Source organism: Lepus europaeus, chromosome 17, assembly GCF_033115175.1.
Source record: "Lepus europaeus isolate LE1 chromosome 17, mLepTim1.pri, whole genome shotgun sequence".
In the NCBI taxonomy this organism is placed as follows: Eukaryota; Metazoa; Chordata; class Mammalia; order Lagomorpha; family Leporidae; genus Lepus; species Lepus europaeus.
Window position 1 is genome coordinate 59832008 of NC_084843.1, and position 120973 is coordinate 59952980.

At 57.2% G+C, this 120973-nt stretch overlaps 2 protein-coding genes across 5 annotated transcripts in view; one reads left to right on the forward strand and one right to left on the reverse strand.

Moving 5' to 3' along the window:
- Nucleotides 1-32544: 32544 nt before the first annotated feature.
- Nucleotides 32545-105449, forward strand: ADAMTS14 (ADAM metallopeptidase with thrombospondin type 1 motif 14). Of its 4 annotated transcripts, none has more exons than XM_062214742.1 (22): nt 32545-32647; nt 34169-34590; nt 58665-58824; nt 63241-63431; nt 79139-79222; nt 79838-79994; nt 81476-81581; nt 83082-83225; nt 84393-84525; nt 85012-85125; nt 87415-87563; nt 89263-89438; nt 91428-91561; nt 91817-91940; nt 92852-92932; nt 94640-94803; nt 96119-96287; nt 96723-96855; nt 98548-98755; nt 101182-101311; nt 101703-101813; nt 103523-105449. In XM_062214742.1, exons 1-22 carry the CDS (start codon nt 32566-32568, stop codon nt 103993-103995), a joined length of 3645 nt encoding a protein of 1214 aa, XP_062070726.1. In that variant the 5' UTR covers nt 32545-32565; the 3' UTR covers nt 103996-105449. The 4 variants fall into 4 exon arrangements, with proteins under 4 accessions (XP_062070726.1, XP_062070727.1, XP_062070728.1 ...); XM_062214743.1 differs by having other exon boundaries at nt 103526-105449; XM_062214744.1 differs by having other exon boundaries at nt 92855-92932.
- An 8709-nt stretch (nt 105450-114158) lies between these two features.
- TBATA (thymus, brain and testes associated) overlaps nt 114159-120973 on the reverse strand; it is a 10920-nt gene continuing 4105 nt past the window's right edge. The window contains exons 4-9 of the mRNA XM_062214707.1: nt 120913-120973; nt 119619-119789; nt 117762-117843; nt 116887-117034; nt 115375-115427; nt 114159-114404 (exon numbers count right to left, since the gene is read on the reverse strand). The exon at nt 120913-120973 is cut by the window's right edge and continues 19 nt beyond it. Coding sequence (XP_062070691.1) covers nt 114319-114404; nt 115375-115427; nt 116887-117034; nt 117762-117843; nt 119619-119789; nt 120913-120973 — 601 coding nt within the window. The 3' untranslated portion in view covers nt 114159-114318. The remainder of the gene's footprint in view (nt 114405-115374; nt 115428-116886; nt 117035-117761; nt 117844-119618; nt 119790-120912) is intronic.

The window sequence follows — 120973 nt, forward strand, 5'->3', positions numbered from 1 at the left end:
CCAGTGTACTTGAGGACATGTTTTTACTAATGTCTGGCTGCAGGGTTCCATGCGCAGATGGTCTTCTGGTGTCTTAATGACCACGACAGTCGTGTTAAAATCTCCCTGAAGGAAGGCGGGTTGTTCGGTTTCCCCCTGCAATTGCAGTTCTTGCAATTTTTGCTGTATGTTTGTTGAGGCTGCCTAACTCAGCAGGTTAAACACTGTTTTCTCTTCCTGGGAATTGAACTCTCTCATTATGTCGTGACCCGTTTTATTCTCAATAATAACTGTTGAGAAAATGTCTGTGTTCTCCAATGTTAATAGAGTCCCTCCAGTTTTCCTTTTCTACTGACATTTTTATTTGTGGCAAAATATAGATATAAAACTGACCATTTTCACCATGTTCATGTTCATCATTAGATTTTGATCACACTCTCTATGGAGCGCCTCCTCTCTCTTACTTCCAAATTCTGTGTTTTCAGGTTTTGTGGGTCTCTGTTAAACATCATTGGATTTTGTTTTGTCCTCCAGCCAGAGTACTTTCTGTATATCTATGACTTGGTCCGTTTATACGTATTGTGATGGCTGTTCTCTTAGAGCTCGCTTCTGTCATCAGATCTGTGTTCTCATCTTTCTGCCTGTTTTGTGTCCTCTCCCCCTCCTTCCTGCCTTCTCTTAGATTGAGCAAACTTTTAAAAATACTACATTCTTTTCTTTCTCCTGGCCTGTTTTGTTTCTGATAGTTACCCATAAGAATGGTAACATGTGTTCTTTTTTTTTTTTTTAAAGAACAACAGAGAGAGGGAAAGGGAGAGAGAAAGGGAGAGGGAGAGGGAGAGAGAGAGAGAGAGAGAGGCAGAGAGAGAGAGAGAGAGAGAGGGAGGTCTTTCATCTGCTGGTTCACTCCCCAAATTCCTGCAACAGGGAAGACTGGGCTGAAGCCAGGAGCCAGGAACTCCATCCAGGTCTCTCACACAGGTGGCAGGGCCCAAGTAGTTGGACCATCTTCTGCTGCCCTCCCAGACACATTAGCAGGGAGCTGCATTGGAAGTGGAGTAGCTGGGACTTGAGCCGGCGCTGTGATGTGGGATGCTTGTGGCAAAGGTGGCGCCTTAACCTGCTGCATCGCAGCACTGGCCCTGTGATGTGTTCTGAGCAAAGTGTGGGGTTGTTCACTCCTGCTCGCATTCCTAGGCACACAGACACCTTACAGTGCTGTCGACCAAAATCACCTCTTCTCATTCTGAGTTATTTTTTGTCTAGTATTTTACTTCTATCTTATTTTTCCTCCGCTAAATTAGTAATTTGTATTTTACTTGGTATAATCAATTTGTTTATTTATCTGTGTTTACCAGTTTCTTTGCTTATTATTTCTTCATTTGAGAATCATTTTCCTTTTTATTTGAACTATTTTTTTTTTCATTTTATTTGAAAGGCAGAGAGACAAAGATTTTCCATTTTCTGATCACTCCCTAAAGAGACAGGGAGGCAGGACCTCAACCCGGGTCTCCCATATGGGTGGCAGGGACCTGACCACCTGAGCCATCACCTGCGGATTCCCAGGGTGCACATGGGCAGCGAGCTGGAATTGGGGGTGGAGCCGGCAGTCAGAGGGAGGGGCTCTGGGCGACCAGTGTGACAGCCCTGGCTGTGGCTGGACAGCTCTGGGTGGCATGTGTGGCAGCACAGGCTACTGCTGGAGAGCCCTGGGCGACACACGTGGTGGTGTGGGCTGCAGCATTGCCACCACAGCATCCAGGCCGGCCTTCCACACACCACTGAGCCCCTGCCCCTTCTAAGTAGTGGAAACCTAATGAACGTAGAGTCAGCATCAGCTGGAGATATCCAGCATGGCTGCAGGATGTGTCCGCAGTTAATTATAATAAAATGACCATGGCCGGTCTTCCCATGCCTGTCATACACCTGACACCGTGATACTGCTGAGATTTCTGAAAATGAGTGGTACTCAAGCCCCACCCACTTTTGAATATTCAACTTAGCCACGCCCCCAAACATCAGCCCATACCTCCTGATGGTATAAAAGGATGGCCCCACCCTAGATGAGGGGATTTTCTTTGTTTAGGGTTTTTTCCCTTTGGTAGTGCTTTTTTTCGTTATTTGAGGTCCTTTTGTATTTAGACTTTCTGTTCCTTCTCGGGAGCTTGCCTGCACTTTTCCTTTGCTTTGAATGGATCCTGTTTCCCTGCACATCTTTACGCTTCCACTTTGCGTTCTTTCATGCGTGGAGGGGAGAGCCTGGAATAAACCCAGCTGGGAACCCCGCTGCCCACAGCACAGGCGCTCTGATGTGGGGTGCAGGCATCCCAGCCAGGGGCCCAATCGCCAGGCCAACCACCTGCCCTCAGTTAGTTTGAATCATAGTTTCAGCGTGGGGACTCAGATGTTCTGTTAGCTGTGACCACAGCGCGGCTTCTGGCTCCGCTGCTGCTGCTGTTTAGTGGCCCTCCCCTCCCCTCCCCTCCCCTCCCCTTTTTATTTATTTATTTTACTTGAAAGTCACAGTTACACAGAGAGAGAGGTCTTCATCCGCTGGTTCACTCCCCAATTGGCTGCAATGGGCAGAGCTGTGCCAATCCGAAGCCAGGAGCCAGGAGCTTCCTCCGAGTCTTCCCACGTGGTTGTATGGGCCCAAGGACTTGGGCTATCTTCTACTGCTTTCCCAGGCCATAGCAGAGAGCTAGATCAGAAGTGGAGCAGCCGGGTCTTGAACTGGCGCCCATATGGGATGCCGGCACTTCAGGCCAGGGCGTTAACCCACTGTGCCACAGTGCTGGCCCCCCAGTTCACTAATTCTTACTTCAGATGTGAGTAACCTGCTGTTAATTCGTTCTCTGAGTTTTCAGGTTATATAGTACATTTGTCAAGATGTGAAAATCAAAAGAATTATCCCAAGTGTTACAGTGAATTATTGTTCTCTGCCCCTCCTACCACCTGCTCCACGTCAGCCTACCTCCACTGCTTTTACTTTTTTAGTTTCTTTGGTGTCCTCCTCCCAGACTTTGTTCACACAAATAGAAGCATGAACAGTTTCTTGCTCTCTCTCTTCCCCACAAAAAGGAAGCACATGGTCCATATTCTTCTGCGCTTTGATTTCGTTATTAAATCCCATAGTTTGGAGCTCATTCCCTGTCAGCCCAGAGAGCGGTGCCCCCTCTTGTAAACTGCTGGGGAGTGTTTTGGTGTGTGGGTGAGCTGTCATGGCTGAGCCGGCCTCCCACCGAGGGACACCTGGCTTGCTTATCTTCTTCTGTTGTTGTAATGCCACAATGAATGAACTTGTCCGTACCTCATCTGGACACAGGCAGGTGTATCTGCAGAACACATTCCCAGGAACTGGGTTTCCAGGTCAGAATCTTGTGCATTTTCCGTTGTGTGTTTAAAGTTGCTATAAATCGCCTCCCTGTGGCTGGCACCAATTTCCATTCTTTTCAGTGTTAATGAATGGCCTGTGCTCTCTCAGCCTCACCTATGGAGTGTGTGGTCAAATGTCTAGATTTTCTTAAATTTTTTTGTTTAGTTGAAGGGAGGGAGGGGGGCAGAGAGAGAGATTGAGATTTTCCATCACAAGTTCACTCCTCAGACGCCCAGAACAGCCAGGGCTGGGTCCGTGAGGCAGGAAACTCCATCTGGGTCTCCCATGTGGGTGCAGGAGCCCAGGCACGTGGGCCACCTTCTGCTGCTTCCCAGGCGCATCAGCGGGAAGCCGAATTGCAGGTGGAGCTGGGACTGGATCTGTGGCCTTCTGGTCTGGGCTGTGGCGTGCAGAGCGGCTGCCTAATTAGCCGCACCACAACACCGACCCAAACTTCTAGACTTTTGTTAAGTTTTACTTACAACGATGACTTTTTTTTTAATTTGTGACCTCTGTTTCCATTCTGTTTCAGATTTCATGATTGTGTCTTCTATTCCTTTAAATGCTAAAAAAAACTAAAGTCATTCAAACATGCTCACTTTGGATTTTATGTGTAATGAATTCACTCGTGTTTCAGCAGCCGAATCTCCCATTGGTGACTCGTGTTTCCCCGAGTGTTTGCTTGTCCTTTTCGATGGTGAGCTCACTCCTGGCCACCTTTTACAACCACGGGAGTCCCAGGGGGCCCACACTGAGAGCATTCTCACAAAGTGGGTTTGTATTTACTTCTGTAAGGCACCTCCCGGTCCTACCACCCCTGACCTATTTATGTTTATTTTTCGGCTTGGCGTGTGGTATAATTAGGACCTCAGATGTATGGGAAGGGAGGTCTGCGGCTGTGACGGTTAGGAGACGCCACCCTCCCCAGCCATTTAAGACTGAGACAGGCACGTGTCCTCCTTGGCTTCCTTTCCTGCCAAAGACACGCGCTGAGAGCCCGTGCTCTCATTGACACCATTAGCCCTTTGCGCGTCTGTTTAGGCTTCTTGTGGGGTGGGCTCAGCCGCAGTTCCCCTGCCTCCAGTTCCACCGGAACGTGTTGGCCGCGCTGCACATGCGGTCACTGGACGGTGAGTGAGGCTGCGGTGTTCCCGGCTGGGTGTGTGTCCCAGGCCCTCCCTGGCAGCTTGGCCTGCTTCCCCCTCTACTCCTGGCTTCTCTGAACTTTTGACTCCTGAGTTTCCTTTTTAAGGGCTTCATCTATCCTTTTGGATACATGTCATTATGCTGAACCTGGCCTTCCTCTGTGTTTGGAACGAGGGAGCTTTTAGGGTAGCTGTTCAACAGTATTTGATCAATCTATTTGTCTTTTAAAAAAAGATTTATTTATTTGTTTGAAAGAGCTAGCGAGGAAGAGGAGGAGGAGAAGGAGACAGAGAGAGAGAGAGAGAGAGAGAGAGAGAGTCTTCCAGCCAGTGGTTCACTCCACAAATGGCCTCAGTAGCCAGAGCTGAGTCAGGCAGGAGTGAGGAGCTTTATCCAGGTCTCCCACATGGGTGCAGGGGCCCAAGCACTTGGGTCATCTTCCACCTGCTTCCTCAGGCCATAGCAGAGAGCTGGATTGGAAGAAGAGCAGCCGGGACTCACACAAGCGCCCATGTGGGATGCCAGCACTGCAGGCAGTGGCTTAACCCACTGCTCCACAGTGCCAGCAACTGTTCTTTCTTTCCACAAATATTTACGGACTGCCTACTATGTGCTAGATGATTCTATTCTTTCAATTTTACATCAAAAGACTCAAAGGACTCTGGTTGATATAGCAACCATCAGTTAATTCACAGTATTAAGTGAAGGGAAAATAGTTTCCCATTTTAACTTAGCCATCCAAGCTCCTGGTGGACATTGGCTATGAATAGTTTTCTGCAGGAAACTAATTCATACGAACAATGTTTCCACATCAGATTGACTCAACTCAGGCGGCATGAAGAGGGCATTGGTACCACCCCCGATTTGTGGGTCACTCTACCACATTCATCTCTGCTGGCTAATACGATGGGAATTGAGGGGCCCAGCCTGTGGCAGTGAGTTATGCCACCGCCTGTGACACTGGTGTCCTGTGCCACAGCACCACTTCAAGTCCCGGCTGCTCCCTGCTAATGCACCTGGGGAAGCAGCAGAAGATGGCCCAAGTACCTGGCCCCTGCTACCCTCTGTCTCTCTCTCTCTGTAACTCTCTCTAGCAAATAAATAAAATTAATCTTTTTAAAAAGCAGCCCAGGAGACTGGAATGCAAATGTGCATCTCATGGGGAGGAGTAGAAGGAACACTTCCTGCTGCTGTGACTCAATGTTGTCTGCTCTCTGCCAACATTTCTGTGTTGGGAGTCTCACCCCTAATGTGATGGTGTTTGCAGTGGAATCTTTGGGAGGTAATAAGGCCATGAGGGTGGCGTCCTTAGCAGCGGGATTCGTGCTGCATCAGATAGGCCCCGAGAGCGATGGCCCTCCTTCCACCGTGTTAGGACTCCAGGAGCAGACCGCCGTTTGCAGCCAGAAGGGGGCCCTCTCGTGGCCCTGACCACACTGGCCCTCCGTCTCAGACTGCAGTTTCCAGAACTGTGAGTCCTCGTAAGTCACCTGTCTGTGATGTGTTTGACAGAGCAGCCTGAACACACGAGGAGGCTTGGAGGCTTGCGTTTGGTTCGTGCTCAGTCCCTGGGAAGAGTGAGGGTTGCTGGGAGGGCATCTTCCGGCGGGAGCCTCCTGGAACGCGGCTGGTCCTTGCAGGGGCTGGAAGACTCGGCCTCCACCTCTCCCTGTCCTTTCTCCATTTCTCCTGTGGACTTCAGAGCATTTCAGCTGCTCTTTTTTCTCTCTAACTTATTCTTTTTTTAAAAAAAAGATTTATTTATTTATTTGCAAGTCAGAGTTATACAGAGAGAGAAGGAGAGGCAGAGAGAAAGAGAAGTCTTCCATCCGCTGGTTCACTCCCCAGATGGCCACAACAGCTGCGCCAATCTGAAGCCAGGAGCCAGGAGCTTCTTCCAGTTCCCCCTCATGGGTACGGGGGTCCAAGGACAGGGGCCATCCTCCACTGCTTTCCCAGGCCATAGCAGAGAGCTGGATAGGGAGTGGAGCAGCTGGGACTTGAACCAGCGCCCATATGGGATGCCGGCACTGCAGGTGGTGGCTTTACCTGCTATGCTATAGCGCCAGCCCCTCTAATTCATTCTTCACCAACACTGGATCCGATCCTCAGCCCACCCATTTACCTCTTGGTCCCTTCATAGCTGCTTAATAATGGCAGCCCTCAAAGGACTTCAGTAGACAGCTCTCAAAGAAAAATGTGAAAAAATGCTCTGCATCACTGGCCATCAGGGAAATGCAAATGAAAACCACAGTGAGCTGTCACCTCACCCCTGTCAGAATGGCTAAGACCCAAGAGAAAGAGTTACAGATGCTGGCGAGGATGTGGAGAAGGGGGACACTTACACAGTGTTCGAGGGGAATGTAAGTTAGTGCAGCCACTGTGGAAGACAGTGTGATTTCCTAACCAACTAGAAATAGACTGTGATCCAGCAATCCCACTGCTGGGTCTGCACCCAGAGGACTCGAACACCACGGAACCCAAGAGATCCCTGCACCACCACGTAGACAGCAGCACGGTTAGCTCTGTCCACAAGAGCCAGATCGGGAGTCAAGCAAGGTATCCGTCGTTAGAGGAGTGGATAGAGAAAACGTGGTCTATATACACCGTGGCGAATTACTCAGCTTTAAAAAAGAGTGAAATTCTACCATTGGCAGCAAAGACAGAAAGAAAAATGGCAGCCCCCGCCTTCCCGTTTGGCTTCCACAACTCACCCTCTTGTTTCTGTGGGAGAGCGGACTCCACAGCGTACACAAAGTTTCACATACATTATTCCATCTGTGCCTAACAATGTTATGACACAGGCAGGACGTTGTTCTGGTTTTCTTTTTTTTAAATAAAAGTCCCCCCTGGGAGCCAGCAGGAAGTACTTTCCTGATGTTAGAAAGCCAGCGAGTGGCCGAGCGGGGACCAAGCCCAGGCTGCCTGCTTGAGGCCAGTGCCCTCCCCGGAGCCCGGCCCACTCTGCTGCTTAATGCTTTCAAGAGCAAGTTCAGCCTTGCTGCCTCCCCCAGGAGCTCCTGACTTTCTGTGCCTGCTGGAGAACAGGAGGTCTGGGACTCCCCTGCGAGAGCTGGTACCGCCTGGGCCCGTCAGCTTAATGCCTTGGGGCTGCCCAGCCAGCCACACCTGGCCACGGCCTGGGTGTTTTTTCATGGCTTGCCTGTGACCAAGGCTTGTGAAAATATACATGCCTCCCTGAGTGCAAACCTGAATGGAAAGAAAAAAAAAAAAGAAGAAATTCTGAGTAAGAGTCTGACTAACGGCTCCTTGGAAGAACTTGACCGCTCGCAGCGCCTGAGGCTTTTCCATCTGCCTCTCAGCTAGAAACCCCCGAGCTCCCTGCACTTGCCGGGCACAGCGTGCCGTGTGCGTGCTCGTCTGGCTCGCTGCTCACTGGTGGTCTTCAGTGAGCACCTGCCACGTGCCAGGTACCGATGACTACAGAGAAGGCTGTGACGACGCCTAAGACAAGCTTGTGTCCTTGCAGGAGGCTACAACCATAGACGTTTCAGCACCATGATGGAGCTCAGAGTTTTGGGAACCAGTCTGCCTGGCCAGAACCCCTGCTCTACCTTACAACTAAAAACCTTCCTTGGATGAGTATCTAACCTCTGGAAGCCTTGGTGTCCTCAGCTGTAAACTAAGACTAATAATTGCACCATCAGCAACACCAGTAACTCAGTGTTGCCGTGGAGACTAAATGAACCAGTGTGTAAAAGGGCTTGGCGTTAGAGCCAGGATTTAAATAAAATCAGGTCGTGGGGCGGGCATTGTGGTCCAGTGGGTTAGGCTGGCACTTGGGAGGCCCACAATCCAGACCAGAGTGCCTGGGACTGAGTCCCACCTCTGCTTCTGATTCAGCTTCCCAGAGGTAGCAGGTGATGGCTGAAATATTTGGGTTTCTGCCACCCATATGGGAGACCCAAATGGAGTTCGTGGCTCTTAGCTTTGGATTGGCCTAGTTCTGGTGGGCATTTGGGGAGTGGACCAGCACATGGAAGATGTCTCCCTCTGTTGCCTTGCCTTTCAAATTGAAAAAACAAAAAGGCCATTAGCATAATATCTAATGATGACTTAGAATGTGCGGTTCAATAATGCAGAGGTACAGTGGTCCAGGGTAGGGAGCAGTGATTTTGAGCTGGGGTCCCCCGAATACTATGTTCTTGAAAGATGGATAGATTAGGTGTCGGCGCCTGTAGTGCCAGCATCCCATGTGGGCGCTGGTTCGAGTCCTGGCTGCTTCACTCCCGATTCAGCTCTCTGCTATAGCTTGGGAAAGCGGAGGAAGATGGCCCAAGTGCTTGGGCTCCTGCATCCACATGGGAGACCTGGAAGAAGCTCCTGGCTCCTGGCTTTGGATCGGCACAGCTCCAGTCATTGCAGCCAACTGGGGAGTGAACCAGTGGATGGAAGACCTTTCTCTGTCACTCCCTCTGTCTCTGCCTCTCTGTAGTTCTGCCTTTCAAATAAATAAATAAATAAATATTAAAAAGAAAAAGAAAAGAAAAGATGGGTAGGTGGAAGCGACTGTTGGGTTTTCAGACTGAAGCACTGGAGCAATGGCACAGAGGCCAAGAAGGGCTGCACACCTGCAGGAAACAGCGGAGCTCATGGATAGCACTGGTGTGTAGGTAGAATAATAATAATTGTAATTACAGCTCACTCATGCACCTTTTATAGTTCTTTATAATTATCATGAATGTTTAATGTCCCAACAACCCAGGGAATCTCCTCCTAAAATCTTGAAACTCACCAGCCAAGGATCCCATCCAGGGAAAAGCCCCACACTGGGGAGAAATGGCTGGGGTAGACTCTGAGCTGAACAGGACAGTGGGGGGCCCTGCAAAGAGAAGGTGCAGCGGAAGTCGGGGCGGGGAACCGAGGAAGCCGCCTCAGACTCCTCAGTCTGAAAACCCAGCAGTTGCTTCCACCTACCCATCTTTTCTTTTCTTTTTTTTTTTCTTTTTGACAGGCAGAGTGGATAGTGAGAGAGAGAGAGAGACAGAGAGAAAGGTCTTCCTTTTTGCCCTTTTTGCCGTTGGTTCACCCTCCAATGGCCGCTGCGGCCAGCGCATCTCGCTGATCCGAAGCCAGGAGCCCGGTGCTTCTCCTGGTCTCCCACGCGGGTGCAGGGCCCAAGGACTTGGGCCATCCTCCACTGCCTTTCCGGGCCATAGCAGAGAGCTGGCTTGGAAGAGGGGCAACCGGGATAGAATCCGGCGCCCCACCCGGGACTAGAACCCAGTGTGCCGGCGCCGCAAGGAGGAGGATTAGCCTGTTAAGCCACGGCGCCGGCCTTCTTTTTCTTTTTAAGATTTATTTATTTATTTATTTATTTGAAAGGCAGAACTACAGAGAGGCAGAGACAGAGGGAGTGACAGAGAAAGGTCTTCCATCCACTGGTTTACTCCCCAGTTGGCTGCAATGGCTGGAGCTGTGCCGATCCAAAGCCAGGAGCCAGGAGCTTCTTCCAGGTCTCCCATGTGGGTGCAGGAGCCCAAGCACTTGGGCCATCTTCCTCCACTTTCCCAAGCTATAGCAGAGAGCTGGATCGGGAGTGGAGCAGCTGGGACTCGAACCAGCGCCCACATGGGATGCTAGCACTACAGGCGCCGGCCCCTAATCTACCCATCTTTCAAGAACATAGTATTCGGGGGACTCCAGCTCAAAATCACAGCCGAGGAGGGAGCCCTGGAGTCGTGACTCTCGGCTGAGAAACCCTTGCCCATTTTCCCCGTGGAGGAATACAGGAAAGCCCATCTCACGTAAACAGGGGTACCAGGAAGGACTGCAGAGAAGAGAGCCAGCACCGTTCAGGTTTTCTTACAAGAGAGAGACTACGGAGCATCAGAACAGCTCGTCAGACCATGAGGGTCTCTAGGGAGATGCCAACAAGACCAATGAGAACTTTAACAATGTTTCCTTAAAATATTTGGAAACCAGATAGGGAGCGAGAGAGAGAAAATAGATCTTCAAAGGTTCAGTCCTCACATGGCCACAACTGACAGGGCTGGGCCAGGCCAAAGCCAGGAGCCAGGAATTCCATCAGTTGTGTGTCAGGAGCCCAAGTACTTGGGCCATCATCTGCCTCCGAGGTGCATTAGCTGGGAGCTAGATAGAAAGAGGAATAGGCAGGACTTGAACCAGTTGCATGTGGTATGCAGGCTTCCCAAGCATTGCTTTAACCGGCCGAACCACAATGCCTGGCCCTAACTTACCATCTCAAAATGAAGTAAAGTGGCTTTTTAAAATGACAGAATCTGTGAAACCACAGTGTAAGCCATGATTGTAAAAATTAAGAAATTAGATAATTAGGTAAAAAGAAAATCTGAATGAAGTTTGCATATTATTTAGTAAAGGAAAACATTTCTAAAAATCAAAAACCATTTCAGAAATGAAAATGCTTAGAGTGAATAATTAATGTAAATAATGTTAACAGAAATGAAAGATGAAAAAATAGGCAAATTTAAAAAAAAATAATAACTAGAGAATAGGAAAAAAGATATGAAAGTGATAGATACAGAAAATAGAGAAGATCCAACCCATGTATAAATGAGGTGTTCAAGAAGAAAACGAAAGCAACGGGGCAGAATACACGCAGTCGTAGTGAAAAAGCACTTTCTCCTCTGATGAAACAAGTAGACAACAATAACATCAGTAAGACGCGAAAGATTTTTTTTTTTTTTTTGACAGGCAGAGTGGACAGTGAGAGAGAGAGAGAAACAGAGAGAAAGGTCTTCCTTTGCCGTTGGTTCACCCTCCAATGGCCGCCGCGGTAGCGCGCTGCGGCCGGCGCACCGCGCTGATCCGATGGCAGGAGCCAGGTGCTTATCCTGGTCTCCCATGGGGTGCAGAGCCCAAACACTTGGGCCATCCTCCACTGCACTCCCTGGCCACAGCAGAGAGCTGGCCTGGAAGAGGGGCAACCGGGACAGGATCGGTGCCCCGACCGGGACTAGAACCCCGTGTGCCGGCGCCGGAGGATTAGCCTGTTGAGCCACGGCGCCGGCTGCGAAAGATTTTAACAACACAATTAGAAATTGACCCAAGTGATATACATAGGGCGTTTCACCCACTTGTCAAAGAAATACACCTTCCTTTTCAAGCAGACACTGAGCAGTTCTCTAAATTGGCCATGTACCAAGGCACAAATTCAGTGCCCAAAATGTTAATGGGTTAAAAAGTGTCAGAGAATATTCCATTACTCCATGGATTAAGCAAGAAATAAATAAGAAGAATCAAAAGCAAAATATTAAAATATTTTGAAATTATTAGTATGATTCAAAGTAACTCCCAAAGTGAAGAAAAAGTCAGAAAATAACTTTGCCTGAATGATAAATACATAACATACCACACTACGTGGGTGCAACTAGTGTCATGCTTAGAGGTAAATTTATCGTCTTAAATGCACATAGCAAAGGAGGAGGATTTAATATTGTGGGAGGCCAGACTACGCCAGCCCAAAATACGCCTCTTTAAGCATAAGGATTATTTTAAGCTGATTATTTTGAGAAACTACAGACACAGGAGAAGCTCTAAAAACAGAACAGAAATTATCCTCTTGTAAGAGAAGTGTGAGTCTATAAAAGACTCCACTTGTTCAAGTGTCTGCTGCTCAGCCCCAGGATGAATGACGTCAGAGAAGGTGCTGACTTAACCCTGCAGAACGCAGCCCCCCTGCCGCACTGCTCCGTCCCAGGTCACCGCTCTCACTGGCTTTCTCCACAGCCTGCCTTCTTTGTTTCAGTTGAAGATGATAGTCAGGCCGGGACTCGAGCCACCTCTTTGAGAGTTAGTAATGTCTCCTGGATAGCTCATGTATGCATGAGGTATACATGCTATTAAACTTCTGTTTGTTATCCTCTTGCCAACCTGTCTTTTGTTTTGAGGATCTGCCCCAACTAAGAACTATGAAGGGTAGGGAGAAAATTGTGTTTCCTCTCTTTAATATCTATATAAATCAGCATATCCATCTAAGTATGTAAAAAAGGAAAAACAGATTGAATCCAAACAGTGGAGGAACGAAGTAACAGAAAAAGCAGAATTTAATGAAACAGAAAGCAAATATGCTATGAAGAAAATCAGCAACACCACAGTTGGTTTTTAAAAATAACAAATAAAACATTAACCCTTTGTAAGATATAAATGGAGAGGAGGCACAAATTAGCAATACCAAAAAATGAAAAAGGAGACATTACTACAGAGCCTATATTCATTAAAAAAAACCATGATGAGCAACTTTATGCCAAGAAATTTGACAATTTAGATAAATTAATACATTTCCTTAAAACAATAGCTTATCAAAACTAACATGGAAACATTTAAAAATTAGAATAAGCCTATAGCTAGGAAATAAGTGATTTTTTTGTTTTTTAAATTGAGATTTGCATACCATAAAATTCACTCCTCTAAAATGTAAAATTCTGTGGCATTCAGCACATCCACAAAAATTTTACTTGAAAGGCAGATTCAGAGAGAGAGAGAGAGAGAGAGAGATCTTCCATCTGCGGGTTCGCTCTCCAAATGCCCACAGCAGCCAGAGCCAGGCCAAGCTGAAGCCAGGGGCCTGGAACTCCATCCAGGTCTCCTATGTGGGTCACAGGGATGCAGGTAGTTGGGTCATTTTCCACTGCTTTCCCCAGCATGTTCGCAGAGAGCTGGATCAGAAGTGGAGGAGCCAGGACTCGAACTGGCGCCCATATGGGATGCTGGCACTGCAGGTGGAGGCTTAATGTACAGCGCCAGCTCCAACAGTTACATTGTAAAATGGTATTGAGAGCATCTACTGGGGGCAGACACTGTGTTAAACACCCAGTGTGCATTATCTCATTTAATCTTGAAGCCTACATAAGGTCCCATAGCTGGGATTTGAGCTCTGATTGGCTGCATCCAGAACCCTTGTCCTTAACCACGTAGAGCAGTTGGGGTGATGAGCCTGGAGAAGCAGTTCTTGCCTGAGCACTCCGTGGCCCTGTTACCCCTTCTGCAGCGGAGGGAAGTGAGACAGGTTGTATAGCCCCCAGGAAGCAGAGCTGGGGCGGACACAGCCTGTGTGTGGCCCTGGAGCTCCCTGGGAGCAGGACTCTCATGAAGCGAACGAGGTGCTGCTGGCCAGGGAACGGGAGAGCCGGTGTCCAGACCACTCCCGGTGTCCACTTCTCGTCCTGTCCATATCCAGGGCTGCAGTGAGGGTCAAAGCTGGGGCCCATGGAGATGCCCTAGGAACTGGCAGGCCCCGGTGTGCAAACACTGGCAGGGGTGTGGCTGTGTGTGTGTGGGGGTCCTCACTGCTGTCCAGCGCAGCCGCGCAGCAGAGGGAGGAGGTCAGCCCTGGGTGCCCAGACTCAAGGCTAGACCCTCAGGTAGAGGGAGGCAGGCCTTCCCAAGCCAGAACGGGTGCGCATCCCGCCGCGGCAGTTTGAGGACACTCGGGTCTCTGCTGTACCGCAGACGGACCCGAGACTGTACATCAGCCTGTTCTTGGCGGATGCTTGTGCTGTGTCTCGGGATTACGTTACACATCTAACTTCATACAGCACAGTATTCACTGGCTCTTTTGCAAAAAGGCTTAACCATGCTCCTGACATTTTACCACAAGGTTTTGGGAATGGTTTTAGAATCTTCTTTTTCACGCTGCATATATAAACCAAATTAGCTTGTTTGTTGCAATGATCCTCGTTACGCACTCTGATCATGACTGTCAGATTTGCGAACTATCAGGAGTAAATTAACCACAACTATTAAAAGAAAAAAGCTGTCCTATCACAAGAATGACACCCTTTTGTAGAGGCTCTTTCTCCAGGAGGAAAGGGTGGGAGCTGCGGCGCGTGCGCACTGGGGTGGGAACCCAGCTGCTGGAGCATGCGCATTGTGTGTGTGTGGGGGGAAGGGAGCAGCTGCTAAAGCATGCGCACTGGGGAGGGGCGAGCAGCTGCTGGAGCATGCGCACTGAGAACGGGGGGGGGGTCTGTCGGGTCCTTGGCTGGCTCCCGTGTGGTGTGTCCGTGGAGCGAGTGTGTTATTTTACCCTCCGCTTCTCAGTCTAAAAGGGAGGTTTTCAGTCCTTTTATGTTTGAATGTTGTCTAGAGATGCCCCGAAATTTTTAAAAAGTCAACTCTGAACACTTGATGTGGGTTACTAGGTGCTGGTAGGCGTGGGAGGGATACAGGTTTTAGGATAAAAATAAGGAAAGCTGGGTGTGGGTCATTACTTGTCAGAAAAAGAAATGTGAGTAAATGTCATTTTAAGTGTACAGGCAGCGGCGTTTGTTTTGGTCTGGGATAGTTGGAAAACTTTTTTTTTTTTTTTTTTGAGTATAGACAGATTTATTGTTAAAAGTAAATAGCAAATATACCTTAAAATCGTTCTTTGGAGACACGTGTGACGGCGCCTGGAGGAGATCGGAGGTGGGCAGTGAGGGGCAGAGGTATCTGCCTGTGGCTGGGCTCCAGGTGGGGCTGGGGTGGTGAGTGTGGCCTCCTTAGGCGGGTAAGTGTGGGGCTCCCTGTGCATGGTGTTCAGCTGTCTGCTTGCCTGCCAGGCCATGACTGCCCCCTGTAATTCCCGAGCAGCCAGGAAAGTTTGGTTAAGTGGTTAGGTGCAGCCATGGGGGCCAGAGGGGAAGGGGAGCGAGGCACTGATAGAGAGGGGAGATTGCGGGGTGAGGGTGGGGGCCGTGGCCCCTGGGACGGCTTTGTTCGCTCATCAGCTTTCCCAAGGTGCTGGCAGAACTTAGGGTGGGGAGAAGGTAGTCTTTGGTCATGGCGGTTAGGGCATGGGGGGAAGCGTCACTCCTCTGGGTTGGAAGAGTTAGGGACGTCCCGGGAACACAGGGTGTCTTCCTCTACGAAGGAGGTTCAGAGCAGTCACCCACATTGCAGGGACACTCCTGCACCCCTGCCTTCCCGTCCAGAGATGCGAGCTCACCACAGGTACCTTCGTGGCTCCTTGCGACTCCAGGCCAGGCGTCTGGGTGGCGCTGTGGGGGCTGTCGCTGCTTCCGTGTCTTGGTCTCTATGGCTTTTCCTTCCTCCTGACCTGTGCTCATCCAGACCTCTCCCCCGCTGCCCTGCAGGCTTCACCTCTGTGCCCACTCCCCTGTACAAGCCCCACTCTGCCAAGTGCGTGTGAAGCTATGTGGACAGTGGCACGTGTTGTGGGCCATGAAGTTGGCGGCCGTGGAACGTGGGCCAGCACAGCTGCTCTCGTGCCGGCCCGTGGCATGGGGCTGTGGCCAGCCTTACCCAGCCATCATGGTGGATGCCAGCAGTCTCATCCTTGGCCACTTTCTCAGGAGACCTGGATCCCGGGGCTCACCAGGGGGTGAGTACCAGGGGCAGGTGCTGTGAGACGCTCTGCGGCAGGCGGTTTTCACATTGGGTGTGGGTGCCACAGGGACATAGGAACCTGTGTGTGTCCACTGGGAAGGAACCCATGTGTATCCACCGGGAAGGAACCCGAGTGGTGGAGGCTTATCATGTTCACACCCTCCCTGGTCATCCATGAGCTGGACACAACCATGTGAGCATGTGCCGGGGTGGACGGGGGCAGCAGCAGGAGGAGGGCAATCAGGGGGTACAGACAGGGGGCGCTAGGGAGTGGGAGAGATGGGTCTCTCCCCTCTGGTCTCCTTCCCTCCTCTCAACCTGTGTGCATGCTTAGCACCCCTGTCTCAGCCATACCCAGCCCCCTGTCCAACACCTCCACCTGCTGGGGGAACGTGCCTGGGGTTGGCTCCTTGGCGGCCGCAGGGCGAGTGTGGGATGCAGAGCAGCTGAGAATGGTGTTGAATATTCTGGAAAAATCTCAGCTGTTGTCACCTCGTATATTCTGTGTCCCTTATTCTATTTTTTCTGCTTACTTTTATTTTTTTTATTTTTTTATTTTTTGACAGGCAGAGTGGACAGTAGAGGGAGGCAGAGAGAAAGGTCTTCCTTTTTGCCGTTGGTTCACCCTCCAATGGCCGCCGCGGTAGGTGCGCTGCGGCTGGCGCACCGCGCTGATCCGATGGCAGGAGCCAGGTGCTTCTCCTGGTCTCCCATGGGGTGCAGGGCCCAAGAACTTGGGCCATCCTCCACTGCACTCCCTGGCCACAGCAGAGAGCTGGCCTGGAAGAGGGGCAACCGGGACAGGATCGGTGCCCCGACCGGGGCTAGAACCCGGTGTGCCGGCGCCGCAAGGCGGAGGATTAGCCTGTTAAGCCACAGCACCGGCTTTTTCTGCTTACTTTTAAAAAGGTTTATTTATTTATTTGAAAGGCAGAGCTGCAGAGAGACGGAGACACAGAGAGAAAGGTCCTTCACCTGCTGGCTCACTTCCCAAGTGGCTACAACGGCTGGAGCTGGGCCAGTCTGAAGCCAGAGGTTCTGAAGTCAGGAGCTTCTTCTGGTCTCCCACGTGGGTGCAGGGGCCCAAGCACCTGGGCCATCCTTCGCTGCTTTCCCAGGCCATTAGCTGGGAGCTGGATCAGAAACGGAGCAGCAGGACCCAAATCAGCGCCCGTTATGGGATGCTGGTGTCGCAGGCAGTGGCTTCACTGTGGCCCCTGAATCAGTCATTTCAACGTGCTTTCCATGTAAGGCCGGAGCAGGAAGGCAGAACAATAGAAAAGCTGGTGGGTTCACATCAGGTACTTTGAGGTTCGTTTTTGAGGATTAAGTAACGTAAGGATGCAAGGCAGAGGATACTGCACTGCCAGGCTGATGAGGGCTGGCCTGTTGGGGGAGTTGAGGAATGCTATTTCTCGTGATTTCTGGTGTTGGGGGCTCTTTGATGATATGGAACTTTGGCGTGAGTGACTCCATTTTGATGTCTGGTCTGGTCTCCTGCAGGAGCTGCCTACAAAACAGTGGCCCCCTGTAAATGTCTCGCCCCCTGCCTCCCAGGCACTCAAACTTTACGTAGTTGATGATTAGCTTAGGTCATTTGCAGTGGTGGCGGAGAGAGAGAGAGAGAGAGAGAGAGAGAGAGAGAGAGATGACAGCGATTTCAGCTGCTCTCTTGGTCCTGGGGCTGGGGCGTGTGGACCCGTTTGGAAAATTCAATGAGGTCATTGCTTCCAAATGGGAGGAGGTGTCCTCTTGCCCCGTCGGGGTAGGTTCTGGGAAGTGACAGCGCAAGGTGCTGGTTTTGGGTCTTGTAATGTGCAATCTGGAGTCTGATCTGCTCCCTCCAGATTTGGGCCTCACTGTACTGTCATTGTCCCTGCACTTTGCTCTCTCCGTACCCTTGTCTTCTGCGGCTGGCTCCCTGTCGTGCTCCACCCAAGGCCTCCACTCGCCTGCCCTGCTCCTGGGGAGTCATCTGGTGCCTGAGTCAGGGGCCCTGGGGAGGAACTTCTGTCCTGGTTCCCACCCCACCACCTCGCAGCTTCCCAGCGCGGACTTGGCCAACTGACCCGGAGATCCTGCCCAGAACCATCCCCCGGGGTCTGCAGGGCTGTGGATGTGGGGCGGCTGGAGGACCGGCTGGGCTCAGCTGCTTGGGGTTATAAAAAGCACAGCAGTGCCTGTGGTGGGTGGTGACTCACGGTGGCCACGTGGGCTGTTACAGTCAGCTGCTGGGTGAGAAGATGGCTGTTGAGTCCCACTTACTTCCCGAGGCTTGACCTCGCAGGCCCATGACACCCTGTCTTACATCCTGCTCTGGCTGCAGGGCCATTTCTGCCCGGAGCACAGGACTTCCTCTGCACCTAGTGTCCCTCCTGAGCGCGGGCTCTGGGCCAGCCCCGCCATGGCTCTGTGGCAGGCCTCGCGCTCAGAGGGAGCTTTCCGCAGCTCACAGCGTGGCGAGAACCAACAACCTGCCTGTTTGCAGACCCCACCGGGGCACAGGGAGGGTGGATTTTGGTGTCTGATGAGCTGACTCCCATCCCAGCTGTGCCACTTACTAGCTGTGTGACCTTGAACTGGTTATTTAACTTCCCCAAACTTCAGTCTGTCTTGTCTGTACAGTGGGGAACCATACCTACTGGGCGTGGATTGCTTGAATAAAAACGGCAAAATTGATTTTACCTGATGGTGTGTCCCTGGGAAAGATGTTCTCCCTGTACCAGGGGCACGGCCAGCCCTTCTAGTAGCCAGCGTGGCCCACGCTTGGCTCCACCAGTGTGTCACTCTGCCTGTTACCGTGTGGTGGGATGGGGTCTCTCCCTGGGGGCCTTTCTGCTTAAGCCTCGACCATGGTGGGGACAGTCCTCCCAGGAGCACTGACCGGGCGGGCCGGGTATTCTGTGCCGGTACTGTCCCGCCTCCCAGAGCCTGGCTAGGAGGTCCCCACACTAGAGCCAGTGTAGGCAGTGTACCCTGACCTGACCCCTAGTCCACATGCACTTCATGACCATTCAGAGTCTTAGAGGAATCCTTTGTCCCCCTGGAGAGCTTGTTCGCCCAGCCTGGAGAGCTGGGGGAGGGTTCACATCTCAGCACGTCCAGTGCAACACACATTTAGTGGACATTGGCTCTGGGCTGAGTATAAGGGCAGGAGGGACCCGTCTGAGAGAAAGCATAGGGAACCTTTGATGAGAAGTGTCAGGGGTCTCCTGGCGCTGTGCCAGGCTTCCGGAACCGTCCAGAATTCCCTCGTGCACTCGTCCATTGATTCCCCAGGTGCTCATGGAGCCCTGCTGTGTGCTGCACAGGAAGCAAAGGAGACCTTCTGGCTGCCATTGTCAGCCTGCGAGTAATAGCACTGGCAGCGCCAGAGCAGCTTGTGGCCAAGGAACGGACGCGGGGCAGAAGCGGGAGCACCGAGTGCTTGCTGGTGGGAGACAGCAGCTGCGTCTGTGCCCACCACAGTTTGAGGGAGGAAGGGGCCACCGAGCAAAGGCATTCTCCTAGCTGGCCAGGTGGACGCGGGAGGCGGGGCTGGGGGTAGGGGAAGGAGTCCCAGGCTGGGCGAGGCCTGGGGGCTGAGTCATGGCGCCTCAGGGCTCTGAGGCCGCAGAGGCTAGTTCATCTGCCCACTCACGGCTGTGGTGCAGGGTGTGGAGGGGCTGCCAAGAGCAGCCAGCTGGTTGGCCACGGCCCCCTGACTCCCAGCGAATGGTGGACGTCATACTCCACACCATCATTGCCGCTTGGTGCGTCATGGGCAGGTGGACGTCCAAGGCATCTGAACTGGACTGGTGGGTAGAGAGTGGGAGCAGACTCTCTGCTGGGGTCTGAGTGGCATGTTCTCCAGTGCCAGTCATACAGCAGGTGCTCAATCAATGTCCACGGCTAGCGAGTAAAGGCGTCTGTCCCTTTTTTTTTAGTTTAATTTTTTTTTATTTGACAGGTAGAGTTATAGACAGTGAGAGAGAGACAGAGAGAGAAAGGTCTTCCTTCCGTTGGTTCACTCCCCAAATGGCTGCCACGGACAGCGCTGTGCCGATCCGAAGCCAGGAGCCAGATGCTTCTTCCTGGTCTCTCCCACGTGGGTGCAGGGGCCCAAGCACCTGGGCCCTCCTCCACTTCCCTCCCAGGCCACAGCAGAGAGCTGGACTGGAAGAGGAGCAACCGGGACTAGAACCCGGTGCCCATATAGGATGCCAGCGCCGCAGGCAGAGGATTAACCAAGTGAGCCATGGTGCCGGCTCCCAAGGCATCTGTCGCTTTAGAGGACACACAGATGGCAGCTTTCGACTTCCGACCATCTGAGGTCAGGCTTGTGAAAGCGAGTCCCCAGGGCTGCACGTGGCTGTCGCTGCCTCCCCCAGTGTGGAAGAGGGCAGGTGCCCACCTGGCCGGCCTGTGTTTGGTGGGGTCCTCCCAGCCACTGAGGCCTGAGAGGGGGCAGCGCTGGCACCGCAGCCCTCCCTGGGCCCTGGGTCTTACTGAGCCTCTGGGCGTGGGCCAGGCTGCTGTCCTCAAGCTCTTCCCAGCAGGGCGTGCATATTCCTGTGCTCGTTTTCTACAGGGGGTCACGGCCCAGGGCGCCTCTTGGTGCAAAACTGGCTTGGACAGACAGGAAACTACCCCCGAGGTGCTATTTCAGGGCTGCTTCCCCACTGCCCTGAAAATATGCAGCACAGAATATTCTAGTTCTAGTTCTTCCAAAGCCAGGCTTCGGCACAGCCATTTCCTATGGATTGGTGAAATGTAGCATGCATCAAATTATGTGTTGTTATATTTTATGTTGATATATAACTTACATGTGTACACCTAATGATAGAATATGCTTTATATTCAATTACTAATATATTACTATATGGTAGTATATGATTTTATATATTACATAATGAAATGAATAGCATTATATAAATACTAAAATAGAAATTACATATACAGCTGGAAAATGAAGACATGGACTTTAATACATATTTGCTGTCTTTTAAGAAGGCAGGACACTGTTATAGGCACACTTCCTACTCTTTGTTTTTTTTAAAGATTTATTATTTTGAAAGAGTTACAGAGAGAGAGAGAGAGAGAGACAAAGAGAGAATTTGCTGATTCACTCCCCAAATGGCTGTAATGGCCGGGGCTGGCCCAGGCTGAAGCCTGGAGCTAGGAGCTTCTTCTGGGTCTCCCACAGCGGTGGCAGGGGCCCAAACACTTGGGCCTTCTTCCACTGCTCTCCCCAGGCCATTAGCAGGGAGCTGGATAGGAAGTGGAGCAGCTGGGACTTGATCTGGTATCCATATGGGATGCTGGCATCACAGACAGCAGCTTTACCCACTACGCCACAGTGCCGGCCCCTCTCACTTTTTAAAAAAAAATATATATTATATTTATTTGAAAGAGTTACAGAGAGAGGTAGAGCCAGAGAGAGAGTGTGTTCTTCCATTCTGCTGGTTCACTCCCCAAATGGCCACAACAATCAGAGCTGAGCCAATCCAAAGCCAGGAGCCAGGAGCTTCTTCTGGGTCTCCCATGTGGGTACAGGGGCCCAAGGACTTGGGCCATCTTCTACTGCTTTCCCAGGCCATAGCAGAGAACTGGATTGGAAGAGGAGCAGTTGGGACTCGAACCGGTGCCCATATGGGATGTCGACGCTTCAGGCTGGGGCTTTAACCCATTATTCCACAGTGCTAGCCCCAATCCTCCCACTCTGTCTTAACAGCTTCACCCCTGTTAGCTCTCAGCATAGCCACCCACAGCTCTGGTTGACTGCAGTGCCTCAGTGCAAGTGAGGTTTAACATTTTATTTACTTATGCATTCATTTTCATTTTATTGGGGGGGGGAGAGAGAGAGAGAGAGATTTTCCATCTGCTGGTTCACTCCCCAAATGCCTGCAACAGCCTTGGCTGGGCCAGGTGGGAAACTAGGAGCCTGGAGCTCCATCCATGGCTCCCACATGGGTGTCAGGGGCCCAAGTACTCCCAGGGTGTGGCCTCCCAGGGTCCGAGAGCAGGTAGCTGGGTTGGAAGGGAGCAGGTGGACCCAGACCAGGGACTGTAGCCTGGATGCTGGCATCCTGAGTGGCGAGGCATCTGCTATGCCAAAGTCTGCCCTGAGAAGAGGTTTTACATCTCACAAGCTTTCCAAATCTCCACACCACTCTTGCCCTCAAGGAACCCTCTAGTGACTGCTGAGAGCTCCCCAAATGGGCCAGGGCTCCGAATGGGGTCTTTCAGGCTCTGGCCGCACACCCCCTGCAGCCCCTTGGCCCCTGGCCTCCTTTTGGTTTCTTCCACGAGCCCCATGGCTCTCCGTGCTGAGACGTCTCCTTCCTATCAGCTGTCCCCTGACCATCCTCAGGTCTCTGCTGCAATACACTTCCTCCAGGAAGCATTTCTCATCCAGCACTGTGTCCTGTCCCCGCATGTCACCCCACCCTGGAATAGCCGTCCCCTCCCATGAAGTGGCTGCCCTGGCCACCTGTGCAGCTGTGATGTCCAGCACAGAGCTGGAGAGGAGTTGTGTCCAGGTGTTGTCACATGTGGAACCCTGTTGCTGTGGATTTGTCTGAGAGGAGGAGCGTGGTGGGGGCAAGAGGCGTGGAGTCACCACACAAACCCTGGGAGTCAGGTGAAAGCAGGCCAGAGGCGAGCAGCCCGCAGACTCCTTTATTTCAGTTGGTACAGATGCTTAAATAACCAAGGCAGCCAATCCGGTCAAGGGGCGGTTTAATCCCTAACCAATCACAGCCTGTTGCCAGGCAGGCTCTGTTGCCAGGTGGTTTCCAAAGCCATCCAATCACAGCCTGTTGCCAGGCAGGCTCTGTTGCCAGGTGGTTTCCCAGGGGGTTTCCGTAGCCACTCCTGAGTAACTGACACTTGCTTGCCAGCGGCCATCTTGGTATGGCCTTCTCATTCCACCACAGAACCTGACTTGGAAGGTGAGACAGGAAGTGTCCTGGGCTGGAGGGCCCTGAGTGTGTAGAGCCAAGGAAAGCTCGGCCAGCCCAGCGTTCCTTGGGGAGGCTGGAATCACCCTTGGCTTCCCTCCCCGTAACTGTTCCCTCCGTTTCCTCCCCTCCCATGGGAGCCCAGCTCGGTTCATCTTCCCGTGGGCAGCCTCATGCTTCCTGAGAGGGATCTCACCCCTCGTCAGATGGGCTGACCCTGACACGTAAGAGTGAACTTTCCTTCCAGGGCCCTCTGCAGGTTCACCTTGTCCTTGGAAAGAGGCACAGGAGTATGGGAAATTCTATAGGACAGATGTCCTGGTTTATCTAGCCAAAACACCAACCAAAACCAAACAAGCAAGCAAAAACCCTGGGGTAATAAATGGGAAAGGGTGCTTTAGATCAGGGGCTGGAAAATGTTTTCTGTAGAGGCCACGTGGCCAATACTTTGGGCTTTGCAGCCGTGCTGTCTCCACAGCATGACGCGAACCACAGCACACATAAACAGTGGAGGTGGCTGGGTTCCCGTGCAGTTCCCTTACACAGCAGGCAGGGGCTGGGGCTGGCTCCAGGGGGAGTTCACCCACTGCGCGAGACACAGCATCCCCATGCCCTGTGTAGACTTGGTTTGGATCCTGATTCAAAATGAGACAAGATAGATGTGGTGGGGCAGCTGGGGAGACCTGCCGGGCTGGCTTGTGTGACTTTAAGGGGTCCCTGTGAATAATATTTGTTAAGTGTGACATAGACATTGTGGTTTTTGTCATGGATGTTGTTTTGATGTTGCTTTTGAAGAAAAGTCTGTATCTGCTAGTTACTGATCCTAAATGGGAGGTGCAGTCTGGGATTTCTTTTTTTTTTTTTTAAGTTTTTATTTAATGAATGCATTTTTTCATGGATACAACTTTAGGAATACAGTGGTTCTTTCCCCCATAGCCACCCTCCCCCCACCCAACTCCCATCCCACCTCCCTTTCCCTCTCCCATCTCCTTCTTCATTATGGTTCATTTTTAGTTTGATTTTATGCACAGAGGACCAACTCCATGATTAGCATAGATTTCAACAGTTTGCACCCATGCACACACACACACCATATAGAGCACAGTTTGGGAACAAAATTTGCAGTCAATTCTCTTAGTCCAACTCATTAGAGACAGAGGTCCTACATGGGGAGGAAGTGCACAGTGACTTCTGTTTTTAACAACGAACACTCTAATTTATGATGTCAGTGATCACCTGAGGCTCTTGCCGTGGGCTACCAAGGCTATGGAAGCCTTTTGTGACCACAGACTCCATCGGTGTTTGGACACAGCTGTAAGCAAAGTGGATGTTCTCTCCTCCCTTCAGAGAAGAGTACATCCTTCTTTGATGACCCTTTCTTTCCACTGAGGTCTCACAGAGATCCTCCGTGTAGCATATTTTTTTGCCACAGAGTCTTGGCTTTCGATGCCTGAAATGCTCTCGCAGGTCTTTCAGCCAGACCAGGAAGCCTTAAGGGTTGATTCCGAGGTCAGAGTGTTATTTACAGCAAATGTCATTCTAGGAGTCTGCAGTGTGGAGTGCTTCTGGGATTAGTTTTAAAACAACCCAGGGTATGGCGGGAAAAGGGAAGAAATGACACAAGGCTGGCCCTGTGATCAGTGATGGAAACTGGGTGATGAGTACTTGGGGGAGTGGGCTTCATACTCTTCTGTCTTCTGTGCTTGTTTGAGCATCAGCGTAATGAAATCTTTTAAAAGATGGGGAGAGGGGCCAGCATTGTGGCATAGGAGGTAGAGCCGCCAGCTACAGTGCCAGCATCCCAAGTGAGCACTGGTTTGAGTCCTGGATGTTCTACTTCTGAACCAGCTCCCTGCTAATGGCCTGGGAAAACAGCAGAAGATGGGCTAAATGCTTGGGCCCCTGCCACCCACATGGGAGACCTAGAAGAAGCTCCTGGTTTCGGCCTGGCCCCGTGCTGGCCATTGTGGCCATCTGAGAGTGAACCAGTGGATGGAAGATCCCTCCCCCCCCCCCCCAACTCTGTAACTCTGGCTGAAATAAAAGGGGGAGGGTAAGAAAGAACTTCCTCTTGCATTGCCTCTGGTCACTACTGCATTTGGTGAATGTGTGTGAAAGGTGGAGTGACAGAGAGGGCCAGCGCCGCGGCTCAATAGGCTAATCCTCCACCTGCGGCGCCGGCACCCTGGGTTCTAGTCCCATTCAGGGCGCTAGATTCTGTCCCGGTCGCTCCTCTTCCTGTCAAGCTTTCTGCTGTGGCCCAGGAGTGCAGTGGAGGATGGCCCAAGTCCTTGGGCCCTGCACCCGCGTGGGAGACCAGGAAAGGCACCTGGTTCCTGGCTTCGGATTGACACGGTGCGCTGGCTGCAGCGGCCATTGGAGGGTGAACCAACGAAAAAGGAAGACATTTCTCTCTGTTTCTCTCTCTCACTGTCCACTCTGCCTGTCAAAAAAAAGGTGGAGTGACAGAGAGACAGAAAGAGAGAAAGATCTTCCATCTGCTTGTTTGCTCCTCCAAATGACTGCAGTGGCCCCAGCTGGGCAAGGTTGAAGCCAGGAGTCTGGAACTCCATCCGGGTCTCCCATGCGGGTGCAGGGGCCCAAGCACTTGGGCCATCTTCCATGGCCTGAAGAAAATGCAGCCATTTTGTTACTAAGAGGGGCTCAGCCTGAGAAGGAAGCTAACCACCGGGCCCGGCAGAGTGGAAAGAGGGAGGAGCCAGGGTGCTGGAGATTCTGTTGGGCTGCCAAAGTAACCAGACCCAGAATTGCACTTTTTCCAGAATTCCTTTTGTTAGAATGAGATAAGAAATTGAGGCGTGTTTATTTTGCTGTTGTGTTTTGTTACCTGCCACCCAAAGGACTCTGATCTGGAGGAAGGGACAGTGCGGCGGTCTGGCCCCTTGTGGCTGTGGGACGCCACGTGTGGTGTTGAAGAGGACACCAGGGTTGGGAGGAAGGCTTGTGAGGGACAGGCCCTCCCCGAGTCCCTCGCTCACCCCCCAGGGCTCCGAGATGTGGGCTCAGGCTCTGCTTTCCTGTTTGCCTCCCTTGAACCCAGAGGGCCAGTACCAGGGGCCTCCCTGGACTTTGCTCAGGAGGACGCTGATGTGGCAACCATAAAGCTGTAGCTGCAGGCGAGAAGGCGGCAGAGCCCGAGTTCCGGAAGGACAGCTGGCCTGCCTTCCCCTCCCGCCTCTGCCCGCGGCCCCCACCCCACGTCCACACGCAGGCACAGACAGCGCTGTTGCTCACTGAGCTCATGGTGCAGCTGGCCTCGGGGGTATCGGCTGCTCTGTAATGCGTGACAAATCACTGTGGTTAACTTAACCCATCCGGGTCGCCTAGATACAGTCGTCAGACACTTGCCAAGAGCTGTGCAGAGGGAGCGCTGGGGGACGAGGAGAGGGGTGATGCGGAGGAAGGCCCCGGCACGGCCTCTCCCGGCTCATCCGCTCACTCCTGGAGCTCTGCCCGGCTCCTGGAGTTCAGATACAGCCGGCTGGGCTTTGGAGACTGTGCACGGGACGTGGCCAGCGCGGCCCTTAATTAGGTACAGGTCGCGGGGCCTCAGTGCCTGAGTTTGTTCTCTAATTTGTCCCTGTTTTCAAGGCTTTTGCTTAGAACACAAGCTCTTAAGTTTGTGCACGTATCAGAATCCCCTGGCAAAGTGTCATGGCACAGATTGCTGGGGCGTTGTTGCACAGCTGTCGCTTGAGGCACCAGCATCCCCTATCCGAGCCCTGGTTCGAGGCCCAGCTACTCCACTTCTGATGCAGCTCCCTTCTAATGCTGCTGATGCAATGGAAGATGGCCCGAGTGCTTGGGCCCCTGCACCCACATGGGAGACCCGGATGGAGTTCCAGGCTCCTGACTTCAACCTTGCCCAGCCCGGGCTATTGCAGTCATTTGGGGGAGCAAACTAGCGGATGGAAGATCTCCCTCTCTCTCTGTCTGTCACTCCACCTTTCAGATAAATAAAATCTTTAATGCACACACACACAGAGAGACACACAGGGCTGGGCCCCACCTCCAGAGTTTTTTCTTTAGAAGGTCTGGGAAGGGGCCTGGGAATGTGCATTCCTACAAACTCCCGGGTGGTGCTGATGCTGCTTGCCAGCGACACTTGGATTTGAGAGCCACTGACTTACAGGGCTGCAGCTCACAGGTGGCTGGAGGAAGTCTTCCAGACTCTTCCTCCTCTTCCTTTGGGTTGACACAGGAACCAACCCTGAATAGGCAAAGGAGTCGAGGTCCTGGTAGGAGGAACCAGTATCTTTGGTAGTCTAAGACCACCAGGAGACTTGGGGTATTATCCCGCCCCTGAATGATCTCCCCGTGTGGCCTCGTGAAGCCACCTCTGCTCTCTGGGCCTCAGTTTGCCCATCTGTAGAATGGGCAGGTGGCATGTGTCTGAATGTGTTATCATTTTTGCACACAAAAGGGACACACAATGAACTGTGTGGTTTCGAAGGGGCCGGAGGTGGGAGAATCTCCTGCAGGAGGCCGGTGAGCTGGAATCCATCTCGGGTTTGAACATGGCTCTGAAATTCACCAGCTGTCATCACTGGGGCAGAGCCTTGGCCTCGTCCACCTGTGGGGGTGAGGATGTTGACTTTGCATGGCTGCTGTGGGAATTGAGGCACACGTGTCGAGTGCCTGGCCAGCGAGTGCTAGCTGTGGAGGTGGGGGTGTTATTCCAAGGCTGGGGGGAGCAGAGGAGCAGCCCGTCTCCCCATTCCTGCCCACTGCTGGAGGCTGTGCCTCTCTTGCCGATGGTGAACTCAGAACTTCCAAGTGTGTCTGCAGCGTTCCCTGAACGGCTACTCGGGGAAGTGCCGAACTCCCCAGGTTCTCCAGGAGCCATTCTTTCTCTCACTCTCTTCATCTGAGAATTAACTTAATCCTTATTGAGGGTCTCCTGTGTGCCCAATCTAAGACAGGCACTGCGGATGCGGGGAGGAGGTGTGGTCCTTGGTGTCTGCTCCCTGGGGAGAAGCAGGTGTTGATTTGTGGCTCACACAGAAGCGGGTGGAAGTCAACCATGAGAGCTGCCATGAAGGAGACCAGAGCTGGGCCAACAGCTGGGGCGTCTGACCCCGTGGGGAGGCTGGGGGGAGCTGGGCCAACAGCAGGGGCGTCTGACCCCGTGGGGAGGCTGGGGGGAGCTGGGCCAACAGCAGGGGCGTCTGACCCCGTGGGGAGGCTGGGGGGAGCTGGGCCAACAGCAGGGGCGTCTGACCCCGTGGGGAGGCTGGGGGGAGCTGGGCCAACAGCAGGGGCGTCTGACCCCGTGGGGAGGCTGGGGGGGAGCTGGGCCAACAGCAGGGGCGTCTGACCCCGTGGGGAGGCTGGGGGGAGCTGGGCCAACAGCAGGGGCGTCTGACCCCGTGGGGAGGCTGGGGGGAGCTGGGCCAACAGCAGGGGCGTCTGACCCCGTGGGGAGGCTGGGGGGAGCTGGGCCAACAGCAGGGGCGTCTGACCCCGTGGGGAGGCTGGGGGCACTTCAGGAAGCAACTACTGATAGGAGAGCATCTGAAGATAGCAGGATTGCCTGGGTGCAGAGGAAGCACAGTCTTCAGGGCAGAGGAAAGAGCCTGTGCAAAGACCCTGAGGCACGAAGCCTGCGAGGAGCTAGGAGGAATCCGGAGGCCGGAGGGTGGGTAGCCGGGAGTCTCCATCCCAAGGGTCACAGAGCCTCTGGAAGTTTGATAGCAGAGAGTGCTGCGTGTGTGAGGTGTGTCTCAAATGCCTTCTCTGGATGGAACTGCGGAAGAGCTGCTGTGGCCAGACAGTAGTGGGGAGAACCATCAGGGCATGACCGTGGCAGTGTCCGGAGAGGGTGCTGGTGGTGGGGTTGGGCAGGCGTGTGTCTGAGGGGGCAAGAAGTAGCTGTGCGTGGAAGACCCTTTGGTGCTGGCTCTGTTGGACTTGCAGGCAGTGGGTGTGGCAGGTGGGAGGTGACTAGGGTAGCCCGGCTGTCTCGCTGCCTAGCGGGCTGGGTAGGGTGGACAGTGGTGGCTTCCCTGTCCTCCTGGATATTTCGGTGCTCACACCAGGGCTCTGAGACGAGGACCCTCTGCGGGTGTCCCAGGGTCCCTGCCTCCTCCAGGGCTGATACAACGTGTAGGCGCTCAGCACAGCCGCTGGCACTCAGCAAACGAGAGCCACCTGTGCCTGGGCCGGGGCAGCCCTGTGCCCCCTGTCACCCCGGCTTCTGCTGCAGACACCTGTCTCAGCCGCACACGCCTGCTTCCTTGGGAGGGACGTGTCGGGTCTCTCCCCGAGCTGGGGACATTTGTTCTTAACCTGAGCCGCCGCATCTTCGCCTTGCAGGGACCTGGTGTTTCTACGGACGAGAGCGCAGCGCTCTCGGGTGTGAGGGCAGGAGATCTGGCTTTCCTCCTAAGTGGCAGTGTGACCAGAGGCGAGTCCCCTTTCCTCTCCAGACCTCAGTTTATCTAACTGTAAAATGGGGCTTGGGCACTGGATTGGAGATTGTCTCAGAGCCCCCGTAGCTCCAAGTCTTGGATCCTGGCCTGGTTCAGAGGAGCATAGCTGGAGGCTGGGACCAGCCTCTTCCTCAGGTGAAGCCCTGGGGTTGCCCGAGCCCCGGGCAGCTCATTCCCCACTCCTCAAGCTCTTGACACAGCCTCCTCTCAGCACCACACAGCTGCTCCATCCTTCTCCTCTGCCTGCCTGGACGAGGGCTCTCCCGGGGTCGCCTCGCTACCCAGTGCGGCCTGTCCGTCTCCTGCCCGGGACACCCACTCAGGTCCCACCAGTCCTCATGGCTATGCCTGGGCCAGGCACTTTCCTCTCCGCCTGTCCCATGGATGCCTCAGCTCCCGTCTCTGTCTCCCGCAAACCCTTCCCCGCCGCCGCCTGTCCTGGAAGCCCCCCGATGAGGACGGGTGGTGCTGCTTGCCCACCCTCGGCACTGTCCTCCCCATCTTCCCTGGTTTCCGGGCTTTCTCATGCAGGCACCGCATCTTCCAGTTGGGTGCTGGCTCCCAGCAGCACCTGCTTCTTACATCCTCCTGCCCTGGGCCTGGGACTGAAAGAAAGGGTGCTGGGCAGGTGTTGGGAGACTGCCGCCAGAGACAACCAAGCCGTTGTGTTCCATGCACAGCTCCGGAGCAGGAGGCAGGGAAACCCAGACCTTGCTTCCCAGGGGTGTCCCCAGCCAACGCCTGCCGTTTCTTTGCTTTGGTCCTGTTCAGCCCCAGGAGTGGGGCCACCCTGCTCTCCTTCCACTTTCGTCCCAGACTCTGAGTTATGCCCCACGTCCTAAGGAGTCCCTGCTCAGTGGGAGGGAGCCCGGGCAACCAACACTTGCCATCAAAAGCAGCCATTGTGGCCCCTGGGAAGGGGGCGGGGCAGAGAGACAGGGTGAGGTTCTACCTGCTGTTTGCCAAGGCTGCTCCAGGGAAGGCCCGGGCTCTCAGCTGCTGAGTCAGGCTCTGGGGGCCCAGCTGCTATCTGGCCCTCTGGAGGCAGGAAGAAGGGGGTGGAGTGGAGCTGGGGCCCTTGAGTTTTCTAGAGGAGTTCCTCTGTGATGGCCTGAAGCAGTGGGCCACCTGTCCCCACTTGACAGCTTGGAGAACTGAGACCTTGAGAATGGAAGGGCCGGAATCCAATGACTCCAGCCTGGGCACGTCCCAGCCTCTCCTACAGTCAGTCTCCCTCTTACACACACACACACACACACACACCCCTTCTCTCTCTCTCTCTCTCTCACACACACACACACACACCCCTTCTCTCTCTCTCTCTCACACACACACAACCTCTCTCTCTCTTTCACACACACAACCTCTCTCTTTCACACACACACACACACAACCTCTCTCTCACACACACACACACACAACCTCTCTCTCTCTCACACACATACCTCTCCCTCTCTCTCTCACATACACAACCTCTCTCTCTCTCACACACACACACATGCACACACAACCTCTCTCTCTCACACACACCCCTCTCCCTCTCTCTCTCACACACACACATGCACACACAGCCTCTCTCTCTCACACACACCTCTCCCTCTCTCTCTCTCTCTCACACACACACAACCTCTCCCTCTCTCTCTCTCTCTCTCACACACACACCTCTCCCCCCCACATCTCTCCCTCCCTCCCTCTCTCCCTCTCTCTCTCTTTCTCTCACATGCACACACACCTCCCCCCACACAACCTCTCCCTCTCTCTCTCACACATACATACATACATACCTCTCTCTCTCTCTCTCTCACACACACACACACACACACACACATCTCTCCCTCTCTCTCTCCCTCTCTCTCTCACACACACCTCTCCCCCCCCAAACACACATCTCTCCCTCTCTCTCTCCCTCTCTCTCCCTCTCTCTCTCACACACTTCTCCCCTTCTCCCCCCCACATACACCTCTCACTCCCTCTCTCTCTCTCTCTCTCTCTCTCACACACACACACACACACACACACACACATTCTTGCTCCATCAGTCCACACACACAGAACCCCACCGGCTCTGGAGTCCTCAGGTTTAAAGGGGCAGAAGGAGGAGGAGGAAGAGGAACTCTGTTCTTCCCAGCTTAGCGTGGAGCCGCCCGGTTGTGCCATTTCCAAATAAGCGGGCGCCTCGGTGCTGCCTGGCACCCAGCCTCTGGCTCTGTGACCTGCTGCACGAGCGTGCTGGCCCCACGGAGCCTATACACCACTCGAAGGAGTCTTTATGCCAATTTCCAGAAAAGAAAAAAAAAAAAAAAAAACCCCAAACCTCCTATCTCCAATCCCCACCTCCAGAGTTCTGGAAATACAGTTTGTTTGCAAACTGTCCGAGAAAAGCAAAAGCATCGGTTTTCTGTAGAGCGGTTGGCCCTGAGTGCTGAACTGTTTTCCACACCGTGGCCACACCAGCGTTGGCCCTCCTCTCTCAGGCTCCTGCTGCTTCCCACCTTGGTGCCAGGGGAGGACGGGGAGGGCTGCTGTCATTTACTGAGCTTCTGTTCTGTGCTCCAGGTAACCCCCGTTTGGCAGACACACAGGCTGGGATTTGAATCAGGGCTGTCTGGGAAGCCCGGCGTGCGTGCTCCTGGCCTGGCGCAGCCCTGATGTGCGCCCTGGGGCCCAGGGAGCCGCAGTCTGTGGAATGGGTAGATCGAAGGGGTGGATGGTTGGTGGCAGCATCAAGATTTCACGAGAGAAAGAATGAGAGGCTTGCTCCTGGGGGCTCACCGTCCCTCGGCCCCCAAACGGGGCTCCGGAACGGTAGGTAACAAGCGGGCCCTGCGGCTGAGACGGGGCGCCGCGGCCTTGGAAAGCGGGTTTGGGCCATCAACCTGAAGAGCCCAGGCGTCTGCGGGGACAACCGCCCCCGTGCGCAGGAGCCCCTGCTCCGGCTCCGCGTGGCACTTCCGATCCCGGACGCACGCTCGCTCGCCCCAGCCTCGCGCCCCGCCCCCGGGTGCGCGGCGCCCCCCGCCCCGGCCCCGCCCCGCCCGGTGTGCCCACCCCCGGCCCGCCCCGCCGCCCTTGTAGGCTCCCGCCGCGGCCCGGAGCCTCTCGGCGCAGGCGGACCGCGACCGGCCGGCAGCTGGCTCCACTCTCCCGCCGGCAGCCTGGGGCACCCGGAGCCAACGGTCCAGGCGGCGGCGCCGCGCGGGGGTCCGGGAGCGAGCGGGCAGGACGCGGAGGCCCTCCAGCGGCTCTCGGGCAGCCCGGGGCGCGCCCCAGCTTTGCCCGCAGCCCGCGGCTTGGGGCTCTGGGCTCGGCGCCTGCCGGGCCCGCGTCCCCGTACGGCCACATGGCTCGGTTCGGCGCGCTGCTGTCCTGCCTGCTGCCCTTGCACTGCGCGCTCTGTGCCGCCGCGGGCAGCGGGACCCCAGGTGCGTGCGGGGCGGGCGCACAGGGGCGCTAGGGGTCTGGGGTGCCCGCGATCAGAACAGCCTGAGGGTGCGCGAGCCAGCCGAGCGGCGGTCGGAAGGGTGCGAGACAAGGCGCACACTCGGGACAGGGCTGAGTTCTCTTCTCCGTGTGCGATCCGCACAACCCCGAGGTTTCTCTGCAGGACAGAATTTGAGGAACACCGAGTCTCTTTAGGGACTGGTATCTGTCTCGTCTGTTCTGTGTGTCTTTTTTTTTTTTCCCCGCTAACTGCTCTGTCTCCAACTGGTGTTGGTGAGTGTCCGGCTGTCCCACACAGAAGCAGGCTAGCAGGTGATTGCCGGGAGAATACGGGTACTGGCGCGCCTGCAGATCCACGCGCCCTTGGCTCGGGCCAGCAGAGCGTTCTGAGACCCGCCACCCTCGCCGCGCAGCCGGGTGCCCTCCAGGGGCTCTGGGCTTCTCGATGAACATTTCCAGGCAGGGTGCCCACTGGTCTGCCAGTCCTGTTCCTGTGCCAAAGTGGGACCCTTCTTGCAGCAGTCTTGGGGGTCCTTTGCCAAAATGGTGGGGGGCAGAGCTAGTGGGGGATCAGCACTCCTGGAGCCCCGCTGAGTGGAGGGGATTTTCAGAGCACTTCATTCTCTATGTTTTATCAGCCGGAGGCAAGAGATGGGGTTGTGTGGAAATGAAAATTCCTCCCAAACGCGTATCCATGAATCACCAGGCTTGGAAGCCAGGGAGCTGTCATTCCTGCCCCGGCCTGGCTGGGCTCAGGGAGAGCGGTGTGAGGATGGGGCGCTGGCCTGTGGCCTGGAGCATGGGGCCGTGACCTCATACTTCACTCAGCCCAAGTGGGCAGGTCACCCCCTGGGTCTCTTTATTTTTGAAGATCTATATTTAGTCAGCTTGGGGCTGGGCTTTCCAGAAGTCTCAGCAGCCACTGTAGTGCTTGAAAAAGTTTTCTTTCTAACCTTGGAAAAATAGAGTGGCGCGTTCCCTCCCGCCCCGCCCCTCTCCCTGACGCGTGCCCGAGATCCCCTGGGTTTCTAGGTGTGTTTGTTTTACCAGCTGCGTTCTTGGGAGCTTGGTGAGGAGGGCTCTGCCCCAGGCCGGGCTGGTGACTTCAGCACCTTGGGGCGGCTTGGGCAGACCTGGCCTTCTCTCCCTCCTGGCTACTGGGGCTTTCGTGGAATTTCAGACCGTTTCTGGGTGATGCCCAGGATCGGAAGCCTTGTTGCTAGAGTGACGAGTCTCTGCTTGGCACCATTGGTTTTCTTCTAACAAGTTTTAAAAGGGCCTGGGGGCTACAGGGAGCCAATTTTTTTCCTCACATATCTGAACACCATTCATCTGGGGGTGGAAAGGCAGTCACTGGGGAAGCCACGGGTAGAAAAATGAGCCTGGACTAAGGAGCCTGGGCTCAAGGGTCCTAAGTCAATGCCCAGGGCTGCCCTGTGGGCTTGGGGCTGCCCCCGTCCCTGTGCGGGCTGCACTGAGCCGACTCTCTTTACCTTCAACAGAGCTGCGCCTCTCTGGGAAGCTCAGCGACTTCGGTGTGACCGTGCCCTGCAGCACAGATTCCCAGGGCCACTTTCTCTCCCATGTGGTATCCGGCCCAGCGGCAGCCTCTGTGGGGAGTATGGACATGGACGGTCCACTCCCACCGCCGTCACACTCCGGTCACCTGCGGGTGCCTCGCAGCCCCCTGCGGACCGCCGGGGCCGGGCGCTACTTCCTCTACTTCAACGTGACTGTCTTCGGGGAACAGCTGCACTTGCACCTGCGGCCCAACCGGAGGCTGGTGGTGCCAGGAGCCTCGGTGGAGTGGCAGGAGGATTTTCGGGAGCTGTTCCGGCAGCCTTTGCACCAGGACTGTGTATACACTGGCGGTGTCACCGGCATGCCTGGGGCAGCTGTTGCTATCAGCAACTGTGATGGATTGGTAAGGGATGAGGCACGACTTTTTCTCTCGTTCAGCTGTGAACTACCCCACCCAGTCCTGGCTCACACGGTTCCCTCCTTGCCTCTGCTGTGTTTGGGATTCCTATGGGCATGTGGTACAGTGTGGCCGAAGTCAGGGGCAGTGCTGCCTCCCAGAGAGAGTGCACATGTGTCTGCTGGCCACCAGGGCTGCGTTCTGTCTGGCGGGGGTGGGGCCACCCTTCACCCTCCATGGGTCTGCTTGGACTTCAGGCTGCTTGGCTTTGGGCCCCAACACCACTGGGGGAGGGGGAGGAGGCGGGCTCTGGCGGCTGCTGGGCTTTGAATGGCGCCTGTGCCTCCCACTAGCCGTGGGGATGTGGGCGAGTTGACCTCTCCAGGGCTCTTCCCCTTGTGCATAAGAGGAGGGCTCCCTCATGCTGCACGTAGCTACTGTTCCAGGTGCTAGGGATCTGTAGTGCCTGGGGCAGACCTGGTCCCTGCCTTCGTGTCGCTGACTCGCCGATGTGAGTGCTGTAATGGGGTCTGGCCCATGACTGCCGCGCGGCCGAGGCTCAGTCGTGCCACCAATGTGGTTATTGCTGCTGCTGTTGTGTTACGTCCTTGCTCTTCTCTGCCCAGAGCCAGCCTGCTTGTCCCAGCTGCACAGGCCTTTTAGCACCCTCTCCTCCTCCCACACAGCGCAGTGCCCCTGCTAGCTGGCTCCATGTTACAAACCAGAAACCACAGTGGCTGGCTGGGCTGCTGGCTGGCTGGCTTTCTTCCTTTTGATTTATTTATTTATCGGTCAGAGAAAGAGAGAGAGAGAGGAGAGAGAGAGAGAGCGACAGCGAGGTTTCCTGTCCACTGATTAACTCCCCAGAGGGTCACAATGGCCGAGGCTGGTGCTGGTCCAGGTCAAAGCCAGGAGCCTGGAAGTCCGTCTGGGTCGCCCAGGTGGGTGCGGGGGCCCAAGCACTCGGACCATCCTCACTGCTTCCCCAGGTGCATTTGCAGGGAGCTGGATCGGAGGCACAGTAGCTGGTGCTTCCAGACAGGATGCTGACTGCACAGCTGGCGGCCTGGCCCACTGTGCCACGATGTGGGCCACACAGTGGGCCGCTCTCTCTCTCTCTCTCTTGCTCTCTCTCTTTCTCACTGCCCGCTGCTGCCAGCCCTCACTCCCTGTGCGGCTCCCTCCTTGGCGTGTGAGCCCCTCGTGAGCGGGTGTGGCAGCCTGAGACGCTGGTGGGCGGCTCTTTGTGGGTCTCTACTTAGCTGGGGACAACAGGTGTGAGCTGGTGGGTTCCAAGAAGGCATCCGCTTGCCCTTCCGCCCCTCTGACCATTGAGAGAGAGTGGTTCAGGGGGAGCATCCCTTACCGTCTCCCCATCCCCACAAGACGGTTACAAGCCCGGGTCCGCTGTTTGTGTCTAGGCCAGTGCCTGTCAACCCTGTTTTTATTATCATCCCCTTGGGAGCCACTCCAGACCATTTCCCCTTGATCTCTGCCTCCCTATGAAATGTTCACACCTGAGATACATTGAGTGTCTCAGATCCTGTGTATACGGGTGTGTGTGTGCACGTGTGTGCGAGTGCGGGCACTTTGTATATAAAAGAGCTCGTTTTCTTTTGCCTTCTGCAGAACCAGTTTGTACCTCCTTGAGGCTTTTGGGCCCTCACTGAGAGGCCTGGTCTGGGCAGGGGCTGGGCTCAAAGCTGCACGGGTGCTGGAATCACCTGAGCACCTGTCGGGTGCAGAATCTGCCTCCTGGGGGAGAAGCCCAAGGGCTGCGTCCTTTATGGCAATTTGCAGGTGAGCAAGCAGGGGTTCTGCTGAGCAGTGTTTGAGACCGGGTTGTAGGGTTGAGCGGGGGAGCCCTCGATCAGAGCTGCAGTGAAGGTCAGGTGACTCACGGAGTGTCCACGCAGCGAGAGACAGGAGGCGCTTGTCGGGGCAGGCAGCTCGGCTGGCTGACACGGGGCTTCTTTCTGAAGTTGTCACACGGGATGACCGCGGCCCCTGGGTGACAGGGCTCGGGCCGCCCTTGTCTGACGACTCCCCTGGAGTGAGGTGTGGACAGGGAGGTGGGCAACACATGCCCCGAACCTTGGGGGTGAGAGGTGGCTGTCGCCCCCAGTGGGTCACCTCCCACCCAGCTTGTTAACCCCGCTGGCAGGTGATGGCTGGCTGCTCGGTGCTGCAGGGACCCAGGCTGCACAGGACCCTGACGCAGCCTGGAGGCCGTACGGCCCGGTGTGTGCGGTGACAGCTTGTGCGCTGGGCTTGTGGCTGGCGTCTGGCGGAGGTGGGCTGCTGGCTGGGCCTGGGATGAGGTTGCTCAGACGCCATTTCTGATGTTTGGAGCCCTCTGGGTGAATATGTTCGTTAGCTTGGTGGCCTCAGGCAAGCACCCCCCAAAATGGGCCTGCAGCCGCTGCTCCCTAGCGGAGGGGGCCTGGGTCTCTGACGTTTGCAGTAGCTGTTTCAGGCCCAGAGGCCACCATGGATGGGCTCACGGGAGCCCCTGCCTTCTCTGGGCTGAGGCTTGGCCCAGGCCTTTGCTATGCCCTAGCCGCCTACAGAGGCCAGCCTGGAAGTCTGGCATCTGGGTGCCTCCCCCCAGGTCCCGGGGCTGAGCCCTCACTCCCAGCCCACGCACGCAGAGCTGCCTGTGCCCTGGAGAGCAAGGGCTGATTCACAGTGACCCAGCTCAGCTCAGCTTGCACTCAGGGGCCACAGTGCAGTGTGCCTGATAAGACTTAACTCTGCCCCTTCATGTGGTCCCTGGATCTTAACCTCATTCCTCTCATGTCTCAGATGCGCCGTCTTTCCAGAGCACGTACTGGGTGCTGGCCCCGGGCAAGGTCCACGGGGAGAGCAGAAGCAAACAAGAGAAGCACAGATGGCAGCAAGGGCAGTGAGCGCTGCCCGTGGCCCAGGTGTGGGAGGTGTCCTGTCCAGTGCATTCGTCCACACCACCCATTTTATAGATGAGAAAACTGAGTAGGGGAGGCGGCTCCTGTGAGCTGGGCCTTGGTGGTCCGCAGAGCCCCTCTGCCGCCCCACAGTCCGAGGAGGTGTGCACAGCGCTGGTCCTCACCCCTGCTTTATAGGGCATCAGCCCTGTCCTTGAGGAACTTGGGTGCCAAGGAGGGGCCCCACGGACAGCTTTAACTTTCATTATTGGTTCTCTAGGACCCAGTGGAGTGGGTGCTCAGTAAAAGGGAGCGATTGTCCTCTTGGGTGTCAGAGGTGACATTGGAACTGGGCCTTGAGAGTTGAATAGGGGTTTGCTGGGGCCAGAGGGTGGGGAGGGTACTGTGGGCGAAGGGAAGAGCTTTAGCAAGTGGGTGTGGGTCAGGCAGGGGAGGGTGCGCCGAGCCACAGGGGGCTGGAGGGGGGGGGTCCCAGAGGGCACGCGGGGCAGGTGGCCTTGGCCTGACCTGGAAGGGAGGGCAGGGTTGGCAGGGGCACGGAGCAGGGACAGGGCAGCCTGTTTCTGACAGAGGCTGGGCCGGGGGTGGTGACCTGGCCGTGTGCCTCTGAGTCAGCGCCCTCCCTCTCCGGGCCCCTGTGGCCTGCTGCGAATAAGCTCAGTGCAGGCCTGGCTGGAGGAGTCTGTAAGCCAGAAGCTGACCCCCTCTCTCCCCGGCTGGTCCCTGGGCCTGCTCCGTGCCAGGCCTGGGCTGGGCTGCAGCTTCAGGGAAGAGCGTGGCCAGTCCCCGAGCTAGCCTTTCACAGCCAGATGCACCACGTGGTGGTCCCCAGTCTGCATGAACACCCCTGAGTGGGCAGAGACTTGCCGCTGTCTGGCGCGTTTGCTGCTCAGCTGCGAAGTGTGGGGCCTGGATTGGTGGCTTAAGCCTCATTTGCAGCTGGAAGCCTTAGTGGCGGCAGCAGCCGTCACCCCTTCCTCTTCTCCTGCCGTTGTCTGGGACTGCTCACCTGTGGGACCCTGGGACCGACATGGGAGGGTTCTGTGCCTGGCAGTGCATTCATGCCCAGAGCTGTTTATACTGCCTCCCACCCACTCCTCTGGAGGACCACTGTGGCGTAGCTGGGGGACGACATAGACAGGGATCCAGGGATGAAGACGCAGGGACCCTGACATAAAGGCAGACCGATTACCATCCTGCGAGAGGCAGGACCCTTTGCTTTTGGTTGGAACATCTAGGTGGGCTACATGGTGGAGGTGGCATTGGCTGCAGCCTGTTCAAACATAAGCGTGGAAGAAAGTTCTGGGAGGACGACTGACCCAGGCAGTCCTGATAGGGGGAGGCCCAGTCCTCCCTGCAGTTCCCTGTGGGGTTGGGAGCAGCTGGCCAGGGATGCTGTCGGGACTGAGGCTCCCAGACTTTGAGTGTGCCCAGGGAACAGCAGTGACCTGATGGGTCATGCGCCACAGCTGCGGATGCTCTGTATCTGGGAGGAACCTGGGAGCCTGGGGTGAGGGCTGGCTCTCTGTGGGTCCTCGAGGGGTTGCAGGGTGAGGGAGGCGTCAGCTGAGAGGGGTCCTCGCTTCTCATGGGGCTGTGCCTTCACTGTGTCCCTCTGGAACCCGGGCTGCCAGCCTCCTGAAGGCAGCTTCCCTGTTGGTGTCCCTGGGTCCTGGGCCTCGGCACCCTGTGCTTGGCTGCTTGGGGCTTCCCCCTTTGCCTGCAGTGCCTCTGGGAGTCAGACCTGGCGTGGAAGCAGCCACACGTGTAGGACTTCGCACATCTGCTTCCATTTTCTACTTGGAGGTCCTGCATTTGTGACGGGTTACATGGAGTAGACCCAGGCAGATGGCATGGGGAGGAGGCAAGGAACGCTCACGGACACTCTCTAGCCTCAGCCCTGCAGCCCTGCATCTTTAAAGTGGGAATGGCAGGGGCCAGAGCTGTGGTGCAGCAAGTTAGGCAGCCACTGGGACACCAGCATCCCACATGGGTGCCGGTTCAAGTCCTGGCTGCTCCACTTCTGATCCAGCTCCCTGCTAATGCCCTGGGAAAGCAGTGGAGGATGGCAGAAGTATCTGGGGGCCCTGCATCTATGTGGGAGATCCAGAGGAAGCTCCAGGCTCCTGGCTTCAGCATGGCCCAGCCCCTGCCATTGCAGCCAGAGGAGTGAAATACAGGATGGGAGATCTCTCTCTTTCATTTTTGCAAAAATAAAATAAATCCTTTTTAAAAATGGGACTACATAGGGAGTGAGGCACTGACTGCGGGGTGCTGAGGATGTTCTAGAACTCACTGAGGTGGTGGCAGTTGTATGACGCCATGCACGTCCTAGAAACTGCTGAGCTGTGCGTGTTCAGCAGGTGAGCTACGTGGTGTGTGGACCGTCCCAACAGAGCTGCTCCAGAAAGGCCCCGGGACAGCGCTGCCAGCAGTCCTCAGAGAGACACAGCCCAGGCAGGGGTGCAGGCTATGTTCATGCTGCTGCCCGCTGGCCGTGTACCCTGGTCTCTAAGGAGGGGAGCGAGCAGCTCTCTATGGGAGGATTCAATGAGATCTGGTGTGTGGGGGGCCTTCAACGTGGGGATTATTTCAGTGCTTAGTAATAGTAATATATTTCTTATTTTTTAAAATATTTATTTATTTTATTTGAAAGGCAGAGTTACAGAGAGGCAGATGCAGTGAGAGAGAGAGAATCTTCCCTCTGCTGGTTCACTCCCCAAATGGCCTCAATGGCTGAAGCTAGGCTGATCTGAAGCCAGGAGCCCAGAGTTTCTTCCAGGTCTCCCACGTGGGTGCAGGAGCCCAAGCACTTGGGCCATCTTATACTGCTTTCCCAGGCCATAGCAGAGAGCTGGATCAGAAGAGGAACAGCTGGGACTCAAACCAGTGCTCATATGGGATGCTAGCACTGCAGGCAGAGCTTTTACCCTCTGTGCCATAGCACTGGCCCCAGTAGTAACATATTTGATTTAAAATTTATTTAAGAGGCAGAAGAGACAGAGAGAGAGAGAGAGAGAGAGAGAGAGAGAGAGAGAGAGAGAGAGAGAACGCAACCCATCTACTGGTTCATTCCCTAAATGCCTACAATAGTCAGAGCTGGGCCAGATGGAAGCCAGGAGCCAGGAGCTCAATCCAGGTCTCCCTCTTGGGTGGAGGGACCCAAGGACTTGAGCCACACTGCTGCTTCCCAGGGTGCACATTAGATGGAGCTGAGATTCAAACCCAGGCACTCCATTATGGGACATAGGTTTCTTAACTGGTGTCTTAACTCTTGGACCAAGGGCCTGCTCCTATTTCTTAGCTTTTTATACTGACTATTCTAGTAATTAAAAGTGATATATGGCTGGCGCCGCAGCTCACTAGGCTAATCCTCCACCTTGCGGCGCCAGCACACCAGGTTCTAGTCCTGGTCGGGGCGCCGGATTCTGTCCCGGTTGCTCCTCTTCCAGGCCAGCTCTCTGCTGTGGCCCAGGAGGGCACTGGAGGATGGCCCAAATGCTTGGGCCCTGCACCCCATGGGAGACCAGGAGAAGCACCTGGCTCCTGGCTTCGGATTGGCGCAGTGCTGTCCGTGGTGGCCATTTGGGGAGTGAACCAACGGAAGGAAGACCTTTTTCTCTGTCTCTCTCACTGTCTAACTCCGCCTGTCCAAAAAAAAAAAAAAAAAAAAAAAAAAAAAAAAAAAAAAAAAGTGATGTATGTATTACACACAGTTAGAGATCCTGCAGATCATCAGTGTAATCTGATACAAATCCAAGGCCAAGCCCTGTCTGCACTGCTGTGACAGAGCTCCCTGCATGGGGGTCAGGTGGGGAGCCTGGAGCCCTCCCGATGTGTGCTTGTGCATCCGCTCCCTGCGGGCATCCTGCCTGCCCCAGCAAGCGATCGTCTCCGGGCTTGGCTGCTGTGTGACACGGTTGCTCCCGGAGAAGCACCGCACCTCTTGTTAGAATTTGTGTTCGCGGCATGTGAATAAAAGATGGACTCTGGAGAGGAAGGGAGCCGCTTCTCATGTCCCCCACCCCCAACCAGAGTGACCGTGGAAGGGGGGCCTGGGGACCACGGGCCAGGGCAGCAGTTGTGGTGGGGGTACCTGGACCCTGGCTACGTTCTTGGGGTAGATGGGCACTTGGGCAGTGTGGGGGAGCTGTGTGATGTCTGTTAGCCATGGTGTTCTTCCTGCCACTCTGTAGGTTGGCTGAGGGGGGCTGCTCCTGGGTGCAGTCAGCGGGGGGCGGGGCTGGGCTGGCTGGGCTGGAGCATTCCAGCCGGCCTCCCTCATGCACCCTGCGTGGAGCTGGCTGTTGGCTGGGAGGCCTCCTTGCTGCAGTAGGTGAGACCTGCTCTTTCCAGGGGATCTCAGGTAGCGCTCCTCTCAGGGGGAGGGTGGGTGTGGGAAGAACTCTCAGGGCTGAGCTGGGGAGGCTGTGTGTCGCCACTCCCGTGTGTTCTGCCGGACAGAGAGCACAGGCAGGATTTTCCAAGAGTGGGGAAATGGATTCTGCATCTTTGTAAAATCTGTTTGCTTATTTCAGAGACAGAGGGACATATACATACACACACATACAAACACACACACAGAGAGAGAGAGAGAGAGAGAGAGAGAGAGAGAGAGAGAGAGCTGACTCATTACTTCATTCTCCAAATGCCTGCAATGGCCACAGCTGGTCTGAGGCCAAAACCAGGAGCCTGGAACTCAATCCAGGTCTCCCACATAGCATGGCCCCTTTACTTGAGCCAATACTGCTCCTCCCAGGGTGTGCGTGCATTAGCAGGATGTTGGAGCCAGGAGCGGAGGTGGCGTGGAACCTGGGCACTCCAGTGTGCGACTTGGGTATCTTAGCTGCTAGGCCCAATGCCCACCCTGCACCCCACTTCTGAGGACAGGTGTGCAAAGAGCTTGTGCACAGGACTGGGAGGAACGGTTGCAGCCACCTTTGCAAACATTCTTCCTGGTCCACAACATGCTTGTTTAACGTGATTTTGTTCCAAAGGGGTAATGGGACAGGGAGCAGTGTCTGTGCCCGTCTGGAAGAGGGACAGACAAATCTGGACAGGGATAGACACCCTGCTGGGAGCCACCGGGAGGCAGCAAGGGCTGGGTGACACTGAGCGGGCTGAAGGACACGGCCAGTGGGGCTCACGGCAGACAAGGTGTGGAGGCCACAAGGAAGCACGTGGGGTTCCTGGTGCTGAACAGGCCCTGCGTGGCTCTCGTGGGGGTTTTGTTGCTGGTGCCTCTGACAGGGAAACCAGCCAGGCACAATGAGAGTGATGGCCCCGGGGATGGCCCCCTGCAGTCTCAGCCACCATCAGCGTCCAGGTCCTGCCCTGAGTCACAGTGCTCCGTGGGGGAGGCGGCCAGGTTCTGGGTGACTCACTCTCCCTGTCTCCTTCCTGTCTTTCTGCGGGGCATCCTCCTCCCTGGGTATTGCCAGGCCTGCCCTCAGCTCCCTTACGCTGTCTCTTTCTCTCTCTAAGCTTTATTTATTTATTTAAATGACAGAGTGACAGAAACAGAGAGAGAGAGAGAGAGAGAGAGAGAGGGACATCTTCCATCTACTGGTTCACTCCCCAGATGGCTGCAGCAGCTGCCAGGATGAGGCCAGGAGCCTGGAGCTCCATCTGGGGCTCCCACATGGGTGCAGGGGCCCAGGCACTTGGGCCATCTACTACTGCTCCCTCCGGTGCTTTAGCGGGGAACTGGATTGGAAGTGGAGCAGCCGGGACTTGAACTGGTACTTGGATATGCGAGGCCAGTGTCACAGGCCATGGCTTATCCCACTGTGCCACAGCACCGGCCTCAGCTCCCTCCGGCTCCTGCTCAGACATCACCTTCGTGGTAACTGCCTCCCCATGACCGCATTTAAAATCTGCATCTCCGGTTCTCTGTCCTCTGCCCCCTTTCTGCCGTGGCGGTTTCCACTTGGCGCCACGCAGTTCTGCTTATTCACACCCTCCTGTTGACTCCCTGTGGAGAGGGAGGTTTGGCCACATCGCCGGCACCTAGGACGGAGCCTGCTTGGCCATGGATGAATGGTTGACACTGGAGGGCTCTTGCAGGCAAAGGTTGAGGAGAAGCAAACTGCAGGGACGTCCGTGAGCACGTGCAGTGAGCGGGGAACCTGCTGGCTTCATTGCTGACAGTCACGTGTCAGAGTTCTTGGACATCTGGAACCCGTGCTGTGGGGCCGGCTCCTGCACACGGCCGGGGACAGTCACATGCCACGACTGCTGGTGCTTTCTGGGTAGCAGGTTTCGTCTGCCTCTCCCAAGCTCTGCCGGGGAGACCAACGATGCCCTGAGTCAGGGTGTTGTCAGGGCCATGCGTGTGGAGCCAGAGCTGCTGGTGCAGGGACCCAGGTGTCTCGGGTTTCATCACTCCCCATTGAAGCCTCTGCCCTAGACACCACCAAGGCCCTCTCTCTTTTATTTTTTTTTATTTTTAATTTTTGACAGGCAGAGTGGACAGTGAGAGAGAGAGACAGAGAGAAAGGTCTTCCTTTGCCGTTGGTTCACCCTCCAATGGCCGCCACGGCCGGCGCACCGCGCTGATCCGAAGGCAGGAGCCAGGTGCTTCTCCTGGTCTCCCATGGGGTACAGGGCCCAAGCACTTGGGCCATCCTCCTCTGCACTCCCGGGCCACAGCAGAGAGCTGGCCTGGAAGAGGGGCAACCGGGACAGAATCCGGTGCCCTGACCGGGACTAGAACCTGGTGTGCCGGCGCCGCTAGGCGGAGGATTAGCCTGTTGAGCCATGGCGCCGGCCACACCAAGGCCCTCTCTGTTGCTCACTGCAGACCTTGGTGTGTGTCAGACGCAATGATAAACATTTACATGTGTGATTTCACCCGGGGGAGGCCTGGTTCAAGGCCCAGTCGCCCCCATGCTGGGGCAGGCTGCTGTAGGGCTGGGTTGGAGAGGAGGCCTGGCTGGGAAGGCACCGGCTGCTCCCATCCCTGGTGCTGTGCCACCACCCGCTGGCTTGCATCTGAGCCATAGGATGCAGACTGCAGGGTCTGGAAGCAGGGAGCTGGCCCTCAGCCAGGGCCTGGCAGCCATGCTGCCTCCTGGCGCTTGAGGGCTGCTTCCTGTCTCCTCTTCCCGGAGCCACAGCCACTGCCAGGACTCAGGGCCAAGCAGGGGGCCAGGCAGAGCTCCTGGCCTGAGCAGGGTGGGCTGTGGTGGTGATAGTGGGGGGTGGGGGCTGGTGGGGGTAAGCGAAGCCTCAGGCGACGTGACTCCTGGGCCCTGCAGAATGGAAACTGGGGGTGGCTACCAGTCTGGCATGGTCTGCCCTGCCTGCGGCCAGGCACCAGGGCAGGGCCTGTGGCAGCACAGTCTCTGAGCAGACATGAATGCTGCCCTGCCTCTATGCAGGGACCCTGCCGCTGGGGACATGGGGTGAGGGTAGAAATGCAAAGTGACCACTCCTCCTTCAGTCCCGTTTACCAAGCTTACGATGACCTGTTCTCAGAGGACAGAGTTCCTTGTCACCTTCGTCATCATCACCATCCTCATCAACAACATTGGCATAGAGGTATTCCTGATGACTGGCCTCCTCTGCCCTGGGGATTCCCCGGCTTGGGTAGCTGTGATGTCACTGACTTGCGATTGGCTCCCCAGCAGATTTTGGGCCCCTGCCACCTCCCGACCCTCCTCTGCCACCCCCACCCACTGCCTTCCTCTTGGGGCAATTTTAGGAGGTGTTGCACCTTGTGGGGGTGGGGGGTTAGGCTCTGATAAGCACCTTTGTCCAGATGACCCTCGGGTCTGCTCAGCCTGGGGAGATGCTCATGATGCAAGGGGCGTGCGCCAAGCCAGCCTCTCTGGGCTCCTCCCGCTGCCCCTGTTCTGGGCCATCGCTATTGTCCACTCACTTCTACTCCCTTCGTCCATTCTGAGGAACTCGCTCTGCGGCTGCTGCCCTCTTTGTGAGACGCGGGTGACCACTTACACATTCCTTTGAGTGCCGCCCCTTGGGAGCCTCTGGCATTTACATGAGTGTTGTCAGCCCGGACTATGCATCAGAATCGCCTGGACAGCTCCGAGACACTGATGCCCAAGCTTCACCCACTGAGATTTGGTCCTGTGGCCTGGGCTGTGACGTGGGTGACGGTCGTTTTGCAAATTCCCCAATGACTTTAAGAGCATTGTGGGGTGGGAACCATTGCTTGGCCTCCTGCAGAGTCCGCCGTGTATTTGACAGAGAAGCTGGGGTCAGTTACAGGGGCCGAGGTGGGCAGGCGAGGAGATGGCCCCTACTTCCCTCTGGGCCTGGCCCCAGGAGGGGCGTTCCCTGCTGCTGACCTCACTCCGTGCGCCTCAGGTGCTGTGACTGAGGCTTGAAAGGGGAGGGGCGCTGGTGTCCCCTCCGCAGTGCAGCTCCTGTGACTGCAGGAAGGTTTGGAGGGCGGTGTTGTGTTCCTTGTAGAGAGCTTCGTCCTAGGGAGGGCAGGGATGCATTCTGTCTGTCCCTCGCAGAGGGTGCACGTCTGTGCCGAAGGGGCTTGCTTCTCGGATCAGGAGATCAGAAAAGTTAGAAAGATACCTGCAGGTGTGAAGAGGAGGAGACACCTTCCCAACAGTAGGCTACATTTCCCTCCAACCTGTTTTCTCCACGTTTCCTTTTTCTCCTTGAAAACCACCTTCGGCCAGGCTCTTTTCCTTGGCAAGTGCTTGTCCCCTTAAGATGCTTATGGGGCTGGCGCTGTGGCACAGAGGGTTAACGCCCTGGCCTGAAGCCCCGGCATCCCATATGGGCACGGTTCTAGTCCTGGCTGCTCTTCTTCCAATCCAGCTCTCTGCTATGGCTTGGGGAAGAGGTGGAGGATAATCTAGGTCCTTGGGCCCCTGCACCTGTGTGGGAGACCTGGAGGAAGCTTCTGGCTCCTGGCTTCGGATTGGTGCAGCTCCGGCTGTTGCGGCCATCTGGGGAGTGAACCATTGGATAGAAGACCTCTCTCTCTGTCTCTGCCTCTCCTCTCTCTGTGTAACTCTGACTTTCAAGTAAATAGATAAATCTTTTTTTTTTTAAAGATGCTTAACCCTTGGTGTCTCTTCCTTGGAGCATTCTTCCCCTTTATGGGGCCAGGGGTGGGGAGTGGATCTGGGCATGTCCAAGCCCAGCCATGATGTAGCCCGGTGCAGACGCACCCTCCTGTGGCTCTGTGGTACCCAGGCACTGTCTGATGATCATGACAAGCACGGCAGCAAATGCAGTTACACAGTCCTTGCTGCAAGCTGGGACAACTCTAGGTGCCCTGTGGATGCCACTTTCTCAGGGCAACCCCTCGGACAGGCACTGCTGTAATTCGCAAGCACAGGCGTGGGAGGTATCCCGTCCAGGATCACGTGGTCTGGGAGTGGCAGAGCTGGGTCTAGGGTCTCTGCTGTTACCTTGCACACCCACCATATTGTTTCTCCTCTGAGAAGGATTCTGGCTACAAATAGGTGGGGCCCAGCAAGACCTCGGTAGCCTCTCACCCAGTCCATCCCCGGGCGTGGGGCCCGTAGAGGCCCTGTCCCCAGGAGCTGAGCCAGTGGAGGCGCTGGCTTGCTTGGGTCATGTCTGCGCCTTGAGCCACCTCTGGGTTGCCACGTGGCCAGAGTGGGGCCAGGCACAGTGGGCTCATTGCGGGCTCCTTCCTTCTGCCCAGCCCTAGACGGCAGCTCGCTCCCAATCAGCTTTCAGATTTGCCCTGGCTGCCCCAGCCTCGAGCAGGGCTCCCGGGGCTGGGCTCCCACATTGGGTGTGAGTTAGATGGCATCCTCGTGTCCACAGGCTTCCGTCTGAGCCGCGCTGACTCCCGCCTCTGAGGCCGGCAGTGGCCGTGTGCAGCGTGTGCCATTTGAGTGTGCATTCCCTCCCCCCATCTTCTGTGTGGAGATGTTCGCTCATGCAAAGTGTGCAGTTCAGATACGAGCAACCTTCACCACCATCAATCTTGGGACATTTCTGTCACCTTGACCAAAACGCGTGCCCTTTCGTTGCCACCTCCTACGCCCTCGTTACTCCAGGCCCTGGCAACCACTGGCCTCCCACCTCTGTCGATGTCCCTATTCTGCGTTTCACAGAAATGCATTTTTACCACACGTGGTCTTTTTGGGTGGCTTCCTTCCCTGGGGGTAGTGTTTTCTAGGTCCAGCCATCTTGAAGCACATGTCAGAATTTCATTCCTTTTGATGGCTGCATGATGTTCTCTGGAATGGATGGACCGTATTTTGTTCATACACCATTGCTTATCCACGGCTGGGCATTCGGGTTATTTCCACCCGGGCTACTATGATTAGTGCTTCTGTAAGTTTCTGTCCACGAGCTTTTGTTTCCCTGGGGTCTATACTTAGGAGCGGAATTTCTGAATGCCACAGTAACTGTTTATTTGAGGAACTGCCAGGCCCTTTTCCAAGAGGCTGCCCTATTTCCCTCTCTCCAGTCGTAACACATGAGGGTTCCAGTTTCCTTGCCAAACCTGTTGCCGCTGGAGTTCATGGTTCAAGCCTTCCTAGGGGGTGTGAACGAGTATTTCCTTGTGGTTCTGATTTGCATTACCCTGATGACTAATAATACTGAAAATCTTTTTCTTTTTTTCTTTCTTTTCTTTTCTTTTTTTTTTTTTGACAGGCAGAGTGGACAGTGAGAGAGAGACAGAGAGAAAGGTCTTCCTTTGCCGTTGGTTCACCCTCCAATGGCCGCCGCGATAGGCGCGCTGCGGCCGGCGCACCACGCTGATCCGATGGCAGGAGCCAGGTGCTTCTCCTGGTCTCCCATGGGGTGCAGGGCCCAAGCACTTGGGCCATCCTCCACTGCACTCCCTGGCCACAGCAGAGAGCTGGCCTGGAAGAGGGGCAACCGGGACAGGATCGGTGCCCCGACCGGGGCTAGAACCCGGTGTGCCGGCGCCGCAAGGCGGAGGATTAGCCTAGTGAGCCGTGGCGCCGGCCTACCTTTTTCTTTTAAAAAATTTATTTATTTATTTATTTATTTGAAAGGCAGAGTTAGAGAGAGACAGACAGACAGAGACAGGGACAGAAAGAGCTTTCATTCTCCAGTTCACTCCCCAAATGGCTGCCATGGCTGGGGCTAGGCCAGGCTGAAGCCAGGAGCTTGGAACTTCATGTGGTTCTCTCATGTGGTTGCAGGGGCCCAAGCATTTGGGCCATATTCCTCTTGCTTTCCCTGTGCATTAATAAGGAGCTGGATTGGAAGTGGAGCAGCCAGCATCCATGTGGGATGTGGATATTACAAGCAGCTTAACGCACTGTGCCACAATGCCAGCCCCCGAATGTCTTTTTTTTTTTAAGGTTTAGAATGGACTTCATTTCTTCAGTATTGCTGTATTCTAAGGGTAGGTAGCACTTTTACTTGGCATCAGTTGTGTGTTGGTTTTGAAGCGTTCAGTGTCACACTGGCTGGGCTGATTACTGGTGTCTCCATCCCTGTGGGGTGACTGGTTCTGCTCTGTTCTAGTTTGTGCTGCTTGTATAGGTCCCTGTAGCAGTCAGAAAGTGGCTCCACAACTGACCCCATCTTCCCATTTCTGTCGTGAACATCGGGTGCGTGTGTCTGGTGGCTCTGTCTTGTCATTGTTTGTCGAAGGCTTCTGGCTTGGAGACAACTTAGTGCGTTTTTGGCCAAGGGAGACTCTGGGAAGCTGAAGCTGGATGTGTGGCAGCCGCAGCCTCTGCTTTGGTGCAGAGTGCCGCGAGGAGCCCCCAGCCTGTTTTCATGAGTGCTTGGCTGCGTGTGTGTCTTCCTTGGAGAGTCTCTTCAGAGCCTTTGCTCATTTTAAAGGTGGGGTGTCTTAGTGGTCGCGTTGTCGGAGTTCCTCAAACATTGCAGACACAAGTCCCTTCCCAGGAGAGCAGAGGCTCGTGTTCCACCCTCTGCACCACCCCCCTAAGCCCAGCACACAGTAGGTGCTTCATTCAGGCCAAAGGACAAATCCAAGGAGGAGGAGATCCTGGCCACCGGGGAGAGCGCCAGCAGGAGGCACAGTCCCAGGGTGTGGGGTCTGTCCTGGGCTGAACCCAGGGTCGGGATTCCGCGGTGACAGAGGGTGCTGCTTCCTGCCCAGCTGACTTTGCCCTGTCCCAGAGTGCTCCGGGGACTTGAAGAGACCCGGGTCCCTAAAGCCCATCCCACGTCTTTTCTGGCTTGTGAGCTGGGAAGAAGGTAGTGCCGTGTGCTGAGATGGGAAAGACAGGACAGGAGCGGATCTGGGACAGGAGCGCAGAGCCCGGCATGAGGGTTTGAGATTCCCAGTGCAGGCCCAGGTCTGTCAGGGAGGCTGTTGGGCAGGCAGACGGCAGATGTGACCTGGGAGTTATTGGCAAGTACCTGATCCTTAAAGGCTGGGGAAATGCCTGGGGTGGGGGTGTGGTCAGAGGAGACTGGGGACTGCCGGCTTTGGCCGCAGGATGGTCACAGGTGCGCAGTTTCCAGGAAGTGGTGGCTCTCGAAGACCGTGTGGGGCAGGGGGAGGAAGGGCGGTGGGGCACAGACAGTGAGCACACACGACCCTTTCACCACTGCAGAAGGGAAGCTGAGATGGGGGGCGGGTGTCAGACAGGGAGTTCCAAAGATGGGAGCTACTCTAGTGCCCCTGCCTGCTAGCGGGAAGGGTCTAGTTGGGAGGGGGAGCTACTCCAGTGCCCCTGCCTGCTGGCGGGAAGGGTCTAGTTGGGAGGGGGAGCTACTCCAGTGCCCCTGCCTGCTGGCGGGAAGGGTCTAGTTGGGAGGAGGGGTGCGTGCTGGTGCTGGAAAGAGGTCCTCAACTGCAGGGGCCGGGTGCTCGAGGAGGCGACCCTTAGCACAGGGTGGAGGGGTGAGGGACCCTGCATGGGGGCTGTCCCCAGTAGGGTGGGGTAGAGGTGGAAACCTGAGCCAATTGGGAGAGGTGGAGCACACGGGCACCTGGGGAGCAGCAGAGACCCCGGCCAGTGGTGCGATCATAGGAGATCCGTGGTCATCGGTTTCACCAGAGAACAGTGGGCACCTATGTGTGTCATCTCCTTCAGTGCACAGTACACAGGCGGGCGGGTTTAGCTGGGCAGACACTTCTCTGGGGGAGCAGGACGGAAGAAGGAGCTGAGCAGGTTAGGGATGCTTGTGAGAATTATTGTGTATCTAGACCAAGGTGGTGAGAAGGGAAGTGGGGACTTGGAGGGAGGGTGAAGCAGTGGGTCACGCCTGGAGGTCTCCATGGAGTTTAACAGTAGCTGGAGCAGGTGCTACGGTTTGGTGAGGGTGGCTGGGAGTAGTGCAGGTATTTGGTGGCTGCTGGGACAGAGCAAGCCAGGCACCTCCTCGCAATCTGCTGGGAGCCATTTCTCATCCTCACTCTACCTCCACTTGTGGGGTTGCTTTTGTCTCCTTCAGTGGAGCAGCAAGCTGGACCTGCTGGGATCCTAGAACCTGACCCAACCCAGCTGGCCACGGGTTCCCGTGACAGTGAAACCCTGGTAACAGAATTTCTAGGACCAGTTCGGGCCCAAGAATGCACGCTCCCTGGGAGGTGGCTGAGTGGTGGCCTGCTGTGTTCCAGATAGGCTGGCCTTGGAAGGAGAAAGAGGAGGCCTGGCTCACCCCTCAGCTGGCTGCACTGGAGCTAATGTCTTGACGTAGACCTCGCTCCTGGGTCTTTAGTGAAGGGTGGAAGTGCAAGGGGGTGGCAGGGGGTCTCAGGATCCCCCTTCCCCAGAGGGCCTGCACCTGTCCTTCCGGAGCCAGGCCACTTGCACCTGTCAGGCCCCCAGGCTCGGTCCCTGCTTGTTGTCTTTGTACCTGATCTGGCCTAGCAGGAGCCCTGCCCATGTCCCAGCTTGGCTTTCCCCATCCCAGGCCTCCTGTGGCTACCCTGGAGCTCTGTTTAGTGTTGGCTTCATGTACCCTCACGCCCCAGTTTACACGACATACATGCAATTTTAGAACAAACACTTATATATGCACACATGTACCCATACATACAAATTTCAAAATAATTTGGCTTCAGTTATTTGCAAAAAATACTTGAGAGACCCCATCCCGCTGGTAGACGGCTGGTGACCAGTTACAGACGTCTCAGCCAGGACTCAGCCTGCTCCCTGCCCCACCCCCAGTTGCCATGTGGCCGTGCCTTCTTCAGAAATGGACTTCCCCTGAATCTGGAAAACCTCGGCAAGGCTGGAGGCCTCTGGATAAAGAGGCAGCAGAAGATGCCCCACTGGAAGACTCGAACGGTCCTCCCCCTCCGCAGCCAGCCACACACCTCCCAGGAGAGGCGTCTGGGAAGCAGCCACACCGAAGGGAGTTCAGCGTGAGGCTGAGGCCGAGGGTTTGCGCTGGAGGGTTGGCTGAAGGCTCCGCTGGACGCCCTCGGCAGCTCTGTGCTGGGTTCGTGCTACGCGAAGAACCCTGCTAGTCTAGACTTCTGACTTCTGTGCCATTTGCACAGAAAAAAGCACGGGTGGGAATAAATAGGGCTGGTGCCGGCGCCGCGGCTCACTAGGCTAATCCTCCGCCTTGCGGCGCCGGCACACCGGGTTCTAGTCCCGGTCGGGGCACCGATCCTGTCCCGGTTGCCCCTCTTCCAGGCCAGCTCTCTGCTGTGGCCAGGGAGTGCAGTGGAGGATGGTCCAAGTCCTTGGGTCCTACACCCCATGGGAGACCAGGATAAGCACCTAACTCCTGCCATCGGATCAGCGCGGTGCGTTGGCCACAGCGCGCCTACCGTGGAGGCCATTGGAGGGTGAACCAACGGCAAAAGGAAGACCTTTCTCTCTGTCTCTCTCTCACTGTCCACTCTGCCTGTCAAAAAAAAAAAAAAAAAAATAGGGCTGGTGTTTATTTTCCAGCCTACTAGGATTTATTTTCTCCCTTTTCCTTGATTATTTTTAATGTAGAAATTTGATTTTTTTTAGTGCTTTAAAATTAGCCACCACTTTTCAGAAATATAAACATCTCATAAATTGAGAGATGAGAGGAGACTGAGAGCCAGGAAGTTCTCCCTGCCAGTCGTTCTGCCCTGCGTGCTGCCTGGTTTCCTGGCCAGGGCATAGGTTCACGAGAACTTGGGCTGAGCCTCTCGTTGTGCAGGTGGGAAAACCAAGGCTGGAGAGGACGGGACTGGGCCTGAGCCCCATCCTGATCTGATGGTCAAGCTTGTCTTTCCATCCTGTGTCCAGGAGGACTGTCGCCAAGGCCCAGGGGAGCCTGAGACAAGACCTGCCTGTCAAGGCTGGGGCAAAATGCACAAAATGGGACAAAGACTATCTCAGAGGGCAGGGTTGGCCCTGGATCCCTAGGGGGCTGATGGGACCCACGGTTTTACAAAATGGTTTCCCAGGTTGTGAGTTCCAGGGCTTGGGCCGGCTCCTGTCCTGAGAAGTTAGCTGCGGTGGCAAAGGCAGAATCCTCAGTGCCCCTTGGGGAGCCGTCTGAGCAGGGTAGGAGCTGGCCCAGGAGATTGGGGCTTCCTGTTTGCAGAGGGGCAGGAGGGCTTGCGTGGGGCTGAGAACCCTGTGGGCCGAGGGCCAGGAGGTCTGTTCTCACGTCCCTGGAGGGAGGAGGGTTTTGTGTAGAGGTGGGAAGGCAGCAGCATCTGTCAGAGCAGACCAGGGCCCCAGGGTTGCTCCTGGTCCCTCCCACAGCAGAAGCAGGCCCAGGTAACAGGGCTGAGCCAGGTTTCAGAACTGGGCACCTGTTCTAGTGCTGGGCCTTACTGGCTGGGTACCTCTGGGAAGTTACTTAACCTTTCTGAACCTCTTACTTTCTTTTCTTTTTCTTTTTTTAAATTTTTTTATTTTTGACAGGCAGAGTGGACAGTGAGAGAGAGAGAGAGAGACAGAGAGAAAGGTCTTCCTTTTTACCGTTGGTTCACCCTCCAATGGCCGGCGCGCTGCGGCTGGTGCACCGCGCTGATCCGAAGCCAGGGGCCAGGTGCTTCCTCCTGGTCTCCCATGCGGGTGCAGGGCCCAAGGACTTGGGCCATCCTCCACTGCCTTCCCGGGCCATAGCAGAGAGCTGGCCTGGAAGAGGGGCAACCGGGATAGAATCCGGCGCCCCAACCAGGACTAGAACCCGGTGTGCCGGCGCTGCAAGGCGGAGGATTAGCCTGTTGAGCCACGGCGCCGGTGAACCTCTTACTTCCTAATCTGTGAAATGAGTCTACCTTATAGGGCTGTTAAAATGAAAATTATAAGATAATATATGTGAATAGAAGTGGCACTAGTAATGTGTTGTTAATAGTAACAGTGATAAGAAGATTAGGGCCAGTGCTGTAGTGTAGTAGGTTAACCCACTGCCTGTAACACTGACATCCTATATGGGCGCCAGTTCAAGTCCCAGCTGCTTCAGTTCTCATCCAGCTCCCTGCTAATGTACCTGGGAAGGTAGTGGAGGATGGCCCAAGCTTATGCCCCTGCCACCTACCCGGGAGTTCCAGCCTCCTGGCTTCAGCCGCACCTGGTCCTGGCTGTTGTGGCTGTTTGAGAAGTGAACTACTGGATGGAAGCTCTTTCTGTGTCTCCCTGTCTCTCTATAACTCTGCTTTTCTTTTCTTTTTTTTAAACTTTCATTTAATAAATATAAATTTCCAAAGTACGTTTGGATTATAGCAGCTTTTTCCCCCCATAACCAGCCTCCTACCCACAACCATCCCATCTCCCACTCCCTCTCCCATCCCATTCTTCATCAAGATTCATTTTTCAATTATCTTTATATACAGAAGATCAATTTAGTATATACTAAGTAAAGATTTCAACAGTTTGCACCCACACAGAAACACAAAGTATGAAGTACTGTTTGAGTACTAGTTATACCGTTAATTCACATAGTACAACACATTAAGGACAGAGATCCTACATGGGGAGTAAGTGCACAGTGACGCCTGTTGTTGATTTAGCAATTGACACTCTTATTTATGATGTCAGTAATCACCCTAGGCTCTTGTCATGAGCTGCCAAGGCTATCAAAGCCTCTTGAATTCGCCAACTCTGATCTTATTTAGACAAGGCCATAGTCAAAGTGGAAGTTCTCTCCTCCCTTCAGATAAAGGTACCTCCTTCTTTGATGGCCCGTTCTTTCTGCTGGGATCTCACTCACAGAGATTTTTCATTTAGGTTTTTTTTTTTTTTTTTCGCCAGAGTGTCTTGGCTTTCCATGCCTGAAATACTCTCATGGGCTTTTTAGCCAGATCTGACTGCCTTAAGGGCTGATTCTGAGGCCAGAGTGCAATTTAGGACATCTGTCATTCTATGAGTCTGCTGTGTACCCCACTTCCCATGTAGGATTGTTCTCTCCTTTTTAATTCTATCAGTTAGTATTAGCAGACACTAGTCTTGTTTATGTGATCCCTTTGACACTTAATCCTATCATTATGATCAATTCTGAACTGAAACTGATCACTTTGAGATGGCATTGGTACATGCCACCTTGATGGGATTGAATTGGAATACCCTGGCACATTTCTTTTTTTAAATTTATATTTATTTATTTATTTTTTTGACAGGCAGAGTTAGAGAGAGAGACAGAAAGGTCTTCCTTCTGTTGGTTCACCGCGCCATTGGCTGCTACGGCCAGCGCGCTGTGACTGGTGTGCTGTGCCGATCTGAAGCCAGGAGCCAGGTGCTTCCTCCTGGTCTCCCATGCAGGTGCAGGGCCCAAGCACGTGGGCCATCCTCCACTGCCTTCCAGGGCCACAGCAGAGAGCTGGACAGGAAAAGGAGCAATTAGGACAGAATCCGGCGGCCCCACCGGGACTAGAACCCAGGGTGCCGGCACTGCAGGCAGAGGACTAGCCTAGTGAGTCGCAGCACCGGCCATACATCACTTTTAATTACTAGAATAGTCAATATAAAAAGCTAAGAAATAGGAGCAGGCCCCCCTGGCATGTTTCTAATTCTACCATTAGGGGTAAGTCCGATTGAGCATGTGCCGAACTGTACGTCTCCTCCCTCTCTTATTCCCACTCTTACATTTAACAGGGATCACTTTTCAGTTAAATTTAAACACCTAAGAAAAATTGTGTTAATTAAAGAATTCAACCAATGGTATTAAGTAGAACAAAAAAATACTAAAAAGAATAAAGTATCAAGTTGTTCCTTGACAGTCAGGACAAGGGCTGATCAAGTCATTGTTTCTCATAGTGTCCATTTCACTTCAACAGATTTCCTTTTAGGTGCTCTGTAACTCTGCTTTTCAGATAAAATAAACCTTTAATAAAAAAAGAACAGGAGGCCGGCGCCGCGGCTCACTAGGCTAATCCTCTGCCTTGCGGCGCCGGCACACCGGGTTCTAGTCCCGGTCGGGGCACCGATCCTGTCCCGGTTGCCCCTCTTCCAGGCCAGCTCTCTGCTGTGGCCAGGGAGTGCAGTGGAGGACGGCCCAAGTGTTTGGGCCCTGCACCCCATGGGAGACCAGGAGAAGCACCTGGCTCCTGCCATCGGATCAGCGCGGTGTGCCGGCCGCAGCGCGCTACCGCAGCGGCCATTGGAGGGTGAACCAACGGCAAAAGGAAGACCTTTCTCTCTGTCTCTCTCTCACTGTCCACTCTGCCTGTCAAAAAAAAAAAAAAAAAAAAAAAGAGAACAGGAATCCCTGTAAGGGGTGAGATGAAGGGGATTGTGTTCTATACAATACAATTTAGGAGTGTCCCTGTGCAGAGTATGTTACATATATGTTTTAATGATGTTTATTTATGTGTTTTCATTTATTTGAGAGAGAGGGAGAGAGCAGACACAGAAATTCTCCATCTGTTAGTTCACTCTCCAAATGTTCACCATGGCTAAGGCTGGGCTGGGCCAAAGCCAGGAGCCAAGAACTCAGTGCGGGTCTTGGTGTGGGTAGCACCTGAGCCGTCCCTGCCGCCTCCCAGGAGTGGCATCAGCAGGCAGCTGGAGGCGGGACTGGCACCCAGGCGCTGTGAGATGGGATGTGAGCGTCTTAACTCCTAGACCCCTGCTCGCCCTGGTGCGTTACACCTGCAGGGGGGGGACTCTGTCACTGGAGGCATCCCCGCAGAACTCGGAGCTTCCTGAATTGGGGGTGTGGTTGAGGTATGGAGCCTCGGACCAGGTGGGCCATGGTGGTCCGGGCTTTGTTTACCTGTGCTTCCTGTGCAGGGTGCATGGCAGGTGCAGCCAGAGGGCTCTGAATGCATGGACCCGTGCCCAGGGTCGGCTCGGTGCTGACGTTTTACATGCGCTCCAGGGCTCTTGCACGCCCCCCAGCGTCACCGGATGAGGAGTTGGCTGTGGAGGCCGCAGACTTGTTCACGATGGCGTGCAGTTTCCTCCTCGCCTTTCTCGGCCTCTGCTTCGGGTCTGTTTATGAGGCCCAGAAAGCAGCCTTGGCTTTGGGCCGAATGCTCTGCCCAGTTTGCTGGAAGGATGTGGAAGGGCATGAACGGGGCCGCTGCTGCTGTGGGTGCTCAGTGGGCCTGAGAGGGGCTTTCTCGGGTACACCCACAGAACAAAGCGGGTGGGCACGTGGGCGGAACGGAGATGTGCGATGTGGCAGCTTTAGAAGAGGAGTGGCCCCAGGTCCGGGCAGGAGGAAGGTGCCGCTGGCTTCTCCAGCAGTGGCTGTGCCTGCTGCTCTATGTCCCCAGCCTGACCCCCGGGGCCTGGTGTCACTCAGTAGGTATTTGTTGAATAGGTGAGCAAACCCAGCAAATATCTCTTTATTAAGTCTTACTATTTTCCATGCAATCTAGGTGAGCAGATCTTACTACTTTATAGTGATGAGGTGTATGTGCTTGTACACAGACATGTATAGATTAACTCACTTCTAGTTATGTGTTTCTTTAACATTTATTTATTTTTTGAAAGGCAAAGTTAAAGAGAGATCTTCTATCCACTGGTTCACTCCCCAGGTAGCCTCAGTGGATGGAGCTGGGTCAATCTGAAGCCAGGAGCTTCTTCTGGGTCTTCCACATGGGTGGCATGGGCCCAAACACTTGGGCCATCTTCTACTGTTTTTCCAGGCACATTAACAGGGAGCTGGATCGGAAGTGGAGCAGCCGGGACTTGTACCAGATGCTGGCACTGCAGACTGTGGCTTTATCCGCTATACCACAGTGCTGGCCTCCAGTTATATGCTATGTTAAGATTTATTGATTTATTTGAAGTCAGAGTGACAGAAGAGAGAGAGAGAGCGAGTGAGCGAGCGAGCTTCCATCTGCTGGTTCACTGTGCAAATGCTTACAATAGTCAGGTCTGGGCCAGGCCAAAGCCAGGAGTCAGAAACTCCATCCAGGTCCCCCATATGGGTTGCTGAAACCCAAGTACTTGGACCATCTTCCATGGCTTCCCCAGTGCATTAGCAGGGGGCTGGATGAGAAGCGTGAGGTAGTTGGGACTTCAGCCGGCACTCTGATATAAGATGCAGGAGTTGCAACTGGCGGCTTAACCCACAGCACCCCAATGCTCTCACCCTGGCTTATGTGTTTTGACAGCTTGGTTATTACTGCCTCCATCAGTGACTAATAACATATTTGCTGGGCTTGGTTCAGCTTGCACTTTTGTGTTTTTATTTCTAAGGCCAACACCTGATTTCTTTTTAAGGGAATATTTTGATGCAAGCAAAAATTAGATTGAAAACAGAACCTGCACTCCCAGTGCTCTGCACTGGCTCATCTCTTGCCAGGAGCAGTGGCTGACCACCCCCGTGCATGCTCACATGCTTGAAATCTGAAATAACAGCACCTCGGGTCAGGGTGGGGGCAGCACCCCCCAGGGATCATTAACCTTTGCAGCCGGGACGTCCCCCTCTGCTGTGAGTAGGGCCAGATCCGCGTGCTGTGTCTGGGCTTGGAACGTGCTGCCTTGGAGTGTGTGCACATCCCTGGTGGCAGTGGCTTCCACACCTGTCCCCATTCCAAGCACTGGAAGTCCTTGTTAACATGCAGCTTTAGTCAGAGATCCACAGGTACACAGCACAGGGAAAGTGGATCTGCTTGGCCTCCAATGTGGGTGGGCTCCCTAGGCTCAGCAGCACTCCCCCACTGCCCCCTCCACCCCCCCCCCCCAGCCAGGGCCTCCACAGAGCCCCCGAGGCCCTGGAGAAGCAGCCTGCTCACACATACAGCCACGCCTGTTTGCATTCTCAATGCTCACCCGTGTAGTGTATTCATACCTCTCTTCTCTCTCCTCCGGCCCGCTGTGTCCTTGCCAGGCTGGCCTCATCCGCACCGACAGCACTGACTACTTCATTGAGCCTCTGGAGCGGGGGCGGCAGGAGGAGGAAGAGGCCGGTGGGAGGACGCACGTGGTGTACCGCCGGGAAGCCGTGCGGCGGCCGTGGGCAGAGCCTCACGGGGACCTGCACAATGAAGGTAGGCTGTGGGCAGGGCCCGGAGCACTGTCTCTCTGCACAGCCCCGGTGACCTCTGGCCTCAAGCTCCCAGTGCCTGGTCTCAGTCTTCTCTGTAAAGCGGAACTGGGCCGTGTACACACCTGCTGCACCAGCAGAGAAACCCTGATGGGTTTGAGGAGCTGCTACAAGAGGCTGGAGTTGGGGACCCAGTAGCCATGTGTATTGTGGTCTCGGCCTCTGGACTCCAGAGCTGGCTGTGTGTGTGTGTGGGGGGGTGGGTGGGAGGCGCAGCACTGCTCCTCCAGGCTATTTCTGAGCTGGGGCCAGGGTGGAAAAGCCACATTCTTCCCCGAGTCCTGTGGGATCCCCAGTAAGTTTCTTCTCAGGGAACTGGGAGGGAGGCTGCTTGGTGTCAAGGCATCAGGGTCAGCTTTGTGTCTAATAGAGCCTTGTATTGAATTTTATTTTAAAGAGTATTTATTTACTCAAAAGTCAGAGAGGGAGGGAGGGAGGGAGGGAGAGAAGGAGGGAGAGAGGGAGGGAGAGAGAAATCTTCCATCTGCTGGTTCACTCCCTAAATGACTGCAATGGCCAGGGCTAGGCCAGGCTGAAGCCAGGAGCCAGGAACTCCATCTGAGTCTCCCGCATGAGAGACAGGGATCAAGCACTTGGGCCATCTCCCTCTGCCTTTCCTGGCACGTTAGCAGGGAGCTGGATCAGAAGTATAGTGGCTGGGATGCTAACCCGTGCTCATGTGGGATGCTGGTGTCATAGGCAGCGGCTTACCCTGCTGCGCCACAACGCCAGCCCTCGACACACCATGTTAAAGTCCTGCTTCCGACTGTGTCTGCCGTGTGACCCCAGGCAAGTTCCTTAATGTTCCTGAGCCTCAGTTTCCTGGTCGGTCAAATGGGGGTGATCAGTGTGAACCTACTGGAGCCATCGTGTGTGTATGTCAGTGACAATGTGTGTGCAAATCCCAGAATGCAGCCTGGCACACGCGCGTGGCTGCTTGGTGAGTGGCAGCACGCATCTCAGTGTTGTCACTGGGTGACCGCAGATGTGCTAGGGTGGGAGACCCCGAGGGCAGGGGCGCCCCTGCTCTGCAGAGAGGGGTGGTGCTCAGCACATGTGACTGTACAGGTGCGACGGTGGATGTGATGGGTGTGGGTCCTGGGCCCAGGGCCAACTTCAGAGTTTTCTCATGAAGCCCCTTTGGCGTGGAGGAGATGACGAGGCCCTGGGCGGAACTGGGTGGTGAGTGGGCCACACCCTCACGCCAGGGCTCTTTGGGGTGGGCCTAGTGTGACGGGATGCTTGGAAACCAGCTGTCCCTGCCCCAATGCGACTTTGAAGCCGCAGCTTCTTTCCAGTGCCCCTCATTGGAGACCGATGGAGGCGTCTGCAGGCCCTGGGGCTGAGGATCTCAGGCTGTGCTGGGGGCGGGGGCACTGTTCCCTCTGCCACTGCTGGGAAGAGCAGCAGAGTCTCCCGGGGGGCTCTGTGCATCTGAGGCTAGTTCGGAATCAAAAGGCCTACGTCGCCTTTTTTGAGCATAACCTTGGGAGAGTCCAGCTCCGTGGCCATGACCTGGGAGCCAGCAGCCTCTCCTGGCCCCTGGTCAGTGGCTGGTAGCTGAGTTCAGGCCCAGGGGAACAATGTGGAGGCAACTCCCATGGGCCAGTGAGCGGGGCCAGGGCCGGGCCTGGTGCTGTACCCTGTGCTCTGTTGTCTGTGGGCCTGCAGTGGCACCTCTCGGGCCGTGCCTGTCTCCGCTTAACTTGCACCCTCGAGCTGAGCACGTTCGCCCAGCCCTGGGGCCTGTTTCCCGGCACATCAGGAGAGCCTCGGAGCCTGCCCAGCAGCCAGCAGGAGGCTACTGAGGACTCTCCCTCAGCCTGGGCACCTGCTGGCCCTGTGCAGGTGTCCCCTGCCGTGGGCCCTCAGACGCTGGGATGCTCTGGGCTCTGTCCCTTTCCTCCACATGGGCTGGAAGGCACAAGACACCGCGTTGCCTCTGTGTCGCTCCTGTGGCCCCTCTCCCTGGTGTGGGGTGCCTGGCCTTCTAGAAGGGTCAGGGGCTCCATCAGACCAGTTTTCCAACCCAGCTGTGGCTGTGGGGGACTTCCTGCCCTCCTGCCCTGGGCTCCACTCGGCAGGGGGTCTGTGAAGACAGGTTCAGCACTGCACCTGCAGCACGTAAACCTCCAGGCGCCGCTCAGCCCCTCTGGAGGGCCCTTCCTACTTTCTCCCAGGAACCAGTGGGCTGTGCTCACCCTTGGGTGTTGATGCCAGGACACACATGCTGTTGCACAGAGAGGTGCTGGCCTCAGGGCTGAGTGGGAGCCAAACCCGCCAGGCTGTGGTCTCCCAGGGGCCAGCCGCCCTTCACACGTCCTCCCAGGCCGGTGGCCACGCGTTCATTCTTCCAGCCCTGGAGTCCGGTACTTTTTCCTTCGCGCCACACACCACCAGCCAAAGAGGAAATGAAAAGAAACGGCCGCCAAGCCCTGTGGCTGCCTGTCGCTCTGTCCTCAGACTGCCCCAGTACCATGTGGATGAGCAGCCTGGACGCAGAGCTGGGGTCTCTGCAGAGGCTCCTGTTCCTTCCCCCCCGGTGTGTCTAGAACCCCAGCAGACAGGCTTCTGCCTGTGTTTGCACCCGCACGGGAGCTGCCAGGGGCTTCCCTCTGTACCCCCATGCTGGAGCAGGGCGCCTCCTGCTCCCCAGTCAGCTCCAGCTTAGGTGTTCCCCACCCGCCTCCCCCAGCTGGAGTGGGGCCTGGTGTGGACGTCTTGTCTAGTTGGTCCCAGGAGCGCCCTGGACATTGCTGTGTAGTTGGCGGGCTCTGGGGTGGGGCTCCCTGTATCACCCATGGCCCATCCATCTCCTAGGGGTGGATTCACTCCTGATTCAGGCTGGTGGGGTGGTGGCAGTGGCTTCATGTCCTCGGCCCTGACGCCTCTGTCCGGGGCGTCCTGGCTAACAGTGGATCAGTGGCCACTCTTAGGAGTCAGCGGCACAAGGGTGAATGGTGGGAAAGGCTCTGCAGCCTTCTCGAGGGACCCCTGCTCCCTGCTTCCTGAGTACCCTCACTCCACTGCCAGTCTTCAGTGGGGCTGTGCTGGAAATGACTGACAACAGTTTAAGGTGGAAATGACTGACAGTAGTTTAAGGTGCTACCTTTATACGCGGTCTTGCGTTTGGCGATGTCTCACACCATGGTGTATTGTTTTATTATTTGAAATTCAGTACATGTGCATACACACACACATACACACACATGCCAGATGGAGGCGGGAGGAGAAATGAGATGAGATCTCCCATTTTCTGTTCACTCCCCAAATGCCCACAACTTTTGGGGCTGAACCAGGCCACATCCAGGATTGAGGAGCTCCATGTGGGTCTCCCATATGGGTGGCAGGGACCCAACGAGTTGAGCCATCCCCTGCTGCTTCCCAGGGCGCGCATCAGCAGGGAGCTGGACTTGGGGGTGGAGCCAGGGCTCTAACTCAGGCATGCTGATGGGAGACGTGGGCATCCTCAGTGATGTCCCAAAAGCCCCCCACAAAGCATGGGCTTTTAATTCAGACAGACCCGGGTGTGCTGCCTCAGTCTGCTCACCTGTATGGTGGGCAGAGTTACCGTCAGGATTAGATTGGATCAGGAGACGGGAAAACCTTGGCCCTCGGGCCACAAGCAGCCTGCCGCCTGAATTTGCAAACGCCATCCTATTGGAGCGCAGACACACACGCTGTCAACACATGAGTTTATGTCCGTGGTTGCTTTTGTATTCCAACAGCACTATTAAGATTCGCGACACAGACCGGGTGACTCAGAACCATGTCACTACCTGGGCATTTAATGAAAAATGTTTGACAGCACCTGGATTATGCAATGCCAGTCAGTACGTGCTAGCGCAATAAGGAAATGTATCACTTTTCCGCAGTGGGTGAAGCTGAGATGGTGAAGGCTGGGCAGTGGGCAGTGCCTGGGAGGATCTGAGAGGGTGGGGCCCTCTCTGTGAGCCCCCAAGACGCCTTGCGTGGGTGCCAGCCCCTTATGCTTTTGTTCCTTTATGAGGATGCCTCTACCACTGCCACCTTTGATTCTGATGCATCCTTGCGGGGCTGGGGGGCAGGGAAGAGATTAGGGGTGCCCATTGTACAGGCGAGGAGATAGAGGCCGGGACACACAGGGAGACGGAGTGAGTGGGCCCTGGGACCCAGGTCCCTGCTCTGAGCTGCTCCTCACTCCTCCACTACTCATTGCATCTAAGGCTCAGCCGTGGCCTCGTGCCAGGAATAGCGTGGAGCCCCTGTGCTGGTCTGGTGTGGCTCCCAGAGGCAGGGGAGGTGGTGTGCGTGGCGGGTTGTGGCGCAGTGGCAGCCTCTCACATGGGTCTCTCCTCGCCCTCTTCCTGTTCTGTTCCAGCTTTCGGCCTGGGTGACCTTCCCAACCTGCTGGGCCTGGTGGGAGAGCGGCTGGGTGAGGTGGAGCGGAAGCGGCGGCACGCCAGGCCCGGCAGCTACAGCATCGAGGTGCTGCTGGCGGTGGACGACTCGGTGGTGCGCTTCCACGGCAGGGAGCACGTGCAGAACTACGTCCTCACCCTCATGAACATCGTGAGTGCCCTGTGGCCAGGGCTGGGTGGGCCGGGTGGACTCTCAGGCCTGGTGTTTGGCAGGGAGGCCTTGGCCGGCTGAGCCCTGCGGTGACGTGTGTGTGCGTGCCTGTGCTGAGCTGGCCACTGGCCATCGGGGACACAGCCCATGCAGGGTATCTTCCTGAGACTTGCCACCTGGAGGTGGATGCCCAGTCCCAGGCCGGCGAGGTGGCAGTCTCTGCAGGGGTTCCCAGAGCCCTGGCCTAGGCCTTGGCTGTTCCCAGAGACCAGACAGGCAAGGGGAATAGGGCCAGGCGCAGATTTGAGACTGGGGTGAAGCAGAGAGCCCTTGCCTGGCCCAACATGCTGGTGTTGCTGGTGACTGCCTGCAGAGACATGGAAAGGCCAGTTTCCCAAGAAAAGTCAGAAATGAAGTTTCTCAAAAAAGGGTTCAAGATTTTAAGTCCTATGAAAAGTCTGAATTTTTTAAGTGTTGGAATCAAAGGAACCCTGTGAAAACACAGCTGTGTGCCACATCTGGCCTGCAGGGAAGGCCCCACAGTGAAGCGGCAGAGGGGAGGTCAGGCAGGGAAGAGGCGAGAAAGCCATGGATGCAGGACCCTCCCCCTTTGTCTGGGCAGGTGGCTCTGGGCAGGATGGGACCGATCTGGTGGACTGGGGCGGTGGTGGGACCAGCACAGGCCCAAGCCAGACGCTGGCAGGGTGAGCAGGCCCCCAGGAGAAGGCAGCTGATGCGTTGGGGTCAGACCCCCACGCAGCACGCAGGGGTGCTGGGTAATGCCACATCCACACGCGGCAGCAGGGCAGGTGCCCGTCAGCTCGAGTCTGTGCCGGTGGCTAGGTTAATGGCTCATCATGAACCTTCACCTGGGATGCGAGAGAAAGAAGCCAGAGGGAAGCTGGAGCCTCCATAGAGCTTGAGTGGCACCCGTCTCCGAGGCCAGGGGCTTGGGTCCCACACCGACACAGCTGGGTACCTCGGGCCTGTTTGGAGAGGATGAAGAAGTTGGTTAGCTGCATTCTGTACCAGCCACAGGATGACTTCCTGGGGCCCGGGCAGCCACAGAGCCAGCTTACCCTCCGTCTAGGGGGCAGCGTGCGAGCCTTGAGGAGACTCTGCCCCCTCCTGCCTTCATGACCTTGGGCACGTTACTGGTCCCCCCGGGTTTCCCCTGCCGCCCCGGTAGAGCGGCACATGGGGCTCTGGGGGGCGTTACCAGAGGGCCAGGTACAGAGCAGGGCGCCCTCTTGAAGCTCAGGGACTCCAAAGCAGTTGGTGGTGATGCACTTCTGGGCACTGCTGGGATCAGCTGATCTGATGCCGGCTCACATGGCTGGGCCTGCACCTCAGGTGCTGTGGCTGCCGGGAGGGAGCTGCGTGAGCTTGGCAAGGGGACCTGTGGGACCTGCGTTGTTCAGGGCTCTTTAGAAAAGTCTCTTCTTCCTGCTTCTAAAATTTCCTTTTTTAATTTGAAAGGCAGAGAGAGAGAGAGGAAAAAAACACCCTTAATCTGACCAAGTTCTCTGCAAGGCAGAGCCTGACCACCAGCAACACGAGGCCAACTCCTATCCTCATAGCTCTGCGGTCAGAGGCAGAAGCCTTCCCACCAGTTCCCAGACAAAATTCCTGGGGCAAGACTCTGATTGGTCTGATGTGGTCACATGACTGTCCTTTGGCCAATCACCATGTCAGGGAAAGAGACAGTTTTCCAAATGTAGGGAGGGATATGGCCCCTGGGAAACGATTCTGAGGTGGATGGACACCCCGGCTTGTCTCTGCTGCAAAGTTTAACCCCTGGGAGGAGCTGCTGCCATTTGGTTTGTCATGAAGGTTAGATAAGTGTGAAGTCAGCACGGTGCTGGCAGGGTGAGCACTCCGTCCCTGCTGGTGTCATCAGGGTGTCACTCCATCATCAGCTGGCTTGGTGTCCCTGGGTAAAGCATTGTGTGCTTGAGTCTTTGATGGTGACTTCTCGGATGGGCTGCGGCCCCTACGGTGCACGGTGCGGCATCCAAAGCCTGCGGGTGGTGGGCAAGTGTGGGAGAGAGGGCGTCTGTGACAGAGCCCTTGGAAAGGAGCGGAGGGCAGATTCCTACCCACACTGCCAGCACCTGCCACAGGCGGGAGCGAGGCTCAGCGCCACAGGCTCCCTGGGAAGTCTGGCCCGGGGCCTCCTTGTGTGGGTTCTTGCTGTCCTGGCCCGTTAGCCTGGTGTGTGTTGCTGCCTCCTGGAGCTGATGGGGGAGGAGAGAATGCTGGAGTGGAGCACACCCCCCACCCCTGGAACGCTTGACCACCCACCCAGATTCTGTAACTCGCAGGCCCAGCCCCAGACCACACAGCTGAGGAGGAATCCCGTTAGCCAGAGCCAGGGTGGGCCCCTGGGGCCAGCAAGTAGGGAGCAGGAGCAGGGGCCAGAAAGGGGAAGGGAGAGGATGCCCAGGGGATTGTGCCGATCCTAGATCAGCCCTGAGCAGAGCCAGGGGGTGGAGGGGGGCAAGGACTGTATTCCCCCTCCCTTGCCACCTGCTGCTCCCTTTTCTGCGTTCTGGCTGGGAGCCCGGGTGTGAGACGGCATCCAGGGTGGGGAGTGGTCGAGGATGAGTAGCCGAGAAAGACCACAGAGCTTGCGTGCTGCTCCGGTCTTTCAGAGGAACCCAGGGCTACCCCTGCTGAACAAATCCTCTTGCTCAGCTTTTTGGATGACTCTTAGTGGCCAAGGTGTCAGGAGATTCTGGGAGAGCTCAAGAGCTGCAGGACAGGACAGCCTCAGGCCCATCAGGACGCCCCCTCCCCCCAGGCCCTGCTGGCCTGTGCTTGGTGGGAAACGGGCACCCCAGGTCCTCACACTTCCCTCTCTTAGGACCCAGAGAATATCGGGACCCTTTCTTCCCTCCTGCGGAAGAGGGGGCTCCCCTGGGGTCACTGGTGTGACATCCCGGTTGGCCTGGGTCTGCCTGGTGTGTGGGGTGAGGTGAGGCGAGGCTGTTCGCAGCAGGCAGGTAAGGGGGGCAGGCACACAGAAGGAAGGGCCACCACGCACGGGACACAGAGGAGCAGAAAAGGCAGCCACTGCCCTCGGAGCGCCCACTGCTGGGTGCCCAGGACAATGGCCAGGGGCATCACTGGAGGAGCATGAGAGCCAGACTCCATAAACTGGGCTTCATTTGCTTAAGTCTCCCAGGGGCCCCGTGAGATGTCTGTGTGTCCTCAATGCACTTGCACAGAGCCGGGCTGCGGAGGCTGGTGGTGACTGCTGGGCTTCCATCTGGCCAGTGTGGGCTGGAACCAGGAGTTTCCAGGGAAAACCCTGCCCAAGGGCCTTCCCCGGGGGGCTGCTCTGTGTTCTCCTTTGCTCTCTTCACAGCCTCCAGCAGGAGGGGGAGGAAGAGAGGCTGTGGGAGGCTGTGCGGGGCTGGCTTCGGCTCCTGGCTGCCTTGTCCTGTAGTTTAGGGGAGAGAGGGGCTCGGCTTCCGGAGCGGCTGCCTTACAAAACTGCAGGCCCTGCCCTTGCAGGTGAGCTGCTGGGCCTCGGACACCCTCTCCCTCCCCGAGGGACGGCAGCTTCCTGCCTATCATGTGGGTGCTTTTATTTCCCTGCGATGCTTGGAGCATGGACCCCCATGGGGGTTCCCAGAGCCAGTGAAAACGGAGGCCCTCTCGTTTCTCGGGGCCAGGGCGGGATCAGCGGGAAGATATCTGGTTCCCAGGACAGATGGCTCCGCTGTGCTAACCCAGGGAGGAGGGGCTGGAGGCCGCTGCTGAACCCCCGAGAATGATGAGATGAGGCCCCAGCTCTGGCTCTGAGGGTGTCGGGGCACTGTGTTGTGTTGCCTCCCGTCTTCTTTCCCATCCACCCAGGGACAAGCTATGGATACTCCTGCAGCTGCAGACATGTGCAAGCCCCCCCCGCCCCCCACCATCCCTCCCTGGATGGATTTGTGTTTCTCTGTGCCTCAGTTTACCCATCTCTACCGGGTTGCTTTCCTTGAGGCTTCTTCAAATCCCAGGACTAGGGAACCCATGAGTCCCTTACACCTTAAGGGGGATCGTTCTTTTCAGTACCTAGTGAGCACCTGTTATGTACCGAGCGTCACGGCAGACTCTGTTGTAAGAAGCTTTGATCTGGCTGCAAAACCAACCTTGGTGCCCTGGATTGAAGAGGGAACCGTGGGGGGTGGAGCAGAAAGAGCTTAGAAGGAGAGAAAGGCTTTCTCGAGGCAGGCAGAGCTGAGCCAGCCTTGAGGAGAGGAGGGCTGGGCAGGGGCGCGTGCAGGCTGAGCGTGGTGACGGCAGCAGGGCTGTGGAGGCAGGAAGGAGGGTACGGGTGGCAGAGGCTTTGCTGTGAGCTCCTGGGACTTTAGCTGTGGCAGGAAGGTGCGCGAGGCAGCAGCGTGTGCTGTTGGGAGAAGAGGCCTGGGGAGCAGCTCCTGATGGTGCATCCCAGCTGCGTTGGGGGAGGAGAGGATGGAGATAGGGGCTGGCTGGGGCTGCCATGGGCCCAGTGGAGAGGCCCCGGAGGGAGCGACTGTCCACCACTGCTTGTCATCACAGTGTGGTCTCAGGCCAGCCGCAGAACTGAGCTTACACAATCTTTACCGCGCAACTTTGGATGGCCACATCCCTCAGCCTCTGCAGCTCCCAGGGGCCGAGTGACCGGCTCAGGTCGGCCCTGCCCCTCAGCATGAGGGCCAGCATTTGAACCTGGATCTGAAGGATTCTGATCTAGTTTCTCCTCCCCTGCTGCAGTGGCAGAGCCTGGGACCAGGCAGGCTGGGCAGGCAGGAGGCTGCAGACCCTGGGCTGGGGGGAGGGAGCTGGGAGGAGCACAGCCCCTGCCCGGGAGAGCCTCTCTCTGAGATGGGCTCAGGTGGAGTCAGGCTCCCGGGGCTTCTTCCTGGGCACCTTGCTGCTGAGCCTGGCTCTGCCAACTGGGGCCCTCTCCTTGCCTGGGGATGAGGACCCCCGTGGACATGGAGATACTGGGGTCCTATTAGGGCCTAGAGCTGGAACAGAGGAAGGGAGAACATAAAGAGGCCCTTGAGCCATCTGCAGCCAGAAGCTTCCGCTCTGTGTTTTCTTGGGGACCCCTCTTGGCAGCCGACCTGGTCCCCTCCGGTCCCCATGCTCTCCCGCCTGGCAGCTGGGGCAACGCTGGTGGCCACCTGTGCCAACAGTCGTGTCCTCCCAGCTCCAACCTGCCCATCCCAAGACCTGTGCAGAGGGACTAGCTCAGCACCCCTTCTCGGCCCGGGAGGTTTGGGGGTGCATGGGAGGGTGGGGCCGTCGGCACCGGATGCATCTGAGAGCCATCACAAGGTCTGCCGAGGGCACCACACCACACAGACGGCTTCCCCGATGAGCGGGCGGTGCTGCCTGCCCTCTTCCTCTTGAGAGACGCTGCGAGGCAGCCTGTCCGCCTGCTGCCCCAAGATCACAGCTCCTCTTGGTCTTTTTCTCCTCTGTCCCCCAGAACCTTCCACTACTCTTACTAAAAGCAAAAATGTGAAGGCAGCGATTTTTTAAAAGATTTATTTATTTGAAAGGCAGAATTATGGAGGAGGAAGAGACAGAGAGAGAGAGAAGGGGGAGAGAGAGAGAGAGAGAGAGAGAGAGAGAGAGAGAGAGAGAGAGAGGTCTTCCATCTGCTGGTTCAGTCCCCAAATGGCTGCAACAGCCAGGACTGGGCCAGGCCGAAGCCAGGAGCTTCTTCCGAGTCTCACATGGGGTTGCAGGGGCCCAAGCACCTGGGCCCTCTTCCACTGCTTTCCCAGGCACATTAGCAGGGAGCTGGATTGGAAATGGAGCAGCTGCGACATGAACAGGCACCCATATGGGATGCTGGCACTGCAGATAGCGGCTTAACCTGCTACACCACAGTGCTGGCCCCAAGGGTAGTGATTTAAAAAAAAGAGTTATTATTTAATTGAAAGGCAGGGCACTGTGTCAGGAGCTTCGGGGGACAGAGAGAGAGGTTATCCATCTGCTAGTTTATTCCCCAAATGGCTGCAACAGAAGCCAGGAGCCAGAAACCCCATCTGGATTTTCCATGTGGGTGCGGGGGCCCAAGCATTTGGGCCATCTGCTGCTGCTTTCCCAGGCATATTAGAAGGGAACTGGATCAGAAGTGGAGCAGCAGGGACTCAAACTGGCACCGATATAGGACCCTGGCACCATGGGTGGTAGCTTAGCCTGATGTGCTGCAATGCCAGCCCCAGATGGTGATTCTTAGCTGTGACATTTGGCCATGTCTGGGGTTATTTTCTGGTTGTCACAGCTGGAGGGGCAGTGTGCTGCTGGCCTCAGGAGGGCAGAGGTCAGGGATGGTACAGAGCAGCTTCGGGTGCCCAGGACAGCCCCACAGAGAGTGATCAGTGTCACTCCGTGCACAGGGGCCCACTGGCAAGCCTGAATGGAGGGCGTCAGCTGGAGGTGCCACGCACAGGTATTTATATTTTCAAAGCAAGCCCACTGGGCAGGGAGTGGTACTGATCACAGAAGGACGGAGGCTGCGGTTCCTGGCCCGCGAGACGTGGTCATGACGAGGTCCCTGCGGGTGGAGGGAGCCTTACAGTGCACAAAGCACGTTCATATCCAGCACCTCACTCGGCGGACTGGAGGTGAGACTCCCGGAAACCTGTTCCTGGGGTGATCTTTTCAGCTCCCAGAGAGGAAAGCAGAAGTTTTAAACCCACAGATGCTGTGGATGGTGCCCGTGCTGGATGCCAGGCCCTGCTGTACATGCCTGACACTCGCCCGCCCCTCGCGACCCCATGCTCTGCAGGGCGTGCATGTGCCCCCCTCACAGGAGCAGAGCCAGCTCAGGGGCTGAGCTCATGCAGCACGAGCAGCGGGGGTCTCTCCAGGCCCCCACCCTGCCCCTGTTTCCGCACAGCCAGGCCGGCCCGCGACAGAAGCACCACTCCGTTTTTCAAACAGGCCGTGGGGATAAATGCTGAGCGTTGTGGCCTCGTGAAAGAGACTCTGTTGGGCTGGGTGGGTCTGTCCCTGTGCCCGCTGGAGCCACCCTGCCCAAACAGCCTGGCGGTGAGGTGAGCTGAGCAAGCGGATGCCAGGAGAACCGCCCAGGCCCCCGATGGCCTGCCCTGGAGGCAGCCACACCTTCAAAAGGAAAGTGTGCACTTGTAGCTCACACCAGGGCCACGGTCATGAACTTGGGAGGAGGGACCTAGGGCAACTGGGAAACAGATCTGAGGCTCAGCACCCTCCTTCTGCTGCCCCGAGCGTGGCCTCAGCCTCCAGGATCTCAGGGTGACCTTGGAGGCAGAGCCTGCACTGTGGCTCATGAGGTAGTGTGGCCCCTTGGGGAGGGGAAACAGGCCCAGCCCTGGTGACTGCATGGTCAGCCCCTGAGGGCCAGAGAAAGCACGGGTCTTGGGCAGCAAAATATTGGTGATGTCCATGTATGCACACGTGTCCACATACATTACACATGCTGCTGTCTAGGCACTCACTTGTGAAATGTGTGTACCGCACCCGATCAGGCATGCAAATTCCCACATGCATGTGTACACACATTTACCTTATCTTGTCATACCTAAGACCCCACCAGGTGGCAGAGCCCCGTAATGTATGCACTTAAAGAAAAAAGTCCTACCAAAAACATTCTGATGTAATGCCTTATCATTGCTTAGCATTTTCATATTTATTAGAAGAGTACTCTTGGCCTCTTTTATTTCTTTTTTAAAAATTGATCTACTTATTTGAAAGGCAGAGTTAGAAAGAGAGAGAGAGAGAGAGAGAGAGAGAGAGAGAGAGAGAGAAAGCCTCCATCTGCTGGTTCACTCCCCAAACGGCTGCAATGGCTGGGCTGGGCCAGGCTGAAGCCAGGAGCCCGAGTACTTGGGCCATCTTCCACTGCTTTCCCAGGCACATTACCAGGGAGCTGGATCACCTATGGGATGCCAGCGACACAGGCTTAACCCAGTGTGCCACTGCACCCCACCCTTTTAGCCTCTTTTAGACTTGGGCTTTTATCAAGTTGCTTGTATGCATAGATATGACTGCGTGAGAAAGAAGGGGTTCCCGCAGCCTCCTCACCTCTGGGTCACTCCCAGTCACTGGAGAGCACACAGTGGGTGCTGTGTCCCCCGTGTCACCAGGAGCATAGACGGTGCTGCCCGAGGGCCCTGCTCTCTCCGTGTGTCTGCCCAGGCCCCGGGCACCACCCTGCAGGCCCTGATGCTGATGCCTTCCAGGGCTGGCTGGGACTCGCATTCCTTCCTCAAGTTGTTCCTTGCCTGAAGTGATGAGAGCTGGATCTGTCCCCGTGAAGCCACCAGGAGCGACAAAGTGGCTGCTTCTGGCACGGGCAGTGACAGCCGCGACCTGCCGGCCGCATGGCCAGCAGCGACTGCACATGAGAACAGAGAGGGCACCATGGACTTGGAGAGAGGCGGCATGTGTGTTGTGAGAAGGGCCGGGGCTGCAGATCCAGGGCTTGGTGTGAGGGCCTGAGACTCCGCATCCTTGTTGTGTCCTAAGGCCCGAGGAAGGACAGTCGCGTGTAGAGTTTCCCACCTGTGGTTCCTGTCAGTGTGTAGAGTTGCAGATTTTGGAGCTGTTTCGGTTTTCAGATTAGGGAGGCTCAGCCCGTAATGAAAACGATCAAAGGGAGAGTTCTGCCGTGCGGGCAGTTGGCTGGGAGGGTTCCGTGATGCAAGCGACACCTTGGGCTGTGCCAGCCCTTAGGTGAAGGTTGTGTGCCCACTTCTGTTCCAGCGCAGTTGGGCTTCCCACCCCAGGGCCCTGCTTCCAGCCTGGCTGCTGGGCAGGAGGTGGAGCTCCTGGGGTGGGGTGGGGTGGGGTGGGGAATGCACCCTAGTAGGGAGGGAGCTTGGGGTTTCCTGAGGCCATTCTCTGCCCAGCTCCCCTGCCCCCTCTGTCACAGAGAGCCGGGTCCTGGCTTGGCCCTAGACTCTACATCCTGCCACAGAGAGGCAGGTCCTGCTACTTTCCCACAGGCTCCCTGGGGGCCTGGCTCCCCTCTCCAGCCCCAGGCCGGAGCTGGGTCTGACTCTCTGTTTGGGCAGGAAAGTGGTGCCCAGCTCCCACACCACTGGGGCTGACCAGGAGACCTGGGAGGGCCTGGCCACGTGTGGCAATGGCAGATCAGAGAAAGGCTTCCGGCCAGTGCCCCTGGCTGACCGCATTGCTGTTCGCTGGGAGGGGACTCTCACGTCCTCCCACACTGAGGACCAAGGAGGCCTTTCTGTGAGTCACAGGGCAGCATGGACATGGACGACAGAGGGGGTGTCGTGAAGCCGGCTGAGAAGCCCAGTTTCTGTGGCCCCGGCGCTAGGAGCAGCGTCTTCCCTCCCCTCCCCGCTGGGGCGTCTCCTTGCCTGCTGCCCCCCTGGGCAGTCCTCTCCCTCCCTGGCCTGCCTCTGTGCTGGGCAGCCTTTGCCCTCTGCAGGCCGCCCCGCGTTCTGGCTCCGGGCACGGACAGCTTCCTGGCTGCCTGATCTCCCCTCCCCTGCGCCCTGCTCGCATCTCAGTGTGACCTAAACACTCAGTAACTGCCGTGATTTGAGGCAGGGGTCTTTCCAGGCCCCTACCTGAGCCTGGGGGCCTCATTCTCCTGCGTCAGGATAGGCGGTCTGGGTGGAAGAGCACAGCTGGTGGAGCAGCCAGGCCACGGGCAGGGCTGCCTTCACACCAGGCCCCCGGCTCAGCCCTGCCTGCTTACTGCGCGTCCGGGGGGAAGGATCAGCTTCCTGCTCTGAGCCGTGAGTTTTCCTCCTCGCTTCCCCTAGGCCATGGTCAGCTCACCCTGGCCACTCTGCCCTGGAAATGGGTTCTGGGCGGCTGCTGCAGTGGTAAGAAAAGGGGCCTTAAAGTCCTAGAGAGCTATGTTCAAATCCTGTCCTTCCCACTTCCCAGCGGGGTGGCCTTGGGCAAGTGCTTCACCTCTCTGAACCTCGGGTGGAAAATCGCTCTCTTTAGCAGGTGGTTGTGAAGTTGTCTCAGCACAGTGCCTAGCACGTGGTGGGTGCTCAGCCCATCCTCCGACCCTGGAGCTCTCTTCTCTTCTCCCTCTGCTGTCCGGCTCCTCCTGGTCAGAGTCCTGGCCTTTGCTTGTGTATCTGGTACACATTCCGGCTCTCTCAGGCCAGCCGGTGATGTCAGACCCTAACCAGGGGGGTCCTGGGTGGCGGGGGGCCTTGAACATGGCTCAGAGGTGGGAAGCAAGCAAAGCAGACACACACAGTTCTGGGCGTGGGCGTGGGCGTGGGCATGTCTGTGGCCATCCTGCCTTGTGCCCAGGCACAGGAAGCAGTTCCTGATCTGCCCTGAGCAGGCCCTGACCTCACTGCTGGCATTTGGAAGGCAGTCATGGGGGCCGGGGCTGACAGAGCCAGGCCCTGAGTGCGCAGCCAGGCTGGAGCCGGGCAGGGAGCCTCTACGTGTTCCAGGAGGGTCTCCCTGGGAGCCACACCCCTGGCCGTGACTCCGTGCGCCAGGCGGCCTCTTCAGCTGCAGCCGTCCAGCCACCTCCTTGGCCCGTGTGAAGCATGAGGCAGCTCTAGTGGAGTCAGAGCTGGCACCTCCCCGCGGCTGGCCTGGCAGGCTGTGGGCAGGCGAGTGTGCCAGGGCTGCACCAGGAGCCCGGAATGGTGGAGCCAACCTCACTTTTTTTTTTAGTGGCAGGGAAAGGGAGCAGAAGATAAGTGCTTTATTCATAATATGCCTTTTGCTAGTAAGAAAGAGCAGGCCGCCTCCCATTGCTGAATCCAAGCCTCAGCAGTATTCGTTCTGGCACCTTGTTGGGCTTTTTTTTTTTGACAGGCAGAGTTAGACAGTGAGAGAGAGAGACAGAGAGAAAGGTCTTCCTTTTCTGTTGGTTCACCCCCCAAATGGCCAGGAGCCAGGTGCTTCTCCTGGTCTCCCATGCCGGGTGCAGGGCCCAAGGACCAGGCCATCCTCCACTTCACTCCCAGGCCACAGCAGAGAGCTGGACAGGAAGAGGAGTAACCAGGCCAGAACCGGCGCCCCAACTGGGACTAGAACCCGGGGTACCGGCGCCACAGGTGGAGGATTAGCCTAGTGAGCTGTGGCGCCGGCCACCTTGTTGAGCTTTGTTTCTGGGGTCCTTTTCCTGCAGACTCTGCAATGGGGGCCTGTGTAATTCTATCAGTTTTTGTTTTTCTGATGCTGTCTTTGTTTCTTCTTAAAACACATTTATTTACTTATTTGAAATTCAGAGAGGGAGAGAAAGAGTGAGAGAGAGTGAGAGATATTGAGAGTTCTTCCAACTGCTGGTTCACTCCCTAAGTGGTCTCGATGGTTGGGCTGGGCCAGGCCGGAGCCAGGCGCCATCTTGGTCTCCCACGTGTGTGGCAGGGGCTTACGTACTGATTGCAGGTGGTTTAGCGGAAGCTGCACTGGAGGCAAAGCAGCTGGGACTCCGACCAGCAGTCCTGTATGGGAAGCAAGTGTCTGAAGTGGTGGCTTAACCCACCGAGCTGCAACATGGTTCCCTGCTACTGTCTTCATTTCATCATGGTTCTTAAACAGTTTTGCTGGAGCCGCACTGTGGCTCAGTGGGGTAAGCTGCTACCTGCAGCACTGGCATCCCATATGGGTGCCGGTTTGAGTCCCAGCTGCTCCACTTCTGATCCAGCTCCCTGCTGATGGCCTGGGAAAGCAGCAGAAGATGGCCCCAAGTGGTTGGGCTCCTTGAATCCCTGCAGGAGACCCAGATGAAGCTTCTGGCTCCTGGCTTCAGCCTGGCCCAGCCCTGGCTGTTGTGGCTATTTGGGGAAAGAACCAGCTGATGGAAGATCTCTGTTTCTTTAATTTTACCTTTCAGATAAATAAATAAATCTTAAAAAAATAAAAAGTTTTGTTGGGTGCAGGATTCCAGGTTGGCAGCTTCTTGTCTTGTTGCTTGATGGTGTTAACTCAGTGTCTGCCACCAACGCAGTGGGCATTCCCGGTGAGCGATCTGTCCGACTCTCTCTGACTGAAGCGTGCTCAGGGAGAAGCCCTGGGAGACTGGTCACCATCTGTGCCCAGGAAGGGGGAGGGTATGCTCAGCGAAACTTCAGTGGGGAGACGTGAAGCCACTGGAGGGGGTGGATGGGGAGGCCCAATGGGACTCTGGGCCCAGAGAACTTTCCCGAAGCTGAGCACTCCCCACTGCTGGAGCCGTGTGAGCCCTGGCTGGGAAGAAGTAGCCTGCTTGATGGGGCACTGAGGCCTTGGTGCATTTTCCTAAATACTGGAAACAAGGTTGCTTCTAAACAGCAATGTTGTTTCTCAGGGTTGTGCAGGCGGGAATTCTGAGATGGGGCCCCAGCAGGTGTCAGTGAGAACTCACTTCCTGATTAAGTAGCCCCTTACCTGCTGCACCCTCAGCCTCTGCTGCACCCTGAGCCTTGTGTCCTTGTACAGAACCCGAGCACCCTTCATCACGTCTCCTCTCTCGTGACCTGACGCCCTGGGAGTGGCAGGGCATCTGGGGACCCCATCCAACCTCCTACTGGCATTGAACAGTTGGTTCTACCTCCTGCTCAGACACAGCCACCTCCCACCCCTCCCAGTCTAAGCTGCAGGTGGCAGCTGTTGGGGTGAGGGTCACTGGGGGGCTGAGGAATGGATTGGCTGGGTGGGGCAGCTGTTCTGGAGTTACTGTGAGATGGACACCTAGAGGACAGTGGCCCTGGGATGCTTGCAGACTCCCAGCGGCCCTGCACTTGCTCCCCCCCACAAAGGTCCTGGAGCCTCCTCCCGTCTGCTGCCCTGGGGTGACGGCCGGACTCCCCGTGTGTGTGTACACAGACATGGCTGTGTACAGTGTGTCTTGCCTGTGATCCCTGCTTGGTCCACTCACGAAGCACATCAGGGAGTTCCCCACAGACCGCACCCCGGTGTGGAAAGAAGGCTTGTGGCAGCGCTGGCGGGATGGGAAGTCGGGCGGCTTCAGAGTGGCGCTATTGCAGATGCATCAGTAGAAAAGCCTCAGTGGCTGACGGGACCCCGCCCCCACCGTCAGTCCCTCCCAGGATAAGTCTGGGATGTGCAGGTCAGAAGGACACAGCCGCTGTGCATTGGAGCACTTTGCTCCCATGCTGTCTTGGCTCCCGCCGGAGAAGGCAGGAGGGCAGGAAGGAAGCCCTACCCTATTGGCCTCTCCGTCATTCCGTCATTCCTTGTGGCAGGGGGCGGGGCTGCTTTCCCCTAGCGGACGCTGGGCTTTAGTCTTCACCGCTCATCTGGGCGCAGGGGAAGCCTGGGCGGGAAGTCTGTCTCTGGCTGCTGCTAAGCTTTTGCATTCATGCACTGGGGCAGCTGCCAGTTCTGGGCCCCGAGATGAGTGGGCTGGGGGCTGGGGCTCCGTGGTGCTTGCAGCTTCTGCTGACCGCGAGGCTCCTTGCCCGCAGCCTGGCTCTGTCCTTGGCTGGCCCAGAGGGCTACATGGGCACGGGAGCAGGTCTCCAGTCCCCTGCTGGCCCCCCACCCCGTGGAACGTGCACACACGTGTGCTGGGAAGCACTGCTCCTCCTTGCTTGATGGACAGCAGTCCCTTTGTGGGTTGTAGGTTGGTTCCTTTGCCTAGGAGTGGAAAAGAATTGGTGGCTGGACAGGCGCACGCGTGAGGCTCCGTGCCAGCTCCCGGGAAGGCGGCGGCCAGGAGCCCGGGATTGGCTTCCACTCTGCAGTGCTGGCCGCTGGCAGCGCCTCTGGGCCCCTGTACTCTGTGGCTCGCTCGTGGTTCCCAGTCATTTACACACCCCAGTGCCCAGTGCTGTGCCGGCCATTATGATTCTAATTCTGCGGAAAAAGACACAGAGGCCCTGAGGGGTTCCCTGCTGTGCCCCAGGCCACCCAACTCTGTGCTTATAAGAAGCAGAGCTGGGGTTTGAACCCAGGACTCCCAGCGGGTGCTGACCCACAGCTGTGTCCTATCATGGACCCCCTGAGCTGGGTGCATTGTTCCTCTTGGGCAAAATCACTTTTCTTTGAGTGTCTCAAGGTTCAATTAGGGGATTGGTTACATGAGTGACAGCCCCTCACATGCAGGTGTTAGCACACTTTTAAATACAGAGTTGTGGCACAGTGGGTTAAGCCGCTGCCTGTGATGCTGGCATCCCATACAGGCACCGGTTTGAATCCCGGCTGCCCCATTTATGATCCAACTCCCTGCTGAAATGCCTTGGTAAGCACTTGGAAGATGGCCTAGGTATTTGCCACCCAAATGGGAGACCCTGATGGAGTTCCAGGTTCCTGGCTTTGGGTTGGCTCAGCCCTAGCTGTTGTGGCCATTTAGGGGAGTGAACCAGATCTCTTCCCCTCCCCCATCTCTCCCTCTCTCTGTATCTCGGCCTTTCAAATAAAGAAAATACATCTTCACCGTTACCCTGAGTCCTGCCTCATAGCACAGACAAAATCAGAACAGTGTCTCCAATGCGATCACAATTTTGTAAGATGGGATTCACACGTGCACACTTGGCAGGGAGCGTGTTAGTTGTGAGTATTCTAAATCTGGCCTATAGCATAGGGCTGATTTTGTTCATGTTTTTTGTATTTTTCAGTTTTTTAAAAAAGATTTATTTATTTATTGAAAGAGTTACAGGGAGAGAAGGAGACACACACAGAGAGATCGTCCATCTGCTAGTTCACTCCCCAAATGGCCGTGACAGACAGGCCTGGGCCAGGCCCAACCCAGGAGCTGGGAGCTTCTTCTGGGTCTCCCATGTGGGTTCAGGGGCCCAACCACTTGGGTCATCTTCTGCTGCTTTTGCAGGTGCATTAGCAGGGAGCTGGATCGGAAGTGGAGCAGCCAGGACTCGAACTGGTGCCCATATGGGATGCCAGTACTGCAGGCTGGGGCTTTAACCTGCTGAGCCACAGCACTGGCCCCTCCATTTTGTTTTATAGTGAAATGTTTTATACTTAGGGGGGAAAAGTTATTTAGAATTTAAAAAGCTGGAGCATGTGGTGGGACAGTGCAGGGGACCGAGGCATCCTCAGTAGGGAGCAGCTCCCTGGCCTGAAGGTGGACACGAGGCCTTGGCCACTGCTCAGAGGCTTCCTGGCCCACAGGAGAGTGGATCTGCATGAGCTGTGTGAGGCTCTGCCCACAGACCCCGGCCCGAGGGAGCAGTGCCCCTCATGCTGGCTGTGCCTGGGAAGCACCTGGGGTCTGGCACAAATGAGGTTCTGGTGCTGCAGGAGGCCTAGGGTGGGGCCCGAGACTCTGCATCTCCAACAGGCTCCCAGTGATGAAGATGCTGCTGGTCCAAGTCCCTTGAGCCATTTGGCCTGCAGAGAAGCCCAGTGCTGTCTCCCCAGTCCTGTGGCATGTGGAAAGGCACATGGATGTTAGGGCAAGCAGCGTTCGCGGGGGTCCCTGGGTGGGCCAGGGGACATTTCTGGAGGGTGCTCTTCAGAAATGTGCAAAGATGAGCCACTGTCTTGCTGGCTCTGGGATCAGGCTGCCCCATACTCCAGCTCTGTGGAAAGACTTGAGGTTGGGACTGAGCTGCAGCCCAGGATTTGAGTCCCAGCCCTGTAACTGGTTTGCTACATGGCCTCGCGTCTCTCTTCCGCCTGTTTCTTCCTCTGTGCAGCAGGGCTAAGAGAAGGTCATGGTGAAGGTGAAACGGGGGTATGTTGGGTGCCTGGCACAGGGCCCGGCGTGTAGCTGGCTCTCACACCGCGCTCTCGGCTCCTTGTAGGTGGACGAGATTTACCACGACGAGTCCCTGGGGACCCACGTGAACATCGCCCTTGTCCGCCTGGTCATGGTCGGCTACCGACAGGTATGCCCCCAGCTTGTCATGGTTGGAAGGGGATGGGCTGTGGGGCCAGAGTGTGGGAGCAGCCATCGGGTGACCTGGAGGGACCAGCATCCAGGATCATGGCCCTGAGGCCAAGAGACCCTGGCCGCAGTGGTACAGGTGTTTGGAGGCGGTGAGCAGGGCCTCAGGGAGAAGCTGACAGCCTGCATCCTTGTGGCCAGAGACCCCTCTCCTTGAGGGATGGATGAGAAGACTGGGGCTCCTGGATGGACGGCTGCAGAGACATGGCCTGCTGTGGTCCAGCCCTCGCGCCTGGGCTCTGCAGTCTTAGACCTGCCACTCATTCTCCTCTGGGGGGAGGCAGGTGACAACTGACCTTCCTCCAAGTAGAGATTCTGTCAGACAGGGAATGGAAAGTATGGGGGAACGCTCGGAGCAGCACCTGCTGTGTGAGGTCATCGTGCATCAGGTTTCCAATGATACCCGCCTTTCCATGGGGGAGGGAGACGTGCAATCAGCCGCCGAGTGGATGGACCCTGCAGCCCCCCGGCCTCGGTGTTCCCTTCTACCTGTATTGGGAGGAGAGAGGCCCGCTGTGTCCTGGGCTCTGACCCAGCTACTCTGCTGCTCCCGCAGTCCCTGAGCCTGATCGAGCGTGGGAACCCCGCACGTAGCCTGGAGCAGGTGTGTCGCTGGGCTCACTCCCAGCAGCGCCAGGACCCCAGCCATGCTGAGCACCACGACCACATGATCTTCCTCACCCGGCAGAACTTTGGGCCCTCAGGTATGCAAGGTACTGTATTTGCCGTGGCCAGGTGTGTGCAGCCGGTGGGGTCGAGGCAGAGGCTCAGGGCAGGGCCTGGAGATGGATGGGGTCTCTGCCAGGGACACGGGGAGGACAGGATCTGAGTGACAAGTAAGCAAGCTTCGGAATAGTTTTGTGGGGAACAGGGCAAGCAAAGGGCCCGACTTGGTGCCTGCTGTCTCCATGGAGCCTGCAGAGGGCTATGAGTGGGCACACCCCGATCCTGTACCTACTGCCCCAGAACTGACTGCTTGAGGCTTCTTCCTGCTTGTTTCTGGTGTAATGCTGGAAACGACTCAGCCAGCCCTGCCTACCCGAAGGGCGCTGAAGTCCCAGGTATGGTTTTTGTACACACCCAGACACACACTGCCGTGGAAGTACAGACATGCACATATACCCAGACACTGCACACACAGATGCACACATGCAGCCAGAAACGTGTGTGAAAAGGACAGTAACTGTAGACACAAGAGACTCACTGTCCACACACACACACACACACACACACACTCCTGCGTGTAATTGCACCACACTTAGAGCAGATCCCAGACCTCTAGGACAACAGAGGCCGCGAGACCGCCTTCCCACTGCAGCCTCTCACGGCACTTCTCCACCGGCTGTGGACTAAAAGCCCAGTTCCCCCTTCAGTAGCGCTAAGGCCAGATGTTTAGTCCCCTCCTTTGTCACTTCTGCCTCAGGGGTCTTCCCCAGCCCAGCAACGTTCCCAGCCTGTGCCTGGGCCCCTCAGCACCCAGGCCTTGCACCCTGCTGTGCTGTGTACACAGTGGCTGCTGCCCTTGCTGCTCTGGTCCAGCCTGGCTGCCCTGCCCGTTCCCATGTGGCTCGCCTGCACCTCACCTGTGTCCCCACCTCCCGCGAGTCCTGTCCTCCAGCCCAGTCTGCTGCCCCATAAGTTGTTTCCAGGCCCCTCTCCACCCCCTCAGCTGAAGCCGTTCCTGTCACCCCTGCACCCTACATTGCTCCCTGAACTCTGGCCCTCGAGGTCCACACCCCCTGTGCTCATCACCCAACTGTCCGCTAAGTCGGATCTCCTGTAGCGTCTGTGGGCCACGTTGGGGGTGGGTCTGATTCTCCTCTGTCCCCCTACCCCGGTGTCTAAGACAGGGCCACTCCTGACCCCCCCATCCCAAACATGTAGAAAGCCCTCCCAATGTGATTGATGACTGACTGACTGCAGGACTGGAGGAGGCAGCGTGGAGGCCAAGAGTGCACAGCCTTGGGTCCTGCCTAGAAATCTCACTGCCTTGTTTAGGGGGAGGCTGGGAAAACCCAGAGCCAGGAAGGAGGCCACCAAGCCTCACGCAAGGGGCAGCTGGGCCCTGGGTTTGCTGGGCTGTGGGTGGGGCTTAGGGAGCCTTCTTCCCCCACGGCCCCCGGCGCTGACCAGGCCAGAACCACCTCACCTGCCCATGACTTCTCCTTCTGCGCTCTCTCCCTCTCCCTACCAGGGTATGCACCTGTCACCGGCATGTGCCACCCCCTGAGAAGCTGTGCTCTCAACCATGAGGATGGCTTCTCCTCTGCCTTCGTGGTGGCCCATGAGACTGGCCACGTGTAAGTGGTACCAGGAAGGTGGGCAGGACTGGCAGCCCTGTGCTATGGGCTGTGTTATGAGCTCTGGCGAGGTCTATGAGGGGGAGGCCATGTCCAGGTCCAGGCTTAGTCTCAGAGTCCTGGGAGATAGCAGCAGAGCTGGGAGAACAGTACCTGGCAGGAGACCCTGCCCTGAAGTGTTGGGGGGTGGTGCCAAGAGGCCTGTAACAGTTAGGGCTCTGCCCTGAACCCTGCCTCCCAGTCTCAGAGCCACAGAGAGCAGAAGGGCGGGTCAGTGACACTGTCCCTGCCATAGGGCGGGGCCTGCTCTCTGGGTGGTCTCCTTCCCTGGCTTCCCTCCATCCCGTCCACACCTCAAAGCCTTTCTGAGACTGATTCCAGCCCATTCCAGCACTTGGCACCCACTGGAGGGCTGACCCGAGCCCATCCTAAGCAGGTGCACCAGGGCTCAGGCCGTGGGCCAGGCAGGGACTGGCATCCTTGGGTTTGGATTCTGTTTAGAGCACATTTGCCCATTCGTTCAGTCATGTTTCCTGAGCACCCACCGTGGCCCAGGGTGGGGCTTCAGTGCAGAACTGGACAGAGGAGCCCCCCAGAAGCCATGTGCTAGATGGAAACCTATGGGCCACTGTCCAGTGATAGGCCACAGCCATGCCTCCGGCCTTGTCTGCCCACAGAGGCCAGGCTAAGGGATGCCATCAGCCCTGTTGGATTCTATCCCAGCTGTGATCCTCTCCTGGGGTCTGTTTCCCCATCTGCAACATGCAGGCCAACACCAGGGAAACCTCTGGGGCCCCTTCCTGCCCAGGAAGCCATGGTTCCAAGTACTCTGGAGCCAGGCATTTGTCTTCCTATGAAGGCCGAGATCCCTGACCTTGGAGAGATACGGCTGAGCCCAGGGTCCCCGAGTCTGTCTAGTGGGAGTATTTAAGAAGTAGAAGTGCTGGACTTTGGCATTCGATGCTACTGGTGAGGAGACAACTGTTAGGTGCTAGCCGTCATGGCAGGTGCCACCATGAAGAGCTAGCTCAGTGCCAGTCCCATGGGGTCTTGAGAGGCTTCAGAGGGGCTCAGTGCATGAGGCTGAATTGGGTTGAGGAAGACCTGCCCCTTGTTCCCATTGGTCTAGGAGATAGTGTGTGTCACAGTGTTGTTAACGCTGGGGCAGGTGTCTGCTCTGGCCAGCCCAGGGAAAGCTGGGGTCTTGGAGCATGAGCGAGGCTCAGGCTGGCCTTGGAAGCTGTGACAACGTGGGTTTGAGGAGCGGGCAGATGTCCGGGAGAACAGCAGGACAAAGCCTTGCGAGTGGAATGAACCTGACCTCACTGGGGGCTGCTTCCGCCCCACGGCCTTGCAGGGAGAAGGGTGGGGAAACTGGCCCAGGAGGCACACCCTGGATTCCCTGTCAGGGCAGGGTCTCCCAGGGGCCCGCCTGCCTGTGTCCCAGGGGCAGCCTTCTGAGCGTGACTCAGGGCTCCCTCTGTTCCCCCTGCCCTCCAGGCTCGGCATGGAGCATGATGGGCAGGGGAACGACTGCGTGGACGAGACCAGCCTGGGCAGTGTCATGGCCCCGCTGGTGCAGGCCTCCTTCCACCGCTTCCACTGGTCCCGCTGCAGCAAGCTGGAGCTGAGCCGCTACCTCCCGTAGGTCCCCCGCATGTGCCCTCGCCACCCGCAGCCCCGCTACACTTGACTCTCCTGCCCCCCAGGTGCCCCCGAGGGGGAAGGCCTGGTGTTCATAAGCAGGCCCAGGTTCTCAGTAAGAGCACAGACGCTCTGGTGCTGACTTAGAATCTGCTGGGGAGGGGCCTGGGAATGAATTCACTGAGCACTGCAGGCGAATGTCACACTTGCTGAAGGCCAGGAGCCCCAGCGTGGGGGCTGAGGTGTCCCTGTCCCCCAGGGCCACAGAGAAGGGGCAGGAGGGTGCTCACGTCCCTTCCCATCCCTTAACCCCAGTCCCGGCTCAAGCCACACTCACTTGATGCTTGGCTTGGCTGGTCAGCTCCTGTGTCTCTGGGGATAACTATATGACGAGTGTTCGACTCTGGAACCCAAGACCCAAGAATGGGGGTCAGAGTGGATTGGCATGGGACAGGTGGAGGCAGACCAACCCTGTGCAGCAGCAGCTGGCCAGGGCGCCTGCCGGGTGTCCTGCCTGGTAGGTGGACTTCCCTTGCTTCACACTGTCCATAAGTCAACTCTTATCATTATTATTGTTTAAGATTTATTTATTCATCTTGAAAGTCAGAGTTACAGAGAGAGGAAGAGACAGAGAGGAAGAGAGCTTCCATCTGCTGGTTCACTCCCCAGATGGCTGCAACTGCTGGTACAGTGCCAGGCTGAAGCTAGGAGCCAGGTCTCCCATGTAAGTGGCAGGGGCCCATGCGCTTGGGCCGTCTTCCACTGCTTTTGCAGGCCATTAGTAGGGAGCTGGACCAGACATGGTGCAGCCAGGACTCGAACCAGCACCCACATAGAATGCCGACATCACAGGCGGCAGCTTTACTTGTTATGCCACAAACATACAAGCCAACTCTTAACCTCAGTCATAGTGTATCCCTGAATTGTGGGCAGAGCAGACCCCCAGCCAGCTATCAGCAGAGTACCTAACCCCAGTCCCGGCTGCCCCTACACCCACCTGCTCTCACCGGTAGAAGCGAGGGTGGGAAGAGACAGCTCCAAGTACAGGGCACAGGGTTCAGATTCCTGCTGGCCCTCTGTGCCCATTCAAATGTCCAGCCCCCAGGCAGGGAGAGTCTGGGGCTTCCTGCCCTTGGCCTGCCTCACCTCCCTGGTCTGTGCTGGCAGCTCCTACGACTGCCTCCTCGACGACCCCTTTGAACCCACCTGGCCCCAGCCCCCGGAGCTGCCTGGGATTAACTACCCAATGGACGAGCAGTGCCGCTTCGAATTTGGCAGTGGGTACCAGACCTGCGTGGCGGTGAGTACCCACCCGGCCTCTGCCCAGCCAGGCATGCCAGGCTGTTCGTTCACATGACGCCTGCCCACCCAGCCAGCAAGTGGGTCTGGGGATGGACCTGCAGACCACTTAGAGCCCGCCACCATGGGGGATGCCAGGTGAACAGGGCCTGCCAGGTTCGTCTGTGGGGGATAGGTATGTGCAGTGGCCTTGGGAAAGGTGGGAAGGGGGTCCTGGCTGGGCCGGCTGACTGGCAGCTTCTCTGTGAAGGACGCTGGTCCACCCAAAGGGCTTGGCTGATCCCTGCCTCTTGTGCCTGTACGCTGTCCATGCCCCTGAAGACGTAGAGTCAGGGAGCAGAGCCCTGTCCCCATCTTTCCAGATCAGCTCCAGCTGCCCAGGAGAGATCTGACACCAGTCTAGCCTGGTGACCCTGTCCCCTCCAGTCAGGCCAGTGACCCTGTCCCCTCCAGTCCAGCCTGGTGACCCTGTCCCCTTGCCACGCAGTTTAGGACCTTCGAGCCCTGCAGGCAGCTGTGGTGCAGCCACCCCGACAACCCCTACTTCTGCAAGACCAAGAAGGGGCCCCCGCTGGACGGGACCGACTGCGCACCAGGAAAGGTAGCTGGGTGGCAGGAGTGGCCTTCCTGGGGCGCGGGTCGTCCAGCATGCCCTGCCACGTGGGAGGCAGTGGGGGAGGCACCCAGTGTTCCCACTGACGTGTGAGGGGTCTCCCGGGAACACCAGGGTTCTCTCGCACACCACGGCCCTTGGCCTCAACAGTTGGCTGAGTACAGTGTGAGCTCACAGACCTGCCAGCAGGGGGTTTGCTCCCATTTTACAGATGAGAAGAACGGGGCCCCAACATGTTAATAAGTGTGTTGGGACACAGGGAGAAGAGAGGTAGGGAAGACTCCAGAGTCTGACTCCCGCTGCCCACCCCATGCTGTCTCTGATCCTCCCGCACATACACGTGTTACCTGTCGTGTTTGCTCCTCATGCCTGTGTGAGTGTCAGGCCCCCTTTGGGCAGGTGACCTGGGGGCTGGGGCTGGGAATGCTCAGCGGGGGTGTGAAAGCTGCTTCTGCTCTGTGCCGACCTTGACCTTGATCACTGTGTGGTGACCTCGGGCCCTTGGTTGAACTTCTCTGGCCCTGCTGAGCCCTGGCCAAGCATCCTGCCCATCCCAGGGAGATCCCATCCGGAGATGCTGGGCCAGGTCAGAGTGACCGGGAGTGCTGGGAAGACGCGGGGTGGGAAGAGAGGTGATGACTCAGCGTCTGCTTGAGTCCAGCATAAGGCACTGCCCCATGACCTGCCCGGGTCCTGTACCCTCGCCAGGCTCTCCCCCTCCACATCCGCCGTGCTGAGCATCCCCCGGGTTTGTCGCTTCACGGGGGCGACCCACGGCTCTGCCCAGGCCCTGTGGGCTCCACACCTGCGGGCTGTCCTCGCAGAGTCCGGTTACACCTGCTCCAGGTGTTTCCTTCGCCTCGGTTTTCCCAGGTATTTTCATCATTCCAAGCTCTCCCTGTCACAGTTTCACAGGACAGTTGATCCGTGGTTCTTGGTTTTGACTACCTGCTGCTGTCTTGTGGGAGCTTTCAAACTCCCCAGCCTGGGCCGGGGAGGGCTGTGGCCAGGCACAGGGCGTCCTCAGGGGAGAGAGAACGCTCTGACCGTGGACAGTGGTGATGGTTGCACAACTCTGAATTTGTGAAACTGTGGGGTCGTACACTCGAAGCGAGTGATTTCTAGGCATGTAAATTATGCCTTCCCATAGCTTCTCACAAAGTCACTGCCTCTGGAGATGCTGAGCCCGGCAGCTGAGTGAGCCCAGGGCTGAGAACCATGGAGTGCGTCTCTGGAGGAAGACCCGGGAGCTCTGCTGGCTCCCGCGTGGGGCCTCCGGGAAGAGGCGAGGGAGCTCCTGGCAGCTGAGCCTTCCAGCGCCTGGCCCTGTGCTGGGGTCTCTGTAGGCGTTGCTGCCTTGGTTCTTAGCATAGTTTTTTTTTTTTTTTTTTTTTTTTTTTTTTACAGGCAGAGTGGACAGTGAGAGAGAGACAGAGAGAAAGGTCTTCCTTTGCCGTTGGTTCACCCTCCAATGGCCGCCGCGGTAGGCGCGCTGCGGCCTGCGCACCGCGCTGATCCGATGGCAGGAGCCAGGTGCTTATCCTGGTCTCCCATGAGGTGCAGGGCCCAAGGACCTGGGCCATCCTCCACTGCACTCCCGGGCCACAGCAGAGAGCTGGCCTGGAAGAGGGGCAACCGGGACAGGATCGGTGCCCCAACCGGGACTAGAACCCGGTGTGCCGGTGCCGCAAGGCGGAGGATTAGCCTAGTGAGCCGCGGCGCCGGCCTTAGCATAGTTTTAACAGATGGGTGCACAGCAAGGTGGAGCAGCACCCCCACCCCCGCCACACACACAGGGCTGGGAATGGCGAGTGGGGATTTAAACCTGGACATGCCCGCTGCATGGACGGACCTCCTGTGCAGCTGGCTTGCCTGCTGATGGTCCCTGAAACGCCGTACAAATACAAAGCCAAGGTCAGCTGTAGACAGGGTGGGGAGACGGTGTCTTCTCTCTCTGTCAGCCTTTACCTCTCCCAGAGTGACGAAACAGGTCACTGCAGATTTGTTTTCCCTGGTGATCATATCTGCCATCTCTGGAGGGCTTTGTCCCCGGCCTTGTCACATGAAATGCCATGGGCAGGTGCCGACACCCACACTGTGCAGCTGAGGGTGCTTGGCTCACAGCAGAGGTGGGATTCCAGGCTCAGGCTCTTAGTGTCTCGTTCTCCAGGCTCTCCCGTGGTGCCCACCAGCTGCACCGTGTGGCCGCTTCTGCACCCTCCATGGAGGGCTCCGCTGCAGTGGCTCGTGGTGACCTCATGCCCTTTACTCCCCCAGTGGTGCTTCAAAGGTCACTGTGTCTGGAAGTCTCCTGAGCAGACTTACGGCCAGGATGGAGGCTGGAGCTCCTGGACCAAGTTTGGGTCCTGTTCACGGTCATGTGGGGGCGGGGTGCGATCCCGCAGCCGGAGCTGTGACAACCCCCCGTGAGTGTGCTTGGCTGGGGTGGGTAGGGCAGGGGCCCCAGGGAGGAGGGCCTGGGGGAGACAGGGTACGGGAGAGTAGGGCTTCTGCTCGACCCACCCAAGGGTAGCGGGTGCATTTTAATGAATGCTGGTCCCACATTGCTGTGGGCAGGGCACTCCCGCCTGCGTTTGCTAATAGCCCATTGGGTCTGACCCCTGTGAGTGTGTCCAAATTAGTGATTCTCAAGTTCTCATGTGCAGAAGCTTCCCCTGAGGGGTGGGGTGGGCCACGATCCTGCCAGTTCCACAGCGCTTTGTGATGACCCCCACCCCCCCCAAATGTCAAATGTCTGTTTCTCCCTTCTCACCCTCTCTGTAACATCCCCTCCCCTACTCTGTAGTTTTGGAACTGCTGAGCCCCAAAGGCCCCTGCCCGTCTCCCAAGCTGATGCAACTTGCTGAGGATAGCCTCATGCGCAACGTGGTCTGGGGGAGGCTGCTGTGGAGGTCAGCTGGCCTCGGGACCCTCCCCAGGGAGATGGCCTCACCCGACCCTCTGCGGCACCAGGCGGTGTGATCGCAGGGCCGCGGTGACTCCAGCATCCTCGGGGGCGGTCCTTCACATCCTGCTCCTGCCTCCAAGGCTGGGCAGCTCCCTGCCTGCGGAAGCAGTCTGTCCCTTTCCAGACTGCTGCGTTGGCTTTTACAGATGTGAGCCCGAAGGGACTGACTGCCGTGGCTTCCACCTGTTGGGGATACAGCACAGCTGGAGGGATGCACGGCCCTCTGGTACCCACCCTGATGAGCCCCTGTGCAGTCACGACTGACAGTTATCCCCTGGATCAAAGCTACCATTTATTGAGCTTTGCAACAGCGACTTGATTTTTCTGAGGCTGAAATGATGCTGGGTGTGTGACAGATTCCGCACTTGGTAGATGAGCGCTGCTGTTAAAATTGCTGCTGCAGCGTATCGAGCACTTCCTCTGTGCTAGGGGAGCAAGCACATGGGTGCCTAAGCCCATGTAATTTTCCAGGCAGCTCTGTGAGCAGGGTGCCAGCCCTCTGCACTGGGACACTTTGTATCCATGGCCTTACCTAACAGAACCCTCTTCACTTATCTGAGAGGAGAGTACAGATTGCTTTAAAGTATCTTTTCTTATTCTTCACAGACACAAGAGGAGGACTATAAAATTGTCCCTTGTTTTCAAGGGGGGAATTAAGGCCCATCAAGGCTGAGTGACTTGACCGAGGTTGCCTGGTCAGGACTTGGAAGCCAGCTCTTCTGGTTGCAAAGGCAACTTTCTTTTAGCACTGAGCTGATTACGCCATTACGTGGCAGGGGACGCGGGCAGGAGTGCTGGGGTCATTCGTGGAGCACCTTCTGCACCCTAGGCCCCGTGTGCAGCGGGCGAGGGAATGTGCGGAGCTGAGTAAGACTGATGAGGCTTCCAGCCAGCTGGAGAGGGTAGTCAGTCCCCGGTCTGTCTGTCTGTCTCTCTCCCACAGTGGCATCTATGCCTGAAGGCTGGAGCAGTCAGGGAGGAAGAGGGATCCCGAAGCTCTGCACTCAGCAGCCGCGCACTGCGGGTCACTCTCTAGCTTAGGAGTTAGCAGAGTCCCTTGTGATGCTTCTGCTGCTCCCGGTGGTCGTGGGGGAAGCCTGGCCCTCCCCAGCCTTCCCAGCCAGCAAGTTTCACCGGCTCTCTCTGTGCCTGCCCAGCCCAGCCTATGGAGGCCGCCCATGCTCTGGGCCCATGTTCGAGTACCAGGTCTGCAACAGCCAGGAGTGCCCAGGGCCCTACGAGGACTTCCGGGCCCAGCAGTGTGCCAAACGCAACTCCTACTACGTCCACCAGAACGCCAAGCACAGCTGGCTCCCCTACGAGCCTGATGATGGTGAGCAGACCCCGCTGCCTGCCTGCCCTCAACCTGCCACCCGCCCGGTCCTTGGACCTCTGCCACGGCCACAGGCTCTGCTCCCTGGCAGGGCCTCCAAGCCTTGAACCCTACCATCTAGCTAGAGGGACAGTAGCGGTACCAAAAGGGGCACTGTGGTCAGCTGGCTTGCAGGTCTATGCCTGGCATACCTCTGAGGCTACAACCCTGTCAAGGTCATCCCCGATGTGTCTACTTATAGGAGTCTTCTGGCAGGTGCCAGGAGAGTGACTTGGGGTGGAGTCCTTCCCCAAAGGTGCCACCGAGCCTGGCAGCAGTGTTGGCTGCTGGAGAAGCAAGGGAATGGGGGGACAAAGCGACAAAGTGGTTTCCAGTGTTCGAGTCCTCCCCTCGCCCACCAGCCTTTCCCTGGCCCCTCTCTGGCCCCTCACTCCCTACCACACAGCCTGTAGCCCCAGACAGCTGCCCTGAGAACCACCTTTCCTCCCCCGAGCGAGGTGTGGCCCCAGGCCCCTGGGCTCCCTGCTTGTGTTTGGAATCATCGGATCTTTATGTTGGAGGGGCCTCGGAAGCCTGCCAGTGCTGGGGAATGTCTTCCTCCCACTCTGGGGAGCTCACTGCTCCCTTGGCACCGTCGCCTGGCTCCATGGCTGCCAGATGCCTGCCTGCCCGGGTGCCCCAGTCAGAATCTGCTGGGTTCTAGAGAGGTGGCCCAGGTGCTGGCGGGAATGTGGCGAGGTGCTGCAGCAGGAAGTTGCCAGGTGTCCTAAGAGCCCAGCAGGGTCCTTAGGTGTGGGCCAGGGCTTGTTCTGGAGCCTTCCAGCTCCATTGAGAAACCAAGCCAGCAGCCACAGCATGAGGCAGGGAGGAGCCCAGAGGCCGTGGGCAGCTGGACACCAGCTTCTCCCAGGACTTGCGGATAAATTCCAGGAAGTCAGCTAAGCCCCCGACCTCGCTTTTTCTGAGAAGCACAGCGGGTGTTTATGTGTCCTCTGGAGCCTCCTTCTTTGGACACTGAAGCCCAGAGAGGGAACGTTTTGTCGTCAGACCAGAAAGGACCTCTCCCCCACCCCAGCCCGCCCCACTCAGATGCACACACAGCTCACTGCTCTGCTCTGCCTGCCGCCCCAGCCTGTGGTGCTCACACACGTTCAGCCACACCTTCACACACTTGTGCCTGGGAAAGTTGCAGAGCTCAGAGCAGACTCCAGCCCGCTGCTCGGGTAGAATCCGGGCTGAACTGAACCTCTTCCCATGTGGCTGTGTGGCCTTGAGCAAGTCCCTTAGCCTCTCCAGTCCTCGGTTCCCTCCTCTGCCATACGAGATCCTACCTCCTGTGGGTATTGAGAGGGCTAATTGAGTTAATTCACGCAAAGTGTTCAAAATTGCACAGCAGAGTGTGTAAGCGTTTCAGAAGTATGTGGTGTATAGTAAGCATCCACTGTCAGCTTATTATTATTATTTAATCACTTGATTTTAATCAATAACTGGAGTGCCATTTTTCTGATTATGGACTGTAAAATGGGGAGCTGAGGCTTAGATTGGTCAAGTCATTTGCCCAAGGTCATACAGCTGATCTGTAAGTGGCCAGCAGGGATTTCATTTCTTTAAAATAATTTTTATTTGTGTTTATTTATTTGAAAGAGAAAGAGAAAGAGAGATCTTTTATCCACTGGTTCATGCCCCCAAAGTTCCACAACAACCAGGGCTGAGCCGGGCCGCAGCTAGGAGCACAGAACCCAGTCTGGATTGCCCATGTGGGCGGCAGGGTCGCCAGTACTTGTGCCTGCTGCCTCCCAGGGTGTGGTGCATCAGCAGGAAGCCAGAACTGGAAGTGGAGCCAGGACTCCTGCGTAGGATGGGGATGTCCGCCTCTTAGCTGCTGCCCCACCCCCAGACCTCTCCCAGAGGGCCCTGGTGCTGATGTCTTCCCCGGCCAGCAGCTTCCTCTGAGGCACCTGGGGCTCAGCATGGCCCGTCTCCCCACAGACTCCCAGAAGTGTGAGCTGATCTGCCAATCAGAGGACACGGGGGACGTGGTGTTCATGAACCAGGTGGTGCACGATGGCACTCGCTGCAGCTACCGGGACCCGTACAGCGTCTGCGCTCGCGGCGAGTGTGTGGTAGGTGGCCCCACGGGCTGCCACCCACTGCGGGCCCCTCCTTCTCCCTGGGAAGATAAGCATCACACCCCCCTCCCCCGCCCCCAGCAGGTTTCAGACTCTCTAGGTCATGTGACCGATCTGCCTCTGAACCCTGCCTGGGGATGTGTGGCTGGGGTCTGCAGACTGGAAGGGAGCCAGGGGCTGCTGGCCTGGGGAGTAGTGGGGGTGGGGGTGGGAGAAGCCTCCTCCCTCTGACCTTACCTTTGGCTTCAGCCTGTCGGCTGTGACAAGGAGGTGGGGTCCATGAAAGCGGATGACAAGTGTGGAGTCTGTGGTGGTGACAACTCCCATTGCAGGACTGTGAAGGGGACGCTGGGCAAGGCCTCCAAGCAGGCAGGTGAGTGGGGCTGGGGCGGGGACCGCCCCCCTCCCTCCTTGTGCACTGTGTCGCAGGGTGGGAGCAGGAGAGCTTCCGGAGCCGCTGGGGCTGGTGAGCGGGAAGCTGCACTAGGTCACCCCAGCTCCCGGGCATGCTGCTGCCCAGTGGGGGCCCAACAGCTCCCAGGAGCATCTTCCTGCTTGGCAGTGGGTTGTGCTGGGAGCTCAGCCATCTCTCTGGCCCCAGGGCTGTGCGTCAGACAAGCCTGCAGGCGTGGCCAAGGCTGCACTGTCCCTCTCTCCTTTCCCACCTTTCGTTTTTTAAACCTGTGGCACCCCTTTGTATGAAAGTCTGGCGTCTCTGAGTTCCTTGATTCCCCCCCACCCAGTCTGCCCAAACTTGCCATGGAAAAGGACCAGATACCAGCCCTTTACACTGTAGTGTGAACTGGGTCTGCTTTTTCTTTGGGACTGCTACAGCTTGGCCTTGCCTTTCATTTCTGGGGGGAAGGTTGGTGACTGTGAGCCAGGCTTGTCTCCAGGCCTTGGATCCGGAGGGCCCAGAACGGCCATGTAGGGGCTTCGTGACCTGTGTCATCTAAATCCCTCCTGTGGCTGAAGGTGTGAGATGCAAGGGGGGAGGGGCAGTCAGAGGAGCAAAGAGGAGGGGAACAGGAGAGGTGAGAAGGCAGGAAGTGAGAGTGCCTCCCACTCCTGCAGCGGCCCCTTACGGGGTGCTTGAAGCCCCCAAGTGATCCTCCTTGCTCCCTGAGAAGGCCCCACCCCCATTTTACAGATGGGGAAGCAGAGGTTCAGAGAGTTCCGGGATCTGATGGGATGTTCCTGGGTCCCAGTGGGAGATAGGGGTGCCGGGCTGTGGGGCCACCAGCTCAGGGCGCCCACTGCGTTTCTGGGTCTCCCTTGTGGCAGCAGATCTCAAGCAAGTGCAGATCCCAGCCGGCGCCAGGCACATCCTGATCGAGGGGCTGGAGAAGAACCCCCATGGCATCGGTGAGTGCCAGGGTGCTGCGAGGGGCAGCCGGGCCCCAGCTGTGCCCTCAGGTTTGGGGGAGAGCGGAGGGCAGAATTCTAGCACCGGAAGTTCAGAAGCTTGAATGTTCAGAAGAGGACCCCCTGTTCCTGTATTTCTAAGTGGATGTTGAATGGGTAACCCATTCCCTGGCTAGAAGAGTTCCCTTCCCATCCCTGCCTCCCAGGGCATTTTTCTTCCCCCAGAGCAACCACTGTGAATACTTCCTTGGGTGTGTAGATGGCTTTCAAAGGAAAACCATTTTCATAGAGTTTATCAGTCAGTTCCCTAACAAGCATTTCTACCCCAAAACTTAGTGGCTCCAAACATTATTCATGAGCTCACAGTTGTGTGTCATCAGCTTGGGCTGGGCTCAGCTGGGTGGTTCTTCTGCTCTGCCTGGATGGACTCAGGTAGATGCCATCAGCTGTGGGTCTGTTTAGTGCTGGTTAGTTCAGGATGGCCTCACTCACGTCAGGTGGTTGATACCAGCTGTCAGCTGAGGTTCCTGCCCCAACAGGGTACCCTGAGATTAGTCACATGGTGTTGGTCACTTGGTCCCCAGGCATAGCAAGAGAGGGCAAGCCCCAGCATGCAAGTGCTTTTCAAGTCTCTACTTGCAGTGTGTCTTCCAGTGTCCCATTGGACCCAGTCACATGGCCAAGTCCAGCTTCAAGGGGTAGGAAAACAGATGACCTCTTGCTGGGAGAAGGTAGAGTCACGTGCAGGGATAGGAGGACTTCATAGCCATTTGTGCAGTCTACCACATAGGCTTTTAAATCATTGTCGTATGAGACCCAGACACAGTCGCTGAGATATCTACCCTTGCCAACAGTGGAGGCAAGGCAGAGTAACAGTCAGAACCCCCAAGTAAATCACAGATGCAAATGAAGAGCACACATGTCAGGGGTGGTTTTGTGTGTTTTGTTTTTGCTGACACGGAATGGGCAGTCAAAGACATGAAAGTGTCCAGAAAAGGCCAGTCTGCAGAGGCAGAGGAGGTAGACGCGCTGGGCCCCGGGCTGTGGGAGGAGGTGGGCAGGACTGCTGATGAGTACTGGGTTTCTGTTGAGGTGATGAACGTGTTCTGGTGATGGTTGAAGACACTAAAAGCTCACAGCACTGCACCCTTCTCTGGGGTGCACTGCGTGGCCTGTGGTTCTCTCAATTACCAAGCCATGCACATGGTTGGGAGCAGGATCCTGGCAGGCATGGGTAGCAGGCAGCAGGCAGCTTCTCACATGTTAGGTGTGGCTACATTCTCCCTCAAGTGTCTGTTCAGACCCCACAAGTGGGGGCAGGTGGGCTGCAATGTCACCTCGACATATGACAGAGGCCCCACCAGCTTACGATGCCCGCCGGGCTGGGTGATTGAGGATGGTTTCCTGGACTGGGGGTTGCCTTGTGCTGAGCCATAGCTATGGGCAGAAGAAGGGAAGCGAAGGCAATGAGAGTGGGAGGAGTGAGTGCACCAGGGTTTGGGCAGGGACCAGTGTGTGGGTGGGGGTATGGGTGGGGGCAGTGTGCAGACCTGTCTGGGGAGGACCCAGCGGGGGAGGGGTGGCAGGTAGACATCCTGACCAGATGTCTACCCAAGGGGCCCCTCTGAAGGCCTTGACTGTCGCACTCACTGAGGCCTGGAGGGGAGCAGGAATCTCTGTGACCTTCTCCCTGCTACCCCCGGCCAGCGGTAAAGAGCCAGGTCACGGGAAACTTCATCCTCAACCCCAAGGGCAAGACGGCCCCGAGCCGGACCTTCATCGCGCTGGGCCTGGAGTGGGAGCACTCGGTGGAAGATGCCAAGGAAAGCCTCAAGACCAGCGGGCCCCTGCCCGAAGCCGTCGCCGTGCTGGTGCGTCCCACTGCTGGTGGTGGCCCCTGCCACCCTCCCATTCTCGCCCCCCCATGCCCTGCTCAGTGTGTCCATGATGGGCTGACACAGGCCTGGTGCAGAGCGCCCACTCCCTAGGTCCTCAGGAGCCTGGCAAGGCCTGGCTTTTGCTCTTCCCTTGTGCTTAAAAGCTGCTGGGGGAGCAGTGGTGGCTCCTGGCTGGCAGCCCCCAGGGGCCACACACAGGGAGTCTGCGCTCCTTCATAGGGGGTTGGAGATGGGTGTGGGGCAGGGCTGGCTCCCCAGTTATCCTGCCACTAGCCAGCATTGGTGGGCATCATGGCAGGGTCCACAACAGGTCCAGGAGTGGCTTCTTCAGGTTCTTAATGCAGCTGCCCCCCGGGTGCTGTCTCCCGAGAGGAGGCGGGGCCACCATCCTAGATGGGAGCCGTCTCCAGCCAGGCCCTGAGGTGCTGTGTCCACCTGCCCTCAGTTCCAGCTGGTGGCAGCACGGCCTGGGGCAGACTTTGTTCCCAGTGCCATCCTCACCCGTTGGGCGGGATCTGTAGAATGCGCTCTCTGGCCGATCACTGTCAGCATGTTTATTAATCTAATCCAACATGTGTCGCCCTCCTGTCTGTGGCCTGCTGATTTTCAGCAAGGGTACCAAGGCTATTTAAGGGGAAAACAAACAAAGGTGCTGGGACAACTGGAGATCTAAGGGCAGGAGAATGAAGGTGGCTCCCCACCCCCCCAGGACTTCAGACAGAAATAGGAACTCACACTAGATCAAGGGCCTAAATCTCAGGGCGAAGGCCACAGGTGTCCTGGAGGAAAACAGAGGGACGAGTCTTTGTGACCTTAGATTCTTAGATATGGCACCAAAAGCATAAGAAACAGGAAAAAAAAAAAAAAAAACTGGACCTCATCACAATTAAAAGCGTGAATCCAAGGGCATCATCGAGAAAGTGAGCAGACCGCCCACAGAGTGGGAGAAATATTGCAAATTGTGTCCAGCGAGGGCCTCGGGCCCAGACTCTGCCTGCTGGCCACCTTCTCTAGTTGGGCGGTGTGGGTGCGCGGACGCACACGGCCCCTCGTCAGAGCCCGGGTCTGCGAGTGGGAAGCCCTTCCCCGGTGCACAGGCTGCTCTGGGCTCTGGAGTGGGCGTGCACTCTGCAGGTGCTGAGCCACAGGCCCATCAGTCTGATGCCCCCGGGCCGCGCCTGGCGCCACCGCCCACCTCCTCTCAACGCTCCCCGGCTCTGCGCCGACCTCCCACCCCTCTTTCCCATTCTGGCCTTGCTCCCCTTTTCATTCCCTCACCTGCTCTCAGGTGCTCCCCCTGGCGGAGGGCGGCCCCCGCAGCAGCCTGGCCTACAAGTACGTCATCCACGAGGACCTGCTGCCCCTGATAGGGAACAACAACGTGCTCCTGGAGGAGACGCACTCCTACGAGTGGGCGCTCAAGAGCTGGTCTGCCTGCTCCAAGACCTGTGGAGGAGGTACCCGCTCTCCTGGCAGCACCCAGGGGCTCTGGGAAGGAGAGGAGGGTGGGGGCTGGTGTTGTCTCCATTCAGTGTGTGCCTGCTCCTGCCTCGGTTTCCCCATGGTTTCTGATGTGTGGAAGACCATCCTGGGCAGGGTCTTTGGGATGGGGCTCAGGGCTAAGGAGGCTGCTTGAGTGGTGTCCGGGCCGGGCAGCTGCCCTCTGAGAGCTCCCTGAATGTGGGAGGAGCGGCCGCCCAGGCCACTTCCATGTCAGGTTATCAGGCTGAGGAAGGAAGGTGCCCAGGGACTGTGCAGAGGTGGGGAGAGGAGGGTGAGGTTTGTCTTCCAGGCTCTGCAGTGGGTGCTGTCCCTGAGGCCGTGGGCCGCGCAGGGGGGTGGGGGGGCGGTGCTGGCCACACCAGGCCCACCGCAGCCTGCCCACCCCACAGGTATCCAGCTCACCAAGTACGGCTGCCGCCGCAGACAGGACCACCACATGGTGCAGCAGCACCTGTGCGACCACAGGAAGAGGCCCAAGCCCATCCGCCGGGGCTGCAACCTGCGGCCCTGCTCCCAGCCCACGTGAGTGCTCCCACAGTCCACGTGAGCACTCCCCACCCATGTGAGTGCTCCCACAGCCCACGTGAGCACTCCCAGCCCACATGAGTGCTCCCCACACACGTGAGTGCTCCCACAGCCCACGTGAGTGCTCCCCACCCATGTGAGTACTCCCACAGCCCACGTGAGCACTCCCAGACCACATGAGTGCTCCCCACACACGTGAGTGCTCCCCACCCATGTGAGTGCTCCCACAGCCCACGTGAGCACTCCCAGCCCACATGAGTGCTCCCCACACACGTGAGTGCTCCCCACCCATGTGAGTACTCCCACAGCCCACGTGAGCACTCCCAGCCCACATGAGTGCTCCCCGCCCACGTGAGCGCTCCCCATCCACATGAGTGCTCCTAGCCCACGTGAGCACTCCCAGCCCACGTGAGCGCTCTCACAGCCAGCGCCAGCCGCCTGGCCTGTCCGTTCTCCCTGGGGCCTCTGGAGCAGTAACTTCCACGTCCAGGAGAAGGATGTCGCTTCTGCTGCGTGTGTCTCCAGGCGTTCCTTCTCAGAGGGGGAGGCTGAGGGCCAGTGTGGAGACCTCCCCTCAGTGACCCAGTAGGGCCTGTGGAGCTGAAGGGCACTTCAGTGCCTCCTGGCTCCGGTTCCCAGAGCCGCCTCCCCTCTGCCCAGCCATCAGGAGTCCAGGGACACGGCCATGATCTAGTAGCCCCTGAGTGGGCCTCCCTGGCCGGAGGACACAGGCACTTCGAGCACAAGGTCGTGTTCTTGGGGTTACTTGTAGGAGGGGAGAGAGCTGTGATGGAAGGAGGTTCACGGTCAGGTCTCTGAGCCATTGCAGAGCAGCCCCACCAGCTTCTCCCAGCTTCGCTGGTCCCCCAGGCAGGGTTGAGGGTGGAACCACAGAGGGCCTCTCTGTCATCCTGCTTCCCCTGGGGTCCTCGCTGGTTGAACCTTGGTGCTGGCGGGGCCTCCCTGACTAAGAGCAGCTCCTCCCCTTGCAGCCGGGGGAGCCCCAGGGCCAGATGTGGTTCGGGCCAGGGCGAGAGCCTGCTGTGGCCTCGCTGTGCCCAGCCCCTGTCCTGCGCAGGACAGCAGCATCACAGCCCCCTCGGCTTCCCTTCTGCCTGTTCCTTTGCTGTCACTCAGCCTGTTTTCTGTACAACTGTTTGGTCATGGAAAACACAGGGCTGGTTCTGCCTGAGATCCTGGCAGGTCATTCTCCCCCTGGCTTGGGATTATGTCCTGGTTTTTAAATGAAGAGGTTGACTTTGCTGGGAACTTGGCTCATTCAAAGATGTCCCCGGGAGCCTAGGGGGATGAGGAGCTGGGGCTGCCCCACCCCACTCCCATCAGAGTGGTTCTGCTCTGGGCTGACCCCAGATGAGCAGTGCACAGTGTCTGTGCGTGGTAAACTCTCAGATACGTGAGGAGCGTGCAAACACCCCCAGTGTGAAGGTGGGGTAGCTGAGGCTGCGAGGCACTGGGAGCCCGCCCATGGTCACTCTGGGAGCCAGGACTTAGAATGCTTTGCACCTGCTGTTGGATGAGGGCCAGCTGGGGAGAACAGTGACTCCCCGAGTGAGGCCCACAGCCAGGCAGAGCCCACTCTGACTGCAGCCTGCCGCTCTTCTGGGGGTGGGAGGCGACCCTGGGAGGAAGTGTCCCCTCCATCCCACCTCCCCTTCTGTCCATTTCCAGGTGGGTGACAGAGGCATGGGGCGCCTGCAGCCGGAGCTGCGGGAAGCTGGGGGTGCAGACTCGGGGGGTGCAGTGCCTGCTGGTGGTCTCCAACAGCACCCGCAAGGCCATGCCTGCCAAAGCCTGCCCCGGCGAGCGGCCTGAGGCCCGGCGGCCCTGCCTGCGTGTGCCCTGCCCCGCCCAGTGGCGGACAGGAGCCTGGTCGCAGGTGAGTTGTCCTCCGGAGGTGGGAGGGGTTGGGGAGCAGGTGGGGCTGTGGGGGTGGGGCGGGGGGTAATGGTCTGAGGGATTCAGTGGCATTCCCTGAGGGCACAGAGCTTCCTGCTCTGTTTTTTCTCAGAACGAAGTCAGAGCTCCCGTGGCTCTGTGCTGTGTCCTCGAAGCTTCACCCAGCGCTAGGAGGGTGTGTTAATGTTCCATGTCCCAGGGGAGGAAGCTCAAGCACATTTGCGCATTCCAGAATACTTGCTGAGCACCAGCTACATGGCGAGGCTTTGTCCTAGGAGTGCGGGGAGCCTAGCATCAGCGAGGCAGCTCTGTCCTCTGCGAGCTCCCAGCCCAGCAAGGGAGACCTAAAAGAAAAGCAACCAATCACAGACGCTGCTCCAGATTGTGGGGCGTAATCAGGGCCATGCGATCAAGATGGGGCTTAGGCAAGGGGGAGGGCCTCTCGGAGGAGGTGTCTTTGAAGCTGAGACCTGCGGGGGGAGCCGCAGGAAGAGACCCTGGCTGGGACAGTGTTACAACATTTCAGAAACCAAAAGGACCGTGGCCTGGGAGCCTAATGGAGGGGCAGGGGCTGCAGGCGGCGTTGCGGGGTGGACGGGGAAGCAGCACCACAGGGCTGTGTGAGGAGTTTGCGTTAACCTGAAGAGCGGTGGGAGGCTTTCATGGGCTCCAGAGGCCCCTGTGGCAGCTCTGCAGAAGCCCCTCTGCTGGGGGCTAGAGTAGGGAAGGGGGTGGCTGGTGAGGCCGTGGAGCCCTGCAGGTGCACGGCGTAGGCCCCAGAGGCTGCCGCAGGGAAGCCTTCCTGGGTCTTGGGTTTCTCTTGAACACCTGCCTGACGTGAACCCTGAAGACACCATGCGAAGTGGAAGCAGCCAGACAAGTGGTGCAGGAGTTCACAAATGTGAGGCCCCTCCGCAAGTCAGGGACATAAAATAGAACGGTGGTGGCCAGGGGCCGGCGGGGAGGGAGGCAGGAGGGCGTTGGTGTCTAATGGCACTGCAGTTCCAGTTTGGGAAGAAGAAAAAGTTGTGGAGACGGGTGGTGGTGGCCGCTATGGAGACAGATGGTGGCGATGGTTGCTATGGAGATGGGTGGTGGTAGTGGTTGCTATGGAGACAGGTGGTGGTGGTGGTTGTACAGTAACGTGGCTGTACTTAATCCCACCAACTTACATTTTCTTATGTGATTACGATGAACCTTGTGAGGGAGATTTTATCCTGATTTTTAAAACCTCATTTGCTCAAGGAGGCAAGCACAGCCATGCCAGTTGTAGCAACCACCAGGCACTAGCCTAGGGTTGCTAGCAGGGGATTGGAAAAGGATACCACAGTGTGACCTGCTGCCACCTAGAAGCTGAGAACCCTGAACCACGGTGTCAGGCAGTGCCGAGGTTGGGTGGTTAACGTGCTGGCCGTGTCTGAACAGGCCTTCGTGGGCAGCCCTCCGTGCTTTCTGTTTGGAATATCACACAGTGATGGCAGCTTCCAAAGACCCGAAATGCCCATGCAGCGCCTGCAGGTTTTAGGCGCTTCTCTGTCATCTGTAGCTTCGTCTGTTCTGACACAGACAGACAGATTGCTGAGCCTCAAAGGAATGAAACAAGCGAGAGATGAGGGGTGGCGGAAACTGTTAGTGCCCGTGAGACTGACAAAGGCACCCAAAGCCAGTCGCCGCTGCCACTGCTCCTGGCGGCGGGCTGAGCTGCTTTCTCCGGGCTGTGTGGCCCTGGCCCTCAGTCTGGCTTGGGCTCTCAGGGAGAGGAGCTCAGCGGGGTCTTCCCCATGCAGGCTGTGAACAGGGCCTACACACAGGCAGCCCAGGGGACAGTGTGTGTGGCAGCACCCACACCTTCCCCTCTCAGGGAAGAAGATGCTTGTGGACAGGGCCTGTGGGCTGGTGTGGGGTCGCCGAGTCACAAGATCCATGGGTGTCAAAGCTAGAAGGGCCCCCAAGACCCTGCCCCTAGCTGTCTGGTCTCCAGAGCTAGAAACCGAGCAGCAAGGTGGTGACGTGACAACGCAGCCTCCTGCATCCTGTCCAGGTGTCATCGAGGAAAGGGACCTGCCCTGCTCACACCATGCAGTGCGCAACAATGGGGGCCTGTGGCCTGAGCCCCGAGGCACCCGAGAACAGGGGCACAGAGCAGACCCGTGGGTGCAGGGAGAGTAGCTCGAATGGGGCTCAGGAGGACCCTCTCAAGCCAATGCGTGGAGCTGCGGCTCTTGGCTGCGGTGTTTGGTTCCAGGTGTGGGGTCCTGGTGGGGCTACTTAGGGCTACTGCGTGTCCCTCCGGTGCAGAGAAGATGGGGCTCCCTCCTTTGTGAGCTGTCTGTCCTCGCGTGGGCTGGGCCGTGAGCTCACCGGCCTGTCCTCTGTCTCTCCCTCCACCTGCCCCGCCCCCGGCAGTGCTCTGTCACCTGCGGGGAAGGCATCCAGCAGCGGCAGGTGGTGTGCCGGAGCAGCGCCAACAGTCTCGGGCAGTGCGAGGCGGCCAAGCCAGACACCGTGCAGATCTGCAGCCTGCCCCGCTGTGGAGGTGAGCAGGTGGGGCGACGGGAGCCCGCCCCCCAACACCCAGCCCAGTCTTGCCTCCCGGACCCTTAGACATCCCAGAGAAAACCAGCCCGAGGTGTCCTCAGGGACTGGTGTGGGCATGCCTGTCCTTTGTGTGAATGGTGTGGTCTTGTGTTTGCGAACAACCTGCACATGCCTTCCTGTCTGCTTCGGATCAGCCCTAGGCCCCGCGGAGCCCCTAGTAACAATGCAGATGCTGTGTGAGCACCTGTTGCTCTGCGTAGTGTTGAGACAAAGGACAAACAAGTTCACAGCCACAGCTGTCTTCATCACACAGCTGGCTGCATCCGCGGCTGGATGGACTTTGGAGGCCAAGGGCTGGCTGGGCTAGAGCTGCCTCTACCCACTTGCAGGGACTCTCCCGAACGACACGGTGAAGGCTGATACCCGGGAGCCTGTGACCACAGAAGAGCCGTGGGTGCCACCCTCTGGGCCCCGACCTCCCACGGACAAAATACCGGCAGGTACGTACCTCCCCGCTCCCCAAGTGGTTGGAGCAGCAGGGCAGACCCAGCTCGCACCTGTCTGTGTGGGCTCAGCCTCCCCGAGCCTCGGAGGGGCAGGGCAGGAGGGCCCGCGCTGGGCTGGTCCACGGCCCCGTGCCTGCAGCTCTGAAGTACTGCCAGCATGCCGCCCAAGTTTGGTGCGCACTCACTGGGTGGCTAAGTCTGACCTGAACCCACGGGAAATCATTTCCTTGTTTGCTGTGGAGATACCGCCCTGTTTGGTGACAATGCGACACCCCAGATGCCCCCTGTGAGTGCGCTGTCGTAGCAATGCAGAGTGTGAATTCTCTGGCCCCCAGAGCTCTGAATTCTGAGCCGTAGCTCACTCTGGGATTCTCAGCTAAGCAGGGGTGTGCTCCAAGGCGGCCCAGGCTCTGGGGAAGGTGGCAGGGTCCCTGCTTCGTGAGAGCCTGCACTCCCAGCTCTCCGCTTGCCCAGCCTTGGATGCCTGTTAGGTGCCAGGCTCTGTGTGGGCCCCCTTCCTAGGCCCTGCCTCTGCTTCCCTCTCCCACCCTCCTGAGGTCTGGGAAGGTGAGCAATGGAAAGACGTGCGCCTGACCCCTGGTGGGGGGGCATCGGCTGTGTGACCTGCTGCAATCGCTGTGCCTCTCTGAGCTTTGTGACCTCATCTGTAGAACTACAGGGTCCCATGGCCCTCTGATCTCGCTGCTTCCCTGCTGCCTGCCCAGCCTCAGGCCGGCCAGTTCCTGGATCTGCCTCCTCTGCCTCCCACAAGGAAAGGAAGGTGGTTCTGGTCCCAGAATTCTGGCGCCCTCTAGGGGCCACTGGCCTTCTGATCTCTGATCTGTTCTAAACCCACAACCTACACTCTTCCCTCCTCCCTCTGTCCCTCCTCAACACTTCAGGGAAAGCAAAGCTCTACTTTTACTTTCAGTCTGGACTTCACACAGCAGCATTTGTAGGTGATGTTTAAGCAAAGCGAGTTAGCATGGCGAGTCCTCTGTGCCAGGCGCTGTATGAACGCTAACTTACGATTCATTGCAAGTGTCAGCACTAGCCTGGTGTTTCTTCAGTGACTTGTCCAAGACCTTTGCAGCTTTTTAGTGGGAGGGCCTGGCCTTGAGCCCAAGCCTGCAAGTCTTGATTGCAAGTCTCATGTGGAGGGCATACTGTTGCCCACGTGTGCTGACCGGGGGCCAGGCGTCTCACCTGCTTCTCACACACGCGGGCGTCCACTCTGGCTGGAGTGGGTCAGGTCCTTCCGATCGATTGGGAGAGGCGAGGCCTGTGGCAGCCCCATGTGCAGGCCACGCTCCAGGCTGCCTGGGCTCTGGGCCAAGGGTGGGCACCGGCTATTTGTGAAGCGCCCTTGGGATCCCAGGGTGCAGCCGCGGGTGAGGATGCACCGCGTAGGGCCGTGGTTCTCACCTTTCCTCCGTGCTCAGATTACCTGGAGGGTGTGGTTGGAACGCAGTGCTGCCCGCCCCACCCCCCAACTTCTGCTTCTGCGCCACCTGAGAAAGTGCATTTCCCAGCAAGCCTCTGGGTGGTGCTGATGCCCGGTTGGGAGGCTCCCAAGTTGGGAGCTGCTGCTCCTGAGGCCCCGCCCCTCTTCTCCCTGGCTTGAGGGTGGGGGGTGCTTTCTGGTGAGCCCAGCAAGGGTGAGAGGGAGGCGTGGCTGCTGACAGGCCTTTTGCTGTGTGCAGCAGAGCCCTGCGTGGGGGACCGGTCCATCTTCTGCCAGATGCAAGTGCTTGATCGCTACTGCTCCATCCCCGGCTACCACCGCCTATGCTGTGCCTCCTGCACCAAGAAGGCCTCGGCCCGTGACCCCAGCCCAGACCCCAGCCCAGCCTCACCACCCTCCTCCTCCACTCCTGGTGACCCCTCCCCAGGTGCTGCGGTGCCCACCGAAGGGCCGGCAGGAGCAGATCATCAGCACAGTCCATCCACAGAGCCCCCAGGACCTATGGACGCGAGCTCTGCGGTCACCCAACATCGCCCTGCTTCCCAGAAACTGAGCCCCCAAGAATTTGGGGACCTTTTCTCTACCACTCCCCAGGCAATGCCTTGGGGCTGGACCCGGGTACCTGTGCCAGCCTCTGAGGTTACAGGACAGCCCTGGGAGGACCCAACACATGGAGGCACCAGCCTTCCTACCACCTCCCCGGTGACATGAGCCCAGCCTGGCCTGGCCTGCCAGTCACGTTTACATGCTGTGCCCCTCGGCACCCCCAGCGCCCCCAGCTCAGGGGACACGCAATGGGGCGGGGCAAGCACAGACTTCCTTTTAAGTTATTTCCTTCTTGTTCTCCTGTGGGGCCGCGATACTCTTTGCTGGTGACAGGGGTGGGAGCGAGAGGATGATCAGGGAAAGCTCCAACCTGAGATACCTCAGAAGTAGCCCAGCAGGGGCTGGGCCTCACGGGGCCTGTGTGTCCCTCCGGCCTGCACCGAGGGCCAGCTGCTGCCCCTCCACCTAGAGCCTGGCCCAGGCAAGTCTGAAGCCCACACTGGGAGCCGTCTGGGCTGCCTGCTTCTCCAGAACTCGTGGGGACCCCAGTGGATGCCCCAGAAAGGCAAAGCAGGGGCGGGGCTTTGGGGAGGCTGTACACAGAGCAGGCTGAGAGTGGGGGCAGGGGGCCTTCCCTGCTGCCAGGCTGGGGTAGGTAGGAGGCCAAGGGCTCCATGCAGCTCCACAAGCTGAGGCCGGGAGCGGAGTCTGGGCAGCACCTGCAGCCACATCCTGTCCTGCAGACGTCACCTCTCATTATTCTGGTGACTCCAGTTACAGGCTGGCCTCCCAGCCGAGGAGGCTCAGGACCCCCTGGACCCCAAGTCCTCATTGTCTGTGGGGTTCTGCACTGGTGCTTGGCCCCTGGCAGGACCAGGAAGGGAACTTCGGTCATCACTCTGGGTGGCGAAAGGGACTGGACACAGAGGAGATGGGAGGTCTCAGGCTGGACCCCTTGGAAGATGCTCCCTGCCAGACACAGCCCCCGCCGGAGTCCGGGCCTACTCCTGCCTGGCCTGAGCAGGGCTGCAGATGTGTGGTGCTCTGAGGGGCGGGGCGAGTGCTGGCTCCAGGGCGGAGGACCAGAGTTGGAGCCAGGCCTGGGGATGACAAGGGTCATCGGGGCTGAGGGCCCAAGGCAGATGCCAGTGTCTGCCCCAGGGCCAGGTGGGGAGGACACACTGACCCACAGTGCTCAGGGCCTCTGCCTGGCTTAGCCTCTCTCTGTATCACCTGTGAGGGGCAGGCAGCAGCCGTAGACCCTCTAGCTCTCAGGGTGCCTCCTAGGGCCTCCCTCTCAGGGTGTGCACTCATAGAGGGGCCCAGGGAGGCTTGTCGGTGCTTCTTTCCCAGAGCAGTGGCTGTTCTGAGCCAGCTGGAAGAAGAGGAGCGGCAGGCCCCTGGCCTGCATCCCCTTGGGGCCCGAGGGTGCCAGGGCCTCCTCGGGTGCTGTCTTCCACATTGCCCTGCCCCTACCCAGGATGCTGGGGTGCGTGCTCTGCCTGTGGGTGCAGGCATGGCCCACCTGCAGGTGGGAACTCTTGTGCCTTGGATATCCAGACCTGTAAACGTGTATTTATTAACCTTGCCCTTGGTGTGTTGTTTTGGACCCAAAAGATTGTGCTGTGTTTTCCTTTCTCTTTCTTTTGGACGAAGAGGACCATGAAGTACTAAGGGCCTGGGCTGCATTGTCACAAGATGGCTGGGAGGAGGGCAGGACATAGCTGGTGTCCATGGAGCCTTGATCCTCAGCCTCCCTGGCTCGGCCCCGGAGGTCCTCTGAGCAGCAAGTCAGGGCCACGGGACAGGAACAGAGCTGGGGCCCAGGATCCCTTTCAGGCTGCACCATGGAGGGGCTGTGGGGTCCTGGGCCAAGCACCACCAGGACTTGGTCCAGAGGGTGGAGGTGCTGGGAGGTCACTTTGGGGCCCTCGGAGAGAAGAGCACTTTGGTGTTGAGAGCTGTTCAGACGGGGGTTTCCTGGGAAGGTGGTGCAGCCTCCCTACCTGGGGGAACCCAAGCAGCACCTGGATGCCAGGTAGGACATGGTGGGGTGGGAGGTGGAATGGGTGCAGTGAGTCTCATTGGCCATGCTGTGCAATTTTAAACCTGCTGCACCCCTGTCAGATGTCACTAGCCCTAAACCACCATTTGCATGTGTGTGTGTCATCGGTGGACCCCGAGAGCACAGAGACACCCCCAGGCTGGAGTGCTCACTCTTCCCTCCCCACTCTTGGTGCCTCCCAGGACTGCACGTGCCAGCCCAGGGCCCTCCCAGCCCCCTGCCATGCAGATCTTCCTGCAGACGCCAGCCCCTCCGGAGCTAGCTAGCTCTGGGCAAGCAGCTGCCATTGGCCTAGGAGTGCGTGTACTGTGACAGGTCACACCTCAGGGGGAGGGCCCTAGGGTGATGCTAGCACAACCCCCCCCCCCCCCGCCCCGTGGGCTCAGGATCTTTCAGCCAGGGACCTGAATGAGTGTGGGCTGCAAGGAGGGGATCATGGGCCCTGGGGTTGTTTCCACTTGGCCCAGGGCAGATCTTGCTGTGGAAAGGTGTAGCACAGAATGGGCCCTCCCCACCAAGAGCCCCACCACCCCGCCTCTAACAGCAGTCCTGTGCATTGCACGGGACAGGGGTCACACGTGGAAATCCATGTTGATGCACCCCTTCCCATGCCATAACAGACATTGCCAATCTATCACCACACCCATTCTCCACTGAGCCCGGATTCCCCTAAGAATCTGTGGTGCTCTTTCCATGGTCCTGTGCATTGTGGCTGCTGATCATTGCTCCCACTGGGACAGTCATTTAAAATGTTCTGATGTTGGAGACCTTTCTCAGCATCTGGGGCATCAGCACAGCGTCTGGAAGCAGGGCTGCAGGGCTTGGATCAAAGGCCGGGGATGTGGAAAGGAGCCTCTCCCGCAGGCGGGCCTCAGGGCAGAGCCGAGACACCTCCAAGGAGCCTTGGGCTCTAAGATTCTGGGGGTCCCAGAGTCCACCTGCTCATCTGAAAAATGGGGGTGAAAGCATTAGCCTGCCTCACCTGTGAGAACACTTTGAATTCAGTGTGCCCAGGAAACACGAGGTGTTGTAGTGACCAGAGCGCCTCCCAGGAGGGACACCTGTCACTGGGTTATTCCTGGAGTGTGTGAGGCTTAGTGGACCCAGGCCTGTGGGGGGACAGATGAGCTGTGGGCCACGCCGCAGAGTCCCCAGAGCCTGTGAGCTCCTCCTCTTCTCCAGTCTCCCTCCGGGGTCTCCCACTCCTGCCACCCGAGGCTGCCTGACTCTGAGTTTGGGCTTGGGAGCCTGAGCCTTGCCTGTGGTCCTGGTTACCCCTTGTTGCCCAGGGTGCAGGACATTGCAAGAGAACGGTGCTGTATTGCAGCAACCAGCCAAAGCCCCATGGCCTACAGAGTCGTGCTTTGTAGCTCATCAGAGCGGAGGTTGCAAAGGAAGCAGAGGAATCGCATTCCAAAGGGTGAGCTCAGGAGAGAAGGGATGCATGTGGGAGGAGGTGGCCGCCATACCAACAGATAAGAGAATGCGACTGAAATGTTACGAGTGTCTAAAGCAGCAAGTGACAACTGTGTCCCACATCAGAGTGCCTGCGTTCAAGACCTGCTTCCAGTTCCAGCCTCCTGCTAATACACATTCTTGGGGGCATCAGATGGTGACTCACAAGTACTTGGGTCCTTGCCACTCATGTGGGAGACCAGGATGAAGTTCCGGGCTCCTGGCTTCAGCCTGGGCCTGCCCTGGCTGCTGTAGGCATTTGGAGGGTGAACCAGTGGGTGAAAGATCTCTTTCTCTTTCCATTGCTCTGCTTTTTTTTTTTTTTTGACAGGCAGAGTGGACAGTGAGAGAGAGAGAGACAGAAAGGTCTTCCTTTTGCCGTTGGTTCACCCTCCAATGGCCGCTGTAGCTGGTGCGCTGCGGCTGGCGTGTCGTGCTGATCCGAAGCCAGGAGCCAGGTGCTTCTCTTGGTCTCCCATGCGGGTGTAGGGCCCAAGGACTTGGGCCATCCTCCACTGCACTCCCTGGCCATAGCAGAGAGCTGGCCTGGAAGAGGGGCAACCGGGACAGAATCCAGTGCCTTGACCGGGACTAGAACCCTGTGTGCTGGCGCCGCAGGCGGAGGATTAGCCTAATGAGCCGTGGCGCCGGCCTACCATTGCTCTGCTTTTCAGAGAAAAATAAATAAATAAAAAGCATTTCATATCAGCTCAGTGCCTAGAGACCATTGCGCAGTAGACCAGCATGGTCGGGTGGGGGAGCTAGAGAGCAAAACAAGCAGATGATGAGTGAGCCGGAGCCTGGCGGTCACGGCCAGCCGGTGTGTCCAGAGCAGGGCCCGCAAACTCAGGGCACATCTGGTCAGGGGGGTGGGGATCAAGGGGAGTGGGACATGGGCCGAGTGGAGCAAGGATCAGAGGTTTCTATGCCTCCTGATGTTTGGAAAGAAGAATCAAACACTGATTTCTAAATGTTAGCAAGTGGTATGTGCTCCAGAGATCAAAACAAAATCTTCCGGTGGTCTGGGTTTGATCTGTGGCCACAGCATGCTGCCTCGGTCCCCCTGACCTGGGCAAAGCTGCTGTGAGGCCGTGGGAACAGAGGTGGTCGGGCTGGGCCCTTTCAGTGCCAGGAACAAAGGAGCACGTACCTCTGGAGCACCCCCCTCCTCTTCTTCCGCCTTGCTTTCAAAACCAGGATGTACAGCTCCCAGTCGGGTGACTTTGGGGTACCTGGAACCATGCTGCAGGGCACCCCTTGCTACACCAGATTGCAAGGTGTGCGGCTGGCAGCTCTGGAGAGAAAAAGCCACCAGAAGAGAGCGGCTGGGGAAGCCACAGACCTGGGCCCCAGCAGCGCCTGAAGTGGGCACTGTGCCTTGGTTTCTTTTTGACCCCTCTGTGATGCTTAGGGACATAATAAGCTGTGTTGACTCCATGCGTGGGTCACCCTTTATCAGCTCTATCACACCAATTATCCTCTCTCTGCTTCAGTTTCCGTACTTAAAAATGGGAAAAATAATAATATCCTGTTTCATTGTTACAAGGACTACATGGAATAATGTGTGTCAAATGCTAGGGGTAGTACCGAGGACACAGAAAGCATGTAACAAATGCTAATGAAGTGTTTAAAAACAAGTTCAAAGGCAAAGCAGCAGAGACAGAGGCAGACAAGTAGAGCTCTTCCATCTGCCGGTAAAGTTCCCCAAATGCCTGCAACAGCTGGGACTGGGCCGGGAGGAAGCCAGGAGTCTGGACCTCCATCTGGGTCTCCCACGTGGGTGGCAAGGATCCAAGTGCGTGAGCCGTCACCTGCTGCCTCCCAGGGTGCACACGAGCAGGAAGTTGTAACCAGGGATGGAGCTGGGACTGAAACCCAGCACTCTGATATGAAACGCGAGTGTCCCAAGTGGCGTCTTACGTGCTGAGCCAAACATCTGCCCTATTCGTGATTTTTATCGCTGGTTACCCCAGATGATGTTCTAGCTGGAACTTAGAATCACAGAGTATCCAATGTCGACCAAAGTAAAATGAGGCTATTTGAAAATTCAGAGTTTATTCAACGTCAAGATGAGGGCTTCAACCTGGGAGGGCGGCCTCAGAGTGATCCGAACGGCTGCTCCGAGCGCTCGGGGCCACAGAAAAAGTTTAATGCTGTTTTCTCAAAGCTGCAGGTGCAGGAAGCGGGTTACACAGCGAGGCAGCGTCAGTGTGCCTCAAGCTGTCCTGGACATGGGACACGTGGGACGCTTGGCACACAGAGCCAGCCTGCATCAGACCCTGTGGGTCTTCTCCAGGCTGGGCTAGGGTTTCCCCAGTCATGGAGCGAGAGGCCGCTGGTGCAGGGGAAGCCTGGCCACACAGCCTCTTCCCAGCCAGGAACTCAGTCTGCTGATGCTTGGCTTCGGCAGCTTTTGTGCGTGGCGAAACCACCGTGGATTCTGTCCTTGGGTTCACACAAGTGTTGCACAGGGGTCTTAGTGAGCTCAGGCCTGGACTGCGGCCTCAGGAGAGGAGGGGATTGCCCAGGGACAGCTGTGTGGGGCAGGGTTTTGGGGAGGACCTTCCCTGACGTGCTGTCTATGCAGCCGAACAGTTGTCCACCTTCCTGCGTGGGCCCCCAAACTGCCCAACTCTACAATTCTTAGTGGCCTGTCCCTAGCCTGCCAGAGATGACCAGATCTGGGGAAGCTCCCAGAGGCACTGTTGTCCCCTTCCTGCTGGCCTGAAGAAAGAAGCTAAGCAATAAACACTCTAGGTTAATGCTCTCTGAGAGTAAGCAAGAACTTAGCTGAATGGAGAAAACAGAGCTGATCCACAGCAGTCAATACCAGCGGAGATGTCTGCTCCTCCAGAGAGCTCGGGGAAAGTTCTAGTTGATCGGCTCAGAGGAATGCCATCTTCAAGCACTTACAGGTAACTGGAACTCTTTGGAACAAAAGCTCAGAATTGAGACAAGACAGTACCAGGAGTTGGAGAGGTGGTTGTACGGATCAAGAGACCAGGAACAAATGTAATATCACTGCAGAGTTAGCAAATATTGTACAGTGACGTCAGGAGTGTAGTTGCCGTGGCAAAAAGCCATGGCAGTGAAATGGAAGCCAGACTGCAGGAAATCACCTGGCATGAGGAGAAATGAAGCCGATTTGCATGGGGGTGAACTACGGGACCCCCTGTCGAGCACAGGGAGAGAGGTGCCAGTCAGCTGTGTAACCGTAGGCAACTCAACTCTTCTGAGTCATGCTTCTAGTGTCTTGCACTGGTTCTTCCCTTTTAAACTGCCAGGGTTTGCGACGGGCACTGTGGTGTAATGGGTACAGCAGCTGCCTGCGACACCAGCATCCCATATATGAGTGCTGGCTCGTGTCCGGGCTCCTCCACTTCCAATCCAGCTCCCTACTAATGGCCTGGGGAAAGCAGTGGAAGATGGTCCAAGTACTTGGGCTCCTTGCATCGGCCTAGCCCTTGGCCAATGTGGCCATTTGGGGAGTGGACCAGCAGATGGAAGATCTCTCTCTCTGTCTCTCCCTCCCTATATCTGTAATTCTGCCTCTCAAAGTATATCTTTAAGAAAAAATAAGTAACTTCCAGGGCCTGAGTCCTAAATCACGTTTTTTACTTTATGATCTGGAACAAATGACTTAAGCTTTCAGCTCCTTATCTGACAACTTATTCTAACAGTGGTACTTACCTTTAAGATTCTTGTGAGGGGGCTGGTGCTGTGGCATAGTGGGTAAAGCCACTGCCTACAGTGCCAACATCCCATATGGGTGCCGGTTTGAGTCCTGGATGCTGCACTTCCCATCCAGCTCCCTGCTAATGTGCTTGGGAAAAAGTGGAAAATGACCCAAGTCCTTGGGCCCCTGCACCCGTATGGGAGACCTGGAAGAAGCTCCTGGCTCCTGGCTTCAGACTGGCCCAGCTCTAGCCATTGCGGCCATTTGGGGAGTGAAACAACAGATGGAAGATCTTTGTGTGTGTGTGTGTGTCTAACTCTGTCTCTGCAACTCTCTGCCTTTCAAATAAATAAATAAATCTAAAAAATTGAAAAAAGAGTCCTGTGTGGCTTAAACAACTATGACCTGGAGTATACTGCTGGGCACAAATGTACGAATATTCCAGGTTATGTGTATTTGACATGCAAATAAAGTTTAGGGTTCTCATTTTTCAGAGGGCAATCAATGCTAATCAGTGTTTCCCAAGGCACGTTAAGTTTATCCTGATGGTCCAGTAAGTGAGCTTAGGTGGCACATGGAGAAGCATCTTCAATTGCAACACGTGTATATTTAACACATGTATACGTATCTATATGTACAACCCATCACAGCCGTGTTGTCATGGATATGATCACGGGGCAACAGAGCCACATGTCCTGAAGGCAAAGAAAAGGTCAATTGAAAGGAGCAGTCAGGAGTAGCACAGGTGCTGAATGATCACAGCAAAATTCACGTTGGGGTCAGGGGATGGCTTGAAGGAAGGCACCAGGGACTGAGTCTGGATGGGGTTTACCTGCTGGTGGCCTCATCCCCAAAGTGGTGGCCAAGAGCTGCTGGAACCATGGCGAGGCAGGGCCTGGTGGGAGGTGGCCAGGTCATTGGTGGCAGCGCCTGGGGAGGGGTTAACTCTGGTCTCGAAGAGGAGGCTGTTCTAGAAACTGCTCGCCTGGCTCCTCCCCATCTCTGGCTTTCTGTCTTGCGTGGGGTCTCTTCCACTCACCCTGCTGCCACTGTGAGCCATCTTGCCAGGAGGCCCTGACCGCAGGCAGAACACTGGGGGTTGCCCCATCATGCGCGCTCTGCTTCCAAAGCTGGGAGCTCGGTGAGCTCTTTATCTTCGTAATGCACCAGCCTTGGGCATTTTCTTCAGGCAACAGAAGACAGGGGGCGACACAAGGGCTCTTGCTGGTGACTGAGAATCAGGACTCCACGTCCTGTCTCTGTGGCCTTAGTGTACTCTGGGTACTGTGGATTACTTCATTATTATTTATGCTGCAATATAAAAATTGACTGCTTTTGTACATTGCAGCGTTACTCACAGTCGCCAAAAAGCAGAACCAGTCCCAGTGTGCATCAGTGAATGGATATTGCCATGCCATGTCCTGTGCTGCCCAGGACTCTGTCAGCAAGGCCATCCCTCAACGCCTTGAACTGTGAGCTATACAAACCCCTCTTCCCGTGAGAAGTTACCCAGCTGCAGGTCTCTCATCCGCGGGTGAGAGTGGACCCCTACAGGTGTCGAGGAGTGGGGCTGCTGCTGTGGCTGCGCCTGGACCTGGGGAGTGGGCAGAGGTTGGAAGAGTGTAGAGGAGAAGCAGAAGGGCTGGAATGCTGTGAGCAGGGCCCCCCGAGAGACTCTGGGGGAGGGCTAGAGGACTGGGGGCTGGGCAGCTAGTCTGAGATGGGAATGAGGGGCCCGTGGACAAGGCCGTCCCTGTCACACTGGGGCGAAGGACCTGGCTGCCTGCTTCTGTGCCGTGAGACTTCGTGGAAGGCAAGGAGTTGGCCTTTTTTAAAAATTTTTTTATTTTATTTGAAAGGCAGGTTTACAGAGAGAGGTCGAGGCAGATGGAGAAAGAGAGAGAGAGAGACAGACAGACAGACAGACTTCCATCTGCTGGTTCATTCCCCAAATAGTTGCAATGTCAGGAGCTGCACCGATCTGAAGCCAGGAGTCAGGAGCTTCCTTTGGGTCTCCCACATGGGTGCAGGGGCCCAAGCACTTGGGCCATTCTCTGCTGCTTTCCCAGGCACATAGGCAGGGAGCTGGATTGGACATGGAGCAGCCGGAACTTGAACCGGTGCCCATAGGGGATGCCAGTGCCGCAGGCAGGGGCTTTAACCCACTGGTGCCACAGTGCCAACCCCAAGACTTTGGGCTTTTGGGTGACTGCTGGCAAGGGTTGAGGCTCTGGGATGCTGGGGAAGGAATTGCTGTGTCTTGCACTGTGAAAGGGACACGAGCCTTGGGGGCCAGGTGCGGGATGCCATATTGTCAGTGTGTTGTCTGGGGTTTGTGTGTTGGTGTTCAGAGAGAGGAAACTTAATCCGTTAAACTAAGGTGTTTGGAGGTCAGCCTTTGGGAGGCAAGTAGGATTACAGATCATTAGGATGGAGCTCCCCCATTGAATCCAGGTGCTTTTGTAAGAAAAGGGAGAGAGGCCAGAAGAGACACACTATACCCACGTGTGTTCCTGTCTCTCGCCATGTGATGACCTGTGCCAGTGCAGGAAGGGCATCACTGGAGGTGGGCCCTCGCGCCTCCTGTCCAGCTGCAGGAATTCCATTGCAGCATTGAGAAATGGACCCGATAATGCAAGGAAGCTACTGCCTGATGGTGCAGAGCTCAGCTCCGCAGAGGGTGGCAGTGCTGGTCGCGCAACACTGTGAACGCACTGAATGCCGCTGCACTGTGCACTGAGCGTGGAAGTTCGATGATGTTAAGAAAAAAAAGCGAAACGTGCACAGAGCGGCTGATCGTCTACCTCGTAGGGCTTTGTGGAGACGCCATTGTTTATGCAGTGTGTAAAACAGTTCCGGTACCCAAGCCACTGCCTCTGTGCTCAGCCCGTAGAAACTCGGGCACTGGGAACACGTTCACTCTAAGGCGCCCTGTGCATCCTTTCCCTGCCTTCTGCCTAACCTCCCAGAACCCTGTCTTGGCTGTGGGAGGTGCAGGGCCTGTTTCTCAGGCCACCCCAGCTAAACCAGCTGCCCTGCAGTTCTTGGCACATTCTGGGACCAGGTCGGCCCCTTGCGGGAGGACTGGTTCCGTGCAGCTGAACACAAGCACGGAGCTTTCAGTGCTGGGGAACGGGCCTGTCCTCCCGAAGGGAAGACAGACTTTTATTTGGAGGACTCTGCCGAGGAGTTTAGGAGCTGCTGTTGAAGCGGTTGGGGCCGAAGTTCTCCCAGACTTGGGAGCTGCCTTGGTGCCAGGCAGGCCAAGGTGCCTCGCTGGGCTCTGCACTTCTCAGCTTCCTGCTTTTGCCTCTGACGGTTTTTCGTCTTTGTCCAGGCTCAAGGGCATCCGCAGGACCTGCGCTTTCCCGATGTACTCTGGGGGAGGGGAGAGACAGCCGGCAGGGGAGGATGAGGAGGGCAAGAGCTGCCCAGGAGCCCCGGTAGACCCCTTCCCCGGGGGATGTGGGAGAGCCACTGGGAGGCCCGAGGCGAGCCCAGTGTCCAGTCTCAGCTCTGCTGGGGACCTGGGATGAGCGATTCTCTCCTCTGAGTCTCATCGTCCTCCTGGCTTCAGCATCCAGGAATAAGCGTCCCTGAAATGCCTCCTCCAGGCCGGGCACTCAGAACCCCTCACCATCTGATGGTGGAGAACGCGCTCCCTTGAGGACACCTGTCCTCTCTCTCCTCCTGTACCGCCCTGCCTCTGGCCTGAAGCACCCGGAAGGCTGCAGTGGACTCCTCTCTGGTCCCTCTCACGCCTTCTTGCCCCACCCCACCCCACCCATGCACACAGAGCAGCCAGAGGAGGTACCCACCCCCACTGATAGCCCCCAGGCACTTGCTGCACGAGACCACACACCTGGCCTCTCCCGCAGGCCGGCCCTGCTCACCTGTCTCGTTGCATCTCTTATCACCTGTCTCTCGGCCTGCTTGCTGTCCGCCCACACACCACGTGGGTGGGAGCTTTGCTTGCAGGCCCTTCCCAGGTCTGCCCGGGCCTGGAGCCTTTCTGTCACGCAGCTCCAGGAGCTGTCCCCACAGCCCACTGGTCCTTCTCGCATCTAGCACCCACTCCCCTGGAATTTGCTCACAGCAGTCCCACCCCACCGCCACACCGCAGGTGCTGTTGCTGTTGTCTGTGCACCTCCTCATTAGGATATAAGCTCGGTGACAGCAGGGCCTCGGAATCCTGCCCCCAGGACCGCAGGGCCCACGGTTGGAATGCTGAGTGAGTACGTGGAACGAGCAGGCTCTGTGGGCAGGGGCCCATCGCCAAGCTGCTGAGGGATCGAGCCGGAGCGGGCTTTGGTGAGCCCGCAGAACGAGCCCCTGTGTGGAATCTTACCTGGCTTTTCGCTTTTGGGTAAAGGTGGGGTCTTCATTTTCTTCGGGGATTGACTGTAACCAAACAGAGAGCAGAGGCCAGGAGAGTCAGGCTGGAAAGCCACTGCCACAGTGGCTGTGTGGCAGGGCACGGGGAGGCCAGGACAGGTGGTGCAGGTGCAGACAGCTTTCCGCTCTGGCCAGAGGCAAGAGATCTTCCCCCAGACAACCCGATCACCACTGACTGTGGCTAGACCCACGTGGCCTTGATGCGTTCCCCCAACAGGACCCAGGCTATAGACTCTACTGCCTGCTGACCCCCTGCGAAGCGAGGCACCTCCTGCCCCTGGAGCTGCAAGGCACCCCTAGCCCCAGCTGTGCCCCAGTCCCTCGCTCACTACACATAGTGCGGGAGACCACACCCACCCCCTCCCCACTGGCACAGGTGGTGCTCCCCGGTCTCGGATCCGGGCTTTATACTTTGCCAATCCCTTTTGCACCCCAATGCCACCCTCCCTCCCTACACCTCTAGGAAGGGGCTTTTGAGAGATGATAAAACCAAGGCTTGCACAAGGTCACAGGGATGCCTGCTTTGCTCTCTGCCGTTCCTCCTCTGGTCATTCAGGGCAGCAGAGAAAGGCAAGCGCAAGGCCAGAGCAAGACCTGTGCCTTCAGCAAACCTAAGCCCTCCTCCCCGACTCCCACCTGCCCCTCCTTACCAAGCCTGCCCACTGCCCACTGCTCCAGCCACCCCAGACTTCACACTCCCTGGAGTGTGCACCTTCCTGTCTGCCCCACCCTTGTCCCACTGCCTGGCATGGCCTTTTCCCACCTCCACATTTTCTTATGCAAATCCCATCCATCAGTGCAGTGCCCCGCAAGCTGCCCCAAGTCCTGGACGACTGCTGACAACACAGAGCCCCTGCCTTCCCTGCCACCTGCAGAGCTGGGCTCTCAGGAACCTGAATTTCCTCAGGCTCCCCTGGCAAGCAGCCAGGAGACTCTGGGCAATCATTCCTGAACCTCAGCTTCCTCCTCTCTAAGACGGAGGTGGTATGGCGCCGTGGGTCATCACAAGGACCAGAAATCTGGAAAGCACCCGGCGGTCAGGCATCAGGCAACAAGCGAGCACTCCGTGTCTCCGCTTACGGCTGCCTTGCAGACTCCGCTTGCCCAGTTGGCCGTGCATCTCTTTCTCCTCCAGCCTCCTAGGGCACAGCGCCAGCAGGACTGTCCTTTAGCCAGCCACACGTGGCTTTTCTTCTCTACCTGTGTCTTCCCGCCTGCCAGGGGCTTCTCTGATGGGGTTTATGCAGCAGTCTTGTTCCAATTGACATGGGTGACCCCCTTGGGCACCCCACCCCAGGCAGCCAGAGTCTGGCCTGGCAGTGTGGGCCTCTGGGCAGCATGCGTAGAATTGGAGGGTCCCTGGGCCAATGCCGGGCTCCTTCCTCTGGGCCCTGCTGGCCTCCCATGACTGCAGGTGAGGGCGTGGTTCTGGGAAGAGAAGGGCAGGCTGGAGGTGCGGGCTCACCTGGAAGCTGGCTGCGGCTTCTCTTGTGGTGGTGGTTCTTGGACTTCTTGGAGCTGGTGCAGGAGCTTTTCTGCTGGGATGGAGACCAGAGGCTGAGGGAGGAGCTGAGCCACTGCTGTCTGCAGGAGTCCTAGAGCCAGGTCTTTCTCTGAAAGCAGAGTCCCGGGCGGAATTCTCAGCAGCCTTCTTGCTGCCCCTAAGTGGGCTCTTGCCCAAGCCAGGCCAAGGGCAGCTTTCTCTATATGCTGCCTCAGGCCCTGTGGGGAGGGCCCCATGTGCAGAGCCCCCAGCCTGACATTCCTTCTCCTGTTGCACACGCACACATGTGCCTTGCTCTTTGCCCCATCCTGCCCACCACACCCCTGGCCCTCTCTGAGAAGTCTGCTGGGGCCGGCCCCCACCCCCTGCCCCACTCTCCCGTCTGAGAAGCCTTCTCCAATCAGCTTCCTGGCTCACATCACTCCTCCCCCTCCCACTCAATCCACTCACTGTCCCCAAGTGCACCTGCCTGTGTGTTTGTGTGCATCCAGGTGTGTGTTAGCACCCATATGTATTTGTGCATTTCCCACTATGGTGTGAGAGGGGCTGTGTCTGCCAGGCATGCTCTCTGGATTTCTCCCTCCTGGGTGGCTGGGCTTGGGGCCAGCATGGAGGAGGGGTCCCCTCCAAGGAGCAGGACAGGAACCATGGAAGAGGAAGCAGTGATGTTGTCCTGCTAGAAAGGGCTCCTTTGGGGCTCCCCAAAAGAGGAGAAGCCCAGGCCGAAGGCTTTGGATTGGGAACGGAGTGGTGTGTGAGTCCCACAGAGTTGTGGAACAAGGGCAGGATGTTGGCAGCCTCTGCGCAGAGAGGAGGCCTCATGGCTGTGTTCTCACCCTTGGGGGGAGCGTAGAGTAGCCAGAACTGGATGGCGCTCAGCGAGTCTGTCTGCAGGATCTGACAAAGGAGTTCCAGGACCTACCGACCGAAGGACAGAGGACAGGTCCTGCTCAGTGGGGCTGGACAGCGTGCTCCAGCCAGGAGCAAAGGCCTATGTGGGTTCCAGGGGCACTAAGGGGCCCTCTCCCAGAAGTGGGCTCCCATAGTCACAGGCTTGGCTAAACCGGTTCCCCCCACAGGGCCCCTTCCTCCCCTGTGCCTGGGGTTTTGCATTGGACAGAGGGCTTTATTTCATAGCTGTCCTGGGGGAGGATTCTGCACCCCTCACTGGACAGGGAAGAATCTGGGCTTTGAGCAGGGACCGCTAGCAGGGAGTTTGTGGCGGAGCCAAGCCTCGGACACCACATGGATGGGCCCCCGCCCCTGGGGCTGCTTGGGCTGGTTGTCCCCCAGGGTCCCTCAGTGGGAAAGTGGTCAGAGCTGGCCAGTCACCCCCCCCTGCCCCCAGACACGCACCGAGTCCCATGTGGCTGGGTCCTTGCTGGGGGGATCTCAGGACCCCCTCAGGCCTCCCCACCCTGGAGCTCCCAGAGTCTGGCGCTGTTAGTGGGGAGGTGGGGCCGCCCCATTGGGCAGCCTGGGGCTCAGAGTGGGCTGCTGCTGCCAGCTGCCCGGCGTGGGGTTCCCTCCTGGCAGCATCCTCTTCCTCCTCTGGCGTCTTTGCCACTTCAGGGCTCAACTTCCCCTGCGCTCTCCAGCCCAGCAGCATCAGGAAAAGGTCCAGTTCCGGCTCGGATGGGCTATGGGGACTCCCTAGGCCGGCCTTCTTAGGGTGCCTGGGGCTGCGGCGGGCAGGGCTCGGGGCCCATGGAGGGAGGTGGAGCCCCTGGAGTTCTGGGAGGGGCAGGGTCCCCTCAGTCCTCGATGTCAGTGCCCCACCCCGGGGTCCAGAGGGGCCTGGCTAACCCCAGCAGGGCTCCTCGTCCTTGGCAGAACTGGAACTGGGCCCGGTGACTCCCCAGACCTATGCCCGCCTTGGTGCCCACCCTCATGCCCAGGCACCTCCTCTCCCCTCTCCCCTGCTGCGGGGGCCCACCCTGATCTGCCCTGGGCCCTTCTCCAGCCCCCACCTCCAACTTACCTGCCCTGTGCCCCCTCCCCACGGGACCCGAGAACCTAATTCCTGGCGAGGCGAGGTCGCCCTATGGTGGAGAAAGCACTGAGTCTCGCTGGGATGCACCCTTCTTTCCCTGGGGCCTGGGCCACAGCGCATCACCTGGCAGGGCCTCGGCCTCCCATCTGCAGAAGGAGGACCCGCCCTTGTCTGCTCACTGGAAAGAACAGGAACGCCTGAAGCATGGGTCCCCGGGAGGTGGCGAGGGGCTGCCTTCTCTGGAGGACCTGTGCATTTTAACAGGGACCCCCCCTCCATAGCTTCAGCCTGCTAGAGCGAGGTGCGGGCTCATCTCAGGCCTCGGTGGGGACACCTGAGCATGGAGGAGGCGGGCTCTGTGCTGTGCTGTACTGAAGCATAGGCCAAACCCCCTGTAGGAGCGCAGGAGGCCCGGCTGGGGCTAGGCTTGCAGGCTGCAGGGTTTGGGAGCACCAGAGACAGAACCTGGACCTCACGGCTTCTCAGCCCATCCCTGCAGCTTCTTATATTAACGCCTGCAATGCCAGAAGGACTTTTGATGGTAATGCGTGCGAGCGCCCAGTGTGGACGGAACACGGAAGTAAGGCCCAGAGCTGGGCAAGAGTCACCCCGACGTGGGCTGGGGTTTGCAGTCCCCAGGAGCAGCCATCCCCCACGAGCCGGGAGTCTGGGAGTGGGAACCGCCCTAGCCTCTGCTCACCAGCAGATCCTGGTCCTGCAGGAGGAAGCCCTGCACTCCTCCATCTCTGCCCGCGCGGTGGCTCCGCTGGCGGGAGCTGCGGCGGCCAACAGCTTGGGCGGAAGCCGGGATGAGCCTACCCGTCTCGGCCGAGTACTTTGCCCCCTGCTCCCGCAGAGGCTCTTCCTTCTGCTGGGACACAAGTGGACAGAGACTCCAGGCAGCAAGCAAGGCGGGGGGAGGGGGGGAGGCAGAGGGAGGGGGTGAGGAGGAGGCTGGGTCACAGGTGCGGGGCACCCCCAAATCCAGCACCACAGCTGTCGCAGGTCTCCCCCACCTCGCGCTAAGCCCTTACTTTGGCATCCCTGGCCGGCCTCCCCACCCCCTCACGGCAGCAAGCCCACTAGAAGCAGCTTCAACTGCCCCAGGCTCCTCCTCCTGGAACCCTGCCCCAGGATGCTCCCATACAGGAACTCCCAGCCCATCAGAGATGTAAAACCACACCCTGAGCCAAGGCCCCACATCTGCCTAGCTCAGCAGCCCCAGGTCTTCCTCCTTCAGCCCTGTGTCTTTTCTCTGCCCTGAGAAGCCAGGCCTTTGAGCACAAGGCCTAGAGCCTCCTGCCCTTGGGACTCCAGTTGAGACTGCCAGTGTCCTTCTCCCCATGTTAAAGATAGGAAGATTGAGACTCAGCTTGGCGGACTGCCACAGTGAGGGAGCTGCAAGCAGGCCTGGGAGCCCGGCCTCTGCCTCGCCACTGAATGCCCAGGCCCAGGAGCAGAGACTCCGCGGCAAAGGGCCAGGCCTGTCCTAGCACCAGCTGCAAGCCTCCCAGTTATCTTGACTGTTTGACCACATGGGCCAGGCCCAGTCCCCATCCTGGGAGAAAACCTGGAGGGATTCTCCACTCCTTATGAGATTAGACTCTTGACTAAGCCGGAAAATCAGAACCAGGTGGCTCCTCCCTGTATGCAAAGCCAGCCCCTTCCTGCCTTCTCCCTGGCTGCTGCCGTCTGTACCCCCCGGCCCCACAGACGTCCCATGTTTGCGGCTCCTCGCCCACCCGCAGACCCCCCTCGCCAGCCAGCGTCACGTCTCCCGTGGACCCTTCTGGTTCCTCCACCTACACGGGCACCCTCCCCGCTCTGTACCTGCGCTGTCACCCTCCTCCAGGTGTTCCCACTCATCGCCCCCCTCCTCCCCAGGGCCAACAGCAGGCCTTGCAAGGAGCCAGCGTGGGAGGAGTTTGGTGAGAAAGGGAGGGAGGGGCCCTTCCCTCTCCCCGAGGGGAGGGGCTCCCTTGAGAAGCGCCTACCTCTTGGGTCTTCAGCTCATTCTCCTTGGTGAAGGTGGCCACCCGGGAAGACAGCTCCTTG

Coding starts and splice junctions, on each gene's coding strand:
- ADAMTS14 (XM_062214742.1), top strand. CDS start 32,566: ATGGCTCGGTTCGGCGCGCTGCTGTCCTGCCTGCTGCCCTTGCACTGC. Junction 79,995..81,475: donor TGGGCCCTCAGGTATGCAAG/GTACTGTATTTG, acceptor TCTCCCTACCAG/GGTATGCACCTGTCACCGGC. Junction 81,582..83,081: donor GCCCATGAGACTGGCCACGT/GTAAGTGGTACC, acceptor CCTGCCCTCCAG/GCTCGGCATGGAGCATGATG.